Source organism: Podarcis vaucheri, assembly GCF_965113315.1.
Source record: "Podarcis vaucheri genome assembly, chromosome: 14".
Lineage (NCBI taxonomy): Eukaryota > Metazoa > Chordata > Lepidosauria > Squamata > Lacertidae > Podarcis > Podarcis vaucheri.
This window is the reverse complement of record NC_138752.1, coordinates 25,742,216-25,873,230: the sequence shown is the minus strand read 5'-3', so window position 1 is coordinate 25,873,230 and position 131,015 is coordinate 25,742,216. Positions and strand designations below refer to the sequence as shown.

Here is a 131,015-nt window from a genome sequence, read left to right as displayed (position 1 = left end):
ATCACCAGGTTGGGCATCACTTTCCTTTTGGGTGAAGACAGAGGCAAAGTAGGTGTTGATTAGTTCCACCTTTCTCTGTTGCCCAATAGCATTTCTCCATCTTCCCACGCAGAGGACCTACCACTTGCTTGTTCTTCCTCTTACTTCGGACATAGCCGAAGAAACCTTTTTATATTATCTTTAACCTCTCTTGCAAGCCTGAGCTCATTCTGTTGGACCACAACCCAACGGTTGTAAATGGTGCATATTGCAGACCTACGGGAATTTTCTATGAAGCAATAGCCGTTGGTGTCTGAGGCCAATGTCTCCCTTGAGTAATGCTGTCTTTCTACAAAGCATAGCAGCCACAGAGAGGGAAGGTAGTGTGATGAGATGTGTGTGAGCATGCCTTCCCTGTGGAGAACTCTGCCCTGTGCCCACAGGAGGAGAGAGAATAAAAACGTCACAGCTGCTTCTGCTCATCACCTCAGACTGGAATTAATTTGAATGCCCTGCCCTCCCTGGCTGCAGAAAATAAAACTACAACAAGATGGAGTATTTGTTCTGTTACGAAATACCTGGCATCTTCCTTAAAGTGCTTTTCATCAACCTGAATCGCAGCTGTGCAAATATTATTGCTTAGCTGAATAATCACAGTAAGACTCCTTGAAAGCATGGAACCAACATTATTGTGATACTTAGAATCATAGAATTGTAGAGTTGGAAGGGACCTCAAGGGCCATCTAGTCCAACCCTCTGTAATGCAGGCAGGAATCTTATGCCCAGCATGAGCTCAAATCCACGACCTTAAGAGACTCATGCTCTACCAACTGTGCTATTCCAGAGAGAGGTTTATTTTTCAAATCTGGGTGATGTGCTCATTGTGGGGAATTGTAGGAATCTCTGTCTCATGACTCAATGGTATCAGTGAGCAAATCTGTCACTTTCAGTTTTTCTCAGTTTCTCATTTTTCCATTCTTAAGTTCAGTTTTCCACATTTCTGTATCAGTTGGTGATTTTTTAAAAAGTCCTCCTGAAAATTCATCAGCATTTGAGTGTGATTTCCTGTTAATATACACTTTTTCTGCAAAACCACTTTCCCTCATATTATGCACTTTTTTTTAAAAAAAAAAATTATTAACCGACTAATCAAATCAAATCAAATCACATAAATTCCAAATTACAAAGCTGAATTTTAAATTTTTGTTGAGGGGACCCATATTTCAAGTTCCGAAGGGGAATTCCGATCATCATCTTGCTACTGCGTTAATATCCACAAATCAGTCCAAATAATGTTCATAATTCTATCCAGTCTTATCTTGCTGTTTCCAGATCTCATCTTATTCGTATATTTTTTCTTTTTTTCTTTATGATCTCTTCTGATAATCTCCTTAAGCAGATGAACACCAATTATAATCCTGTGTGAATTTTTCCATTCGTCCAGTCCTCATATCAAGATGGTTTCCATATATCATCGCTTTCATAGATAACATCACTCTTTCCATCATTAATCTGTCAAATCTGTCGCTCTTAAGTCCCTCTGAGGAGTCTCACCCACAATATAAAAACAGCTCTGTTCCTCCTCCCAGACTTAAGTCCTCTGACAGAACTTGCCAACATGGCGACGGTATTTTTTACTGCTTCATTCCAAAGCTCTTATAGTTTCCACGATCTTCTTGAAACATGCTTTGGTTAGTAAATTATCTCCACACAGTCATAAATCCACAGCTTAAGTCATTTAAACGACATTTCTAACTTGTGACTTGTGGGGGGGGGGATTCTTGGTTAATCACATAGAAAAAAGAAAGGAAAGTTCCCCCCCCCCATCCACTCCCTTTGCCATACCGAGCCTTGGTGGGACTTCTCATGATTTATTCTTGTTCCTCTGACCTGTCTTGTTTATCAGAGATCTCTTCAGTTAGCAGTCTTTACTCCCCCTTCATCCTTGAAATATGTGCATTCGCTTCCTCCTAATTGTTTCTTTTGAAGTTGCTGCAAACTAGAGGCACGGATCAGAGACAGCGTCCAGGAGCGCCGAAATCCACAGGAGGGCTTTCTGCCTAGTGCCCCCATCCCCACAAATTCGGGGGGTGGTATCGGGCACAGCAGGCAAGGGCAGTCCCCCCCACACACACCCATGGGGGGGTAGGGAGGCTATTTACTCCCATCACAGCCTCCTAATTACCTTGTGTGGGTCGGAGAGATGTTATTGTCAGCCATCTTCCGATGTGCCCCTAGTGGCCCCTCCCATATTATGCACTTTTTGTATGTTATTTTCGCTAATGCTAGTTGCGCTGTGGTCTAAACCACTGAGCCTCTTGGGCTTGCTGATCAGAAGGCTGGTGGTTCGAATCAGCACAATGGGGTGAGCTCCCGTTCTTCTGTCCCAGTTCCTGCCTCCCTAGCAGTTTGAAAGCATGCCAGTGCAAGTAGGTAAATAGGTACTGCTGTGGTGGGAAGGTAAATGGCGTTTCCGTGTGCGCTGGTTTCTGTCACAGTGTTCTGTTGCACCAGAAGCAGTTTAGTCATGCTGGTCACATGACCCGGAAAGCTGTCTGTGGACAAACGCCAGCTCCCTTGGCCTGAAAGCGAGATGAGCGCCGCAACCCAATAGTCACCTTTGACGGGACTTAGCCGTCCAGGGGTCCTTTACCTTTACCTTTTTACCTATGCGTTTATATGCATATTTTACCATAGATATGCATTTTTGCACACGTTTCTTGGCTGGAGAACTGGAGAATTTGGAGAAATGGGGATTTCAGAAGATGATGGTTCCGTATTGCTTTGCATCCTATTTTGAAAGGTGTGGATTAGGTAGGCAGCAGTGGCTCTCTAGGATATTAGTCAGAGGTCTTTCCACACCCTACCTGAAGATGCCAAAGATTGAACATGGGAGCCTTTGCATCAAAAAGCATATGTTCAGCCACTGGGTTACGGCATGTCTGGAAAACAGCATCATGTGATGTGGTGAACTCAATATCATCTCAGCAGTGAGCATGCATTCAGAGAATCTTTTGGCTGTCTGGAATGTACAGGCTGAAATCGCTTGGGTGGTTTGTGATTAGAAAAGATAGTATGAATCAGGGCTAATGTTGTATGCTGAGTAGACCTGCATTCAAGCACTTCTGTTCAGTGGGATGCACCTCTACAGGAAATTCTCTCTAATACAAAAAAAAAAAAGTGAAAAGGAGACTGGACAGGAACTTTGTTGGTATTGGATTTTTGGCATGCAGCCCTGTTTAGGATTATCTCTGAGTCTTTTTTGTTTTAGGTGAACAGTGCAAGATTTTCTAGCAACATGTGATCTTTCACATGCTTCCTCAAGTACAGCTTTTACTGCAGACCAGAGACATCTAGCTAACCAGCTCTTAAGGTTTTGCCAGCTGCTTTCCTTTCAGATGTTAATAGAGGCGTTGTGTGGTGGTGGTGGAGGAGGAACAGCTGAATTTGTGCTATTGTTTCAACTAACTTGACAATGATTGAATAAACTGGACATTTTTATACACAGAAGATTTTGGTGTAATCTGCAATCAGATAAATTAATGTGGGTTTTGTAATTGACTTAAACATAGGGTGAGAGTTTCCCTTATTCATGAGAGTAAACACATAGGGCAGGGGTAGGCAACCTAAGGCCCGGGGGCCAGATGCAGCCCAATCACCACCTCAATCCGGCCCGCGGACGGTCTGGGAATCAGCGTGTTTTTACATGAGTATAATGTGTCCTTTTATTTATAATGCATCTCTGGGGTATTTGTGGGGCATAGGAATTCGTTCATTATAATTTTTTTCCAAAATATAGTCCGGCCCACCACATGGTCTGAGAGACGGTGGACCGGACCACAGCTGAGAAAGGTTGCTGACCCCTGACATAGGGAAAGATCCAATGAAATGCCGTCTGGACACAACAAGGTTTGCCTTCCATTCCCCTTTATCTATTTTGGAGGATCACTGAACCCTCCAGAACAGATCTTTGGAGCATGGAGGGGACTGCGAGGAACACCACAATTGGATTTCACCCATTTTTTTTAGCCTCTTGGAAGTGAAGGGATTATTATAAAAACCTGGAGCTTATTGCACTAAACATTCCTGGATAAAGTGGACACAGAATGTACTTCAGTAAATCTTAACGAGTAAAGTTAAAGCACTTCTAATATCATGGTTAGTTTATAATTGTGACCCATCTTCAGAGCAATGTTCATATTAAAGCCAAAGCAACATTAAAAAAAAATAACTTTGGGCTGCACACTCGGGGCAAGTTCTATTGAACTTAATGGGATTTACTTCTAAGTAGACATGCAATGAATTGTGCCCATCTTTTAATTTGGGATGGCTCTCCAATGGACCCCATCATCTTTCACCATTGGCCAGGCTAACTGGGGTTGATGGGAGGTGGAATTCAACATCTGGAAGGCCACAGAGCAGCCATTCCCGTTTTAATGAATGTAAATCCAGGTTGATGAAAGTGGTGCCCTATAGATATTCTTGGTCTTCCAATCCCATCAGTCATAGTCAGCATGGCCAGTGGCCAGGGATTAAGGAAAATGTAGTTTGATAACATCTGGAGGGCACCACACTGCCAACCCATGGTGTAGGTGTTTTACATGCATCCATTAACCAATTATTTTCTTATCTGAGCAACTCCTTTGTACTCAGAGTGGTTTTGGATCTGAAATGGCTGCTGAGAGAGTCTTGTTTCCTTGCTCAACCTGCAGCGTCTAAAAAAGGAAGCCAGCTGCATGTTTCTTTCCTCTGAAGCTTGAAGAGCAAAACCACTCTCTTTCCATCCCCCAATATTTTTTCAGTCTCATGATTTGGTGATGACGCGTTGGGAGAGCAGAGAAAGTCTGACTTCTGAATATTTTAGATTTGCTTACGTCTTTCTAACTTGGATCTGTTCCAAAGCAGAATGTCCTGATGCTCACATGATTGAGTTCCATGCCTGCTCTTCTGCGTTGGCGTATCACATTTGTATTGAGTACATTAACTTTTCTTTGGCCTGTGACCGTTTTGGGGTGGGGAAGGCATATTTGGATCCACAACAGTATTGTCTGGAAGGGTCTAAACAGTCAGAGAGAAGGGAGGGAGATCATTTTTATAAAGCTCTTTTTGAAACCCAGTCTGGAGTGGGCATGGCAAAGCCATTAATTCTTTGCATGACAGGATCTTGCAAAGGATTGTGCATGTTACATGTGGATGATACCTTGCAGTGGCAGGTTGTGTGGCTTACACAGAATCAGTTGCAAAGCAGCCAAATGGCTTGTTCATGGAGCTGGTTGAAAAGCAAGTGATTATATTTCACAGTTGCACTTCTTCTGCCTCCAGATGTGTTTCAGTAGGCTGTGTAAACATAAGACGTGACAAGCTAAGACTACTTTGCAAGCAGTCCGTTTTTAAATGTAAAGCAGAGAAGAGATTCCTGGAATCAGAGTAGCAGAAAATTTTAGACTGAAGTTAATTGTCTTATTCTGTCTGTCTGTCTGTCTCCCCCCCCCCCCCACTTTTAGATGCTACTCTGCATTAATTTTGCTTTAGACTGTGTTAAGCCAGACCTACTGTATTTGGGGAGCTCATTCTGCTCATTTGGTGCCATGGTTATCTACCCCCCCAAATCCTGTCCCAATGACACCACCACCCAGATTTCAATGATGGCTGTGCTGAAGGAATACTAACTACTATGTGCATCAGAAGAAGCCATTTTTACCTTCTCTGCATTTATTTTACAGATTATAGTAGATGACGATGACAGTAAAGTTTGGTCGCTCTATGATGCAGGACCCCGTAATATTCGGTGCCCCCTTATATTTCTCCCACCTGTCAGTGGAACGGCTGATGTTTTCTTCCAGCAGATTTTAGCCTTGTCTGGATGGGGTTACAGAGTCATTGCTGTAAGTATCTTCAGCGGAACCCTGAAATTCTCAGCATTTGAGCAAATGTTAAATCTGTATTTTTATGTATGTTCTCAAAGCAGTATGAAATGTACTAGATTTCCGCTACGGCCGTCCAAGCCTGTCCTTTGGAATTCTGGTCATGCAGCTTTTTCATGTGCCTACATTACTTGAGTGCATATTTTGTCCCTAAAGCCTGCTCTGAAATTTGATACTAAGGGTTTTCAGATTGCATTTAACCTTGGTGGTTTTATTTAATGAGAGAACATTCCTCCAAGACAGGATATCTCTGGGTCAACACCATCTAATCCCTTTTGGTAATTCAGATTAGAATTCCAGCCTTATAGTACAGAGAGCGTCTTAAGAGCTGAGGCTTAAAACTTAGGATATACATCTCTTGGGAGGTGCGTATCTTTTCCCTGTAGTGATAGAAGATTGATCAGGGGCTCCCTCCTACTTCTCTCCCATGTGCTCATTTTATGCATGTCAGCAAAGCTCTTGGAACTCCCATCCAATGGAGAATAATGAATCTCAGGTGACATTTGGAGAGTCTAGGTTGGTTTAGCTTCTGGATTCCAGGGCTACTTAAGCTCGTTGTACTGTTATAAAAATGATCACAAAGCAGAATAAACTTCCTCAGCCTAGTGTCCTCTAAATAGACAGTGGCTTCCAACAGCCCCAGCTATACTGACTGAGGCTGATGGGAATTGTAGTTCAAAGCATCTGAAAGGCACCAGCTTGAGAACATGAGTGGACTTCTTGAAAATGTAGACTATGGCTGACTTTTTCTGTAACTACATCTAATGAAATTGTTTTGAAACGTAGATGGGGGTGCAAACTTGTGCATTTCCCCCCCTATTAGTGCTGCCTTTCAGAGGCCAGTGAGTAAAACTTTAAGAGGCTAGGGGCTAGTGTAATGGCTCCCAACTTTTTTTTGGCCATGCCCCACCTAAGCATCTCTAAAATCCTGGTGCTCCCCCCCCAATGACACATAATTCTTATTATTCAAAAAGTGAACTCCTATTCATGTGGAAGAAGCCTAAAAGGCCATTAACTGTTGATAACTCATTCTTGAATTGCCCCCCTTAAAAATCAAATTGCCCCGTTGGGAACCATGGGGCTAGTGGGTAAAACTAAAAATGAAAAATTACCATATTTTTCACCCTATAGGACGCACTTTTCCCCCTCCAAAAATGAAGGGGAAATGTGTGTGCGTCCTGTGGGGCGAATGCAGGCTTTCGCTGAAGCCTGGAGAGCGAGAGGGGTTGGTGCGCACCGACCCCTCTCGCTCTCCAGGCTTCAGGAAGCTGTCCGCAAGCCTTGGGAGCTCCGCGGGAGTTCCCACAGGGCTCCCCACGCTGCGGATAGCAGCCTGCATCCCGAAGCCTGGGGCGCACTGCACAATGCACCCCGGGCTTTGTGCAGATATCAGGCAGCCCCACAAGCTCAGGGGACAGCGGGGAGGCGGAGCGCTGCCATCCCACTATTCCCCAACCTGGTTTGGAGGCTGGCGGTGGGGAGAAGCACGCTCGGGGACAGATATCCGCAAGCCTGGGGAGATCAGCGCGACTTCCCTAGGCTTGTGGATAGCAGCCTGTTCTGGGGGCTGGGGTCGGGGGAAGCTTGGGCATCTCCCGCCCCAGCCCCACACCTGGGGGAAAATAAATAAATCCCCCCCTTTATTCCCCCCCCCAAAAAACTAGGTGCGTCCTATGGGCCGGTGCGTCCTATGGGGCGAAAAATACGGTAATCATTGAATATTGAAAAATCCAGACTTGGATGGCAGAGAATAATGTGGAGAGTAATGGGTTTTTAGCCGAGCTTGCTTTATCACAAGGGTACGGAACTTTTGGCCCTCCAGATCTTGTTGGATGGCAACTGCCATAATGCTTTACTGTTGACTTCTCTAGTTGAGACTGATGGGAACCCAACAACATCTGAAGGGCTGCAGGTTGCTTCATAGTATGCTTTGACCTCGTACAGGGTGGGCTTCTCCCCATATATGATGCAGGTGTCTAAGTTGCTAGCTGGTTCTTAAATTCTTACTGGTGAAGAGGGTTAAAATGCATGTTTTTACATCTTTGTCTTTGTTCATGTCACCATTGTTAACCTACCTTTCTAATCTTAGCTGCAGTATCCAGTTTACTGGGAAATTTTTGAGTTCTGCGATGGATTCAGAAAACTATTAGACCATCTACAGCTGGATAAAGTTAGTGCCCTGAGATTGACAAATAGCCTGTGCTTACAATAGAAATGTTAGGTAAAAAGCCTAGAGTTTATTCAGAATAACCTTAATTGCTCCAACAAAGGAGAGCCCTCTCCTGTTATTTTCCAACCCCATTGATTGATTTTTTTTGTTGCTCTTTTTTCAGGACCTTTTCTAAGTAAACAGCATATTCTGGGTAGGACTTGGCTGTTCTTAAATTGTAATAAATCTTCCAAAATATATTTTCTCTAAAATGGTTTATAATATCTGTTGAATGGAAGCTTGCATAAGCTGTGTGTGAAAGAGTATAAATTATTTTTGAATTTATATACCCCCTGCCCACCTTTCGTTGAAAAGGCCCCAGGGTGATTTATAGAAAAATGGAAATATGTTTCTGTCTTGTAGACCTTACTTTATTTCTTCGAGGACCATTGTCTATGAATGTAGTTGATAAACTTTGGGAAATCCCAAATGGGGAGGATAATCTTATTCGGAACAACTTTCTCTACAAAATACCATGAGAGCGATTATAGCACGGCCTGGGAAACTGCAGGCCCAGGAGCTGGTTGCGATGCCCCCAAATCTCTCTAGCCAGCCCTTGGCGCACTCCCCAAGCCACACACTTCACTGGTCTTGATTCACCCCTTGAGTGTTTTACTTGGCAGGAATATTTCACTGAACTGTAATAGTGCCTCTTGCTTGCCTAGATGGAGGATAGAGAGGGGTGTGTGAGTGTAAAGAAACCAGGCTACTATACTGTCCTGGTTGCCCAGAAGGGAATGCAACCCTTGGGATGAAAAAGGTTCCTCACCCCTATGGTTTGGCATAGTGCAAGGGCAGCCAGGCTGGTGGTGCCCTCCAGATGTTGTTGGACTCCAACTCTTACCAACTCCAGCCAGCATGGCCTGTGGTTGAGGATGATAGGAGTTGTAGTCCAACAACATCTGCAGAGCACCACATTGGCTACTCCTGGCGTAGTCCTTAAGAGCCAAGTGTGAATGAGAAACCACCTGGTTTAAAATGCATCTCTGTCATTGACTCTCACCAGGTAGTCTTCGGCAAGCCAGTCTCCCTCCACTTTCCACCTGCAATACAATCATAATACTGTGGTGCCTCGCAAGACGAAAAGAATCCGTTCCGTGATTCTCTTCGTCTAGCGGTTTTTTCGTCTTGCGAAGCAAGCCCATTGACGGATTAGCGGCTTTTAGCGGCTTTTAGCGGCTTATCTGCTGATCGGATCAGCTGATAAGCGGCTTAGCGGCTTAGAAAAAGGGGGGGAAAGGGGAAAAAAAACCAGCAGGAACTCACAAGACATTTTCGTCTTGCGAAGCAAGCCCATAGGAAATTCGTTTTGCGAAGCACCTCCAAAACGGAAAACTCTTTCGTCTAGCGAGTTTTCCGTCTTGCGAGGCATTCGTCTTGCGGGGCACCACTGTACTGGCCTAGCTTTCAAGTGCTTTCGAATGCAAAATGTCATACAAAATGCCTTAATAAAAACAGCTAGCCAAAGGATGTTGCTGTTATTTATTGCGCTATCTTTTACTTTTAAAATTAGGTCCACGTCTTTGGTGCTTCCTTGGGGGGCTTCCTTGCTCAGAAATTTGCTGAATACACTCACAAGTCTCCCAGAGTCCAGTCTCTGATTCTGTGCAACGCTTTCAGCGACACCTCCATTTTCAACCAGACATGGACGGCAAACAGGTGAGAGATGTATGTAGGCAAAACAAATAGCTTTTGGGTTGTTCTTTAGATGGGCATAAGGGCCACTTCCTGCCTACTGTTTGTGAACTTTGGGTTACGTAGAGTTATGGCAAATACAGCTTGGCCTTTGCAAAGCATTTTTTTTAAAAAATGAAGAACTGCTCCACTTCTTAGAATTAGCTTTTGAAGCCCATAAATGTTATGAAATATACACAGTGGTACCTCGCAAGACAAATGCCTCGCAAGACGGAAAACTCGCTAGACGAAAGGGTTTTTGGTTTTTTGAGTTGCTTCGCAAGACGATTTTCCCTATGGGCTTGCTTCGCAAGACGGAAACGTCTTGCAAGTTTGTTTCCTTTTTCTTAAAAGCGTTAATACAGTTGCGACTTGACTTCGAGGAGCAACTCATAGCACGCGGTGTGGTAGCCTTTTTTGAGGTTTTTGAAGACTTTGGTATTTTTGAAGCTTTTCCAAAACTTTTCCGACACCGTGCTTCGCAAGATGAAAAAAATCGCAAGACGATAAAACTCGTGGAACGAATTAATTTCGTCTTGTGAGGCACCACTGTATAGAAAAAATCCCTTCTGTTGTTGTATTAATGCAGGCAGTCACAAGTACATGCTTTAATGCTGAGGGAGTTCCGTATGTCTTGTGTTTTAACGTTTGCACGCTTTATACAAAGTGTTTCTCATGACAATCCAGTGCTCCTGGAGGAAGGAGAAAGTGACAAAATTTCTGACCTTTCTATAATTCTCTTTTTAGCTTTTGGCTAATGCCTGCCTTCATGCTGAAGAAAATTGTCCTTGGGAATTTTGCATCTGGTCCTGTAGATACCGAAATGGCTGATGGCATTGATTTCATGGTTGATAGGGTGAGGATTCCCAGTTGTATGACTTTGCTTTAAGATTTGCATGCTGAAATCCCATCTAATATTGGTTATTTCCTTCATCCTTTCTTCCTTCAGTGCCATGTCTTTTGCACATTAAACTTTAGGCATGGTTTGTCCTTTTTAAACTTATTCTTGCTTATGACTGTTCTGGGAGCCTCTTTGGCTGTGAAGAGTGGGGCAAATGTGCTTCAAACTCCCAGATGTTGTGATAAGCTTGGTTATTTCTTTATTGCCCTGCCTTGAAACAAATTCACAACCTTCTTTTGAATTAATTTATTTTTCTTGAAAGCTGGAAAGCCTGGGTCAGAGTGAGCTCGCTTCAAGACTTACCCTCAACTGCCAAAATTCCTACGTGGAACCTCATAAAATCAGAGACATTCCTGTGACTATCATGGATGTAAGTTATCTCTTATTTAGGATGTGGGATTGGGAGAGGAACACTTATTGAACATCATTCTAGGAAGATGCAAGGTCCAGTTTTGGAAATGGAGCAGGAGCATGCCTATTTTTAAAACATAGCTGTGTCCCTATAGGACTACTTTCTCCAGTTATAAGAGGTGGGATAATAGTACTACTTATAAACGACAGATGCTGTCAGGGCAGAATCATTTCATAATCTGTAGCAATTTATAGTGGGCTGTTTGCAGAGCTTTTCAGAGTAAACAAACATCTTGGAAGCGGATGTTCCTTCAGCACAGCGATGGCTCAGCACAACTCCTTCTCTGGCATCAAACGTTGTAACACATAAAAGCGAATACAGAAGGAGAGTTTAACTAAGGTGTAGGAAGCGTGGGGCTTGAGGTCAGTTGGCATTACCTATTCCCCCCCCCTAAAAGCTGTGTGCTGTTGACCTTTTTCAGTTGCAACTTTTTCATCTGGGACTCATGACCCTGAAATTAAGAGTCTCATGCTCTACTGGCTGAGCTATCAAGGACCCTTTGACAGTCAGCAGCAGATTGAGTTGCACAGCTGAACTTCCAAAGCACAAGTGGCGAACCTGTGCCCTCACAAATGTTGCTGAACTCCAATGGCTAGTGGCAAGGGATGATGGGAGCTGTAGTTCACTGACAATGTAGAGGGCCACCCCTGTTCTAAAGAGAAAAAAATTCTCTCTGTTAGAATGCATGGGATCTACAGGCAGTTCTTAGCATGGAATGCTTGTTTTTTTAGGTGTTTGACCAGAGTGCTCTTTCCACCGAAGCGAAAGAAGAGATGTATAAGCTGTATCCCAATGCTAGAAGAGCTCACCTCAAGACAGGGGGCAATTTCCCATATCTTTGCAGGAGTGCCGAAGTAAACCTCTACGTCCAAGTAAGTCTGTAGCTTTAAATTTCTCAGCTGTTGTTTGGAAACCACAGAGCTCTGCCCGCATTGCCAAAGGGGTTTATGCAAGCATTGTGGTGTTAACATTGCTGACGGATTATCAGAGGATGAGTAAAGCTGGGGGGGGGGCGTTATTACAAATCCCCATCCGATGGAGGCAGACATGTTGCATGAAGGAGAGAAAAGGAAGGAAGGTCAAGAGGCTTCTATTATTGGGCTGCAGGAACGCTACTATGGGTTTTAAGAAAATATCCCCCCCCTCCGGCCACCGCCAAACACAGGGTAATAGAAGATTTGTGGCACTGCCAAATGTTCCTCTCTTGGAGTCATTTGGAGTTTGGGTGTTATATGGACATGCCTGGCATTGTTCAAATATGCTGCTCCATAGAGCTGACTCCATTTGGCTTGTGCTGCCTCTGGGAGTGTTTCCTGCCTCTTCCTAGAAGACCGCAAACCCTTCAGATGGTGTGAAACTTGTGGAGCTTGCACCAGCAGTGGTTGGTTTTCTCTCTTTTTTTTAAGTGGAACAAGCACTGTTACAGGCGCCATATAATATTCGTTCTGCATTTAAGAACTAGATCTTTTAGTGCGACAGTGCCTTATACTTTGGAACTCCCTCCCTATTGACACCAGGCAAGCACCTTCACTGGGCTCTTTTCAGTGCCTACTGAAAACATTCCTGTTAAGACAAACCACCTCAGATATGTAGAATGCCGATCAGTTTATCACTGATTCAACTTTTTATAAACTGCTGTGAGGTGGTTGTTTTTTTACAGTCAAGTGGTATATGCATTCTATGAAACAAATAATCACAGAGTGCTGCGACTTACAGGAAAGGGTGAATATGTGCCACTTTGCCTATTTTTCCTATTCTGTAGATCCACCTACTTCAATTCCATGGTACTAGATATGCCGCAATTGACCCTTCCATGGTCAGTGCAGAAGAACTTGAAGTCCAGAAAGCCAATCTCCAGGCCAGCAGTGAGCAAGAGCAGCAGCAGCAGCAGTCATAGTCCTTGGGACTTGCAGAATCTCATCATCCAGAGGGTCTTATCCTTTTCTTCTTCTTTTGGAAGTCTTCTCATCCAATTGCATCTTTTTCAGTTTGCCTTGATTCCTTAGTACTTAACCGGTTAGAACTGTGTCCTTTAAAATAGGTTGGACTGATTTCATTAAATGAAATGCAACTACGGACACTCGGTCACATCACAGCTTAAATGAGCTGAATTCAGATTATTAAAAAAGAGTTAAGGGTATCACTTTGGATGACTTGTTTTAGAAACAACAGTCTGAGATGAACTTTTGCTACCAAAGCCTTCACGATTGTGTTCTTAAAGAGGATAATCTTATATATCCATGCAGAGAGGGGGATGTATGTATCATGAGTGAATTATGTATGTCTGCAAGTTCACTTACAATTCATAGGATATTTAGTTTAAAAATTGAAGTGCCAATATTGTTATTATTATTTTTCTTTTTATATGGTTGCCAGTTAATGCTTTAATTTGAGGTTATAACGCATTTGTTTTTTATTGTCTTGCTTTCTAATTTTTTTTGAATAAAAATTCAGTTTGGGAAAAAAGGCTCCTCTGCCATCAACAGGAGTCTGCATGGTAACTGTGCTGCCTACACAGCTATAAACATATATTTGGTACTGTGTTTGAATTTTAAATATAAGACTATCAGGCTTCATTTAACTGAGTGTTCCGTGGGTGTTTTCAACTACAACTCCCATCAGTCTTAGCCATTATGTGCTGGGGCTGATGGGAGTCACATGGAGGGCACCAGCTTCACAAAGTCTGATCTGTACCATAAATACACTTCAAATAGCCCAAACGTCTCAATTTAGTGGTTACCCCAGGATCTGAGGAGATACGATGATTCTGTTTAATTAAAAAAAGAGAGGGGGGAATGGTTAAGGGAAAAAATAAGTTTATTTGAAAACCAGATGTTATGCTTGCACTTTTTAAAAAATACAAAACTTCATGACAAGTTTAAGAAAAGTATACTGTTGGTAAATACAAAGAGGTGACCATCCTATCTGTGCTGACTGGAATGAACCCTGGGCCGTGTTTGGCCCTGCCTGTATAGAATCACTTTATAGAATCTGAAGCTGATAGTTCCTCCTTTCAGTGAACTTGTAGCTGTTGATATGCTGAGGAGGAGCATTTGGCTATCCAGCTTTCTTTCCATATGCATAGCTCAAAGGCAAAAGTTAGGGAACCTGTGGCCTTCCTGATTTTGTTGGACTTCAACTCCCATCAGCCAGCATGGCCCGATGGGTCAAGGACGATGGGAGTTGGAGTCCATCAACTTGGGGGGGGGGGCTACAAAGTTCCACCTCTGCTCTAAGGTGTACAAAAATAAGAGTTTAAGCATGGATTACCAAAGTATTGGCTTTGGTTCTTAGTATGCAGTTCTAAATCAAGTCGACCCTAGTATATTTCACATGGACTGAGTCAAGCTACTCCTTCGGGGGGGGGGGGAGACATGGTGCAAAAAGCATGAGGTAGCTGCCCACTGTTTATTAGGCACTGAAGTCTCATGCTCCATCCAAGTTCATATGAAATCTGCTTCATGAAGAACATAAAATAAATGGCTGATTGGTCTTCTGCTGTAACACTCAAAGGGCATTCTTGTGCTTGAGAAGCATGCAGCTGGGGCATCTGTTTGCAGACACACAAATACTCCATAAGAGTTAAAGGAAAAGATGTGTTTTCTTCAGTAGAAGGACCCTTGCTAGAGCATCTGCCTTGCCTGCAGAAGGTCTCAGGTTCAATCTCCAGGGTGGAGGAGAGGAGAGGAGAGACCCCTGTTGAAACCCTGGATAGCTCATAACTTTGCCACACACACACAAAAGCTTTACAGCTTTTGTGTCTAGATTTTCACTTTTTTAAATAGAGCAACCCTAGTGTCACACTTGGGCCTCCAGCCGGTTTTCACTTCTGGCCCTGCCTGCCGCTGGCAAAAGGGTCCCTGGAGGGAATATAGTCCTCAGACTGGAAAAAGATCTGCTAACCTAGGCCACAATCCAACCCAAATTAAGCATGCATCTAATTGTATCTCTTGGAGTCCGTGGAACTAACAAACACTTAACTCTGGCCCGATGGTGTCCTTGGCTTTTTTGCACAGAGAGAGGTCCGAGGGTGTCTTGTTTTTTTAAAAAAATATGCCTGCATGGGAGAAATGTAAGCAGCTTACACTGAGAAATAAACGTGGCTCGCTAGCACCAGACTGGCACAAGAGCAGAATTCTAGGCGTTTCTCTCTGTACAGTCTCCAATGGTGGAACATGATGCCATCATTCTTTAGTGAAACTTAAATCAGTTTTTCCCCTGCATTTGTAGCTACCCCTACCACAATGGAGGTGCGTTTAGAAAAACCAGGAGAATTGCAGAGTTTTCTTATTTCACAATGAGATTTTCCAGCCGAGAAACATTGTTATGCATGTCCCATTACACTCTTAACAGCATTTGCTGATCAGTAATTTATATTGATTTAACAAGGTTTACTCAAGCAGGGCTGGCCCAGCCATGAAGACAGTTGCCTCTGATGGCCTAACTGAGATCGAAGAGCATGCTGTTCACCATTGCTGCCTCCTACGTGGTTGCCACAAACCCACCTCCTCTGTCACAGGCAGGCTACAGCTGTGGAGAGGGATTGGGTGCAGTGGCGAGTTTTCCTGAAGCAGCAAAACATCCTGGGCCATCCCGGAACTTGAGATTGTAACCTTAGTTTTAGATCTGGAAAATATGGTGTATATTTCACTTCCTGGTCTCCCATGTTTTGAGAATCGTGCCTTCTCTTTACTATAAAGAATGCATTGCTGTGAGCAGAGTCTGTTGATGTACCAACTTGCATTGTTACCTGATCTTGAGCGGAGAGTGGATACGGTTGCCATTTGCTATGGCAAGAAGCCCTTGGAGAAAGAGTTTATGGATACTTTCCGACCAACAGTTCAGAAATTGTCCATTTTGCTTGCTGTGGCTCCAGCGTGAAACTTCTGAAGCAGCGAAAACAGGAGGTTTACTGAGCTCTTACTGGTATCACATCGCGGTGCACTTCCTTGGTGAGGTGGAGTCTGCATTCGCCTGTTTCCTGATGCTTTCTGTTTGAAAACAAAATGCAGTTCTTACGTCCTTCAGATTTCTTGATAGCCATCTATGCTAAACTAGGCTTGAAGAAGAAGTCTTAATTCTTTCTGAGAGATTTTGAGTGATAGCCTTTATTTATTTCTTGCATACATAACAATACTCTTCTTTCAAGGTGTCATACATGGTTCTCCACCCCCCCAACCCCCATTTTATTCTCACAACAACCCTATGAGGTCAGTTATGCCGAGAGGCAGTGACTGGCCCAAGGTTGCCCAGTAGGGATTTGAACCCAGATCACACACGTCCTAGTGCAACACACTAAACAGTACAACACATTTCCTTAACGATAAGGAACGAGGCTTAAGCATGCCTACTTTTTACAGGATAAAATTCAGCTGACACTGATAAAGATGAGCTGGATAGCCCAGCTAATCTCATGCAAAGCCAGGTGACCCTTACCTGCCAAGTCTCTTCTTCCGATGCCCACCAGGCCTTCATACAGTCCTTTGACTGGGTTTTCCCCTGCCATAATCACGCTATGGAGCCAAATGAGCAACATCCTATGACCGTGTTCTCTGTAGCTTTTGCTGCCTAGAAAGAAGAACGGGGGATAGCAGGCGCACACACAAATACAAAGACCCTTAAATGATTCATAGTGTCTTGTGGCATAAGTGTGAAGAGTGGTTAGCTGTGGACTTGACTTGGAATAGTCACAACCAGATTCTTTGTTATAGGAAAAATGCCTACAATTTGGGACAGGGCTCACCACCTTGGGAGAATACTATCTACCACAGCTGTCACCATCTCCGGGTCCTCCAGCTGTTTTTGATTTCGGTGCTATCAGGCTGCAGCTGATGAGAGATGATCACCCAAAACAGCTGGAAGACCCCAGGGCCACATTTACACCACACATTTAAAGCAGTATGGTAGCACTGTTTAGTCATGGCTTCCCCCAAAGGATCCTGGGAAGTGTAGTGTGTCAAAGGGTGCTGAGAGTTGTGAGGAGACCCCTATTCCCACCACAGAGCCACAATTCGCAGAGTGGTTTAACAATCACCTCAGGGAACTCTGGGAACTGTAGTTTGGTGATGGGACTAAGGGTCTCCTAACAACGCTCAGCACTCTTAACAAATAGCAGCTCCCAGGATTATTTTGGGGTAGCCATGACTGTTTAAGTTACCATAGTGTTTTAAGTATATATTGTGTAAATGTGGCCAAGGTTGGCAAAGGCAGATCCTGGAGAGCAGTTGTTTGAGAAGGCAGGGGGGTTCCTTTCACAAACCTCCAAGCACTTCCTCCTTACTTTACAAATTTGCTTCTAATATCAGGCTATTGATTCTGTCTTTAAAAGTGTTCCCCAAACATTTTGATTGGTGAGGGGCAAAATTTTACTGTTTACACGCTCAGGCACTGGGATTAAGCTGACCTCAAAGCACCACTCTCTGTGCTTTCTGCCTGAGTTGTAGCCCTCCACTGGCAGCGGGCAAGTCCACAGCAGTGACTCATGCAGAGAGGCAGCAGGGAGCCTCTCAGAAAACCCTCCTACATGCCTTCTGTGTGAGTGATCGGGGACGGGCTGTAAACTGCTTTGCACACAGAAGGTTCCTGATTCAATCTCCAGGTAGGTAGGAGCTGGGAAACACTCTTCCTAAAAGTGTACGGGCAGGTGCTTCGTCTGAGCAACCGACCTACCTGCCCACTGGTGCTCAATGGCTCTGATATGAGCCTCGGTGAATTTCCAGTAATGTGCCAGCTTCTTCCACTCGTTGGGTTTGAGGTATTTGGTCGCAAGCCTCCACATGACGGAGCGGATGTGCTGTGTCTCCATCCGGTGGTCCTGCTTGAAGGTTAAGTGCTTGGCTACCCAGGAGTCGGAGTCGCTGTTCAGATTATCCTACAAAAAAAGTAGCAAGAGCTGATTTGCTGCTAACTTGAATTTCCCCCCAAAATTTAATTCCCCCTACTACTGACAAATGTTTTCTCCAAGCTGTCTATAATGGCTCTAAGGGGGGTGCAGAGTGAAGGAGGTGCCTGCCTGCTGAGTTTGCTTGCTGATCAGAAGGTCAGTGGTTCGAATCCCCACGTCAGGGTGAGTTCCCGTTGCTCTGCCCCAGCTCCTGCCAACCTAGCAGTTCAAAAGCACACCAGTGCAAGTAGATAAATAGGCACCGCTGTGGTGGGAAGGTATACGGTGTTTCTGTGTGTTCTGGTTTCTGTCACAGTGTTCCATTGTGCCAGAAGCGGTTTAGTCCTACTGGCCACATGACCTGGAAAGCTGTCTTGAATAAATGCTGGCTCCCTCAGCCTGAAAGCGAGATGACCACCGCAACCTCATAGTCAGCTTTGACTGGACTTAACCGTCCAGGGGTCCTTTACCTTTACCTTTTACCTGGTGCTTCTAACCATTGATGGGCAACTTCAAGGCCCCCTTTCCTTTTCTCCTGCCTTAGAGTTCTTTATCTTCACATTTGGACCAGACAGCCATTCAAATGGAAGACACCTTTAAACATAAGGCTGCCTCTGACAGATCTTCAAAAAGAGGACCACCCTCTGTAAAGCAAGGACACATGGCCACCTCATCACATGCTTTACCCTTGCCAAGAGCACACTCTTCTTTGTCATCTCTACTCGAGCCAAACTGACCTCTCCTTTCGTTCATAGCACCTGCACTGCTTATCAACATTCTGTTGCTGACACCTTTCCCTTCAGCAGCTGTATCTGTGAACATTCCATTCCCACAAGCCCATATATAGAGATAGAGATAGAGATAGAGATACACACACACGCACACTCGTACCTTGGATCCCGAACGCCTTGGTACTTGGACATTTTGGCTCCCGAGCATTGCAAATCCTGAAGTGAGTGTTCCAGTTTGCAAACATTCTTTGGAACCCAAATGTCCGACAGGGCTTCTGTGACTTCCAATTGGTTGCAGGAGCTTCCTGCAGCCAATCAGGAGCCGCGCTTTTGTTTCTGAAGGTTCTGGAAGTCGCACGGACTTCTGGAACTAATTTTGTTTGACTTCTGAGGTACCACTGCATACATGAATGTTTGGATATTCCATAATGCCCACCTACCTTTTCCCATTTGTAAAACCTATCTGCTTTGATGATCATGTCAGCCAGGTTGATGTGGTTGCCACGGGCAGCAATATCTAGGGATGTTTTACCTTGCTGAAATCAAAGGTAAGAGCAGGAGAAAGAAACATTATTTTATTATTATTTAGCAAAACTTATACACCGCTTGATGGTAATAAAACGTGCTTTACAATGAATATTAAGATTATCAATAAAAAGCTTAAAAACAAGTAATTAAAAACATGTAAAATACCATTAAAATAAGACAAGTTGAAAACACATCAGCCACTATGTGTCTGGATAGGCTTTCCAAATCTCACAGCAATAATCTCACAACAGCATTAATGCATTTATCACTTTCTTAAATGAACAAACAGTATTTAGCTCATAAAAATATATACCACTTGATTGTAAGGAAGAAAGCTCCAAGTGGTTTGACTTCTGCCATATGGCCCATTTTCCACTGATGATAGATTGATAGATGCATAATATGACCTTGTGATATTTCTCCAGAAATTTAACATACGTATATATATATTATTTTAAAGCTTTTGGAGAGCAACCTGTAAGGAATTGCTTCAGGGAGGGAAATGTGTTTTTGTCGAAATTTTGAACAGGGGACCAGGTAAATTTCATAAGCTCCCTGCAGCAAGTTAAAAAAGGAATCCAACTGGAAGGAAATGAGAGAGAAAGGTTCTGTCGTTTGGGGCTCATTCACCCATGCACAATCGTATGACAACTGCCTAATGTGCTCGGTCCATTGCCGGGTCATGCCATTCCAACTTTGCAACATTGCAAAAAATGTTGCTCTGCTTTCCTCCTCTGCAAGGCTCCTCTGCAAGACTCTGGCAAAAACCATGGTGGGCAATTCAGGATAGACAACAAATGAAAACATACCAACCAACCAAATAACACAGCACTTGGCTAAACTACAGAATTCCCCACCACAAAGACATAGTAGTGTCTGCCAACGTGGATGGCTTTAAAAAGAGGTGAGGTGGATACCTCAAGCATAAGGCTATCAGCCTACAAATCAGGATGGCATACCACTGAATTCCAGTTCCTGGGAATCACATGGTTTCTTTTCTTTATTAAAACTTCTTTTGAGTGTCATCTGCCTTCAATTTTTTCTGAAGTTCAAAATAATATTAATGTTTCCGTTCAAATATCTGTATGCCGATTGCCTGCATTCTATTCCAACCATGACTGACAAGGTGCTACTTGTCTGCAACGGAATTATTACCTTGTCTGTTAGTTTTAAGTTCACCCCAGCGATAAGAATCATCTCAGCAATGTCCTGTCTCCCATGCTCTGCAGCAATATGCAGTGGGCTCTGCTGCCTCTGGGTAAAAACAGAAAATAAGGAGCTAGTATTAATGAGGGCCTATTACTCTGTGGTGGAGCACTGATGGTCTCTTAACATTTTGGACATGTAGATCGTATATCAATAGCATGAAACCATACAGTTTATTTCTTTAAAAATAAAATAAAACTCTTACATTATCAGTGATATCCAGGTCACATTCAGCATCAATTAGGAGTTTAACGATGGCTGGGTGATTCTGTAGCACCGCAATGTGCATAGCTGATGCATTTTGCTGTAAAATGAAGCATACTGATAGTTTTGTGTACAGTTGAAGTGGGGGGAAGCCTGCCTTCTAAGGCACATCCTCTGAGCCAGAAGGTCTGTCTCTTAACATGACAGGATTATTGAATGGAACAGGTACAGAACTCTGCAGGTGTGCAAAGGCACCCATTCTGCTCTGACACTGGAAACAGGTTTTAGGGCTAAAAGCCTGAAGGCAGAGAGGCCATCAATATATGGCCATATATTCTTAAACACAGGGTTTCCCAAACTTGACTCTCCAGCTGTTTTTGGACTACAACTCCCATCATCCCTAGATAGCAGGACCAGTGGCCAGGGGTGATGGGAACTGTAGTCCAAAAACAGCTGGAGAGTCACGTTTGGGAAAAGCTGCTTTAACATCTTGTTTTTGATGCAACTGACTGACATAACTATTCCCTCAGAAACTGTAGCAGTGGAAAGCAGCGTGATATGATGCTGCCTTGTATGGAGACCCAGTATTTGTCCCTTCCAAGTTCTCAAGAGGATGCCTTTCTTAGCCTTCCTACCTCTTAGGAACATAACAAAGCTGCCTTATACCGAGTCAGACAATTGTTCCATCTAGCTCGGCATTGTCAACGTTGACGGGCAGCAGCTCTCCAGAATTTCAGAGCTGCTTGCAGATGCTGGGGATTGAACCAGGGACCTGCATGCATGGCAGCTGCTCGACCACTGAGCTATGGTTCACTGAAAGTGTCAGGAACTGGCCCTCGGATCTTTTGGTTTTTTAAAATCATTTTTATTGATTTTCCAATAAAAAACATCCAATTAATATATCCAATCATAATGCCCCAATTAAAATAAAAAACCCCAAATTATTGTCCAAATTATAATTATTAATTTTTGGAGCTCCCCACAGTCTGGATTTCTGAAGCATATCTCCACATCTCAGTCCTGCCTCTCCTCGTTGTTTCCATGTTTTCCACATCTCGATTTTGATGCTTTATAATTCTCTGTCCCTGGGTCCACGATTCTCAATCACGTCAAACGTCATATACTTTCATCTGTCGAGTACAGCTTTATTAGTATGTATTTTTCCAACTGCCTTTTTGACCCTCGGACCTTTTGCATGTAAAGCTAAACATGGAGGTATAAGTCGTCCCGATTCAGTAAGAGCCAGGTGATTTAGCACAGCACATTAATATCCCCCCGTTTCTTCTGCCATTAAACTCAATGTGGTGAATATTGAATCCAGGCAAGCTTAGCTTCTGCTAAACAGGTGCACTTTACATCCTCCACTGTTGGAGGAAGGATGCCTTGTTCCCAGTAGCTGGAAGTCGTAAATGGGAAGAGCACTTGTTCTGCTTGTGAGCCTCCCAGAAGTATCTTCTTGACCAAAGGGAGAACAAGAAGCTGGACTAGAAGGGCACCAGGATCCAGCTGCCAGGTTCTTATTATGTTCTTATGTATTAAGAGCCCTCTGGTGGTGCAAAGGCCAAGAAGTTCTTGTGGGGTGGAATATCACATACGTGATTTGAACCAGATCAACCTTCCCCAATCTGGTGCACTCCAAATGCTTTGGACTACAACTCCCAGCGGCCACCAGCTGGCATGTTGACTGGGGCTGATCCAAAACATCTGGAGGGGGCAGCAAGCTGGGGGAAGGGTGTCCTAAACCAGCTTTCACTGCCGCTAACTGAAGGTTGCTGGGAGTTGTAGTCTAACAACATTTGGAGGGAGCCAGTTGACGAAAGCTATCCTAGACAACAATGGCTTGGCTGCTGAGCTGCTTAGCCTTCTTAACTTACAAAGGATGGACTCAACAGACCCAATGCACTCTCATTCCTCCTTTCTTTCCTCAGAGGCACAAAGATGCTGTAGGTGGTACCCGACCAAATGAGCTACTTACGTAATTCAGTGTATCTGTGTGAATTCCTGCATCAATAAGGATCCTGGCCATGATCTCATAGCCATTTTGTGCAGCATAATGAAGGCAGGTCATCTTTTTCTGAAAGAGAGAAAACACCATTCAGACAATACAAGAGATTGTCCATGTGGCCCATGTGCCTTAACTCAATACCAATTATTTTATTGCTTATCACCTGCCCCCAAAAATCCTCAGCATCCTTCCTTCAGGGGAGCTGAGATGGGTATCACCTTCCAGTGAGAGCCACTGACCTGAGTTTGGATGTTGATATCACAGCCGGCTTCCAGGAGCAGCTTCATGCAGCCATGATGACCATTTTCAGCAGCCAAGTGCAGGGCGCTGAACCCTTCCTGGGAAGGGAGAAGAAGAGGAGAACCCTGATTGCACTTCTAATTATTTATTATTTCATAAAATGTACATACCATTTGATAGCGCAAAACAAAACAAAATGGTGGTTTACAAAAATAATTAAACAATGCAATGATCAGTTAAAAACAACTATTTTAAACTTTCAGGAATAATTAAAACCAACAATAAGCTAAAAACCAGATTGAAACACACCAGCATTCTGCATGTCTAAAAACAAAAATGTTTTTAGCAGATGCCAAAAAGAGAACTCCTGTACCCTCCCTCTCCTTTTGCCATCCACCAAGAGGTGGCAATATATTTCCTCCAGAAACTGGTGCCAATCAATGACTGAACTCAACCTCCTCCTTCTCTGCTGTCCTCTCCACCTCCACAAATACCTTCATGCATCTCATACCCTCCAACATCCCGCAGAGGAAAGCCCTGTCTTTCAGGGCCGCGCGCCCAAATGAGTCATGTGACTTGCGAGAGAGCACGGCCTCCCCCAAACGTGAGTTTTTCAGGGCCGAGAGCGAGCAAGTGAGCAACTTCCCAACTCCCCTCCCCACTGACCACCCCAGCACACATGGCAGGAGCAGAGGCAGAAGGAGAAGAGCCTTGGCACCTACCCATACCATATTTTTCCTCCTCTGTTGGGGTCCACATGCTGCAGCTGACGGTTCTGCTCCTGTAGTTGGCTGCTCCTTGTTAGAGTGGCGAACCTGAGCTGTGGTGCTCAAGGGCAAGAGGAGCACCTGGGGCAACTGCTCTGTGCATCTTTCAGGGCTGCACTTTCGCGGGAGCCAGGTGAATCTCGTAAGAGCACGCCCTCCCCCCCAATGCACATATTTCGGGGCCACACACTTTCAGAAGCCAAAACCAGGCATCTCATGATCCAATCAGAAGCTGGAGTGGCTTCTGCAATTCCGGGATGCCTTGCTTAAATCAGGACAGTTGACGGGTATGGCTTCTTCATAGTATATTCTTCTTACTGAGTGAACTATGTTCCTCAAAGGGTGGTTAGAGTGTCAGATTAGGACCCACAAGGCCATGGGTGGTACCCCATGTTAGTTGGATCCACTGAAATCACAGGAATTTAAGTGTGTTGTATTTCAGTTGGTCTACTCTGAGCACACCTGGTTCAATAGCCCACTCAGGGACAACGACCAATGGGTGGCCTTAGGCCGGCCACTATCTCCCAGCCTAATCTACCTCACAGGCTTGTTGTGAGGGTGAAATGGGGAGAACAACTATGCACATCACCTTGAGCGCCTTGAAGGAAAAGGAGGAGATAAACGTAATAAACTAGCAAAAGTCTTCTACTCACCGTATTCTTCTCATCAAGATTCATTCCTACATCTATAAGCTTCTGCAGCACCTCTGCATGACCATTCTTGGCAGCTAGATGAAGCGCTGTGTTCTTCTCCTGCAAATCAAGGTGACATCCAATAGAAATAAGTGTGGGTGATAGCCTCTCAAAGTACCAATAATTTAAGGGCCAGTCTAGAGAGGGAAATGGAGACGGAAATAAGCAAAGCCCCAAAGGGTGAAGAAGACCCACAGACAACAGCAACTGGACTGAACGGGATGCTGATTCCTGTTCCTTTTCATACCTTGTCTTTGATTCTGCAGGCACAACCTAAGCGAATCAGGAAGTCCACCACCTCCAGTTGCCCATTCTCAGCAGCCAGATGAAATGCCGTCCTGTCCATCTTTAAGGAGAGAAAGGATGAGAGTCATTGTGGTATAGTGGTTATGATGTCAGACTAGGACCTGGGAGACTAGGATTCAAATCCACACTTGGCTATGAAGCTCACAGAGTGACTTTGAGCCAGTCACCTCCGGATAACTATTTGCATATTTGAAAAACAAGAACTATTTACAAAAAAAGCCAGTGCCTTAGACTGTTCTGAAAAATTCCCACCTTGTCTTTCTTATCCAGCTGCACATCCTCGAGGTCTTCCATGATGAACTCAATGACCCTGATATGACCTCTTTGGGCTGCACAATGCAACAAGTTGCGACCATTCTGGGTGGGGGAAAAAAAGGAATGGGATTCAGTTCGTGAGATGTGGGCCTAACACACCAACTGTTTTGAACTATAGCTCCCGTCAGTCCATTAAACCTAATTGCAAATTCAAATGTATCCCTATCGTGTTTTATGACTTCCTTGATATTGTATGTGGGCTGGAACTGGTCTGTGACCGAAATAATAAAATTCAATTTCCTTCTATTCTGGCCCCAGCCACCACTGGGTGGGTCCACCACCCAAAGCTTGCCCACAAAGAAAAGCAGCCCTCAGGCTTCCAAAGAGCTCCTCACTCCTGATCTAGTATCCTTGAGCAATATATTTTTAATAGAGGAAGTATGACGAACTTATTGAAGACGGGAATTCCAGGAATGGAGGCGGATGAGGACAAAGCAGTCAACTCTTCCTCCTTGGAGTTGCATGAACTTTCCCCTGAACTTTACAGCCACCACAGCCTCGTTGAGTGCCAAAAATATCCTCCATGCTTATCTTTTACAGCCATCATTTAATGCTTTACTCCTCCTAAGTTATTTATTATAAAAATATACAGGCTTGCCCTTCTGGCTATGTATGGTTTACACAGTTCCAAACTTGTCCCGCTGAGCAAACACCACCTGCCCACACAGGACGACTGGGTGCTCCCGACTAAGAGCCCCCAGCTGCTCTGAGGCTACTTTCGCAGCCACTTCCGCGTGCCTTGGGAGACATGCATCTTTGAGTGGTTTCAGCCCAGGCCAAAGGAATTGCATGCATCCAATAAAGGTCATCAGGTTTAAGACTGGTCATTGCAAACATCTGCATTAGGTTGGCAGGCAGTGGGGGCAGGAAGGAGAGAGGAACTTGTGGAGCAAATGATGCACCAGGCAATTTTCATTCCACAGTTTCCAGTGCATTTTACCATTACTTTCCTCAGCACAGACAGTCCAAGGCTTTCTTGGGAAGCGTGTTTGCTATGCAAGAGCCCCAATCCACTGTAAATGTACATCCCAAGGGAAGATCTACACCACACATTTAAAGCACACTCAACACACATTTAGAGCATGTGAATTCCCCCAAGGAATCATGGGAATTGTTGCTTAAGGTTGCTGGGAACCATAGCTCTGTCAGGGTGAAACTACCGTTCCCATGATTCTTTGAGAGACGTCATGTGCTTTAACTGTACCATTTGGATCTTCCTTTAAATTTGCCAGTCACAGTGCAACCTGAATTTGCTGGTGTTCAAACGAATTCCACCTGCAAATTAGTGAGGGCAGTATTCAACTGAGTTTTACTTGGAGCAGTGGGTCTACCCTCAGAATTGATGCTTTTGAATTATGATGCTGGAGGAGACTCTTGAGAGTCCCATGGACTGCAAGAAGATCAAACTTATCCATTCTGAAGGAAATCAGCCCTGAGTTCTCACTGGAAGGACAGATCCTGAAGCTGAGACTTATGAGGCCACCTCATGAGAAGAGAAGACTCCCTGGAAAAGACCCTGATCTTGGGAAAGATGGAGGGCACAAAGAGAAGGGGACAACAGAGGAATAGATGGTTGGATAGTGTTCTCGAAGCTACCAACATGAGTTTGATCAAACTGTGGGAGGCAGTGGAAGACAGGAGTGCCTGGCGTGCTCTGGTCCATGGGGTCACGAAGAGTCGGACACGACTAAACGACTAAACAACAACAACCCTCAGTAAGACTGAGTTGACTACCACTCTGACTGCCTGGAAACACCCTAAATTGCTTATTCAGATTTCAAACTTTTTAAAATTTATAGACTCTCCAATCAACCCACACACGCAGTCAAAAGGCAGTCAAAAGGAATCTCTCTCTGTGTCATACAAAGCTGTTAATACCAGGGAGCCAAGGAATGATGCCATACCTTGTTTTGGCAGTTGATTTTGGCACCAGCAGTGACAAGGATCTGAAGGACACGGAGGTGGCCAAACCAGGCGGACAAGAGGAGGGCGTTCATCCCAAACTGGGTAGCCAGAGAGAGACAGAAGAAATGTCATCTTGGGTCTGGAATAAAATGGCAGTTAGTCCTTGCTCAATTTGCCTAGGAGAAAGTTGTGTGTTCTAGGAATGTAGGAAGCTGCCTTACACTGAGACAGACCTTTCAGTCCATCTAACTCAGTATTGTCTACACTGACTGGCAGTAGCTAGCAGGGTTTCAGACCAGGATTATTTCCTGGTCCTACCTGGAGATGGGACACGGGTGGCACTGTGGGTTAAACCACAGAGCCTAGGGCTTGCCGATCAGAAGGTCGGCAGTTCAAATCCCCACGACGGGGTGAGCTCCTGTTGCTTGGTCCCTGCTCCTGCCAACCTAGCAGTTCGAAAGCACATCCAAGTGCAAGTAGATAAATAGGTACCACTCCTGCGGGAAGGTAAACGGCATTTCTGTGCGCTGCTCTGGTTCGCCAGAAGTGGCTTAGTCATGCTGGCCACATGACCCAGAAGCTGTACTCCGGCTCCCTCGGCCAATAAAGCGAGATGAGTGTAGCAACCCCAGAGTCGTCCGCGACTGGACCTATGGTCAGGGGTCCCTTTACCTTTACCTGGAGATGCTGGGGATTGACCCTGGGACCTGGTTGTATTTTTCTAAAAATACATCCTGGTTTAGCATATGCCTATAATAAACTGCTGCCAAAGTGATGTCACATCGCATTTTAGCATTTGTGACTCGCTGCCTTGTACTTTGTATGCAGCACTTCTAAAAATACTGGTTAGGTCCATGGCAGTGAACGTCTACCATCATCGTATGCAGGAGAGCCAGTTGCCCTACTGGTGCTACTGGGAGTTGTTGCCCCAAACATTTGGAGGGCACCAGTTTCAGGAAGGCTATCCCTGAGCCCCTATCATTCACTGCTGCCTTTTGAAAAGAACCTTTATTATTATTTTTTATGACACGTTCATTTTTCACTTCCCTGTATTTTACCACCTGTATTGGTGGCTAAACATTTTAAACAAATAAACCAAGCAAGTTTCTTGGAGGAAGTTCTCATTCATAGCAACCAAGGAGCTGGGTTTTATGAGGCCAGCCGAATTTCGCACAGATGCAAGAGTTGAGATCCTCCTCAAGCTTACGTTGTCCTCGTCATTCACAGAGGCATCGTGGTCTAGGAGAAGACGGACGGCCTGTTCGTGACCAGCTCCTGCAGCCCAGTGGAGAGCGGTCCTGTCTATCTGGAAAGGAAGGACAAGGTTAAGTAGGGGGAAGAAAATGATGCAGAACAGGTGGGTGGGTGCTGGGCAAACTGCTGTCAGTGCCCCCCAGCCACGCCTTCCCTCTGCAACTAAATATTCATTTATTTTATATTCTATCCAATCTTTCTTCCAAGGAACTAAAGGTGGTGTGGATGTGCTCCATCATCTAACTTCTCTGCAAAGAAATCAGGATGAACACTCAATAAACCTAGAAACACCCAGTGCCAGAATTACGTATAAGCTAAACAAGCTATAGCTTAGGGCCCCACACTTTGGGGGGGCCCTAAAAATTTAAAGGGAAAAAACAACAACTGGATGTACATTTTGAAAATATAAGTTAAAAAACAAATAAAGTAAAACCTACATACAGCAACAGTGTTTTGTGTTGTGTATGGACCTATTAGGTCCATAAATTACCATATAGCATATATTCAACACAAAAAACAGCGACAATTTGTTGTTGACAAAGGACAGCTGGATATATAAAGGGCCCCATTACCTTCAGTAGCTTAGGGCCTCATCAAACCTAAATCCAGCCTCAGAAGCACTCATAGTTTCTGGGTGTCCTTTTTTCCTCCTCCCTCCTAAAGCCTTTTTCTTTTGTGCCACCTCTTTCGTACTGCAAGTCTCGCAAGCTGCTCTGGGAGCTTTTGTGGCTGAAGAGTGGGATAGAAATGCTCAGTATGATAATCAAAAAATATATTTGGGGCTGATTTGGCTTTGGGGCTAGCTTAGAGCATATAGAGGGTGGGACGCAGGTGCCGCTGTGGGTTAAACCACAGAGCCTAGGATCAGAAGGTCAGTGGTTCAAATCCCCACGATGGGGTGAGCTCCCGTTGCTCGCTCCCTGCTCCTGCCAACCTAGCAGTTCGAAAGCACATCAAAGTGCAAGTAGATAGATAGGTACCGCTCCAGCGGGAAGGTAAACGGCGTTTCCATGCACTGCTCTGGTTCGCCAGCAGCGGCTTAGTCATGCTGGCCACAAGACCTGGAAGCTGTACGCCGGCTCCCTCGACCAATAAAGCCGAGATGAGCGCCGCAACCCCAGAGTCGGCCTCGACTGGACCTAATGGTCAGGGGTCCCTTTACCTTTACTGCATATAGAACACTGGAGGGAGAGTTTGGCGACAGAAAAGATGTCCCTTTCCCTCCCAACTCCATTTCAGCTTCACTGTTCAAGGAGAATGGAGAAAATCTCACGACAGAGTTCTTGGATCTACAGTGGTACCTCGGGTTAAGAACTTAATTCATTCTGGAGGTCCATTCTTAACCTGAAATTGTTCTTAACCTGTTCTTAGCTAATAGGGCCTCCCACTGCCGCTGCACCACAGGAACACAATTTCTGTTCTCAGCCTGAAGCAAAGTTCTTAACCCGAGGTACTATTTCTGGGTTAGCGGTGTCTGTAACCTGAAGCGTCTGTAACCTGAGGTACCACTGTACTTGGTTTGGTTTTGTTCTCCTGCAACGCAAAACGTCCCTGTGTTCCAACCGTGAAGGGTCTAGAAAGGACGTGGCAAACCTGTGTGCCATCAAGATGTTCCCGGATAGCGTCAGTGAGCATGGCCAAGGGCAAGGGATGATGGGAGATGTAGTTCAGCAACATCCAGAGGGACACAGGTTCATCACCTCAATTCAGATTTCTGGGGAAGAGCCCGCAACATTATCTGGACCCCATCCCCTGTAAGCACCTACATTATTCTTGGCCTTGACATCCACCCCTCTCTTGATCAGCTCGTTCATCCGCGCTGTGTTGTTCCGCTTTGCCGCATCGTGAAACTCTTTCTCCGAAAGAAGCACTTGGGAAGAAAAGCAGGGCACGGTGGTGTTAATGATGGTTACAGGGCAGGTTGTAAGATGGAAAAACACAGAAATTAAATCCTAGAGGGAGTTGGGTACATATTGTTGACTGCAAGGAGGTGCCTGCTGAACAGATGGAACAGATGGTCCGGCACAGTTAGCTTGGACCTCAGTCAGTCTCAGACGGTGGATCATTCTGTTATGGGCCCATGCTAGGAAGCCATCGGAAGCCTGCCTCCAGCAAAGCCTCCTTGGATAGAGCAAAGTCAGATCAGGGACTCGCACAAAGACCCAACGGGCATCCTCCAGGGCAGCAGACACATAGGCGCCGACTCCATGGGGCCTGAGGGGGCTCGAGCCCCCTCAAAAATTTGTTTGGGGGGGCTCCGCCCCCCCAATAATATCGGGCGCCCCTCCAGCAGAGCGCCATCGCCGCCCCTCCCCCAGCCCAAAATGCACAGGGTCGGGCTGCATGCCTCCTGCCCTCCCTCCCGAGCAAAAGCTCCACCCAATTTCCTTCGGAGCTGATTAATAGGCGCAGCACGCTCTCTCCTATTCGCTCACGAGGAGGCGGCGCCACTTTATCTGCATATTCATGAGCTTATTTATTATTCATGAGCTTTCCTGGGCCCCCCCAATATTTTTTATAAGTCCGCGTCCCTGAGCAGACAGCAACACAGGGCACAATGTTTTTCACCCTAACATGATGGTTGAGCACAATAAAAGCCAAATTGGAATGGAGACAGTGCCAGAATGTAGGAAACATAGGAGGGTTGCCTCAGGCATAACCAGATCATTGGTCCACCTAGCTCAGAATTATCAACATTGACTGGTTCAGAGGCAGCGAGTCCCTCTCAGCTCTATCTACAGATGCTGAGGCACCCCTCAAAAAACATATATTTATTTTTAAGACTATAAGCCATTTAATATTGGAATATCCAAACTTTGAACAGGAATATATAAAAATACAACTAAGTATGATCCGAGGGCTTTAGAAGGAAATGCCCATCAGCAAGGTGAAACAGAGATATTTATTTACACAGGATGACTAGTACTTATAAGTTATAATAAACTAGAGGTAGTATAAACTACAGCTTTCATAATACACACACACACACACACACATTGACAGGGCAGGGGTGGATTTACACAGCACACAGGTTTCTAGAACTTTATGCCCTTGCCTTCTGGTGCTTTCAACAGCTGTGAGACAAGTATAAAGTCAACTGAAGGGAACTGAAGGGAACTGTAAAAAGCATATGGGGGGAGGGGGAGGGTGGCAGAGGGAGAACTATTGTTAAATTCACAGTCATGCTTCAGGAAGAAGCAGATTTAAAGCAGTTATTAACTAAAGGAATTTGGAAAGTAAGACATACCTATAAAACTATATAAAGATTCTCTTTTGGGATAAACAAATAGGTTGGTGCTTTATTAAGAATTATAATGAGCGAGACACCTTTTGGATAATCCACTCTTCATATTATATACAGTGATACCCTGGTCCTCAAATGCCTTGGTACTCAAACAACTTGGAACCCAAACACTGCAAACCCGGAAGTAAGCTTTTTTCAGATGCCTTAATGTGCTCCGTTTTTAGTGCTACGCTTCCTATTTGATGGCCACACTTCCGTTTTGAGTGTTACGCTGAGGTCTGTCTGTTTTTGCTATTTATTTTGTGTTTTGTGGCTCTTTTTTTGTTTGTTTTTGTGACTGTGTGGAACCCAGTTCAGCTACTAATTGATAGATTGTGTGAATGCAGTACATTGTTTATTGCTTTCATTTTATGGATCAATGGTCTCGTTAGATAGTAAAATTCATGTTTAAGTGCTGTTTTAGGGATTGTTTTTAAAAGTCTGGAACGGACTAATCCATTTTGCATCACTTTCCATGGGAAAGCGCACCTTGGTTTTGGAACGGACTTCCGGAACGGATTAAGTTTGAGAAGTTAATGGGGACAAATTCCTGGGGAATAAGGCAGTCCATAGCTACTCACCACAATGGCTATTCAGTGGTACCTCGGGTTAAGAACTTAATTCGTTCTGGAGGTCTGTTCTTAACCTGAAACTGTTCTTAACCTGAAGCACCACTTCAGCTAATTGGGCCTCCCGCTGCCGCCGGAGCACAATTTCTGTTCTCATCCTGAAGCAAAGTTCTTAACCCGAGGAACTATATCTGGATTAGCAGAGTCTATAACCTGAAGCGTCTGTAAGTTGAAGCGTCTGTAACCCGAGGTACCACTGTGTTCTTACTTGCACAGTATGCATCTGTATTCCTGTTGCTGGGAATCACAAGCAGAGGGGCAGTGCTGTTGCACTCAGGTCTTGCATGTGGGCTACCTATTGGGGCATCTGTGAGGCCACTGTGAGAACAGAATAGGGGACTGGCCATCTGTCACAGATGCTTTAGCTGAGATTCCTGTATTGAAAGGAGTTGCGCCAGATACTGTTCTATGACTCAATGGGCCATTGACCTGAGCCAGCAGGGCTCTCCTGTTCTTAAAGACTGTACCTGCTGCAGACGTCATGTATCAAGGGTGGGTCTTGTACATAAAATTAGATGGCTTTAGAAGGAGGCTAGACAAATTCATATAAGAATAAAGCTAAGCATACATACACATACTGGTGCAGCGATGAAACTGCTAGCACATTTGCAAAGCTAAGCAGGGTCCCAGTATGGTTTCAGATTGGATGGGAGACCGTGTGTTGAGATTGCTGCATCACAAGGGTGGGGGAAGGGTTAGACTTGTTGATCCCTCAGGGTCCTTTCCAACTCTACAGGTCTTTCAATGGATATAGGCTATTTCCAGTGTCGGAGACAATTCACCTCTTAATACTAACTTCTGAGAATCACAAGTGGGGACGCTGCTGCCACTCAGGTCCGGCTTTTGGGCTTCACATGGAGGCACCTGGTCAGTCACGGTGAGAACAGGAGGCTAGACCAAATGGGCCATTGTCTTGATCCAAACTATTGTTCTTACATATATATATTTATTCCAATTTTTGGAACCAGTAAAGTACAGTATATTCCAAATTTTAAAAGATGCCTGACACCCATGTTATACTTTGTATAAGTTGTATGGAATAAATATAAATATTATATATATATGTATGTATGTATGTATGTATGTGCATGTGTGTGTATATATAATAATATTATAAATACATAAATATAAAGAAATAGGTAGGTTTCCCAACATCTCTTGGCACTCTTAAGGAGCAACACTCTTAAGGGACGCAGGTGGCGCTGTGGGTTAAACCACAGAACCGAGGACTTGCCAATCAGAAGGTCGGCGGTTCAAATCTCCGTGATGGAGTGAGCTCCCATTGCTCGGTCCCTGCTCCTACCAACCTAGCAGTTTCGAAAGCACGTCAAAGTGCAAGTAGATAAATGGGTACCGCTCCGGCGGGAAGGTAAATGGCGTTTCCGTGCACTGCTCTGGTTTGCCAGAAGCGGCTTAGTCATGCTAGCCACATGACCCAGAAGCTGTACGGATGAGCGCCGCAACCCCAGAGTCGGCCATGACTGGACCTAATGGTCAGGGGTCCCTTTACCTTTATAGCTGTTTAAAGTGGTATCACAGTGCTTTTAAATGGAAGTGGCCGCAGACACCCAATTAACTAGCTAACCAACGCCAGGGTATCTGTGCAATAATCACCAACAACTGTTTTGTGAACAGGTCGCCAGAGTGGCCAATGCAGTAACATTCAGATGTTGTTGGGCATCAGCTCACATCACTCCTTGAGAGCAAGGACAAAGCTCAGGGATGATGGGAAATGTAGTCCAACACCAGCTTGTTATTGAAATACCTATTTTCTCTCTGTGTGTGCACGTCCATGGGTGTGTAATCAGGATTGGGACCTCAGCATGCAGATAGATAGGGCTTTTTTAACCCTCTGTGGTCCTGATGAAAATTAACCCCCTGCACACTTGCTATTTACACTGGAAGGGAAGCTCCCGTTCACCTCGCTGGGCAGCTGGGCAAGTAGCTCTTGGGGCGGAAGAGGGTGGGAGAAATCGGGGTGTAAGGTTTGAACTCTCCCCACTCCACATGGACCGTGCTCCAGATCCTGGAGCTCCTCCTCCAAAACTCAAAAGGTGCAGCTACACGTGTACGCCAGGGGGACCAGCAGGCGCGCGCCCACTTCGTGCATCGGCTGTTCCTAATGCAGGCGAATAAATCTGATCCTCACTCAAACAACAACCCCACAAAAGCCCCAACTCTTAGATGAGGAGTCTTACAGAGAAAGCACAAATAGCTGGAATGCAAGAGCCCCGGCTCAACGGGCTCGAGGACCGGGCTCCGGGCGAATTCCTGCCCATTTGGGTTAGATCATCCACGAGGAGCGCGCCGAGGAGGCTTTCAGCAGAGGCCGGGAAGAACTCTTCTCCTTCCCCTTCCCCCTCCCTCCCTCCACACCTCGAAGCCCTAGTTATCCAGTGTCACCCCCCCCCGCATCCCACCCCTAATCCCTTTCATTTCGCCGCTTTCCCTTCCGATTGCAACCCCGATTGCACGCTCCTCGGGGCGGGAACTTAAACCTTCGACCGCAGTGGTACTGCCAGCACCGGCCACATTATACAGAGCGACGCCCCACGCGCGAGGAAGTCGGTGGGAAGTCCAAGAGGAGCCCTCGGTTCTTCCTCCACTTTTGCCTCGGACCCCCCCACCCCACCCCATCCCTACCCCGCTTCGTCTCTCCTCCCTCCACAGCCCGCACCCCTTTCACTTACGGGTGTCATCCTCGGAAGCCAAGTCGTCCTCCATGGCCCCTGCAAGCTCCTCACGGCCAGAGCATCCCCGCTGTAGCCCGGCCTCCGCTTTCGGAGGCAGGAGAAGCCTGCCTGCCTCTCCTTTGGCTAAACGCAGCAGCAGCAGCAACAGCAGCAGGCGCCAGGATTTGAACGCGCATCCCTTAAGCCCTGGGCATGGGGCGCGCTCTCCGCCCCGCGGCCCAGCTGTGCAGGCTGCGGCGGATAAGATGGTGTCAAATTACTCCATCCGTGGCGGCATCTCCTTCTTCTGCTGCTCCTGCTGCTTTTTCCCTTCTTCTCCTCCTAGCGGGGCTTGTGGGAAATGTGCTTAAAATAGCCTATGAGCCACTGCACAGAAAGGGAGCTCAGCTCCCCTTGGACTTGTCATGGGCGAAGCTGCATTCACACGTGCGCCCTGTCTCCCACTCCACGTCGGTGTCTGGATAGGTGCAGGCTGGGCCCAGCCTCTGGAGAGAGAAGAAGAAGAAGAGAAGAGTTTGGATTTGATATCCCGCCTTTCACTCCCCTTCAGGAGTCTCAAAGCGGCTAACAGGAATTGGCACGTGTGTGTCTAAATATTGAGCAAAGGGGATGCATGAAGAGGTGTGTCTGCCTTCAACTGTCTGGAGAGGTTTCGATTCATCTGTTAATATTGACCTTTCTGTACTTGCCCCGCTCTTGACACGGAAGGTGACACAGGGAGGTTTACACAGAAGGAAAAAGCAATCACTATTATAATGCACACATACACACAATGCAAAAGACTTCTTAAAAAAGCAGCACAAAATAATCTGGAGGATTTACCCCCTTGCAGAACTAAAATTCTCAGCACCCTTAATAAACTACAGTTCCCAGGATTCTTTGAGGCCATGTGCTTTAAATAGGTATTTGTGCACCCCCATTTTTCGCTTTTCATGTCTTGGATTTATTTATTAAATTTATATCTCACATGTCTTTGCATACATACACACTAACCTTTTCACACTTTTCTAATCATAGCTAACATTGCAATCACACAGATGATTTATGGAATATACTTTACATTCTCCATGTTGCAAAACAGATGCAAAAATCAATTCATCTGCACATCAGACAGACGCCATTTCTGTTGTCTTCTCAGCACCTATCGAATAACTCCCTTTCAATCAAGATTTCTAAGTAGAGATCTTTACATCAGTCTGTATCTGTACTGGATTTGAAAACGGCTTTTTAATATATGGACTTGTTTTTCACTGTATTTATTGTTGATGTTTTTACTGCAAAAACACTTCTAGATATTTTTATGGGAAGTGATTCATAAGTGGACAAACAAACAAATAAAATATCCCTTTCATAATTTATAGTAATCAAGATGTCTTCAGCTCTATGTGTCTTAAATTCTATTTGTTTATGTGATTTAATTTAGGGGATCTATATCTTACTCCACAGCGGGCTGCCTCCCGGAGTGCCTAACATGACATTTTAATTAGAGATAATTAAATGCAAAAAAGAGATTCATATCAAAACAGCATAAATCCGTAGCTGCAGAAGAAACTTCTAGCCAAATAAATGATACAAACCCAGCAATATTATTCTAGATGTACTTATTAAGAGCTTTCTAGGTAACATAACCATTAAATGAGAATCAAGGAACAGGTACTAGCTTCTAGACTTCTTGTCGTCCAGCTTTATCTAGCTGGACAACAATTTCCATCTGTCCTGATTTTTCTAGACTACTGACTATGCATGCACAAGCATTATTTCATCTTTAAAATTTCTTATTACATGTATAGGAGCTTGAGGTGGCAACTCTCTGTGGTCCTGATGATACGTGTTTCAGTCCATGTACCACTTTGGAAAATATGAATTGGGTAGGTTTGCCACATCCCTAATACTCTAAACCACTGAGCCTCTTGAGCTTGCTGATCAGAAGGTCGGTGGTTTGAATCCCTGAAACAGAGTGAGCTCCCATTGCTCTGTCCCAGCTCCTGCCAACCTAGCAGTTCGAAAGCACACCAGTGCAAGTAGATAAATAGGTACCTGCTGTGGCAGGAAGGTAATCGGCATTTCCGTGTGTTCTGGTTTCCATCACAGTGTTCTGTTGCACCAGAAGCGGTTTAGTCCTGCTGGCCACATGACCCGGAAAGCTGCCTGTGGACAAACGCCGGCTCCCTCAGCCTGAAAGCGAGAGGAGTGCCTCAACCCCATAGTTGCCTTTGACTGGACTTAACCATCCAGGGGTCCTTTACCTTTCACCTTTTTTATTGCCACATGTACTGGCTCCACTTGAGACCTTCACATATTCCATGCAAAGGTCTAAAGTTCTTCTGATCCCATCTGGCTGAAGCCTCATCACAACTGGGAACAATGGTAAGACACTCAACATGCAAAGATCTGAAGTGGGAGTGTGTAGGGACAGTGGGACAGACCTGGTGAACATGCATCCTTCCTAGTTTAAGCTCCATATGTTCACACATGCTTGACCAAGGCTATTCTCTGTGGATCCTTATGTAACAAACCAGGGGCTGCACCTCTGCTTGTTTCATTCACCAGTCCCCTACCCCACACCCCATCAACCACTCTCGCCAAAGCCACCCACCCCTCCCCTTATTCATTTTATTCATTTCATTCAAAATGTATACACTACTTGATTGTAAAAAACAACAACAACCAACATCAAAAGCTGCTTACAAAGAGAGTTCATCAAACTGCAGCAGCTCACCTGAGCTTCCCACTTTGGACAGCCCCTTGCTTGCCTCTGTCTTTGGTTTCCCCCTCCTCATGCTCCAAAGCTGCTGCAATGTGAGAGCCCAGTCTGTCACCATACTGTAGTTTGCAGTGCCCCCTGTCAGTGGCCAAGCCAACTGCTGCGTGACGACAGCCTTTCAAGTTTATTGTATGCAAAATATGGCACCATGAGCTCACAAGAGAGGGAGGCGTCAGCAAGCTTGTGGGAACGTAAAGGTCTGCAAAAATAAATAAATAGAAGAAATCCTTTGCAGGTGGACCTAAGCAGGGGGACCACTGTTAAAATAGTCTAACAATGACTGAGCATGTTCAGAAGGAATGGGATGTCGCTGACTAATAGAGTCAGGGAGGAGGCAACAGAGTGTCCTGGAAAGTAAAAACCAGCTGGAACCTTGAAATCGAGTCCTCCACACACTGCAATATTTTGTGGCATGTAATGTCTCTGCTTATCTTCTCCTTTGTTCATGCCTGCAGTTGTATCCATCTGTTTCCCACCAGGTGGCAGGAAAGCCTGCAATATAGATGCTTTGAGATAGGAAGACTGACGGGCTTTATTACCTCTTGCAAGCAGATTTCAGGACCCTGGGATGCCACTGCATGGTTCCCAAACTTCAGCAGTGCCTAAGATGGCCTGGTTATATATTTGTATGAGGATGAGATGTAGTGATTGCATGAACTGTACCGTTTCAAAGTACCCATGGTGGATCCCCCCCTTTCAACAAAACAATTTATTATACAATTAGTACACTTATATACTAGTGACGCGGGTGGCGCTGTGGTCTAAACTATAGAGCCTAGGGCTTGCCGATCAGAAGGTCAGCGGTTCGAATCCCCGCGACGGGGTGAGCTCCTGTTGCTCGGTCCCTGCTCCTGCCAACCTAGCAGTTTGAAAGTACATCAAAGTGCAAGTAGATAAATAGGTACTGCTCCGGTGGGAAGGTAAACGGCATTTCCGTGCGCTGCTCTGGTTCACCAGAAGCGGCTTAGTCATGCTGGCCACATGACCCGGAAGATGTCTGTGGACAAATGCTGGCTCCCTTGGCCTATAGAGCGAGATGAGCACCGCAATCCCAGAGTCGGTCACGACTGGACCTAATGGTCAGGGGTCCCTTTACCTTTACACTTATATACCATCTTTTTGCCAAACCATTCAAGGTAGCTCCTTCATCTTGACAGGCCTTTTCGACAGGTGGGCAGGACCTCCTACATGCCAATGAGCTGATGTCACAAGTAATGTCAGGGGACCCAAACTAAAAAACGCACAAGCAACCCCTTTTGTGAGCACAGCTTGAACTGCAGAGGAAGATCCTTTGCATTGCCAGTTTCAATTTAACCTATGATGCAAAGGGATATTTGCGATTACAGCAAGTCCTGCTTTGGACAGGCATTCATTTTTGTGAAGATGAATGTTGGAAGGACTTCTTTACAAAGTGCATAGTTAAATAATGGAATTCACTCCTGCAAGTTGTAGGCCACATTCACAGCATACATTTAAAAGCACAGTGATACCATGTTAAACAGCCATGGCTTTCCCCCAAAGATTCCTGGGAAGCGTAGTTTGGTAAAGGAGTTGAGCCTTGTTAGGAGACTCCTGTTCCTCCCTAACAGAGCGACAATTCCCAGAGTTCCCTGTGACGAAGCAATGGCGGTCAAACCATTCTGGGAACTGTAGCTCAGTGAGGGGAACAGATAGACAACTCTCAGCACCATTAGCAAACTACAGCTCCCAGAATTCTTTGGGAGAAGCCATGGCTGTCTAAAGTGGTATCACAGTGCTTTAAATGCGGTCCCAGCGCCACAAGCCCTTGGACTATATGCAAGGAAGAAGGCAGGCAAGTGGGGGCTGGCTCAGAGCAGACTGAGGCCCATTTGCCCTCATGACCTTCCTCACCTGTATCTGCAAGAACCATAAAGCTGCACTATGATCCTGTGTCAGGCATGGGCATAGAGCAGAGCCTTCTTAAATCTACCAGCTATGCACCAGGTATTTCAAATACCATCATTGGCAAAAGCCTAAACCCAAACCTGTTTCTTCCTGCCTTTCTTTGTTTTGTTATTTCTCCCTCTTGTAGGGGGGGGGGAGGGGGGTGCTGCTGCTGCTCAGGATGCAGCGTCACTGAGTTCTCCTCCCCACCCCTGGACGCCCTTCTCTCTTGTGCCTTTCCTGCTGCTGCAAGTACATTTCCTTGGAGGAAGTCTATGGCAGACATCTGCACTGCAGCTATTCTGCTGATGATGACAGACTTTCTGGACTGGTCTCTGGACAAGCCAAGGAAATGGGAGGAAGGCAATCAGACTAATTGCTCCCCAAACTACAACTTATTAAATTAATTCTAAGCCAGTGTTGGCAGACTGTGCATTAGGCGAGGTGAAGCCATTTGCTTTGGGCAGCAGATCTGACCCTCTCCCCATCCCCAGAGCACTGCTGCCAGTCCCACCTGCAGCCAACACATCCCTGTTGCCCTTGCTTTTGCATCGCAGCAGCGGCACGGATGCAGCCGCAGGTGAGGTTGCAGTTGTGGTGATGGGGCTGGCGGCAGCACGGGCACCATGATGATGTGGGAGGAAAGGGGTGGGGACCCTGAGCTGGGAGCGGGGCATCATTGTGGGGGTGAAGGGTGGCATTGGCCATTTTGCCTACAGTGGCAAAATGTATTGGGCTGCCCCTGAGTATTGGGGGAAAGAAGGAAGAAGTCAGTGTAATTGGTTGATTCAAATCAGCACACCTTTAAGATCCAAATTAACACATGCTGATCATTGGCAATGTGACCATCTGGACTACAGAGCTGTGATGCCAAGTCTTTTCACAGCTTTCCCCCTCTTTTCCTTTCCTTTACTCCACCGCATCCTCCCCCAGCAGAAGTCATGAGTTTTAAATTTATGTTATGATTATTGCCTTACCTAATTCATGCAACGATATCACACTCCATGGCCACATTCGTGCCTTACACTTCATGTAAGTACTATGATACCAAATGGCTTCTCCCAAAGAATTCTGGGAGCTGTAGTATCTTCAGGGTGCTGAAGCTCCAATTCCTAGAGTTCCCTGTGAAGAGAGATTGGTTGTTAAAGCACTCTGGAAATTGTAGCTCTGTGTAGGGAATAAGGGGTCTCCTAACAACTCCCAGCACCCTTTACTAATTCCAGAATTCTTTGGGGTGAATGTGGCACATGACTCTTCACACTGCAAGCCTAAAGTCCCAATTTAAATTTCATCAGTAGGAACCTAGGAAGCTGCTTTATACAGAGTCAGACCACTGGCTCACCTAGCTCAGTTACTGCCATCTACACTGACTAGTAGTCCCTGCTCTACATGCAAAAGGTCCCAGGTTCAAATCCCCGACATCACCATGTAGGTCTGGGAGAACTGAAACCCTGGAGAGCTGCTGCCAGTAGTGCAGACGGTATTAACTGAGCTAGGTGAACCAATGGTTTGACACAGCTTCCTTTTTACTTGTGGAAATGTCTGGCTGATGCCAAAAGCTGCCTGATGTCAACAGCCTCTCATGTGAAGGTACCGGCTCCTTACAGCTTCCAGGCTGCGAGGCAGGAATTGCACCATATTTAATGCATCACACGGCAGCAGCACGCTGCGATGTAAATGAGGACTTCAGCAGGGTCATGAAATATGCATTGTTTGTGTGTTTTCTGATTCGTGCTTTCACTCTAATTGACTCCCTTTCCAGCTGACGTACGGCAAACGCTGGTATGTCTCACTCTGCTGCAGCTGAATGCTGAACGCTGGTCTTTTTTGCCTTTCTTTTCTCTAGTCACACTTTCAAAGTCATGCTAAAATATCCGACAGGAATTCCCCCCACCTCTGATTATTTGTCCTCATCTGAACAAGATTGAACACAACAATCATAATACTAGAAAGTACTACTGCTAGAACTCAGGGGCATCCAGTGTTGGAAGGTTCATGGCAGATGAAAAGGAAGGACTTCTTTACATATGCAAAGTTCAACTACGGATTTGATGTTCACAAGAGGTAGGTCACATAGAGAGCTTATGGTGCCACTTTAAACAATCATGGGTTCCCCCAAAGAATTCTGGGAGCTGTAGTTTGTTAAGGGCATTGAGAGTTGCTGGGAGGCCCCTATTCCTCCCCCATAGACCTACCATTTCCAGAGCTCCCTGGAAAGAGGGATGTTAACCTACTCTGAAAATTGTAGCTCTGTAAAGACAAGAAGCCTCCTATTAATTATCTTTTTTTTTTCAAAAATTTTTATTGGGTTTTCACATTTTATATAGACAAAAACAAAACACAAAACACCAAAACAAACATAAAAGACAACAAACATATATAATTTCCGAAAATCTTAATTTTCTAACCCTAGTCCTTGACTTCCCCCCACCCCCTCCCTTGCATCCCTATTCCCAAATTTATGTCAGCAAATTGGCATTTCCTTTTTTATCTTAATATTAATCCTTTTATAAAGAAAAGCAAAAATAATTTTTTCCTAAGTTGGACCCCAATTCTCTTCCATCGATTTCTCATTTTATCTTGAATAATTTTCTTATTAACTAAACCCCCTGGTCTTGAGTGTTGTTTAAATTTAGATCCTTCCCTCCCTCCCATCCCCGATTTGCGTCCCTTCCCGAAACATGTCCAAAATATCAGTTCTTAGCCTGGGTTCCGCACGTCCGAGGCTCTCAAATCTCTTTCAGTCCCCCTCCACCGGTTTTGTTGGTAGTCCTTTATGTCGGTCATCAAGTCTCGAAAGAGTTCCTTCACAATCAGTCCAGTCAGTCCATAGTCTCTTCCCATATTCAGAAACAACTGCTGAAGAGTTTCCACAAGGCCTGACTCTTGAAGATAATCAAAATCAAAGTCTATGTGGAGGCCCCAATTGTACTTCTTTATTTCAAATTTCTGAGTTCCATAAACTCCCAGGGCCTCCACTTTCGTCTTCTGTATCTTTCGTAGGCTTAAAGTAGATTTAATCCAATAGTCTCCTTGCTTGTGTTCTCCAGGTGTCAGCTTCTGGTTAATATTTTCCCACTTCACTTGTTCTCTTTCTTGTTTTGTCTTCTCCTCTTCTTTATTTATTATTTCAAATCCAGCTGTGGATTCTTTCTCACTCAAGTCCTCATTACATTCAGCAGGACTACTTGTTTCAGAATTCAAGGTCATCAGTTGTTTGCTCATATCTGTAGTCTGTTCCTGTAAGATTCTCACCAGGCAAAACATCCTTTCGATTTCTCTCAGTATCTTTCCATCCACAGCCATTGTAATTCCACAGAGTTCCCCCTAGAGGGGATCTGGTTACTTAATGTTCTTTTCTCCAACAATCCTCTATCCTGTTATTGTTTCTTTGTTTCCAACAATTTTAATTCAATTGTAACTCCTTTTAACCAGAGAGGTCTTAAATAGCAATTTTTCCACTGTTAACAGTCCATTTGACAGCTTTGACAGCTGTCAAATTCTGCTCCTCTTATACAGGCTCCAAAGCAGGTCGCTCCCGGGCCCGGGAGGGAGGGTTGTTTACAACAAAACAGAAACACTTCCAACACTCCACTCTCCTGCTCAAATTTACCTTTCCAAATCTTGGAAGTTACTGTCTTTTTGAAACTCACCCTTTACAGGGTAGGCACTCCAGCTTAGCTCTTGTATCGTTGCTCTGGATTGTCTGCAAGGGGGGGGGTGGGGACTTCCTTTTAACACCCCCCCCCGATCGTCTCAAATTTGAAAGGTAGAATTTTTAAAGTTCGGTTCCAAATTACTCACGGGTTCTTCTTTTCAGTCCAAATTTCAAGGAAGGAAGTCAGCGCTCTCCAGTCATGGCTCGCGGCTTCGCTCAGCGGCGGTAGCGATCGACTCTCAGTGCCGCGCCGTCCCCCGTATCCCCTCCGCAGCCTTTAAAAAGGCTCTTCGCGAATCAGGGGGGGCGCTTAAGGCACCCACCGAGTCTTCAGTCCGCAGGCTTCCGCGCCTGCGGTTTTTAAGGGTCCCCGTGTCGCCGGCACGGCAAAGACCCATCCACCGCTGAGCCGATTCCCTCCGGAGCTCGGAGGAAATCCGCCATTTCCAGATCGCGCCAACCCGGAAGTCAGAAGCCTCCTATTAATTATCGGCACCCTTAACAAATGGCAGTTCTTGAAATTCCTTAGGGGAAGCCATGGCTGTTTAAGGGGAGGCCATTGTGCTTTAGATGTATGGTGGGAATGTGGCCATGGTGATGGTCATCAGTTTGGATGGCTTTAACAGAGAAATAAATAGATTCGTGGAGGATATGGCTATGAATACCTACTAGCCATGGTCTCTCTGTTCTACCTCCTCTGTCAGAGGCAGTATGCCTTTGAAATACCAGTTGCTGGGGATCTCAAGTGAGGAGAGGTTCCACTTGCTGGTTTCCTACAGGTCTCTGGCTGGCCACTGTGAGAACAGGATGCTGGACTAGAGGGGCCGTTGGCCTGATCCAGCAAGGCTCTTCCAATGCATACCAGGATGCAGATTCCACCCCTCTTCTGTCCCCCAAGCACTGTCCAATTTTGTGCTGAGCAGCAACTGCTCAAAGGATAGTTTCTTGTAAGAGAATCTGCTCCTATCCAGCCCCGAGAGAGTTAGAAAAGAAATCCATGCCAGCGGCGAAGCGTGGAAGGGGGCACAGGGTCAGTGCAAAATTGCTAGGGGAGCAAAATTTTAACACCCGGTGCTGCCCCAATACAGCAGCACACTTCCGTCGCTAGGCTCTGTTGAATACAGCTTCTCCATGCGAACCAGAAAGTGACCTCTCCAGACAATGGAATGACTCTTCTTTTCTTAACTCGGCCACTGCGATCTCCTGGCTGATGTGGACACTGTTAGGCAGTTGAATGTGCATGCATACTCTGTCCATTTCCCTTCTGCCCACTCCCTCCATGTGGCCCTTGGCACTGGCAACCCATGCTACGCCACTGATCCATGCTATGGGAAATCCTCAAGCAGGAACTGAGCACAGGACCACTCTCCCCTCCTGTGGGTTCCAGCAACCCGTATTCACTAGCATTACTGCTTCCAACTGTGGAGGCAGAGCATCCACTGCCCCCCAGATACTGTTGGACTCCAACTCCCATCCCTGACTTTTGGCTGGGCTGCCTGAGGTTGATGGGAATTGGACTCCAACAGCATTTGGAACAGCCCAGTGGTGCTGTTCTAGACTGACCATCCTCTGACTCATCCAACCTCCCAGCACACACACAGCATGGTGGATCAGGACCTTGGATTGTGCCTTAATAAATCTGGACTGATTATTTAATCAGCATACACAATTTTATGCAGATCTATTTCCCTTCTTTTTTTGGTGATGTGTTTTTTTGTTTGTTTCCCTCATTAGGCACCAGGTGTGGCCTCACTGCTGTTGCTCTCCCCTCCCAGCCTTTTGTGCTGAAATGCAGGTGGAGGGGAATGATTTGGATGCACAGCTTTGCAGCATCATCTGGAGAGAATGAGTAAGTAAGGAAGCATTAGAGCTCATTTGGAATTGCAGGCAGAGAAAGGGGAATAGAAAACCAACCCCAATCTATTCTCTTCTTATCCTAAGGCGACTGTCAGCTGAGTGGCATTATAATGGGGCACAGAGACCGCCGTGGGGACAAGCTCAGAGCCATTTAGCTAGTGTCAGGGAAATACTAATTGCGGGCGCCGTCACCTCGCTGCTCTGTGATTCACTCTGCATGCAGCAAATCTCACTCGCCCCAACAGCTATGATCCAAAACATCATAGCTTGAGGAAATTTGGAGACTTGGAGAAAGGTGAACTGAACAGTCCTTGGTGGGCCAGCCAGCACTTAGGATGAGAGGTTCATAGGATGCTGTTCTATAGTGAGTCAGACTCATTTGTCCATCTAGCTTAGTATTTACACTACTCTTGGCTGTGAGCCCTGGAAGACTTACTCCCTGCCTTGCAGGCCTTTTCCCACGCTGACTGACTCCAGCTACAAAAGCTGAGGCTGTTGAACAGACTCTTGGGCTGTTGCTGTTGGTTTTTTGTATCTTTAGTTTTAGATCTTGTGATCTTTATGTGGCAATTGTTCGGTTTGATTGTACATTTTTTATTTGTTTTTTATTGTTTAGGAGTACTTTTGTCATGTTGCAGTTATGGATATTTTTTCTTGTTGTAATCTGCCTTGTGCATGGTTTGAACTGTGGAAAGGTGACATACAAATGTATGTATGTATGTATGTATGTATGTATGTATGGACTCTGACTAGCAGTGGCTCATTGGGATTTCAGGCAGAGTTCTCTTCCAGCCTACCTGGAGATGTCATTGGGGATTGGACCTGGGACCTCCTGCATGCAAAGAAGATGCTCTGGCTCCCACTAAAAATGCTCCCATGATGCTCCCACTAAAAATAAACAAGATTACAGTTTTCATTGTTCTGAATAAAAGACTGGTTTAAATAGTGCTTTTTGTGATGGTACCCCCTGTAAGAAATGGCAACACACACACCCTTTATTTTTGCTCCCTGTGGCATTTTGTACTGGCAACCATGACACTTTTATGAAGTTATAAGTACTGCTACCTTCTACCCCCTAAAAAAAGAGCACAGAATAGACACATATTTGCAAAATAATTTCCCCAAATATAATGCATTTTTGCATGTTCTTTTCACAACCATATGATTTTTAATGCATACTTTACCCCAGTACATGCATTTTTGTGTAGATTACTTGGCTGGGGAATAGCCAATTTTTATTTTTTAAAAAATTGGAAGAAGAAGAAGAGGAGGAGTTTGGATTTGATATCCCGCCTTTCACTCCCCTTCAGGGGTCTCAAAGCGGCTAACAATCTCCTTTCCCTTCCTCCCCCCACAACAAACACTCTGTGAGGTGAGTGGGGCTGAGAGACTTCACAGAAGTGTGACTGGCCCAAGGTCACCCAGCAGCTGCATGTGGAGGAGCGGAGACGCGAACCCGGTTACCCGGATTACGTGACTACCGCTCTTAACCACTACACCACACTGGCTCTCTCTCACTGGAAGTGCGAATTTTGAAAGGCAGATGTGTTTCAGTTTGAATATTGTTTTGGAAAGTGTGAAATCTTGGTGAAAAGCAGGGCTTTTTTCCAGCAAGAACTCTCCAGCACCTCTCAGTTGGGTGCCATTGTAATTCTAAAAGAACGAGGGAGGTGTTCATGGTGAGTTCTGGCACCTCTTTTTCTAGAAAAATGGCACTGGTGAAAAGTAAATACATTTTCTTCCCTTGAGCTTCTAGTTAATGCATGTGTTACTTTAAACCACAAGTGGGCACTGTTGGTCTAGTGAGCTAGCCACCCCCTGCTTGTAGCCTTAACTCAACCCCTAAAAGCTGAGCTATTTTGTGTTATTCTCCCCCAACATGCTGAGACAAGATGTCTGCTATTTCTCTCATCTATATCTACTTATCCTGTAAATTGTTCCTGATATGATAAATCTGCTCCTCCATGAATAAAGCCTTTGAACTCCAGAAACTGCAAGTGATTACAGTAGTACCTCGGTTTTCGCATGTCTCCATTGATGAACATTTCAGTTTTCAAATGCCGTAAACCTGGAAGGAAATGCTTCAGTTTTCGAATGCGCCTTGGAAGTTGAACTGGAAATGCAGCTTCTGTATTGAGTTTTCCGTTTTGAGGCTTCCGAACTGAGTTTTCGGTTTTCAAATGTTTCGGAACTTGAATGGTCTTCCGGAACGGATTACGTTCAAAAACTGAGGTACCACTGTATTCCAATCCAATTCACCTAAGTTGCAAGGTCTGCTAACACAAATTTGGTAGGTTCACCTTTAAATTTGAACTGATTTAAGTTTCTTCCCCATCTCTGATGGTAATCTTGCGCTTTGGGGGAGTCCCAAGATTTCCACCTAGACATGAATGAAGGAGGTAGTATATAGCCAGCATTTTACTTCTTCATTCCCTGCTTCCTTGATCTCTCTTAAGCCTCCTGTATTGCTGCTTAACCTTGGCTTCCTTTATATATTATCTGTATCTGTGCTAACACAGCAATATGTCCTGGAGCAGATTTCAGCAAGGAAGGAGCGAGGCTCTGGATACCAGCCAGCAAATGACGGATTTATTGCTGATGGGAATGGCCATCGCTGGATATGGGCTAGATTTTATGAAATGATAAATGCATCTGTGAAATGCATTATCTGATGGTTATGTGAAATCATGGAATGTGTGAAATGCAAGGCAACAGTATTCCCTAAATTTGGGAAGTGGGTGTTCTCTTGCACCCTTCAGATGATTTTCATAAGTACCCTATGGCCTTTTTAAAGGCTATCAGTTCCCCACTGCTGGTGTAGACAATACTGACCTTTATGGACCAATGGTCTGGCTCTGTATAAGGCAGCTTCCTGTGTTCCTATGAAACTAATGCACATTGTGATGGGCAGTGGCAAGCGCACAGGTCACCTTTGTCACAGTCAGGACGCCTATGTCCTGGCCAGGCCTGCACCCAACCTTGTTTTTGTACAATCTTGTTTGTCCTCAGTAACCAAAATTATATTATCAACATATACAAGCAGAAAAGTTGTTTTCCTTCATTTGCAAGGAATTGTACAAAAAAAGTGGCACTAATAAAGAAAAGTTCCAGGGTGGCAACAGAAAGCAAACTAAAAATGCTTTTGCAGTTCATCAAAACTATCCAGCAATATCAAGTTAAAGGAAAACTGGTGCTATTAACAGTAATCCTTCTAGCTAACTTCCATGCATATGGTAAAGGTAAAGGGACCCCTGACCATTAGGTCCAGGCGTGGCCAACTCTGGGGCTGCAGCACTCATCTCACTTTATTGGCCGAGGGAGCCGGCGTACAGCTTCTGGGTCATGTGGCCAGCATGACTAAGCCGCTTCTGGTGAACCAGAGCAGCGCACGGAAACACCGTTTACCTTCCCGCCGGAGTGGTACCTATTTATCTACTTGCACTTTGACATGCTTTCGAACTGCTAGGTTGGCAGGAGCAGGGACCGAGCAACGGGAGCTCACCTCATCGTGGGGATTCGAACCGACAACCTTCTGATCGGCAAGTCCTAGGCTCTGTGATTTAACCCACAGCGCCACCTGCGTCCCTTTTATGCATATGGTATGTGATGCTCATTATTTTCCCCAATAGTTAAATGATAACTGGTATCTGGCGGGCAGACCAAAGCACTCGTCAGGAAAGCTATGAGATTCAGGTGAGAGTCAGATGCCTTGTCAATCCCAGCAGGTATATAAGAGGACGACCCGGCCTGCCCAGTCCACAAAAGGTTTACAAAGTTCAGTTATTGCAAAAGTTTTTCAGTGTTAATTTTATGCATTTTTAAAAATCACCACGGTATTTAACGATAATATCTTATGTTTTTTAAATGAGAAATTGTGAATTGCAGAATTTTAAATACCCGTCATCATCCTTGGCTTCACTCAATTTTGTTTATAACACTCTCCCATCTTCTTCTAGTTGTGAGGGTGGGGAGTAGCCTAGGGCCTCTCTTCATCTAAATCCGGCCCTGCTTCCTGCCTCTGTTAGGTGGGTAGCTTTATAAAGTGTGGGGAGCTTCCCCCTCCTTTAAAGGCAGCCTTTCCCAACAGGAGGCCCTCCAGATGTTCTGGACTACAATACCCATCAGCCCCAGACAGTTGCAGGCCAAAGCATTTGGAAGGCACTATGCTGGGGAAGGATGTGTTAAGTCATCAAATTGGTCTGGGTGGGCTCCAGCCTCTCCCTCCCCCTACCCCCCCCAGTATCTCTGTGCCTTACCATGTGTAAGAAAACAACATTAACATTAATTAACAAACTTCTTAATCACATTGAAACCAGCAACACAGGGGTAGAGAATGAAGACCTTAAAGGAGCAGCTGTCCAATTAGCAACGAGGCGTCTTTGATGTGCTCTGTCTGAGTTATTATACCACCGCGGCTGCTGTCATGAGCAATCCTCTAAAAGCTTTAAAACTGAAGCCAAGGGCTGGTTATTTGATTATCCTGATGAAATTCTGCACACTTCCCTCCCTCCTGTCTCAAGCCAATTCCTCTGTGTCAGCTCTGCAGCCTCCCCCCTTTCTTTCCTTCTTGCTGTGGGGCCAAAACAGCAGGTCAGATCCTCCGCCTTCCTCTTCCCCTGCTGGGACGCCCCCCCCCAAGACTTGTCATTAACATGCAGCGCCAGGCAGGACTGCATCATGGTATGGAGTGGAGATTCCGACCCCGTGGTGCCTCCTGTTCCTTGACATTCAGAAGGTGAGCAGCAGGGATTGCTTCAGCAGCAACATTTAACTTCTCTTGCCAGGTAAGAAGTTTTTAAACCTGTCCCCCTCAATTCTTTGCTATGGTCCAGATGGACCAGTCGTATTTCTCAAGGTCTAACAGCAAAATGTTCAGTCTCCAAAATGCCCATTTATTTTGGGGGAGACCACCTTAAGCCTCCCTAAAACACGAATCCTCAACCTTTGCACCCGCAACACAAACTCCATCCCTTTTCCTGCCTTGGCAGGAGACATTTCAGGGTGCTCTGTCTGCTGGTCCCCAGCTATGCTCATGATTTACCGCAACGCATTGTAGAAATGGAACTCTAAAATCAAACCGAGGGGGTGATCATCTGTGGCTTTTGCAGTCCAGCTGGATCAATGCTTTTCACAACCTCAAGGGACTTTAAACAACCATTTCATTCAGATCAGGGTTGCCAAAAAACCCAATGTTTTAAACTGAAGTGGATTTGTCTTCTGCAGGTCAATGCGCACAATGGGTTTGTGCAATTTGAAGTAGATGTTTGAAGTATTAGGGTGACTCTGGAAAGAGTTGATAGGGGAAACTGTGTTCTGGCAGACTGTGCAATTGGTGTGAAAATGTGTCAGGATGGGATATTGTTTAGGGGTTGTTGCTGGAGTCAAGATTTATTTTGGAGGTGCATTATTTCTGTCCCATTATGCCATTGTATTAATATTATCAATTATCAATGGATTCGCTAATTGAACGGTCTGTCTATTTGTAGAAGATGTCTTCATTAGCCTATTATATAAATGTTGTCATATCTTGCAACTGTTTGTGGATCATGCAAGCTTTTTGATGTTGCAAGCTGCCTGGAGCATGACTTACTATGGAAGGGCAGAATGCAAGTAAATGTTGTTGTTGATGATGATGGATGTGAGGCTACTGCATATGTGTTCAGGTGCATTCTGCTTGGTTGTGTGCCAGTGGAGGTTGGTCCATCAGGGTGAATGTGTCACTGCTCACCAACCTCAGCCTGACCTCAGCCTGCTCCAGCCTGTGTTCTTTATTCCATCCAGTCACTCATCAGCAAGGAAGAAATTCACTGCTCCATCCAGGTCAAATTCCCACAAGGGATGGGGGAGAGATCTGATTCAGTTCCTGTTTAAAGGCAAACCTACCTAAGCTACACTTTCCAAAACAATACGCGAAGTGAAACACAGCCATCCTTTGAAATTGGCACTTGGCTGAACTTTGCGATGCAATTTTTCAGTCAAGTAATGTGCACAAAAATGTATATACTGAAGTGGAGTGTGCATAGAAATGCATATATTTCTGAAAACAATATAAGACAAAATGCGTTAGATAAGGGGGAATTGCTTTACAAAAATGTGTATACAGGATAATTTTTTTAAATAATATTTTATTAGGTTTTATCGATAGAAAAGTTTAGAAAAATACAAACATTAAGCACAAAAAAGAAAAAAAGAAAAAACACATATAAAAGAAAAACAAAATTTCCCTATTTCTTAATCTCTCATCTTTAGTTAACTTATTTTCCTGACTTCCTCACGTCTCCCATTTTTGTATCCCTTTTTAAATTTGGTTCAGCAAATTCATATCCTATTAGTTTATCTATTATTAATCCCCTCTTACATTTACCTTGTTGCTAGAACCCCTTCAATTCATTTCAATGTCATCAGCATTCAAAAATTTTACAGTATTTCTGCAAATAAATTTTAAATTTCCTCCAATCTTCTTCCACCGACTCTTCTCCCTGGTCTCGGATTCTGCCAGTCATTTCCGCCATCTCCATATAGTCTATTAGTTGCATCTGCCATTCTTCCAAGGTGGGTAGATCTTGTGTCTTCCAATGCTTTGCAATACAGGGATAATTTTTGACTAAATGCTGGTGAATTTTCATTCGGAGTTGACAAACCGATGTGGAAATGTAGAGATCTGAGGGTAAGACTGAGAAAACATGAGACTGAGAAAAACCCAAATTGACAGGTTCCCCCCCCCCAGGTTTCCCGAGAGGCCTCTGCCTGACCCCTGTGAGAAGAAGATGCTAGATGGACCTGATGCTGCAGGCTCTTCTTCTGTTCTTATGCTTTTCTCAGGCAGTAGCAATTTGGAGAGGTAGGGAGGAGTGCGCTCCGAGATCTGGATTAAGCATAAAAAATAAGTGATGTGTTAATCTGGTCATTATTCAAACCACCTTCCTTCTCTGTCTCGCTCATCCTTTCTTTCTTTGGGATAATATCCTAATAATGCCAGCAAATCCAACCAAGAGACGGTCCAGGAGACCGTCTTTTGAATCTTGTCAGCTCCCTAAATTAATTTTTCCAGATCACCAACTGAATGCTCCGATAGCATTTTCCCTCTGGAAGAAAAAAGATGATAGAATGACCCCATTGCTAACGAGAAGTTTAACGTTACAATGGCTTAACATCTTGCAAAGAACAAGGTGCACCAGAGAGAGATAGAGGCGTGGCTGGATTTTGATGCTGTGGCCATTATGGATGTTGAGAAAGGAATTAGGAGGCCTGGCCTAGGACATTCTTCTCAAGGGCCATGCTGTTTCGCAGGAAGTGGTTTTCCCCCAGTGCTCATGGACTCCCATGCAGCTGGCCTGGCTTGGGAATGAAGTTGGTGACATCTTGGGATGGGGAAAAAATTCGATTAAGTTTGCATTGAAAAACAAACTTGACTCACTCGCACTGCCTGAATCAAGATGCAAACCGAAATTTGCACGACTTCAAATTTTGCAGTGTGGTTCTCCAGCGAAGTACTCTGTATGAAAATGCATCTGTAAGAGGGTAAAATATCCATAAAAATGCACATATATGTGAAAATAACATACAAAAGGTATTATCTTAAGTAAAACTGCTCCTTTGTTTATTGTGCATCTATTTCATTTCATTTACAAATTGCTTCCTATGAAATGTCTTCTTGCAACAATTCAACAGGAAACCCCATCTACAATAAAAAACATACCGAAACCAATTTCATATATGAAAACCATTTCAAACAGATACCAGCTAGGATTTTTTTTTTTAAATCCCCAACTCTGTTTAAGAGACTTGTTGGGAAAGGTAGGGTGCAATTTAATGCTGAATTTTTGTTATTGTTCTGTTTTGTGCTTTTGTTTAACTGTTAGTTTATATTGATAGTTGTTTTTTTAAATCCAGTTGAATGCCTGCCCTGATAATTTTACTGAAGAGGGCACCATAAAACATATTTGAATAAACAAAAGGAAAAAAAGATGAAAAAGGCTGATTATGTCTTTCTTTCCTTTCAAAGGACCATATGTTTCTCCCCCAAAAAACTCACTTGCTTTTTAAATCAGTGTGGGGGAGCCTGTGGCAGAAGGGCCATAGCTCAGTGGGGGAACACCAGCTTTCATGCAGAAGGCGCCGGGTTTGATTCCCAGCTTCTCCATGCAGGAAATACACTTGTCTGAAACCCTGGAAAGTGTCTGCTAGTCAATGTAGACAAAACTGAGCTAGACGGACCAATGAACTAGGGTGAGTCAATATAGACTGGTCCTACTCTGTGGGAGGCAGGTTTCAGGTTCATCGACAGCACTTAGGTCCAGTCCCTGGCATCTACAGGTAGAGGTGGGAGAGAACCCTCTCTGAAAAATTGTACAGCCACCGCCGACGGTCAGTGTGCAGACAATAAGGATTATAATGACCAATTGTCAGGGCCTTCTGGTGGTTCCCTAGCTGCGAGAAGCCAAGTTACAGGGAACCAGGCAGAGGGCCTTCTCAGTAGTGGCACCCGCCCTGTGGAACGCCCTCCCACCAGATGTCAAAGAGAAAAATAACTACCAAACTTTTAGAAGGCATCTGAAGGCAGCCCTGTTTAGGGAAGCTTTTAATGTTTAATAGGTTATTGTATTTTAGTGTTTCGTTGGAAGCTGCCCAGAGTGGCTGGGGAAACCCAGCCAGATGGGCGGGGTATAAATAATATATTATTATTATTATTATTATTATTATTATTATTATTATTATTATGGTCTGACTCAGTGTAAGTCAGCGTCCTATGTTTCTACCTAGCTTCTACACACATAAACGAAGGCAGCATGCAGCCAGGGCATGAGGAGAGCCTTTCGTGATTCGGAAATGAGACGGGAGCTCAGAAAGTGATCCTGGATGAGAATGGAGGGTGCTGCAAGCAGGGCTGGTGTAGCCGTTAGGCGGGGTGCCCCAAGATGGCACTCTCGTGGACACACCTGCCCCACTGCTTTTGTTCCTGCTGCTGAAGCAGGCACCAGCACTGGTTTCAGGTGAGAGCTCGCCAAAATTGCACAAGATCTTGCAAAGCACACGAGATCTCACTTGACATAGGCACTGATTCTGGTGCTGCTTCTCTGCTGCTGGCGGTGGCAGAGTAGCACTTCCCATTTCACCTTAAGTGGCAAAACTGTATGCACCACCTCTGGCTGCAGGCACCTCCCTATTTCCCTCTGTGAAAAGCTGGAGGGTGTGCTTGATTTTCAAATGTTCGGGCAACCAAAGGCCAGAGGAAATTGCTTCAGGGGACCAGATCCAGCACAATACCTGGGTTATAGAAATAGTATGGGCTCTGCTGCTGCTTGCTCTGCTCACCAACCTGTCCTGCCCTTTGCTCCATCGACAGCTGTATGAACGGCACTGTGTGACGACAGCCTTAGATTTTTATGTATATAGGAAGAAATCATATGCCAGGCCAGGAATTAGAAAGAGAATGCCTTTCTTTCTTTCTTTCTTTCTTTCTTTCTTTCTTTCTTTCTTTCTTTCTTTCTTTCTTTCTTTCTTTCTTCCTCCCCCCCTTTCTCTTTGCATGAGACCTCTCCGTGCCTAGCTGAGCTGAAATGAAAAGGCCGAACCCATCTATATTTAGGTGAGGGCAGTGCTCAGGGTGGGTAATCCTCTTTCCCTGAATTATCTAGCTTGGGGGATTAGGCCCTTTAAACTCTTCGCCAAACCTCCCCCGCTCCATAAGGACACTGTGGAAGAGATGGGCATTTGAAAACTCACATTTTGCAGAGGGGATGCCATGGCTACAAAAACATAGGGTGCCCACAAAGTGGGGCTCTGCACTTGACTTGGTGGAAGGTACTAAGGCTGAAACAAAGCATATTGATCCTCTGCCCAGATCAGATGGTCAAAGAGGGCAGTGGTTTGCATAAAATTTACATATGGTAATTAATATATCCAGATGCACATTTGGAAATAATGGCTGGAATTTACACAGAAATATAACACATCTCACCAGTGTGGGGGAAAAGACTGTGTCCAGGAGAATTTTGTGCCTGCCAGTTGTTGTCCAGGTATTGCACCTCTTGATAGTCAACTTCCTGTTCTTCCTTCTTATGGTTCTTTAGCTTTGAACCAGACAGCCTTTCAAATCTAACAGAGGATATCTTCCAGCAGGGGACTGTCCTCTGATGACCCTTCAGAATTAATGAGGACTGTCCTCTGTAAAGCTGGACACACAGTCCCAGAGTTCATCAACATCTTATCTGGATTGCTCAATGGGATGGATCCCCAGCCTTCCCGGAAAGATCCCTTGCCCATCACTCCCGCCCTTCCCTGCAATGTGCACCTCTGAGGAAGTGTTGGGTGGTTTCTGGGCAGTAGGTTCTCTGGTTTTCACCAGCTGGCATCAGTGAAGTTCAGGAGGCGTAGCCGGTATCCCTGCATGAACTGACTGAGGCCTAGAAGATGCTCCAGAACCCGTTGTAATGTGCAAGGGTTCCTCAGCACATCATTTGATGTGAACATGGTTCCTGAAAGTAATACAAAATGAAACAGGGACATAGACTTTGCAGAGCTCATGATGAAGTGGAGGTAAAAGGAAAGTCATTTGTCCCTCACTTACTCTGAACAGAGAAGATTCCTCCCCAGCCAGTTCAAAACCAGGGTGGGTTTTGAATTGGTTCCAACTGGAGGGTGCTCCTGATTAGCCCTCCCTCTGACACTCTCCAACCAAATTCAGGCTCTGAACCTCAGCCCCAGGGTCAGGAAAGAAATCCTTCCTTGTTGCCCATGGTCAGATTAGGAAAGTCCAGAAGCAAGCCAGACTACAAACAGATCAGGGCTACCTTTCACCCCAGACTCAACCTGGGGGGTCTCTCTCTAACACAGTGCTTCTCAAACTTTTTTTCCCTGGGCCACACTTTCAGAATAAAAATCTGTTCACACCGTATCTAATTTTAAGTTGAAAAGAAATACAATGGAAAACAAAAAGAAACACTGTCTAGTGGTGCTTGATTTATAACATAGAACACGATTACTTTATTATATGATCGTGGGACTACCACAAAGTATAAAACAATGCAGCTACATAGGAACATGAATCATTCCCAAAATATAATATTGTTTGTCCTTGAATCTTCCTGCCATACTTGCCATCATCTCCTGCCACATCCTTTGAGAACCACTGCTCTAACAGGATGGGATTCCTCTCCTTCTCTTTTCTTCCCTGGGAGGAGAAAGTTTTGGGACCAGGGCTGGCCCTGCCATTAGGCAAAATGAGACAGCTACTTCAGGTGGGAGGTTTGAGGAGCAGGCAGCAGTGGTGAGGTGTTGGAGAAGAGAGCAGAGCTTCTTACACAGCAAATCCTGTACCCACTAGTCTATTGCCCTCAGGTGTGTTGGAAGATATTGTCCCATCACCATTGTTCAGAGGTGTTGTGGTCTAGGGTTGGGTGTGTGTGTCAAAAACCCATTACTGTTTCTCCCTATCTACAACATCCTAGAGCTACCCAAACAACATGAAAGGGGAACATTTTTAGCCACTGAAAAGAAGTCTTATCAGCCTTTGTGCAGATTGGAGCCAGAGTGAAAGGAGGCAAGTCAGCCATAGACGATTGGCTCCTAGGGTCACTCTGGAGAAGGTGCATGAGAACACTGACAAAACCCAAGGGGCTCTCTTTTAAGAGAATGGTGTGCAAGGTATTGTACAAAGGAGCAGAAATTGCTGATGTTCATCCCATGATCAGAACAGGAATCAATCCAGCCAATACGATCAGTATCTGCTTTTGTTGCTGCTTTTAGTGTGTAATAACAATGTAGTGTACACAATTACTTAAGTAAATTATGCAAGCTATGCAATTTCAACACGGTGGGCAGCTAGGCAAATAATTTAGTTGTGGACAGAAGATGAACTGCAGTGGAATGGAAATGGGGGTGCATGACACAAATACAGAGCGAAATGGAAATTGGTGCCCTTCTTATATGCCCAGGACAGAGGAAGTTTACCCCTGTTCAAATATACTATAAACTGCAGGAATCCAAATTCCAAAAGCAAATATTGGCATCCATATAATGAGCGGGAAAAGAAACTCAGAAAGACAAGGAAGTCCACTAACAGTACATTTTTGATTGCCACACAAATTAGACAATATCAGGGGAAGTGAGGTGGGTTTTCAGCCCCTCAGAATGTCTTGTTCTTAGTGGAATGGACTCCCTCGGAAGGTGGTGGACTCTCCTTCATTGGAAGTTATTAAGCAGAGGTTGGATGGCCACCTGTAATGGATGCTTTAGATGAAATTCCTGCATTACAGGGGGTTGGACTAGATGACCCGCAGGGTCCCTTCCAGCCCTAGGACTCTCCTTTGCTTGTGTTGAGTCCCATATATGGGTGGTGCTTGGCGCAGATGAACAGCAGCTAGAAAACTATAGGTGGACCTCTCTCTTGACTTTCCACACCTGTCCTACATCTAAATATTGTACCACACTGTCCTCGCGGTTCTCAAGTGGATGGAGGCTCTCGTTTAATGGAAGAGATCCCTCTGGCATAGTGTTTCACCCTTAGCAAAGAGTCCACCCCTCCAACACACATGTCCTGCTCCTTCGGATACCGGAATAAAATAGGAGAAACAAAGCAATACTGAAGCCTTGTGTTCCAAACTGCCTCCCTCCTTCTAATAACGACTATTGTCTCTCTCTGTCTCCCCCTCATTCCCTCTGCGCCAAGCATAATCAATTTTCTGTATAAGTTAAAGTCAACACATCTGTTACGTTAGTCTTCCCTGACGCCCTACTCCCTCCTTCCCTCCTTCCCTCCCTCCCCACCCCTCCCATCTGTTCTGCCTGCAGCTTCCCCGTATAGCTTTGTTGTTGGGGTGTGTGTGTATGTGTGTGTGTGTGTATGTCTGTGGACGAGAGAGAGAGAGACTCCCTCTCTCTCTCTTCCTAGCTGATGGACTCTCTCGTTGCTGATCTCTCCTTACCTGGATGCCTGTCCTCAGTGGGTTGATCCGCTCGGCTTGCCAGAACATTTGGTCTGCTTAATCCCCCTCTGACGCCCACATTTGAGGGGCCAAGAGCCAAAAGGAGAAGAAGGGAAGGGGGAAAAAATGACCGGGGAGCAAATAAACAAATGAGTAGCAGCTCTGGAACGAAACATTGACTAATTCTGGTAAGAAATGCTCCTTCTTTTCTTTTCCTTTTAATTCCTGGGTGCATTTGGCCCTACTTTTCCTTGGAAGTCCAGCTACAGTGCAGCAGTAAAGGATTCACCCAAAGAGCAAAGGCAGGGAACAGGAAGGGATGGCGGAAAGAGGAGGAGGGGAGAAGGGAGATTGCAAAGTCCCCTGAGCTCGTCAAGGGTTCGTTCGGGTGGTGAAGGTTCATCGGTGCCCCCAGCTCATCTTTGGCATGAGGATGTGTGGGTTATGTCTTAAAAGAGCTCTTGTGTGTACCTGGACTACCAGAAGGGTTGCGGATGGGTGTGTTGCTTGGTTATTCCCCCTCCCCCAATGCACAGGACGTCTGGGTATCATTTGGAGACCAGCACTAGGCTTCAAAAGATGTTACATTGCAATCTGGTGCATTTTGCTAGCCGCGAACTGGTGGTTTCTAGCAAATGTCCCGTTCCAGATTGGCCTTGGGGACAGGTCAGAAGTGAATATCAGTTCAGAAGCAGAGGTGGGGAAATCCATAAAAAATTGAATGCAATAAACTTTTTATTATGCTAGCGAATTTATATTTTGCGTATAGCTGATCTCTCTGGATCAAATTTAAGAGACAGTGAAAAAAGTACCAGGGGAGTGAGGGGTGAAAATGACCATGTGGGAACATAAATTGAATGGAACTTTTAACAAAACGACCCTAAATTATACACACCAGAAGTGCTTGAATGGACATTTTGAATAATGATAATTTCCCAACCTACACCCCGGAGATGAGAGCAGGGATATTGAAAGGAACAAATATTTTGCCATCCCCATAAAAATAAAATGCAGTTGCATCAGAAATGAACTTGATTTATTTTTATTTATTTATTTTAAATCTGCAAAGCCTGCTCATGTTGAGTTGGCAATGTTTGTTCCTAATGAGAGCAATGCTAGGTTTTTGCCAAACATAAAGCTGTAGCTCCTTGGCTTGGCTCCAAGAACCTCAGCCGGCAGTTCCTGACACTCTCCTGTTACCTGATGACATGGATTTACTGGTGTGGGGTACAATCCATCTGCAATGATGACCTTTGGCCATAACACATGGACCTTGCCCACCTTGCATTTGGGGCTTCGCTTCTTCTTATGGATAGTATGCAAAACTAGCACAAGTGGGACGGGTAAGGAATAGGAATTCCCCACCTCAGTAACCGTTCTGAGATAGAGATGTGGGAGAAATGTGAACTAGTTCTCATTTAAGGCAAACATACATAAATCTCACTTTCAAAATCCAGATACGAACCGACACACAGCCATCTTCCGAAATTTGCACCTCTCCGAATTTTTCTCTGCCATTCTCTAGCCAAGAAATGTGTACAAAAATGCATATGCCAGGGTAGAGTGTGCATATAAATGCATATATTAGTGAAAACAACATATAAAAAGGCATTTTATTAGAAGGAAATGACTCTGGAGAAATGTGTGTGCCAGGTAAAATCGCAATAAAATGTGCCTATTAGGAGAAATTCGCACTAAAAGGATGGTGAATTTTCATAAGGATTTAAAAATACACATAAATATCCACTATTGCTGTGGAGAATTGAGCTTAAGATTGGAAAAAATGAGAAACTGAGAGAAACTGAAATGGACAGAGTCACCCATTGCTATTCTGAGATCAAAGTCCACTGTATGCTTATTGTTGTAAAGCACACCTCCCTTGATGGTTTGATATACAGGAGGAGGAAAATGTGCGAATGTAGCTTTCAGTTTGCAACGCTCATTCCGTGTGCCCCCTTTCTCGCATCCCGACAGGCTTGTACTACGGCTACATTAAACCTTAATGTGAGGCTTCACTTCTACCAAGCAGCTGGGGTTTGCTAATCCTTTGAGTGGTTGCTGCGAATGGGGTTCTCTGGCTAATAGTCTTTGCATTTGTGCTGGCAAGAATTTAAAGGGGCCAGACGGTGCCCTTTGAGTCCAATATAAGATGCAGGAAGGAGGGCAAGGGAAGGACTTGAGATGAGGTAAGCCGTTGCATTATTTTGGTTCAGAGGCAATGACATATGTGCATCTTAAAATGCTTTGCTCAATGGATCATTAAGAATCCTAAGGACTCGTGTTCATTCCCAAGAAACAAAGGCATCTAGGAGAAAGCATGATGCCTGCATCTAAACTGGTCAAGTTGAATGAGGGTGGCGTTTTTTCTACTTCTTGGATTGGTTGGTCCAAAGTTGATCATGAGCAAAATCTGGATAATTTTATTTCCCCCAGTAATTCTTGTTTCATTTCTGCCTGTTTTACTGTACATCAGCCCTGTGGATAGGTCCATAAAATTACTAGCCCCCAAAACCTTACTAGTGCTCCTGATCACACATAAGACTATGTGGCCTTTGAAGGGGAAATTGGGAAAACACAATTTATAAAAAAAGGGCTCTAGAACAGATTTTTGCTTGTCACATATGACCAGGTTAGTGCCTAATTTTCAGGCTTGTTAAGATCTGCTGATATGGTGGATTTGGTTAATTAGTTGATTCATTTGCCCAAACTACAAATATTAGCTACCTGTTTCATAAACATACCAACATTCTGAAAGTGCTGCTGATTCAGTGTTTTGATTTTATTATCTTATCACCCGTGAAGCCATGAATAACATCAGATACAAGTAACTCCAGCTTCACTTCATGAAGCCATGAATAACATCAGATTCAAGTAACTCCAGATACAGTACGTGCGATTCTAAATTATTCATTCTGGCTTATTACTAATTGCTGATTCACTTGCAGGTATAACATATCAGGGTTGCTAAAAGTTGGGAAAGTGAGATTTTCTTGTAAGAAAGTAAACAAGGCACTGCAATCTAAATTAGAAGTATATAAAATCACAGGAGAGTTACTTGTACAAAAGGCATACTATTTAATACTGTTGGACATATTCCACTCAAATGTATGTGATAGAGGGGGTTTGGGTGTGCACCTAACAATAGTTAGAAGCAGTTAAGGCTGCAAGCCTATATCCACTTACCTGAGAGTAAGCCCCATGGAACCCAGCAGAACTTAGCTTTGAGTAAACATGTACTGGATATCACTGGCAGAATCTTCTTCTGTGTTGATGTTAAGTCTGGGGTATTTGATGCTGTCAGTCTGAATACAGTCTGAGAAATACTCTAAATTCTGTAGGTGAAATTTGCTGATTAGGATGAGTGAATCTGTCTGCTTCATTTTCTAATTTTTCCAACCACCATGCCACATTTCTGCATGAGTTTGATTTTTTTTTAAAAAAAGGCTTTTCAGTATTAATCAGGAGTTTAGTAAGCTTTTTTCTTGTTATGTGTATACAAAGAGAAATGTATGCAAAATTTTTGCATGCTATTTCCCATACTACAATGCAATTAAGTGCCTTACTTTCATTCACATATGCAATTTATTTTGCACAACTTCTCCTAAATCACACCTTTTTGTACACATTGATTTGGTTGGAGAACTGTATTGAAAAATTCAGAGAAGTGTTAAGTTTTAAAAGATGACCATGTTCAGTTTTCATAGTGTTTTGAGAAGTGCAAATTAAGCAGGTTCATATTTAATTACAAACCAACCCAATTTCCTCTCTCATCCCTTGCTGAATAATCTGGAAAAGGATGTGTTGATGAAATTCTAATCAATGCTCACAGTGTGATGTAGAAGCCTTTGTGTTACACAAAACTCCTCCATGCTAGAGGTGTGTGTGTGTGTGTGTGTGTGTGTGTCAGATGTAAATTATAAACATTTGTCTTCAGATAGTTTCTGTCTTAAGATGAGATGTAGGAAGTATTTACAAATGTACAACAGAATGGTTAGTACAATGCGAGGTCTCATTGAGTTCAGTGGGACTTACTCCCGATACAGTTGGATCTAAGTGCTACTTAAAACATTGCTTTTTTTGGTCTCTATGGTACATTTTAAACTGGCCCTGTTTAAAAATGGGTGATACAATATTGCTGCATCATGGGATACGGTTCCATGATGCAGTGCATCTCAACACGCAAGGGTTTTAAGAGGGAAGGTGAAAGATTAAGCCAGTTCTTGTGTGCCTCTCAGCTAGGGATGTGTGAATCTGTCCGTTTTGGTTTCTCTTAAATTTTTCATTCTCCCAATGAATTTTCTCCGCATTCCTGCATCCCTTTGCAATTTTTTAAAATAAAAAGTCCTCATGAAAATTCGCCAGCACTTTCGTGTGCGCTTCTCCTAAGATACATTTATTTTGTAAACAATTTTGTCTGCCATACACATTTTTGGAAGCAGTTTCCCTTGATATAATGCATTTGTGTGTGCTATTTTCACAAATGCAGGCATTTTTATGCACGCTCTATCTAATATATACACAATTCAGTGCAAATTATTTTGGTTGGAGGACTGCATTTCAAAATCCAGAACTATGTCCACATTTCAGGAGTTAGCTCCTTTTCCATTTGTGAATTGATTCAGGGAGTGCAAATTTAGCAGATTCACGATAAAATGCAACTCAAACTGAAATTCTTCACCACTTAGTGCACACACTATGCATTCATTTCACACACTGCCCCCCAAAATATCTGGGGTGAGGGCAAAGGGGCTCCCAGGTTAAACTCTGCCCCCTGAAGGTGGAGTTGGGCTGTGGCGAGGTGAATTTCAGAAACACAGCAGCTCTGATGGCCATACCAAAATGTTTTTAAAGCTTATAAGCTCTACCCTTCCCTGAAAGTAAAAAGACCCCATGTTAAGTGCTTTAAGCATGGCAGGGCCTAGCTGAGAAAAAAACCCTTCTCTGCATTTGTAGCTGCCTCATTAAAGATTGAGCTGGCTGGTGGAAACATTGACTGGCTTCTCTGCTGTGACGTTGTCAAGAGGAAAAACCTGCCAGCTTGCAGCTTCTTCGCTTTATCCCGGTCTGTTTTATATCCCTGCCCCATGCCGTATTCCTCCTCCCTGTGAAATGAAGGCGCCTCCCCCCCCCCGTTCCACTGTGCCTATCAACACATGCTTCTCTCCCACCCTTTCTGCTGGGACTGGATGCCTCAGCTGGTCCTGCTTAATAGCCGAAAACTGCCTCCCAGTGTGTGTGTGTGTGTGTGTGTGTGGTGAAAGCAGAGCATCATCTGACCCTCAGAACTTCTTCGCGATGCCCCTGTTGACAGTGATCTTGCCGGAGAGTTGCCTTTGGGAGAGGGGCAGTTTGTCAATTTTGGTTTCCCCTAGTTTCTCATTTTTCCAGTCTTCAGTTCGTCAAATTCTGCATCAGTTGGTGCTTTTTAAAAAAATGATGAGGATGATGGTAATAATAATATCCTCCTGAAACTTTGCCAGTGATTTAATGCACGTTTTTCCATATTATATGGAATTTCCCCCCAAATACACATGTTTGCAAGCAATTTTCCCTAATATAACACATGCTGTATGCTATTTTCATTAACAGATGCATTTTAAAGCACACTTCCCCCTTGTAGATGCACATATTATTTGGTTGGAGAATTGCGCTGCAAATTCAGAGAAGTGTGGATTTCAAAGGAGAGTTATGTTTTGGTATTGGTTTGAGATGTGCAGATTTTGCTAGGTTTTTATTAAAAGGTGAACCAAGCGAATTTCTCCCCTATCCCTAAAAGCTCCCCTATCCCCCACCGGCAGCTCATGTAAAGCCTTTTGCAACTTTGTTGCTAGCAGGAAAAATCCACCCCATGAGACTCTTAATCTCAGGGTCTGGGGTTCGTGCCCCACCTTGGGTAAAAAGATTCCTGCATTGCAGGGGATTGGACTAGATGTCCCTTGGGGTCTCTTCCAACTCTACAATTCTATGATTCTATGAATGTTTTGAACCGAACAGTGGCAGCTAGTGCCTGCTGGACTTGCTAGGGGAGGAAGCAGGGAGCCCACCAGTAGGTGGAGCCAGAGCCAATGAGAGTCAAGCCAACTACCATATTTTTTGCACCATAACACTCACTTTTTTCCTCCTAGAAAGTAAGGGGAAATGTCTGTGCGTGTTATGGAGGAAATGCCTATGGGTGGCATGCCTACGGATTTTCCTCCTCTAAAAACTACGTGCGTGTTATGGTCGGGTGCGTGTTATAGAGAGAAAAATACGGTAATTCTAGTTTTGTCTAGGTCCTCCTCCTTCTCCCTGCTGTGTTCTACAGAGGTGACACTGAGGCTAAGGAGGAGGAAGAAGTCAGCAGGCAGTGCCACCTCCTGGACTGGTTGTAAGGAAGAATTCAATCAGGCTGACTGAGGGCAGACTGAGTTTAGTGGGGCAGTGCCCCACTTTTGTCTTAGTGCAGCCTTTCTCAACCTGTGGGTCTCCAGATGTTGTTGGACTACAACTCCCACCACCCCTAGCTAGCAAGTCCAGAGCTCAGGGATGATGGGAGTTGTAGTCCAACAACATCTGGGGACCCACAGGTTGAGAACCTCTGGTCTTAATGGATCACCTGCAGTGGAACCAAATGTATAAATGCAGAATTATCAAGCTTTGGTTCATTGATAGCAACCGTACACCAGTAGAAAAAACGCTGGCTTTGCCCTCATACATCTATTTGGGTTTCAGCTCACTCTCCTTCCTGCCCACGAGTCACCTCTGCATCCAATTCTCTTTTTATGAGAAGAACAGGCTGTGCTATTTGGATGAAATGTGTGAGCCCAGGATCCAGCCTCAGTCCTCCCTGGGGGAGAAATGACAAGCCAGTTTTTAATGTGGCATGAGCTGGTCTTGGCTTTGCAGAGAAACAATTACTTTAAAAGAGGCAAACAAATCACACTAATGAGATTTTTAAAAAAGAAATATTAAAGCACTCTTTCAAATCCTTGTTTTTCATTCTTATTGTACTTCTGGATTTCAGCCACTAAGACAATTTTTTCCCCACCCCCAGCAACAGTAAGTGCTAGAATCCATATCAAGATGAACCAATATGCTAAGTACACTGCAGAGGAGGGTTGTAAAAAGCTCCACCCTCTAATCTCTGCAGATCAAACTGTTGTTACAGCTGTAAAAGTTGAGTGGCTGGTCCCATTTGACAGCCCCAGACCCCAATGTCTTTAGTGCCCCCATCTGTTAGCATTTCCCTAGGAATATGTGCAAGGATGCCAATGTAGTGCAGTGGTTAGAGTGTCGGACTAGGACCTGGGAGACCAGGGTTTGAATCTCCACTCAGCCAGAAAACTCACTGGGTGATCTGGGCCATGAAATGGTGGAGATCGTGTATAGCATTTTGAGTTCTTTGGAGGAAAAGTGGAAGCAAAATGTCATAATTAAGAGTAGGGGGGCAGAGCTGTGTGTGTTGCCCCTTTCCCAAACATCCTTATAGGTTCCAGTCCCACACGCTCCACACCCAACCTTTCGATATAAAGCAGGAATGCCTGAATAGGGCTCCTAAATGCATTCAGCCAAACAAAGTTAGATTCAAACTGAGCATGCAGAGTTTCTGACCCTGGTAAGGTTAAGGAGTGTTCACATGCTAGCTTCAATGAGTGTAGAATGTGTATGTACACCTGTGTACACAAATAGCCACGGTGTACATACATACAGTTATTCATATGTAATGCTCAATGAGTGTACAGTCTGTGTACCAAGGTGTACCATAGTTGAGCTGTATAAACACACACTCTTTTACACAAACACTTGCACGTGTGTAGAGATATCTTGGATCCACCATAGGACACTGGAAAATATTTGCATGCCTGAGCAGCACTTGCCCTAAGCAAACCTAGCAGCCTGCTTTTGCCATGTATTAATGAATTATATATACAGAGTGCTTTGGTTTGAAACCAAACCCCTCCTACTAGCAGCTTGCATTTTAAAATACAAAGTCTTTTATATATATAGGAAGCTGCCTTATACCAAGGGAGACCATTGGTTCATTTAGCTCTGCATCATCTGCACTGACTGACAGAGGCTCTCCAAAGTGTCGGACAAGGAGCTCTCCCAACTATACCTGGAGATGCCAAGGATTGAACCTGGGACCTTCGGCATGCAAGGCAGGTGCCCTACCGCTGGCCTACAGCCCTTCCTATCACTTGAGCGATGTCTTAGTGAGGTTCTTTCGGATTGTGGCTGTGGTGCTGAAGCCCACTTGGCCTTTTTGTTAAGCTAGGCCTGTCTACCTGTGTGTGTGCTAGGGGTAGTTTAGGGCTGGGGTGGTGAAACACTGGGAATGAGAAGGGTGTGTGTGTGTGTGTGTGTGTGTGTGAGAGAGAGAGAGAGAGAGAGAGAGAGAGAGAGAGAGAGAGAGAGGTAAAGGTAAAGGGACCCCTAACCATTAGGTCCAGTCATGACCGACTCTGGGGGTTGTGGCGCTCATCTCACTTTATTGGCCGAGGGAGCTGGCAATACTATGCATGACTAAGCTGCTTCTGGCGAACCACTGAAACGCCGTTTACCTTCCCGCCGGAGTGGTACCTATTTATCTACTTGCACTTTGACGTGCTTTTGAACTGCTAGGTTGGCAGGAGCTGGGACCGAGCAACGGGAGCTCACCCCGTCACAGGGATTCGAACCGCCGACCTTCTGATCAGCAAGTCCTAGGCTCTGTGGTTTAACCCACAGCATCACCCGCGTCCCTGAGAGAGAGATACTCACTCTGTAAAACAGGAGCTCCTGCTTTGCTGTTTGGAAGCAGGGATTGTCTGCAGAATCTTGTTAGGTCTGTCAGCAACAGATGGCCTCAGTTCCCAACTGGTGGAAGGGATATTTCTGCCAAAGAAAAGTTGCCGAAGTGGTTGCACAGAACAGTAGTGAAAAGAGACAAAGGCTTCATGGCATCTCAAGTCTCATGCCTAGAAAAGTTTCTTGACATTCTAGCCACATTAATTTAAAGCCCTATGATACCACTTCAAATAGCCATGGTTACCCGCAAAGAATTCTGGGGGCTCTGGTTAGCTAAGGGTGCTGTGAATTGTTAAGAGGACCCCCTAGAGCTACAATTCTCAAAGTAGTCTAACAGTCAATCCCCCTTCACAAGAAACTTAATCTGGGGGTTTGTGGGGAAGGATCTTCCACTAAGGAAGTGTGCTGGTCCCGAGGGTTAACTGTGAGGCGAGGTCCGAGTCCAGTCCAAGGTTGAGGGTGCAGTAGGGAGACAGTCCGTCAAAGCTGAAGCTGGGTCCAAGGCAGGGAGTCGGGTGAAGTCAGGAGCTCCGACAGAGAGGCAAGGCAGGGTGCAGGCATTAACTGGCTACCAACAACGTTGCTCCCGCAACTTGGGACTGGGGCTGGCTGGCTTTTATCTGCCCCGAGGCATAAGGTGGCCCTGGTCTACAGGTGACTCGCCTCTCCTGGCCTGGAGGTGAGCACTCCTCCTGCGGGAACTTAGTTCCCTCCGCCTCTCTGCCCTGAGCCTCTGCAGCTCAGGCTCTCCTGGCTGGAGGGTTATTGCACCCACAGGCAACCTCAGCTTCCCCTGACAGGGCTCTGAGTGGAGCACCTGCAGGCAATGGGTCCTCCATCACCTCAGGAGCCAGAGCAGACTCAGCTGGTGCCTGCACCTGAGGATCCAGCACAGGCGAGGACCCTTCAGGCTCAAGCCCCAGCCCCGGCTCAGCTGGTTCTGTGCAGGCAGGCTGGGATTCCTCAGGTTCAGCCTCCGAGTCCAAATCCCAGGCCATCACAGGAAGCCTTTCTGAACCTGGTGTGTTCCTGAGGTTCTGGACTACAACTCCCATCATCTCCAGCCAGCCCAAGAAGCTAGGAAGGCACTCGCTCTCCAGGGTTTCTCATGGAAGTCCTACCTGGAAATGCTGGGGACTGAACTTCATGCAGATGACATCCACTCTGTACAATATTATGGCCACATATGGTATACCTCCTGCTGAGTGACTCCTGCAGCCCCGGTTGTAGTCCAAAATATCTGAAGGGCAAGCTGTCATTTCCAAAATGCCCTTCAAAAGCAGCCTGGCAGAGAGCACATTGAAGCCGTCTAAGCTGCTATGAGCTGAGCATTATCCCTCCTACCTCCAGACACTCCCCACGCAGCTGCGTTTCCCACCTTGAAACTGAAACGCACCAACTGTTTCATCTAGCTATTGCCAGGAGTAGTTATTTGCATAGATTCCACCCCCCCCCAGTTATTACTAATTATGTTTATTGTAAATGTTTTCTGCATTCCCGTTGTTTCTGTAAGTTGCTTTGAGTCATTTATGTGAGTAAAGTGACTAGTTAACAGCAACAGCAGCAGCAGCAGCAACAACAACAAGAAATTGGAGTGCCTGTATGTCAAAAATCATTTTTTTGGCAGTTTTTATGTTATTAAAAGCAGCTGAAAACAATTTACAGTCACAGGAATAAGATGGGTCCTAAAAGTATACATCTTAAGTGTCAAAAACCAGGGGTAAAGAGCTGCCAACTTCTTGTGTGAAAGAGTGTTCACTATGTGATTTGTACAGCTATTGTGTACAGAGACTATACACCCATTAAACATTATGCATGAATAATTGCACAAGTATAAACTATTTGTGTACACAGGTGCAGAGACTGTGCAGTCATTGAATGTAATGTGGGAACATGTTCCATGAACAGATTTCTAACACCATGGTTGTGGCTTAATGTTTCTTTTTTAAATTAGAAAGAGCTTACGAAAGTGGATGGATTAGGAAAGACCCCTCCTTTTGTCCTTTCTTTTTATAAAGCAGAGTGTAGCATAATTTGTACATGGAGAAATTCAGTGGAGCTCAGAACACTCTTTCCCCTATCTTGATAGACCTGCCCATTTAGACCGCATGTTCAGGAGCAAGAATGGTGCGTATGAAGCAGGGAATGGAGTGGAGTCAATGTGGTGCCCTCCATATGTTGTTGGATTCCATCTCCCCATCAGCCCCAGCCAGCATGGCAAATAATCAGGGATGATGGGGATTGTAGTCCAACAGAATCTGTGCACCTTGTTGGCTCTAGGTGTTGTTGAACTCTAACTTTCATCAGCCCTAGCCAGCACGGTCAACAGTTAGTGCTGATGGAAGTTGGAGTTCAGCAGTCATGATCCACAGGGATGTCCAGAATGGAGAAAGGCTGGTGGTTCATAAAGCTCCTTGTCAGAAGTTCCCGGTTCCCCAGTCAGGCAGAAGGGTGAGGCAGGACAAGTCAAAAGGTGGTACCTTGGAGAGCAACTTAGATGTGAATTCAGGACCATGGACAGTGCTTTTTGCAGCTGAATTCAAACAGTCATGCTATCTCAGCAAGATTCTGGAGTAACAGGATGAGTTTTATAGCACTGTGAGGTAGTCATTAACTGGAGGCCCTCAACCTCAAGTTAAAGGGCAGGTGCTTTCTTCTGCCACTGATGGTTCAGTGGGATTCCCAGCTGTGCAATTCTCTCCCCAGGGCTTTCTTGATCTCCTGAGGAGTCTGTGGACCAGCATCTCCCTGGAGTTTAGGTGGGGAGATGCAGGCTCCAATGTCTATGGCTCCCCATGAGACAGACCAGGGAGTATATCTATCTCTTCACTGAGGCTGTTGTTATTGCAGGACTCTGCCTTTGAGGATTCAGGGGAATCAGGGCTTAGTAGGTGGGCTTTAGTACCCACCAACCCATACCAGACAACACATTCAAGGGTCATGCTATTCTTGAATATACTTTCAAGTAAATTTAGGGTGGGGGGATGGTTCTTTAAAGTGGGAGTAGGGAATCTTCTTCAGCCCAAGGGACACCGTTCCTCAAGGGACACCTTCCAGGGATGACATGGCCTGAAACAAAAGCAGGTGGACTCTGTGCCAAAAGTGAGTGGGGCAGCAGATAAGACTGTTGTCAGAGGTTTCTACACACATACTTTCCTCCATCTTCTATCAAGGCAAGTGAGAGGCATTCTCACAGTTCAATGTTGTATTCAAGCCAGGGAAGAACCAATTGAGGAGGGTGTGTGGCAGGGCCCATGAAAGAGGGCAGGACTGTGGGGCAGGCATGGCCTATGGAGAGTCCTGAATGCCAGATATAGTCCCTGATGGGGGGCTGCATCTAGGCCCCAGTACCCAGCTCCTTTCAAGCAGCATCCATTTCTCCCATACCCTCCAACATTTCTCCAAAAATGAAAATAGGGACGTCCTATTCAATAATAATAATAATAATAATAATAATAATAATAATAATAATTTTCTTATTTACACCTTGCCCATCTGACTGGGTTGCCCTAGCCAGTCAGATATAAAAAGATAACAAAACATATATAAAAAGATAACAATATATATAAAAAGATAGCAAAACATCAAACATTAATAAACCTCTATACAGGGCTGCCTTCACATGTCTTCTAAATGTTGTATAGTTACTTATCTCCTTGGCTTGGGGGGGGTCTCATAACTCCATACCCTCCAACATTTCTCTGATGAAAATAAGGACGTCCTAAGAAAAAGCGGGACATTCCAGGATCAAATCAGAAACCCGGATGGCTTCTGTAAATCAGGGAAAATAGGGACACTGGGAGGGTCTGTTTTCCTTACTCTGCCCAGCTGGAGCCTGCCAGGAGGGAGTTGGAGAAAGGGATGCGTGGGGAAGGCAGTTACGGCTGGATCCTGTTTTGCAGATGTGAGACTGTTCGAGAGGCAGGACTGTGGTCCAGCTTGCAGCCGGCCAACCCCAGACAGGCCTGATTCATCCTCCTGCAGTTCTCCCCCACCCCCCTGCCCCACCCCCACCTGCCAAGTCCAGGATGAAAAATCCTTTCAATATTTAAACAGTACCATGGAACAAAAAGCACCAGCTGGCTTTGACTGTGTAGGCAGAGAAAAATGAGGGTGGGGGAGAGGAAGAGGGGGAAGGCTTTTCTTATGCATTTCACTAATGAGGCTCTTCCCTGAGGTAGCCAGGCTGGCGTGCTTTCATCCATGCAATCCTCTTGGAGGACATGAGGGCGATCCCGGCTTGTCAGCCACTCCCTTCACTCAGGAGGGTCTCAGAAACCTCATTAGAGATGCTGGCCTGTTTTCAGAGCAGCCTTCCAGGTGTAAATCTAACTTTCAGCACTTCAGACTTCTGGGATATTGCTATGCTAAGCTGCAAGCCTGATAAATCAAGATGGATGCAAGGGATCTCTTCCCTCTCAGCCAACCTGGACTTTAGTGGTTCCATTCTTTTCTTTAAAAAAAACCAGAAACACCCTAAACATGACCCAAAAGGACATGGGAAGATCCTTGGTTGCAGCGCACTGCAGAGCTGCCTGCCCGAAAAACAACCTTGGAAGCCTGCATGTAGTCCATCAGGGAGAAAGCTACACAAAGCTTTCCCCACCCCCCACCCCATGATACGTTTGCTTCCTGTATGCAGACTTATAAGTATCTTCAGAGAACATTTTCACATCTTGGAACATAAAACAATATTTTGCATTAAATCATTTTTTGAGGTTTTACTTGTGTGTGTATGTGTGGCCACACTTTCTGCTTTTCATTATTATTATTTTTTGCACCCCTAGCTAACTTTGAGGCTGATTCTTGGGTGGCCTCCCTTTCATCTCTGAACGCAGTGGAACACAATGTTCTGCTTTAGCATTGTGTGTGGATGGGGGCAGGCTAAGAGCCTGTTAGAAAGGTGCTTGATTGAAAAAGGAGAGGAAGCCAGCTTGAAAGAGGACTTTGAGGCACACTGGGATTTGGGAGCTGATGCGCTAAACTGACTCAGGGGTTTCTACAGAAATGATAACAGAAAGAAATTGAGCAAACAGCCACTTCCCACCCTCTCTTCCTCCATCCTTCCTTCCTTGGCTACTAGCCGCAATGGCTGTGTTCTCTCACTGGACGCCACACTCAGAGCACATTGCAGTCATTCAGTCTCAAGGTAACCAATGCATGAACTACTTGTGCTGTTTGGTAGTGAGGAAGTGAGTGATGGCATACAGTGAACATTACATTCTTTTCCCCTGTTCCAGCCACCCAGGATGCTTCATTCCATTCCCCTTCCCATTTTCCATCCCTCAAAAGGCATTCAGCACTCTGTGGCCATGGAGCATACGCAGAATGTATTGTGCTTTTTTTAGCGGGGGGAGTTGTGCCATTACAGTCTCTCCCCAAAAAACCTCTCTTTTTTGGGTATTTCTGCAAGCCCCTGTGGCTCTCTGAGCCTGCTAATACCCAGCGATTCTGTTTGGTTTATAACCCTGTCAGTACTCACTACTCGAGTTTGTTGTTAGGAGTGATACTGGGGGGGGGGAATTAATTAGCAGCTTTTGTAATTAATTCCTGTGCTTGCTTTTGTGTTAATTAACTGCAGTCTGTCCAAAAGAAAAAGATGATACTAATGTGGCAGGGGGCAGCTCTGAGGTGAAGTGCATGTGTCTAAATTGCACTGGCTTTCTTATTATTTTTAATCAAAATAATTTTGGCGTAAATTTCAGGCAATGCCTGGAAGGTGTTCCTCTTCCTTCTGCAATGGTGTTTTTTGTTTAAAGATTGAGCTTTCAATATCTTGACAGCCTTGCAGAAGGAAGGCCCACCAGTTGGGGGGAAGGGGAAGGCATGGCTGTGTAGAGACATTGTTAGATTCTGCTGGTTGATGACCCCTAAGCTAGAAGAAAGCAAATATCTATCAGAGTGGGAGAGTGCTCTTGTGCTGGCCTGTTTCCCATTGGGGCATCTGGTTAGCCATTGTGAGAACAAGATGCTAGACTAGTTGACCCTGCTTTGGCCTCATCCAGAAGGCAGGCTCTTTGTCTATTCTTACGAGGGTGGCGTGCAGTTATTTATCCAGCACGCTGCAGCCTCCCTGCCTGCCCACAGTTCCTGATTTGAAAATGGACCCATATGGGGAGTTACCTCACAATGGCCTCTAGAGTTTTTAACCACAATTTAAAATACAACAGAACAATGCAAGATTTGTCCCCTCCGGATGTTGCCAGACTACAACTCCCATCAGCCCCAGCCAGCATAGCCAATGACCAGGGAGTTGTAGTTTGGTAGCATCTGGAGGGACAAAGGTTAAACAGGCTTTCAAGGTAAAGTCTCGTCAAATGAAATCATGGGCGGGATTCGAGATGGAGGCAGTGGAAGGAAAATGATAAAATAATTGTAACAGATTAACTTTTTTGTAATAGATAAAATATTTAATGCAGTAGGGAAGAGTGAAACAATGAAACAATGTAATTATCTGGTTTGAAGGTTATTGTGAAAATGTTTGAAAAATATTATATGTAAAGGTAAAGGGACACCTGACCGTTAAGTCCAGTCGCGGACGACTCTGGGATTGTGGTGCTCATCTTGCTTTGCTGGCCGAGGGAGCCAGCGTACAGCTTCTGGGTCATGTGGCCAGCATGACTAAGCTGCTTCTGGCCAACCAGAGCAGCACACGGAAACACTGTTTACCTTCCTGCTGGAGTGGTACCTACGGTATTTATCTTCTTGAACTTTGACGTGCTTTGAAACTGCTAGGTTGGCAGGAGCAGGGACTGAGCAACGGGAGCTCACCCCGTTGCGGGGATTCGAACAGCCAATCTTCTGATCGGCAAGCCCTAGGCTCTGTGGTTTAGACCACAGCACCACCCACGTCCTGTATGTATATAGTGTGTATATACAGTGGTACCTCAGGTTACATACGCTTCAGGTTACATATGCTTCAGGTTACAGACTCCGCTAACCCAGAAATATTACCTCAGGTTAAGAACTTTGCTTCAGGATGAGAACAGAAATTGTGTGGCGGCGGCGCGGCAGCAGCAGGAGGCCCCATTAGCTAAAGTGGTACCTCAGGTTAAGAACAGTTTCAGGTTAAGAACAGACCTCCAGAACAAATTAAGTTCTTAACCCGAGGTACCACTTTAGTTTCAGGGCCGAATTCAAATTGCTGGTTTTGACCTATGAAGCCTTAAATGCCTTAGGCTTGCAATACCTCAAAGGACCACCTCTTCCCATATGAAGCAACCTGGACCTTAAAAAAGAATAATACAGCAACTCCTGTTTAGTAGAAAGAAAGTCCATCCTCAATATAGGAGAAATACACATGAGCTAAAATGGCTCTTTTAAATAAAATAAGTGTTGATTTTTAGTCTCTTTGCTTCCACCCATTTACCACCATAGATAGATGTAGGCAGAAGTTTCAGATCCCTTCCAGCCTTTTTATTCTGCCTGTGTCTCTCTATCTCTGTCTGCTTCACTCTCCTCCCTTCCACATGGGTTGTGGCTGCTGAAGGAGCCAGGTTGCTGCTCCATACAACATTAGACTGTGCCTGGACATACCTAACACATCCTGTGCACACACCTATGGGAAATTGCCAAAATTGGTCAAAAAGCCGCTCAGAGTGGCTGGGGAAACCCAGCCAGATGGGCAGGGTATAAATAATAAATTATTATTATTATTATTATTATTATTATTATTATTATTATTATTATTATTATTATTATTATTATTTCATATATTATGCAAAAGAAGATGTGCATATTAGGGAAAATTCACATGAAGATGCTGATGAATGTTCCTGCGGCCTTTCAAATAACACCCCCCACCCCACCCCTGCAGATTGATATTGAAATGTGGAGAACTGAACATAAAACAGGAAAAATAAGAGACCAAAAGAAACTGAAAATGACAGACTCATTCATCCCTATTGTGATTTGGGCTGGATTGGAAGCCTTGGGAAGGTTCAGACCTCTTTCCCAGTGCTCCCAAACCACTGACCACATGCTGGGGTTTTTTTATATATAAAAACACCCTACCCTACCCTACCCTGGACTCTGTATTGATGAAAGGCAGCTTATACTGCATTTTAAATAAATTCATAAAGTTGTGTGATGTAATTGTTTCTGGACTGTACCAGTTCAGATTGTTGGGTGTGGGATGGATAAAGCTGTACTGGAGATTTCTCCAGAGTGAAAAAGACAAAGTGACTTCCTGCGCATATAAATCTAGCACGTCAGGAAGAAGGTTTTCAAGCTAGCCTTCTCTCTCTGGCATGTTATTTTTGTATGTTTGCACAGGGAAAGAAATGCTTCACCTTCTGAAAGGCCGTATTTCCAGGGGAAAGCATTTCTTTGTCTTCCCATTGCCCACTGTGGATTAACTCACTCCTCTCCATATGGCATTGAATTATGGCCTTTAAATACTGGATCAAGAGAAAGGAAGCGCAATCTCAACACAACCTATTCTCCAAGGAGTCATAGAGGAGGTCACTCGGGGATTCGGTTTCTGCCTCTTAATACCATTTGTGCTTAGAGTCTAAAATAGGAACCATCTGATCTCACACTTCAAGGAGAGAACTGGCCTCCTTTGCTTTCAGCTGTGTTTCATGTAGAATATTACAGGGCAGGTACATTTCTAGGTACCTTCAGCTTCTTTGAAAGAGGTGACCCTTCTGAATAAACCAAAAGCTACTCTGTGTGTTGGGCAGAAGGGATGGGAAGGTGCCTCTCTCCCAATATTGTTCTTGTAAAAATAATTCTAATTCCATGACATCACAATATGATTCAATACATAGTTATACGAAAGCACTTTAACATGAGGCCCTTCTTCGTGTGCCTCCTCCTTGAGAGGTCTGGAGAGTAGCAACACAAGAATGGGTCTTCTCTACTGTGGCTCCCCGTCTGTGGAATGCTCTCCCCAGGGAAGTTCGCCTGGTGCCCTCATTATACACCTTTAGGTGCCAGGCAAAAACATTCATTTTTAACCAGGCCTTTGGTTGATCTGATTTCCATCCTATGCCTTTTTAAAATGTGGTTTTTTGGGAGGGGGTCTATTGGTTTGTTTTTGTTTTTATTATGTATTTTGTGGTTTTATATCTTGATTTTATTCTGTGAACCACCCTGAGACCCCCGGGTATAGGGCGGTATATAAATATTAAATAAATAGCAATAATAATAATAATGACCATAACACTATAGTGCACAACAATTCACTATATGTTAAAAGAGAGAATTCACAGACACACTAAATACATCCTCTTGGAAACAACCATCAGCAGGGGCAGCTCATTCTGTTTTGCCGCCTGAGGCAAAATGGGAATTGCCCCCCATCCACCAGCACGACTGCCACTGCTGCAGCACTCCAGCTCTCACTGAACTGGGCAGGAGCTGGGGTGTTCCTCAAAGCATTGCCACTCAGCTTCTCCCCTGGGAGGGAGTGGGGAGCCAAGCGGCAAGACAGCGTACAGGAACACCCCAGCTCCTGCCAAACTTGGCAGGAGATGGCGTGCTCCTCAAAGTATTGCCACTCGGGTTCTGTGTTGGGGGGTGGGGTGGGGAAGATGAACAGCAATGCCACACACTGGAACACCTCCCTCATGGTGGTGGAAGTGATGGGAATGCTGCCTCTTGCTCTACTGCCATCTGAGACCGGTGTTTGACACCACCTGATGGGCAGGTTGTCTCTGACCATCAGGAACTCCTTAGCCAGGGAGGTGTTGTTGGTTGTTTCAGGGGTGGGGGTGGCTAGCTACTGATGTCAACAGCTTTAGGTATACAGTGGTACCTCGGGTTAAGAACGTAATTCGTTCTGGAGGTCCGTTCTTAACCTGAAGCACCACTTTAGCTAATGGGGCCTCCCGCTGCCACCGCGCCGCTGCTGTGCGATTTCTGTTCTCATCCTGAAGCAAAGTTCTTAACCTGAAGCACTATTTCTGGGTTAGTGGAGTCTGTAACCTGAAGCATCTGTAACCTGAAGCGTCTGTATCCTAAAGTGTCTGTAACCTGAGGTACCACTGTACTTTGGGATGTGTATTGGCCAGTTGTTGGTAAACCTTATGCACGCTTAATTTTCCCTGATGCATTTGAAACAAATTGTTAATTGCTGAACTGTTAGTAGAGCCACAGTATTTTAATAGTTACCAGGCTAGTCTTTTTAGTCTTTTTAAACTGCTTTGAGTGCAAAGGTAGCTGTGGAAAAGACAGCATATGACTAGACACACTCTGACTATGGAGAGAAATAGAAATTCAGGGAGGCAAGATGGGAAAGGGGGGAGGAAGAGAGGGGGTGAGGAGGGAAGTGCTTTGTCATGGAGAAAGGTAACCCTCAGCCTCTTCTCTTTGCCAAATGCCTAAGACACAGGGCTGTCTTACCCATAGGCACTAGGGGTGCGGGGCACCCTGGCGCCGGGCTCTCAGGGGCACCAGGCTGAGAGTCTGGGGCCCGAGAGTTGAGTCCGGGGAAGAGCCCACCCATCGGTCGGAGTGCCACAGTGGGCTCTTCTGCTTCAGACGGCTCTGTGTTGCGAGTTCGGGGGCAACCGAGTCAGTGAGATGCTGAGGCAGCCAGCTGGCTCCGCCTTCCTGCCTGCCTGGGACTGGGCAACTGGGAGGGGGGTGCCCGGCCGATCTTTGCAATCCAGCGCCACATATGCTTAAGACATGATATCATGTCAGCATCGAGATGAGTGTGAGACGGACGACTGTCCATCTGTAACTGGACAGGCAGGGGCTGGGTGAGCTGGTGGGCTAGAAGGATAAGCTGTGCCATGCTTAGAAAGAATGGGGTCCAAGCGGTTTAGCATTTAGCATTTTCCCCTTGCCCTGCTCCTTTCTGAGGGAAAACCTGCTCTTTAGCTCTAAATCAGAGCAAATGTCAATCCAGAGAAAACGAAGGAGTGGTTTTCTATGGGGGAAAGCAGTGGGACAAGAGGAAGTGTGGATAAGCCCAGGGAAAAAAGACAGCAGGAGTCAGGCAAATGCATGGGTTTACTCCAGCGGAAGAATAAACCACCTGATTGGCGAGCCGAGCCAACTTTTTCTCTCTCCATGACATCATACTGCAGGGAACCCCCTCACTGCGGATTCTCAGGCACGGACTCTCGTCTGACAATCCATAAGAGTAGAGATGGAATGAAGCAGGCAGAAAGGCATGGAATTAAGGGGCTCAGATCCTCATGTTGCTGAGAGACTGTCAGAGTGGGAAGACAGATTTTTCACTCTCCCGCAAAATGGTTGTGTTGTATTCTCTGGGCACTTGTTTAAGCTTGTCGATGATGGACAGTATCTCTCAACCTGGTGCCTTCCAGATCTTTTGGACTAGAACTCCCATCAGCCCCAGCCAGCATGGCTGTGCTAAATTCTGTGACTAAATTTTACCTAATATGTTTTAGCTATAATGTGTAGATTCGTGGCTCATCAGCGTCTATGGCTGGAATCTTGCTTTTGACAAAATTGCTGATACTCTTTCCCTGTTTTTAGATTGTCAGAGTAGTGGGAATATGTGAACGGACTATAATTCAGTTCCAAGGCTACATTCCTCAGAACCAGCCTTGCAAACAGGCCCAGAAGTCTGTCGGTCACAAAAATTTCGAATAGCCCTCTCCACCTGCTAGCAAATGCTGAAATGCAAATGATTCAGGAGGAGGCGAGATGGTTTTTGGTAGTTCTCCTTCCTCACTCCAGCCCCTACTAGCACCACCTGAAATGAGCTCCAGAAAGTTGAGGCCTCTGGAGAACGAGGTGGGGGGTGGTGTGGGCAGCTGCAGGTGGAACTAACAAAAAAACACCAGCCTTCACTAAAAGCCCTGCTGTGAGTGCAAGAATACCAGCTGGATCCTACCCATTGGACATAATGAAAAATTAAACAGCACAATGGAAAAAGAAAAATTCAATAAAACCAAAGAGCAAGACTGCTGTAGGGGGTGGGGGGAAGAAACCATACAATGCATGAAGGCCCAAGATAGATCTATCCATTATTTTGTGACTTAACGCTGCAATCGTATATGCACTTTATCTAGTAGTAAGCTGCGGGCAGATTTACTGTGTTTTGCAGTACAGTAAGCCTGCAACTTCCACACATATAACTTGTGCAAATTCAGCATCATACATATGACAATTATGACAGAAAAAATTAAAAGGGGATGGGGTTCTGGGGAAAATGACTTTGGCAATCCCACCTGCAATTTAATCCAATGTGTTTTGACTATACACAATTTGGCTTTAGGCACAATCCCTGGAATGAAACCCCTGCATAAGCCATGAGCTTAATATGTTCTACACATAATTCTATGAATTGGACTCAACCCTCAGAAATTTTGGGAAATGGATGAAATGGGGACCATTGGTGTGTGTGTGTGTGTGTGTGTGTGTGTGTGTGTGTGTGTACATGGGAAAGGGAGAGATATGTTTGTGTGAACTATTTGCTGAATGGGGTTGTGACTTTGCCCCTGACATTTTTTCTCCTGCAAGCCAGAGCTTTCAAATAACAACTGCACAATTTTCCCAGCATTCTGGCTTTGAAATAAGGCTACAGATTTTTCTTCCAGTAAGACCAATGGGATCTGTTTGCATCGCCTGTTGCAGGAACATTCTGCTAACTTATTGTTGGCCATAATGCTGTTAGTCAATCTTTTCAAGTATTCACACTTCTAAAATGTCAGACTTAAAAATACCACAATTCCTTAAAAATAAGACAAAAACTTCTGCTACTCTTTTCTAATCACAAACAAACAACCTCCTCCACCACCACCCAACCAGCTCTTACTTTTCTGCAAAAAGCTGTTCTTAAAAATAAAATAAAAATTAAAGTGATGTGGAATATGAACTTCTTGAAATAATCATTGGGGGAGGGATAGGAAAGTAATTACATTCTAAGAATCTGCTTTATACTGAAAGAACCCCCTTACTCACATGGCTCAGGATTCCTGAAGTATTAGACATACATGTAATTGAAGGACACCTGTCACTATATTAAATTGTATTATGGCATCATTCATTGGATTACACTGTTTTGGAGAGGAAATGTAAGGTATCTATGGAGGTGCCTTTAGTATAGATTGGTTTAAGAGACTCAAATCTAACAGTAGGTTCCTATTTGGGAATATGAATTCAAAATAATAATAAAAATAGGTAAAGGACCCCTGGATGGTTAAGTCCAGTCAAAGGCAACTATGGGGTTGTGACACTCATCTCGTTTTCAGGCCGAGGGAGCTGGTGTGTGTCCACAGACAGCTTTCTCGGTCATGTGGCCGGCATGACTAAATTGCTTCTGGCACAACGGAATGGCGTGATGGAAGTCAGAACGCATGGAAACACTGTTTACTTTCCCGTCACAGAAGTACCTATTTATCTACTTGCACTGGCGTGCTTTCGAACTGCTAGGTTACAGGAGCTGGGACAGAGCAATGGGAGCTCATCCCGTCATGGGGATTCGAACCGCTGACCTTCTGATCGGCAAGCCCAAGAGGCTCAGTGGTTTAGGCCACAGCGCCACCCACCGCCCTATAAGAAGGGCCGTGCTGGCTCAGCTCAAAGGCCCAGTGTCATACAGTGGACATATAGATGCCTTTGGGAAGCTCATCAGCAGCACTTGAGTACAGCAGTAGTCTCTCTCACTGTGAGTCCCAGAAACTGACATTCAGAGGCATCCTGCTTTTGACAGTGGAGGTGGAGCATAGCCTCATCCTCCGTGAGTTTGCCTAACTCTCTTCTAAAGCCATCTCAGCATTCAGCTTCATTTGAAAGCCCTGGGTTCTATGGGAGATGCAATGCTCAGTTAAGATTCAAACTGAACATTATGGAGCAGTATCTCTGGAGTATTAGGGTTTTATTTTTACTTGAAATCTATGGGAAGGGGCTTGCTTCTATTCCCACCTCCCACCTCTTCAACTCTTTATTCAAATGTATTCATCTGAATACATTTTATTCAAAATGTATATATCCAGGTTTGTGACCTCTCTTTCCCGCTGATTCATTGTTGTTCTACAATACTTTGATGCCTGAAACACATTAAGAGCTATTAAAGGGGAACTGGCTATTATAGCACATTCATTGAACAAATATAGGTGAGCCTCATCCTGCACAACAGCACTGATCATGTGATCAGCAGTATAACAACATAATTAACAGCAGCAGGTATGCAGCTTAATGGAGAACATGGATGATCATCATTAGTTTTTGCTTACTTGTGACTCATGAGTCATGCTAGTATATGTTGATTTCCTAAAATGCCATTGTTGTTGTTTAGTCGTTTAGTCGTGTCCGACTCTTCGTGACCCCATGGACCAGAGCACGCCAGGCACTTCTGTCCTCCACTGCCTCCCGCAGTTTGATCAGACTCATGCTGGTAGCTTCAAGAACACCATCCAACCATCTCATTCTCTGTCGTCCCCTTCTCCTTGTGCCCTCCATCTTTTCCAACATCAGGGTCTTTTCCATGGAGTCTTCTCTTCTCATGAGGTGGCCAAAGTATTGCAGCCTCAGCTTCACGATCTGTCCTTCCAGTGAGCGCTCAGGGCTGATTTCCTTCAGAATGGAGAGGTTTGATCTTCTTGCAGTCCATGGGACTCTCAAGAGTCTCCTCCAGCACCATAATTCAAAAGCATCAATTCTTCGGCGATCAGCCTTCTTTATGGTCCAGCTCTCACTTCCATACATCACTACTGGGAAAACCATGGCTTTTACTATACGGACCTTTGTTGGCAAGGTGATGTCTCTGCTTTTTAAGATGTTGTCTAGGTTTGCCATCGCCTTTCTCCCAAGGAGCAGGCGTCTTTTAATTTCGTGACTGCTGTCACCATCTGCACTGATCATGGAGCCCAAGAAGGTAAAATCTCTCACTGCCTCCATTTCTTCCCCTTCTATTTGCCAGGAGGTGATGGGCCCAGTGGCCATGATCTTCGTTTTTTTGATGTTGAGCTTCAGACCATATTTTGCGCTCTCCTCTTTCACCCTCATTAAAAGGTCCTTTAATTCCTCTTCACTTTCTGCCATCAAGGTTGTGTCATCTGCATATCTGAGGTTGTTGATATTTCTTCCGGCAATCTTAATTCCGGCTTGGGATTCATCCAGCCCAGCCTTTCGCATGATGAATTCTGCATATAAGTTAAATAAACAGGGAGACAATATACAGCCTTGCCGTACTCCTTTCCCAATTTGGAACCAATCAGTTGTTCCATATCCAGTTCTAACTGTAGCTTCTTGTCCCACATAGAGATTTCTCAGGAGACAGATGAGGTGATCAGGCACTCCCATTTCTTTAAGAACTTGCCATAGTTTGCTGTGGTCAACACAGTCAAAGGCTTTTGCATAGTCAATGAAGCAGAAGTAGATGTCTTTCTGGAACTCTCTAGCTTTCTCCATTATCCAGCGCATGTTTGCAATTTGGTCTCTGGTTCCTCTGCCTCTTCTAAATCCAGCTTGCACTTCTGGGAGTTCTCGGTCCATATACTGCTTGAGCCTTCCTTGTATAATTTAAAGCATAACCTTGCTAGCGTGTGAAATGAGTGCAATTGTGCGGTAGTTGGAGCATTCTTTGGCACTGCCTTTCTTTGGGATTGGGATGTAGACTGATCTTCTCCAATCCTCTGGCCACTGCTGAGTTTTCCAAACTTGCTGGCATATTGAGTGTAGCACCTTAACAGCATCATCTTTTAAAATTTTAAACAGTTCAGCTGGAATACCATCACTTCCACTGGCCTTGTTATTTGCAGTGCTTTCTAAGGCCCATTTGACTTCACTCTCCAGGATGTCTGGCTCAAGGTCAGCAACCGCACTACCTGGGGTGTATGAGACATCCATATCTTTCTGGTATAATTCCTCTGTGTATTCTTGCCACCTCTTCTTGATGTCTTCTGCTTCAGTTAGGTCTTTACCACTTTTGTCCTTTATTATGGTAATCTTTGTATGAAATGTTCCTTTCATATTTCCGATTTTCTTGAACAGATCTCTGGTTCTTCCCATTCTGTTGCTTTCCTCTATTTCTTTGCATTGCTCGTTTAAGAAGGCCTTCTTGTCTCTCCTTGCTATTCTTTGGAAATCTGCATTCAATTTCTTGTATCTTTCATTATCTCCCTCGCATTTTGCTTGCCTTCTCTCCCCCGCTATTTGTAAGGCCTCGTTGGACAGCCACTTTGCTTTCTTGCATTTCTTTTTCATTGGGATGGTTTTAGTTGCTGCCTCCTGTATAATGTTGCGAGCCTCCACCCATAGTTCTTCAGGCACTCTGTCCAGCAAATCTAAATCCTTAAACCTGTTCCTCACTTCCACTGTGTATTCATAAGGGATTTGGTTTAGATTGTATCTTACCTGTCCAGTGGTTTTTCCTACTTTCTTCAGTTTAAGCTTGAATTTTGCTATAAGGAGCTGATGATCTGAGCCACAGTCAGCTCCAGGTCTTGTTTTTGCTGACTGTATAGAGCTTCTCCATCTTCGGCTGAAGAGAATATAATCAATCTGATTTCGATGTTGCCCATCTGGGGATGTCCATGTGTAGAGTCGTCTCTTGTGTTGTTGGAAAAGCGTGTTTGTGATGACCAGCTTGTTCTCTTGGCAGAACTCTATTAGCCTTTGCCCTGCTTCGTTTTGCCATACCCTTCACTAAATGAACTTGGTATTCTTTTTATTTGTTGTCAACCTTTCAGGGCCTGTAGGTGCATATTTGAATCAGAGAAACTGTCAAGGGCATCGCACTCACAAAACCAATCATAGCCCACAAACATAGCTATTCTGGGCCTCATCAATAGGAGTATAGCATCTAGATCAAGGGAAGTAATAGTGCCACTGTATTCTGCTCTGGTCAGACCTCACCTGGAGTACTGTGTCCAGTTCTGGGCACCACAGTTCAAGAAGGACACTGACAAACTGGAACGTGTCCAGAGGAGGGCAACCAAAATGGTCAAAGGCTTGGAAACGATGCATTATGAGGAACGGCTAAGGGAGCTGGGCATGTTTAGCCTGGAGAAGAGGAGGTTAAGGGGTGATATGATAGCCATGTTCAAATATATAAAAGGATGTCACATAGAGGAGGGAGAAAGGTTGTTTTCTGCTGCTCCAGAGAAGCGGACATGGAGCAATGGATCCAAACTACAAGAAAGAAGATTCCACCTAAACATTAGGAAGAACTTCCTGACAGTAAGAGCTGTTCGACAGTGGAATTTGCTGCCAAGGAGTGTGGTGGAGTCTCCTACTTTGGAGGTCTTTAAGCAGAGGCTTGACAACCATATGTCAGGAGTGCTCTGATGGTGTTTCCTGCTTGGCAGGGGGTTGGACTCGATAGCCCTTGTGGTCTCTTCCAACTCTATGATTCTATGATTCTATAATAGATTGATTCTTTCAGGTCTTTTTTTTGGGGGGGGGGGTTGCTGTGGAAGAGAGATCCCTGTGGTCTCAAGGGAAGGCATCTGTAGGCACCTCATTGAAAGCCTCCGGCCTTGGAGAACTTTTAATTTTTGAGGGTAGAGGCAAATATTTTAGACCATTTTTGTCCCCTGTGGATACTCCCATTGCATTCGTGAAAGTGAGGGATGACCTTCAGTCAGTAGAAAGCTGTTTCTAGATAGGCTGTTTATATGTACAAAAATGTTGCTGTTAACTTGCACTATCTAGTACTAATATTCTGTCAAACACAAAGACTGATAAGTAAAACGACAGAAAATTTCACGGGGAGCAACCAGTAGCTGGCAATGACCTATAATGTCAGCACTAAAGTATCATGATACATGTTCAATAAATAGGCAATGTTGCATAACCTCCACACATGTTTTGTGTGAATGTATCAGAATGAATGCTCAGGAAATAACTCCTGGAATCTACAAGAATATTTGTGGGTGCAGTCCCATAAACTTGGGGGAAGGGTTGCCCTTTGAATGTGTTTTAAAACCCAAACTTGCATTACATGTTTTCAGTACCATTTAGTATGGATGTGCAATAATTATGAGGGCTCCCCCTCGCCCAGAAAGTGCTTTCTTTCTCTGTAACCCCACCCCTTGCACGATGGTAGCTATGGAGGAAATTTTCCAAGAGGAAAATTTCAGCACCTAGGATCGTATCTGATAGGCAAGTAGCTTGCTTGTAGCTTTTTTGTCAAGACAAATTACTCCTCCTCAGCTGTGATCACTTGTCCTTCAAGAAAACAGATTACTGTAGTGCAACAATAGCATAAAATACCTCATTATACTTGTCATACTCCCCCGTCTCCCCCACACACATACAAGAAAAATGATCAACAAACATGGGTTCTTCTAGCTACAGACTGGCATTTCAGGCAAAATAATCTCTGCAGTGATATTTTTGGTAGCAAAATGGCTCCTTTAAATAATTCATGGACTCGGTTTGCTAATATATTCCAGCAGGATTTGAGCTCTGCCTCTCTCCACTCCCTTGCTTGCCTACCTTGCCAAAGATGCATCTTCTTTGACCTTCTGCCAACCTGTAATTTGAACCAAGGGAGTATGTGACTCTAGCTGTGGGAGAGATAATACAGCGTCTTAAAAAGCAACTTGGTGATACTATAGTGATAAATAGAGCAATGGCCTACCTTGTTTTCCCATTTCTCTAGGCATGCAAGTACCAATCCACTGTCCATGGTGCTGAAATTTGCCTCTTGGAATCAGCCTGTGTCATCACAATGACCTTCAAATGCCTTTTGGCTCCTCCAAACTGTATCACGCAGCTACTAACATAGGATCTTATAGCACAGATAGCTCACTTAATAAACCCTATGGAGAGTTCTTATAACTGGCAATATCACATCCATCAGACACATTACTTGCCTTCTTCTACTGTTATTTAAGTACTGCTGGAGTAATCTGAGGTTTATTTTCATTTTCGCTCTTCAGCCTGACAGCAGCCACAGAAAACTCTCTTAGCTGATATTCAAAGCATCAACTTGCAAGTGCAAAATCTGTCCCCTATGACTGGGTTTTAGCAACCTATTCAGGAAGTTGCTGCCCCTAAATATTGCCCCATATAACATAGCTGTCTCCAATACAGGCTGTGAAGGGTTCTCTGCTATTGGGTCAATAATCCAAGAGTCACTGTCTGATTGCACCCAGCAGTCAAGGTCTGTGCAGCTATTTCTGGGAATGATGATCAATAGATGCAATTTAGTCACCATTGAAATAAATAAATAAATAATAGATAAGATAAGATAAATCCAAGATAGAAAAGAGAACAAGAAACAAGCAAAATAACTATAAAGGGAGTTTTATTTTGAGGGAGGGGAGGAAGGTCAGAAGAGAGAGAAACATTAGTCACCCAACTTGCTGACACTATTTTTGCTACAACTTTCAATAGGGAGTGATTTGTAGGTCTTCATGGGATGCAGGAGTAATGTGAGCATCTAAAGTAATTCCTGTTGGTAATGCATTATGCAGGGTGGTATAGGGGCCATACAAAGTTTAAATGGATTGGTGACATTAGATCAATCTTCCTTTTTAAAAAAAGATACACGTGAATATTGGAGGAAAGGCATCTCTTTGCAGCTTGCCTTTCTCTCTTAATGCTGGGGGGAAAGCGGAAAGACAGAACTGGAATAATAATAAAGTGCTGGTCATGAGCTTGCGTACTGAGTGACTTCTGGATATGAAACTTTCATGGACTAGAGCAGTCTTCCCCATCCTGATGCTAGCCAAGAGGTTTTTTGGACTCCAACTTCCATCAGCCACAAGCAGCATGGCCAATGGTGAGGGATGATGGGAGTTGTAGTCCAAAAGCATTTAAAGGTCACTGGGATGGGGAAGGCTGAGTAGAGACACATGAAGGGTCATCTCCAATTGGTGCATATCTCTCTCTCTCTCTCTCTCTCTCTCTCTCTCTCTCTCTCTCACACACACACACACACACACACACACAGACCCCTTTTTGGTGCCAAATTATGGCATTTCTGTTTTCTCAGGTATTTTAATTTGCCTCAGCCTCATATTCTTGCTCATGTTATGCTTCTATTGTATATTTTAGTAATTCATGACTTATAAAATTCATGATTTATAATTCACCTTCCCTAGGGTTGCCATATTTTAAAAATTAAAATCCCCAAATATAGTGATTTTAAGCTTTTTGAGCTGTTTCCACTGCTTTTTCCATACATCTGGGTTTTCCCTGACATTTTGCCAATTCGGCAAAATTTCCCCCTGATGCTACTTTTATACTCCAAAATCAGGACATGTCATTCATTCATTCATTCATTCATTCATTCATTCATTGAATTTATATACCGCCCTATACCCGGAGGTCTCAGGAATTTTCCTGACCTATGGCAAGCCTACCTCCCTGGAATTGGTTGGGTAAAACGCAGCATATAAATATTTTAAAATGGACAAACAAAATGCATGAGGGGTCAAAGAAAAGGGAAGAAAATCTTAACAGGGGAATCAGATGCAAAAAATTATGCTCCCGAATTAAAGCATGCAAACTAAGGCCACATCTGCAATATACATTTATAGCAGTACGGTGCCACATTAACAGTCATGGCTTCTCCGAAAGAATCCTGGGAAGTGTAGTTTGGTAAAGGTGCTGAGAGTTGTTAGGAGATCCTCATTCCCCCCACAGAGCTACAATCCGCAGAGTGGTTTAACAATCAATCACTCTTCCTGGGGAATTCAGGGCATTACAACAGAGGGGATGGCATTCCATAGTAGCACAAGAAGAGTAGCAGAAAATGCCCCTTTTTAGGTCACAGCAGGCTCAACATTTCACTCAGCTGTCCACTATCACCCCAAGATTTCTTTCCTGGCCAGTCTTTACCATTTCAGACTCTTCTGTGTGAAGTTAGGATTGTTCTGTCCCAAGTTGCTACCAAAATAGAACTCTACTTTTAGATGATTCCTGTTGCATGACCAAGGTTTCCTAAGCTTAATTTAAAGATCTCAGAAATCTGCTAGTAGCAGGCACCTTTCTCTCTACTCTGAATGTTAACAAGGGCTACAGTGCCTCATTTTTAGGAAGAGAAGCATGTATTTAACAGAAAAACAACCTAGCATTTTTGGGAGCAGTGATATGAATCCAAAGTGGCAGGAAGCAGGTATCAGCTGCTCATGCTCTTAAAAATACAACCTTTTCCATGGTTCTTTATTTTTCTTTTTTTTAATTGATGTTTTGAAGAAACCTATTGCTTCACCTTTAAAAACCCAAACAATCTATTAAAAAAAAATATCAGAAAAGCCACTGAAATGACAAAGGTTGAATTTAAAGGCTAGAAGGAATGTCGCTTTGCTGACTGCTTTTAAGCCAAGCTGTCTTTTTCTTATTTTTTAAAAAATGTTATTGCTTGAAGCTATTTTATTTTCTGCCATCAAATCCACCCACAGCCCATGTCAAGTTCCAGGAGTTGATGTTAGGGGCAGAAAACAAGTCACGAGGGGTTTGAACAGGGCAGGAAACTCTGTAAAGCCCAAGTCAAAATATGCCGCTGTTTGTTCTTCTTTCATTTCATCCAAATGAAATAAACTACCCCAGGGCATTGCAGAAGTATCCCAAAAATTATTGGTTTTTCAAGGAATTGAAGGAAGCAATCACAGCTCATCAACTAACGTTGTTTTTTGTACGTTAAGAGCCGAAAGCTCAAGAGAAGGGAAGAGCTAGATTCCTCACCCGCCCCAGTTATAAATCGTTCGCACATTTTCTCCTCTCTCGTAGTCTTTCTTCCAGCTATCCTACGCAAAGCAGGACTTGCAGGGTGGTAATCAGTTTTGGTACAATTTGCTTTCCACTATTCACGGGCCTGATTGAAATTCATTATTTCCAGGGCCGGTGGGGCACTGGTAATGAAATGGGAGTTGTACTTATCTGCTGTGTGTGTACAGAAGATCAAAAAACAAAACACCATAAACAGCAACAACAAATGATCCTGTCTTAGAAAGCAATTTAATTACACCGAACATGCTTCTGCTCCAAGCCACTGGCATGGTTGAGTCAAGGCCTGGAACTGCTGAGTGCCAACACTGTCATCTTTTCCCTCTGTTTGCACATATTCTATGCAAAGTTTCTCTCTCTGTGTAGAGCTGGATGGGTCCCAATGATCATCTAGTCCAAACCCCTGCAATGCAGGAACCACAGCTAAGCTACATCTCCATAATGATGTGATGGTATGCTATCTAGTGTGTTGTTTGTACTGGAGCTGAAGAACAGAGAGACATGCCTCTCTGTCAGGTCCCCTGGACTTGCCTTAGGCTATGTCTGAGAGGCTGTGTGTTGTAGTAGACCAGGGTTCAAATCCCCCCTTGGTTGTGCAGCTCACGAAGTGACTTTGGACCAGTCACTGCCTCTCAGTCTAAGCTACTTCACAGGATTGTTGTGAGGATAAAATGGGGAGGGGAGAACCATGTACACAGCATTGAGCTCCTTGGAAGAAAATGTGGAATATAAATGCAATAGATAAATAATAAATAAAATCATATGTTGCTTCCTTAAGCCCTTACTGGGCCTGCTTCCTCCTTGGGGTTTTTTGCCTGGCTGGAATGTGAGGATGCCTCTTATTTGTCTGGATCTTTGGTTCCTTCCTTCCTTCCTTCCTTCCTTCCTGCCTGCCTGCCTGCCTGCCTGCCTGCCTGCCTGCCTCCTTCTGCCACTCCAGGGATGCCAGATCTATGGGGCCAATAGGTCTCCTCAATGTTGAGGGAGTGGAGGAGGCTAAGCACAGAGCTGAGCATTGGGAGGGCTCCTCCTCCTCCCAATGATGTGATGTGTGCATGTCATGTGCCACACACATGACACCACACATGAGCAACACATGCTGGGCCCCCTCAATATTGAGCTCAAGTTGGAGCCTCTGCCCCACTCTCTAGATATAAATCTGGTTTTTGCATGGATGGAATATAACCTACTATACCAAGGGAGTTCCATCCATTGCCACATCAATTTTACTTCTCACCCACCTTTTGCATCTCCTCCCTGCCCACCACTGGCATGCAGCCCAGGGGACATTACCCACAAGGAAATGCAGCCCTCAAACTGAGGAAAGCCTCCTATGCAACGACCTTCATGTCTGGTCTGCCCTGGAACTGTGGGTGGCTGCGTCAGAATCTAGATATAGGAGGTGTGTCCCTCAGCTCCAGAGCCATAGGAGCTCAGGAAGCTGCTTCCTGCTGAGTCAGAACTTTAGTCCATCTGGCTCAGTTATGTTCACACTGACTGCTGGTGGCTCTCCAGGATTTCAGGCAGGGAGTCTTTCCCAGCCCTACCTGGAGGTGCCATGCGGGACTGAACCTGGGACCTTCTGCATGCCAAGCAATTGCTCTTCCAGTGACCTACAATTCTTGGTCTGAAGGTCTATAAAGAGTTATTGCTTTTGTTTCTTTCTGTGTTATGCATTGTTGTGTTTCCATATTGTAAACTGACCTGTGATCCTCAGCTGAAGGGTGGCATAGAAATTTAATAAGTAAAACTAAAGCTGCCTTATACTGAGTTGGAACCTTGGTCCATCCAGCTTCTGTCAGGCAGCAGACCTCCCAGGTTTTGGGCAATGAGTCTTTCCTTTGGGGGCACTGTTAAGGTAAAATATTTCTCTGTGCAAATGGGGTGTGGGGTGTGTGTGTGTGTGTGTGTGTGTGTGTGTGTGTGTGTGAGAGAGAGAGAGAGAGAGAGAGAGAGAGAGACCAATTAGTGTCAATTGTTTTTGCTTCTGTCTTATATTTCATTTTCATTTTTGGAATCCTGCCCTTCCCAACCCATATACATTCACTGACGTGATGTGCACATCCATGCTGTGAATGGGGCATCACAGTAACATGGTTAGCCTAGGGCGAGTTCAGACGATACCTGAAAAGTCATATCTGGCTGTACTGCTGTTCTCCTCTTCTCCCACACATCAACGTGGAGATGTCCAAATTATGAACTGCAAGGGCTCCGGCTTGCCCCTGCAATTTAGGGAGCTAGGGTTGTGTGATGTGCGCATGCCATGTGCCCACACTGCGGACCGTGCTGATGTCACTCATACATGCCATTGGGCGTGCCCCATGACATGTGTCAGTGATGCAAGAATGTCCCATGGCATGTGCAAGTGAGGCGAGGACATCATGAGTGTGTGCATACGGTCACCATAGAATTTTGAGGGGCCCCAGCCCCCTCCTTGAACATTTTTTGGGGCTTTTGGCCTCCTACTCCCCTAGATGACACCCCTGATGGACAACACTCATAGAGTCCCATATGTGTTTAGGATGCAGTTGCCTGAATTGCAACAACTGTATGTGCTTGGATGCAGTCTGCTGGTGAGTTCTGTGGCAAGCTAGCTTTTGTTATTGTCAGGGATTGGACTCAAGAGAGCGAGACGGAGGAGGAGTGGTGGAGATCAACCCCCCTTCTACTGACGCTGCAGGAGGAGGAGAATGCAGCATTGATTTACAGCAGAGGTTTGAGGGGGATGAAGAAGGACACAGGTCAGAGAGAGACGAACAAAGTAGTTGGGAAGTGTTAGAAGAAGGGGGCAGGAATTGCAGCAGAGCAGCCAGCTGACACATTGTCACTGGAGAGTATTTCGGATCCTCCTTCACCCAGAACTCGATGTTCATTAAGGGTGCAGGAACAATGGAATCAGAGTTTTGGCTACAAGCAGCCACCGTAAAGGGAGATGCTGTTGCTAGGAAGGTGGGAGGAGGAGCCCAGTGTGGAGCAACACCATGTTAAGGCTTGTTGCGTTCTTTTGTCTCACTATTAGGATTGAACAAAACTCATTAAAAAAGGACTTCACCTTGTTTCTCTGCTCTTGCTGCAACTAGGGGAGGAGGAGCTTTCATGCAGCCTTGACAGTTATTTTGTTCTGTACTCGAAACCCCAAAGTTGTCTTTATACTGTTAGCCATTCTTAAGCGTCTATTATTATTATTATTATTATTATTATTATTATTAACTCCACAATAAAGCATTGCATTCATTCCTTGTGTGCCTTATTGGAGTAAGCTCAGCTCTGAATCTGGCACCTGCCCACCTGGTTCAGAAGACAGTGACTGGACTGCTTGGCTCTTGTCTTTGTGAATCCCAAGGTCATCCAGAAACAACCTGAGCTTCCTCTGGCTCAGGACTGGAGGACTAGAGGGTGGCGGCCTTACTACCGAGCAGACTTGGCTTTCCCTGATCTGCTTCACATGCTAGCAGCTTGGGATAAGCAAATGAAATTCTGTACATGCTGGCAGCAGGGAGATGAAAAAGTAGACCCAAACTTCTTTATGTGCAATTGTGTTCTTGACTCAGAGATTTAATCTGGGAACTGACTGCACAGATTCTGCTTGTATGTGTAGGATTTTAGACACCTAGAGCATCATTTGTGCATGCCAGCAGAGCAGCGATGGGGATGGGGTGCTGACTTCATGTTGTAGGGACCCCATGGATTAGGCATGGATCACCTAAAACACCCTTTTGTTCCTTCTTCTATATTCCATCCCCCAACCTTGCTCACAACTTGTTTTTAAAGACTGCAGAACGTCCGGCTGGTGGTAGGACTTGGACTTCTCCCAGTGTTCTGGGGACAACTGTGCTGTACTGAGATGCTGTGCTTGTGGTAGTGAGGGAAACATGCAAGCAATTGACAAGCTGTCTCAATCATTTATTTTTGTCTTCTTGAAGATGCTGCAGAGTCTGTGGAAAACATTTCATCTACCCTGATTCTCTTATATGTGAGCTGCTCCACAAAGTCTTGCTGAAACTCTCCTTCCTTCCTTGACTGTTTCTTCAAAGCTACTGCCTTTGAATTTCCTTGTTGGCAGAACTGGACTTATTTTGCACATGATTTCTGTTCCTTTTGCTCATAGAAGGAAGCTAAGGAGTTATGAAGGGCAATGGAACTTGACCACCCCACCCTGCCACCAAGAAACCTCTGAAAATCACCTTTGGTCCTTCCTCTCCCTTCAGATATTTCATCATTCATTGCAGAAACACTTGAATGTCTATTTTCCTGGTCTTATGAGGAGTAGAAAGTTGGGGGTTTCTTTTAAAACAGAAGCAGTGGTACCAAATATATTGAAATAGTACAGAATCATAGAAGTCCTTCTTTGTGTGCCCCCTCCATCAGAGGTCTGGAGGGTGGCAACACAGGCCTTTTCTGCCGTACCTCCCCATTTAGGGAATGCTCTCCACAAGGAAGCTCACCTGGTGCCTTTATTACACATCTTTAGGCAACTGGCAAAAAACCCCCAAACTCCTCCTAGGCCTTTGGCTAATTAAACAATCTATGGTCTTTCAAACTGTGGGCGGGTGGGTATTGTTTCATTTGTTATTATGTTATGCATTTTGTGTTTTTATACTGTAAACTGTAAGCTTGACATATTTTGTGTGTGTGTGTTTTTATGCTGTAAATAAATAAATAAGTCACACAGCTAGTTTACCGAGATAACTAGGAACGAATATATCGGTCACTTTTGTAGTTGTATTCTGTTGTGTTTCATCATCAATCTGGAAATGTTTTTTTTAAAAAAACCACAAAAAACCAAAAGCACCTGCATGAAAAATTGTGTTGTGCTCATATGCATTTCCCACCACAACATATGTACACTTTCCTAAAATGCACATATTTTTTTGGTATGCATCTTAGCCCCAAAATATGCATTTTATACACATTTGATATGCTATTTGAGGTGAGAGCTGAAAAGTGCAAAGCAGGTGGTTCTCTTAAAAAAATATATGAACCAGATGAATTCTTTTATTGTCTCTACCAATAAGATAAATGCACCTTTATGCCTGTGTGCCATAATATTGTGTTCCTTTATGTGCCTCTGCAATTAAAAACAAGCTTGCCATCAGATGCAGCCTGCCTTTTGCCGAGACCTTTCCTTGCATTTTCAAGTCATTGTTGTTTTCTTTTTCTTCCCCAAGGCTTGACCTTCCATGGCAGAATGAATCAGCAAAGTCAACAACCTCCCAAACCCCACTGGTACCTGGTCATACCAAATTGCTGATCCCTTCCATATCTCTTGATAGCTGAGAGAAGTAAAACAGATGATAAGGCAGTGCTGAGATTTTAAAAAGTACTATACAATGTTTCTCTGGGAGGATACCGTTCCTAATTAACAACAACGCCAGCAGAGAGCTTTCTTAGAATCGTGGCATTTTTATTGCACATCTCCAAAGGAGAAGCTATGCTTATGTAGCTAACAGCACAAATTGGACAACTAAAAAAAGAAATAGCATATAGTACGTTAGAGTATAAAAACCACACACTGTGCTAAATATATCTAGACATATAGACTCAAAATGGATGATGGCCAAAGAAACAAAGTGAACCAAGTTTCCGATGATTACCGGTACCAAGATGGCGGTTATGGAGGTTATGCTCCCAATGATGGATATTATCAAAGTGGGGAGGAGCCAGCTCAAGAGGAAGATGCTCAAAGCGATGCTACCGAAGGGCACGATGAAGATGATGAAGTCTATGAAGGAGAGTACCAGGGCATCCCTCACCCAGATGACCTCAAGAAGCAGAAGAAGAAGAAAGCCCCAGAGGTGGCTGATGAGTTCAGAGACCACGCTGACCTCATGGCGGAGAAGATGGAGGATGAGGAGCAGCTGGCCCACCAGTACGAAAACATCATTGAAGAATGCGGTCATGGACGTTTCCAATGGATGCTGTTTACTGTTCTCGGCTTGGCACTGATGGCAGATGGGGTGGAGGTCTTTGTGGTTGGCTTCGTTCTACCCAGCGCTGAGAAGGATATGTGCTTGTCACGCTCCAACAAAGGAATGCTAGGTAAGTCCTTCTTCTCTTCAGCCATATGCCATGAGACTAGCTGTAGGATAATTTGAAACTGCTTGGAATAGCATCCTCTATTTGATTTTTAATGTCCTCCAGCTCCCAATAGGGTGCAGACCCACTAGGAGTCAAAGCTGAATGAACATTCTCTTGGTGGTTTCCTCAAAAATTTCTCCTTCCAGATAAAATTTTGGAGGGTGGGGGGAGAGGGCAGATCTTTCTCTCTTGTAACAGGCCAACTTTGACAGGGGGTGGGATGCCCTCATGCCAATCATATGGTACCATAATGACACCTGCCAAAGTTCAGAAGACATTGCTATAACACAACCTCTTTGGAAGATGCATGGGGGCGCATCTCAAAGAACCTCACTGTTACCAGTAATCAGCTGGTGGTCAATTAAAGGGAGCCCTTTGAAGTCTTTGCAGAGAAAGGAATTTACATTCAAAGTGCTGGAGGAAGTGCGTTGAACATAAACCTCCTCCTTAGGAAGGGGGGAAATGCTTTTTATCAAAATGGAGTGTTTCTTCTCACCAATGGAGCCCAACAAGCCCTTTGTGCAGCACTTGTATACATATATCGGGTTTAGGTGTGGCTTGGCTGAAATGGCCTCGCAGGCCAATTGAGGATGCTGGTCAGACCAACTTAAGCCTGTGGGTCAAAGGTTACCCACCCCTGCTTTAATTAACCTTCCTTCCTTCCTTCCTTCCTTCCTTCCTTCCTTCCTTCCCTCCCTCCCTCCCTCCCTCCCTCCCTCCCATGAAACATCCTGAAGTGATTATCTATGGAAAAAACGTAAGTTGTTGTAAGGCTGATTGTTGATAAGGTATTCAAAAAGTTTCAGGCAGGTTGGGCTGGTTCATTAAACCAAATTCTACATAAGATTATGAACAGAACTCTGTTTGGGAAATCTGGTGTGACACATATGACAGGAATCGACAGGTATTCAGCTTGACCCCAGCTGCTAACCAAGTAAAACAGAAGAGCGGCCAGGCTAACTGGCCCTTGGGAAATATTCCCAGGACACCATCCCTCTCTTCAGGCCAGGCTCTGCACACTGCTTGAGTGTTTTTGCCAGGGTGGAATGTATCCTTGAACTCTGAGAATGCTTGCTAGTTGCCTGGATGAAGGATAGAGAGAGGTATGTGAGCGTGTGTGGAAACTTTATTAGTTCAAGCCTTGTACATAGCAAGAAGACATTCAGCCAAACACACATAGGAAAATCTCCCTCAGAACTACATAGCCAATGGAGTGTGTGCTACCTCAGTGTGAAGATCTTACCATTCTTTCTGATTGCTAAGCAACACTTTCACCCATCCTCCTCTTGGCTAGCTGACTTTAACAGTAACAGAATTAACCCTTAAGTCACATGCCTAATGATCCCTGCTGCTGCGCTTCCAACAATCCGCACAATGTATATGCTAGATTGTCCATCATGCCAACAAGACATACACAAACACACCAGGGAGTTGACTAAACAAGAAAGCAGATGGCCTGATATTATAAATAGATTTCCCCCACTCCTTCTCACTCTCTCCTGGGGGTGGGGGTGGGGGAAGAGAAACTGCATATCTCACAGTGAACATTTTGCATTTTTTCATGGCGCACAGGTCCAAACTGCAGATATTTTTCTCCATGGCAAAATATTAAATATTTAGTAATGTGTGAAAATATGTTTGCCCCATCTTCCCTCTTCCAATTTCCAAACATGGCAAGTTCAATGAGTTCAAATAATGTTTGTAGTTTGAAGATGCTGTTCCACAAATTAAACAGCATTTTAAAAAATATTTTTTTAAAAAAGAAAAGAAGAGCCTTGCTTGATCAGATGAAACGGGGGACCATCTGGCCCAGTTCTCTGTCTCCAAGCGGATTCGGCCATGATGGCTATGATCCATACCCTCAAAGTGCCCCTATTTTCTAGGGTCAGTCCTGGAATTACAAAACCCACCAGGGCTTCTGATCTGATCCCAGAATGTCCCTATTTCCCCCACCAGTGCCATCGCCACCAGGGAGGTGGATGAGCCAGTGCTTCTCCTAAGTGGCAGGGGTGGCAGTGGTGACTGTGAATGAGCTCCCCTGTTGCCTCTCCACGGCTGCCGCTGCTGCCAGCTTCCTCCCTTGGGCAGCTCACAGTGGCTGCTGGAGAACAGGCAAGGTAAAGGAGAGGCTGCCACCACCAAGGCCTAACCCTGCAAAATGCATATATATATATATATATATATATATATATATATATATATATATGCTTTCGTAGATTTTCACGGGTACAGGAATGCAGGTTTTGGTGTCTTCGGGTGTCTTCCCGTGTAAGAGTCGGGGTGTCTGTGCGACGTTTCGACGAGGTCTCACTCGTCATCTTCAGGCTGGTGCTTTCGGCTTCTTGCTCTGTTCCAGTAACAAGAAGCCGAAAGCACCAGCCTGAAGATGACGAGTGAGACCTCGTCGAAACGTCGCACAGACACCCCGACTCTTACACGGGAAGACACCCGAAGACACCAAAACCTGCATATATATATATATATATATATATATAATCTTCTGCATTTTGATTTCCCACCCCCAAAGTCAAAGTCAAAGTATTGCCCTACCATGGATTTTGGATTCCCTCGCCAGTTGTAGCAAGAGATAGTCAAATCTGTCCATTATAGTTTCTCTCCGTTACTCCATCTCCATACCTTAAGATCAGTTTGCACCCTTTCTCCATTATTGTGTTTGAATGACTGTTGCATCTCAGTGCTGGACATGCATGGCTTCTTATTCCTTGCCTCTTTTTCACACCCGGGAGTTCATTTGGTCTAATACTCTCCCCTGGCCCCCTTTCAAGCCATATTTTTGATTAGGAGGCAGGACTGGTTCCGTTCCAGCTGGAGAGGAGTCAGCCTTCTGGCTTTGTCCTCATGTTAATGCATGAGAAGGGCTTCTCTTTGCCCAGACCTTTAAGGAGGGGGACATGAGAAGAAAGACAAAGTGAGTAACTTAAGATGGGCTGTGAGTGTGGGGAGAGAAGAGGGAAAGAGGGAAAGAGCTGACTCCAATGGATCTTTGTTAGAATAAGGAACAATGGAATGTTAGAAAAGGCTTTCTGTAAAAAAAGAAGCAAGCATAATTAAAGGGATCCGTTTATTTTTAGACAACATCTTAATCAATCCTTTACTGATGGAGATGTAATTGCTACCATTAAAAGCAACAATAGATATACATAGATAGATGATAGATGATAGATAGATGATAGATAGATAGAGGTGTGTTTTTTGTTTGTTGTGTGTGTGTGTGTGTGTGTGTGTGTGTGTGTGTGTGTATGTGTATCCAACTAAGTCATAGAATAGACCCATTGAAATAAGTGGACTTGGGTCCATAAATTTCAGTAGGTCTACTATGAGTATAATTTTGTTGGATATCCCTCTATATCTTTCTATCTTACCACATCTGCACTATACAGCTGAAGCAGCATCATGCCACTTTAAACAGCCATGGCTTCCCCCAAAACAGTTCCTGTAGCAATTTGTAAATGAACATTGGTCCGCATTTTGGTGCATTTCCCCCCTGGTAAATAGATTTCTGTATTCAGTTTTGAGTCATTCACACATATATTTTTTGGCAAGCAGTTTCCCCAGATATAACACTTTCAAAAGTTACTTTCACTATTTTCCCCCCAATGAATGCCTTCCTCCAATATATGCATTTTTGTAAAAGTTGCAAGGTTGGAGAAGTGTAGTGTAAAATTCAGAGAAGTGTGAATTTTGAAAGGTGGGCCATATGGTGACTGTGTTTCATTTCTTGTATTGTTTTGGAAAGTGTGAATTAGGTCAGTTTGCCTTTAAATTCAAAGTGAATTGAATCCCCCCCCCAAACTGCACCTTGAACCACAAACATATGATTTCAGGTTGCACTACTTCATTTTCTTCTTTTACCTAGGTTGCAGCAGGTCTTTAAGTTTGTGTCCAGCTCTGTTTATTCAAACAAAGAAATCCTAGCGAATCCAAGGCCTTTCCATTTTTATGCTCTCCCTTTCAGAGTCTCATAAATCAGTCGGATATTTCCGCACCTGGCAGGGGCAATTCAGCCCAGCTTGCTTGTCCCTGCTGGGATTATTTGTGTTCCAATCTGCCAGATGTCACTGTCTCCTTCGGCCCAATGCTAAGAGAACAGTCTGCCCAGCATTGTTTTATGTGTAGCCCTGGCAGGATTGCACTGATCAGGCTGTGAATATGAAAAAGAATCTCCATCCAAGGCTGAACTGAGGCAGTGGAAAAAATGAAGAGAGAGAGAGAGAGAGAGAGAGAGAGAGAGAGAGAGAGAGAGGTGGTGTGGTGGTGGAGAAGAGCTTTGTAGAGAAGACTAGAAACCATTGTTAGGTCAGCTGATTAGGGCACAGACTTCAGATTTGTCAGACCTACTTTATAGTTTTTACCAGAACTCCAAAGTCGGGTACAAAAAACAGAGAGTTAGAATGAAAGAGCGCTGTGTTCCTGAACACATTCTGGGGTTTTTTTTGGTGTTTTTTTTTACATCAGAACTGAACTGAACTTATGGCCTTTTCCTGCACAAGTCCACTCCTGGAGTTTTCTTTGTTTCAGTATTCTGTGGAAAGTTGTTTCGTTGCTGTCAGGGAACTGACATCAGAGGCACGGGAGAAGGAGAGGGTCTCTGATTCTGCAGGAGAAGGTCCTAGCGCTAGGGGGAGACTCAGCTGGGAAAGAGGGGAAGAGAATGAGTGTAACACCAGAGATCCAGGAGAGAAATGGGACAGGGAGGTGCAGGGGCTCCAGGACTCTTCGTTGGAAGTTAGTGAGGAGAGCCCAAGCACCCTGCTGCCCACGCCCACCCTGCGCAGGAGACTCCCGCGCAGTGAGAGGAGGAGACGCTTAGGCGTCAAACAACTCTTATGTTGGCAGCGCTTTAAGAAACGCCCACAGACAGACTCTACGAGTGACTAAGGGCAGCCACGCTGAGATGGGCTGTGCAGTCCAGAGGGTTTAACCAGGCAATCCGATGCTCAAACGGGGCAGGATTACGCACGAGTAACTCCCAACCACTACAGTTGCTATTGTTAAATAATAAGGAATAAGAAACCGTCTCTGGTCTACTGCAAACCAGCAGAGTGTTCTACCAGAAGTTGGTGCCACTTTCTGTGTTCTGCCTGAGAAACAGAGTGTTGTGGCACCTTAAAGACGAACAGATTTCATTATGGCATAAGCTTTTGTGGACTAGGTCAGATGCATCTGAATCAGAGGCACAAAGCATTATCCTGAGCTAGCAGGTTCATGCATTGTGTGTGTGGAGTGAAAGTAGTGAAATCAGAGGGAAACACACAGGGTAAAGACAGTAATACTTACATTAAAGTTCAGATGTATGCAAAGTCGCAGTCTAATCAGCCCAATGCTATTCTTACATTTTTTTAAAAGGGTTTATTTTTTGCTTACCAATTTGAAATGAACAAGAGGGGAGTGCTCTTCGGCCCAGTAGAGCCTTCAATGTGGGGTTCCTTAAGGTTCGATTTTATCCCCCATGCTGTTTAACATCTACATGAAACCACCAAGGGGGTTATCTAGAGTTTTGGAGTATGCTGTCAGCAAAATGCTGCTGCTGCTGATTATTATTATTATTAGAATTTGTATACCGCTCTATACGTGGGGGTTTCAGGGCAGTTCACAGAATAAAATCAAGATATAAAAACCACAAAATACATAATAAAAATAAACATCCCAATAGCCCCTCCCCCCAAAAAACACCCACATTTTAAAAGGGCATAGGATGACACATAGCTTTACTTTTCCAGGTGGGGCAATGGATGTCTTCCCTTGGTAATGGTCTGGATGAGAGTTAACAAACTGAAGCTCAATCGGGATAAGACTTGAGGCACTTTTAGAGGGTTGTTCCCTAAACCGGATAGATGGGAGGTTGCCTGCTCTTCATGGGGTTACACCTCCTCTGAAGGAGCAGCTGTGTAGCTTCAGGGTACTTCTGGACCCTTTGCTGTCGCTTAAGGTTCGGGTAGCCACAGTGGTGTGGAGTGCCTTCCATCAACTTTGGCTGGTGGCCCTCTATCTGCACAGGGTAGCCTAATGTTATGTGGTATACACGAGGCTGCCTCTGAAGATGGTTCAGAAACTTCAGCCTGGTGAAGAACTGGGCAGCCACTGGGGCAAGACGGTTTGAGCATATTACACCGATCCTGGCCCAACTGCGCTGGCTACAAATTAGTTCCAGGACCCAATTCAAATTGCTGGTTTTGACCTATGAAGCCTTAAATGGCTTAGGCTTGCAATACCTCAAAGGACCACCTCTTCCCATATGAAGCAACCTGGACCTTACAATCACCATCTGAAGCCCTTCTTTGGGTGTCTCCTCCATGAGAGGTCCAGAGCAGTGGCTCCCCATTTGTGAAATGCTCTCCCCAGGGAGGCTTGTCTGTCACCTTCATTATTTTTAGGTGCCAGACGGAAACATTTCTCTCCAACCAGGCCTTGTGCTGATTAAAATTCTATGCCCTTTTAAATGTGTTTGTGGGGTGGTATGGGTTTGTTGTGTTTTTGTTTTTTATTATGTATTTTGTGTTTTTATTTTCTATTTTTATACTGTGAACCTCTCTGAGATCTTTGAATGAAGGGAGGTATACAGATTTTTAAAAACCAAAATGATTCCCCAAAGAATTCTTTTGGGAATTATAGGGACAGAACTACCTAAACTGTATAGAAACTTATTTATGTATGCTACTACAGCGGCAAGAAGGTTACTTGCCCCAAAATGGAAAAAAAGTAGAAGTCCCAGCAATGGAAGAATGGATACAAAAACTTATGGAAGATGCAGAAATGGCAAAACTTACCGGAAAAATAAGAAATCAAGATAACAAACTTTTTATAAAAGAACGGAAATGCTTTATTGAATATTTACAGATAAATTGTAAACAGATAAGAACATTGGCAGGATTATTGTAATAACCTGCCGTTTCATAAGAGTATATATTTAAAGTAGATGAATAAGTGAACAAACTAAGTTAATCTGGATATGCAGAAGATATTAAAAATAAATTTAAGGAACTGCAGAAAGAGGGGGAAGGAAGTCAAGTTTTGAAATATTAAAATGACTGTAAAATTGTTGAAATGTATAAATCTGAAAATTATAATTTTTTTTAAAAAACCCCAAAATGTAATAAAAACAACAAAATGCATGAGCAGAGCAGTGCTGAGATTGTGAGGAGGTCCCGTGGTGCAGACATGGCCTCTTCCAGGGCAGGCAGAAAGTGAGGGAGTGCCCAGACCTGTGGAAGTATGAGGATTGAATTGGTTGCAGGCAGTGTGCAGTCAGGAGTCCCATTCAAGCAGAGAACTTTCAGAACCTTGGACAGCTCCAAGGGGTCCTTCTAAGGCAGATACAAGAGATGTTATCTCTGCAGGGCTGTTCAGCCAACTGAAGCCTTCTGTAGACCCACCAGGGAAGTACGCAGTACCTTATCTAAGTAGACTTCCCCTGAAGTTTGTTGGAAGAGCAAAAAGCCAGGAAGGGTGGCTCCTGAGACCAGTGTACTCACTGGTTTTGTTTTTAAGTCTGGAGTTTTACCTCTTAAAAAATAAAATTATTCCAAATTGATTTCTTAAAAAATAATAATTAAAGACTACTCAAAACAGCAATGAACAGTCAATGGCACTGTGGCAGACATCTATCATCTCTATCTATCATCATCTATCATCTATCATCTATCATCTATCATCATTTATCTATCATCTATCTATCTATCTATCTCTATCTATCTCTATCATCTATCTATCATCTATCTATCTATCTATCTATCTATCTATCTATCTATCTATCTATCTCTATCTATCTATCTATCTATCTATCTATCTAATCTATATAAAAAAATTCCTTCCAGTAGCACCTTAAAGACCAACTAAGTTAGTTCTTGGTATGAGCTTTCATGTGCATGCACACTTCTTCAGATACACTGAAACCTGAAAAGAAACCTGAAAATGAAACACTGAAAAGGTTTCAGTGTATCTGAAGAAGTGTGCATGCACACGAAAGCTCATACCAAGAACTAACTTAGTTGGTCTTTAAGGTGCTACTGGAAGGAATTTTTTTATTTTGACTATGGCAGACCAACACGGCTACCTATCTGTATCTAATCTATCTATATCTATCATCTATCATCTATCATCTATCATCTATCATCTGTCTATCTGTCTATCTGTCTATCTGTCTATCTGTCTATCTATATATCTAATCTATCTCTATCTATCTATCATCTATCTATCTATCTATCTATCTATCTATCTATCTATCTATCATCATCTATCATCTATCATCTATCATCTATCTATCATCTATCATCTCCTATCATCTCCCTCCCTCATAACACTAGATCTCATGGACATCCAAGGAAACTGAATGTTCGGAGATTCAGGACAGATAAAAGGACGTATTTATTCACACAACACATAGTTAAATACTGGAATTCACTCCCACAGAAGGCAGCAATGGCCACTGGCTTGGATGGCTTTAAAAGAGGATTGGACAAATTGATAGAGGTTAAGGCCACTGTGCTCTGCCTCCATTGTTAGACACAATAATAATTCTGAATACTAGTTGCTGGAAGCCGCAGGAGGTGTACTTGTGCTTGGGTCCTGCTTGTGGGCTTCCCATTAGGGCATCTAGTTGGCCACTGTGAGAACAGGATACTGGATTAGAGGGGCCATTGGCTTGATCCAACAGGTTCTTCTTATGGTCTTATGAGATGAGTTGCAGGATAAAGAAAGGACATTCACAAACACCATTTGGCCACTTCAAATGTAAGATAAATACCATGAAACATCAAACCCCACCATTGAGAATTTCACCATTTTTTCCTCTTCGCCTTTGATAATGTTTGATTGCCATTTCCTGTTCCATTAATTGATGGAGAATGGTTGGGGAGGGAGGGATGGAGGAGGGATTTTCAGCATAGCAGTGCTGGAAAAAAACAGAGCAGGCAAGAGCTGATTCAGGATAGCCCATCCCTATTAATTTATATTGGATTTAAAGTGACTTAAGTGGCTGGTTTAAGCATAGATGCTGTTCTCAGCCAGTTTGGAAGAAGTTCCCCTGCATTTTGCAAGAGGCAGCTGCCCCCCCCCATCCAGGCTTCTTGCACAGAATAAAATGATGAAGAACGAACCTATGCTTAGTTAGAATAATTAGTCATTTCAATGTGCCACACAGCATGAGTGGGGGAGAAAACTTGGATTGTAGAAATAACATTCCTCCAGAAATCTGCCCTGTTCTGTTCCCACCCACCTTGAAATTTCAAATGACGCAAGTGCTTTAGGCTATGCCTGGCTAGGGAGATTTTTCATAACTGCTTGATGTCGATACAAAGTATATATATGGCAGGATTTTGAATAAATAACAAAATGGGTCCTGAACTTGGGTTGCTGGCCTCAAGGGCATATAACTAACCCAAATCTATTTGTAGAGCTGATAGTCAGTGTGCTGGGGCCTATGTATGTTTGCATGCATGTATTCCAATCATTTTTATCTTGCTCTTCTTGTGTTTGTGACATACCGATGTCCCGGTGTCACACGCATGAGGTCAGGACATCCAGAGGAGCTTGGGGCAGAGCCAAATGCAGAAGCCACATGGCTCAATAGCCTGCAGCTCCTCTTCCACCTTCTCTTGGTGCTCCCACCAGCAAGAGGGTGTTCCGACCCTCCTTCCCCTCCATGGCAGAAGGAGGAGGAGAAGGAGCCAGCTGCTGGAGGCATGCTGCACTCAGATCCACTCTTTGGCCCCATGCTTTTGAGGCATAGGGGCCCCCAGCCCCTACCCCCCCAAATATAGATACCTCTAAAGCAGAGTTTCCCAAACTTGGGTCTTCAGCTGTTTCATGCCTAGCTAGCAGGACCAGGTCAGGGATGATAAGAACAGTTGGAGACCCATGTTTGGGAAACCCTGCTCTAGGAAGTCCTGGTGTTCATGCAAAAATGTGTGTAATGTGAGGGAGGCCAGCTTGTTTTGAAATGTATCCATCATGCTCATGATGTAAATGAGAGAGGGGATGAGAGGAGACTGAGGGATGTTAGTGAGAGGAAGGAAGGTATTCTTCTCCATCCACGTGCATGTCTACCAGGAAAAGTAATAAGAGCACAGTGAGATCAGAGTGCCATATAGGATCACTCAGTGGACCATGTGAAGCTGAAGACTTTCCAGTTGCTGACCTCTGAGATCATTAGAAAAGCATTGGCAGATCAGACCAAAGGCCCATTTAACTATCCAGGTGCATTTGGGAAACCAATAAACAGGACAAGAGGACAACTACCCCTTCCCTTTCTGCATGCGAAGCATGTGCTGAATCATAGATGTTCCTTTTAGGAACATACTTCCACTGAATTGGACCACTGGTCCAACTAGGAATAGCCAACATAGTGCTAGCCGGATGTTGTGGCACACCAGTTCCAAGCATCCCTTAGCATTAGCCATGCTGGCTAGAGCTGATGGCAGTTGAAAGCCCAACATCTGGAGAGCACCAGATGTTGGTAACCCTCCCAGGGACAGGGGCTTTCCAGGGTTTCAGACAGCGGCCTCTGCCAGCCCTATTTGGAGGTGTCAGGACTTGAACTGGGACTTCAAGAACATAAGAAGAGCCATGCTGGATCAAACCAAAGACCCATCTATTCCTGCACCTTATAATCACCAAGTGGCTGTGGGAAGCCCACAAGCAGGGGAAGGGGCTGGAGATTGCACAAAAGACCCAGGCTCCCTAGACTATTCCCTGACAACAACCCTGGACAGTATCCACACAGACTGCCAGGGAAGCACATTAGTGTTCGAATGAGAACGTGTTCTTTTGTTAAAAGCAAAATGGATGGGTTGGCTCACTGGATCAGATACGTTTGTGTGTTCTTCCGTTTTTAAGGAGCTTAGGATGAACAGCTGGGAAGTTGGATTTTCTCTGCAGAAAGCAATTTATCCAGCCTGGCCGTTCAGTTTTTAATCTGGGAGCAAGAGCGTGAACTCAGGCAGAATGCATGAACTTCCTTGATGGCATCAGGTGATGCTTCTGTACAGCTCTTCCCCAGTCTGGTGCCCTCCAGATACTTTGGGCAACAGCTCCCAGCAGCTGCCTTAACTGGAAAAGGTGCTTCACATAATTATATTTTGTGCACGGCAGTTCACTGTTGACAGCGCTTGACAGAGTAGCACAAGCAAATAGGTGTTTGCCTCTGCCCCAAGGAACTTAAATTTTATTTTTCAACAGTTGGGGAGGGAGGAGAAGGAGGGGAAAGGATGAGTAACAAGGGCTGAATTCTGCAAACTTTGGTTTAGTTTCATGTTGTGTGTTTAGGCGGAAAGCCTAAGGGGTTAAGCCAGAGGCATCACACAAAGCAAACTGCAACAAACCAAGGGAGACAAACCTCTGGACTTCCAGAGGTTGTTGGATCCTAACTCCAATCAGTCCCAGTCAGGACGGTTAATTGTCTGGGACTATGGCCTCTGGAAATCAACATTTGGAGGACACCAGTGTCCCCACCCACCCAGTAAACATTATAACAGCCCTGACCAGTGGGCCACTATCCCTGTATGGGAGAGGGGTTGGGGCAGAGGTTGAGCAATGGAGCTTTAGCAAATAAACATGAGAAGAGCCTGGCTGCTGGATCAGAGCAAAGGCCCATCTAATCTAGCACCCTGTTTTCACAGTGGCCAACCAGATGCCTGAATGGGAAGCCTGCAAGTAGGACCCACACCTGAGTTATCCCCATGCAATTCCAAGCAGCTGATAATGAGAGGCACGCCGCTTCTGAAAACGAGGAGAGAACACAGCTCTGGTGGCTAGTAGCCTTTGATAGCTTCATCCCCCATGAATCTCATACCAAGTTAGACCACTGATCCATCAATGTGGCTTGTGGACTTCCCACATGCATCCGGTTGGCCACTGTGAGAACAGGATGCTGACCCATTGTACTGACCCAGCAGGCTTATGTTCTTAAGCTCTGCATTGTCTACTAGAACAGAACTGAGGTCACAGAAAAAGGCCTCTCCTGGCTATCTTTTATCATTTTAGCTGCCTAGTTTATGGGGGAATCATAGAACTGAAGTGTGGGAAGGGATCCTGAAGGTCATGTAGGCCAAGTCCTTGAAATGCAGGAATCTTTGCCCAATGTGGGTCTCGAAGCCATGACCTTGAGGTTAATAATAATAATAAATTTTATTTATACCCCGCCCTTCCCAGCCAAGACCGGGCTCAGGGTGGCTAACAACCAATAATAAAAACAAGTTGATTAAAATACAATTTAAAAAAACAAGATTAAAATACAACATTAAAACATTAAGATGCAGCCTCTTCACAGGAGGAGAAGGGAAAAAGAAAGAGGGGGAGGGAATCAAACTGATTCTAAGCCAAAGGCCAGGTGGAACAACTCTGTCTTACAGGCCCTGCAGAAAGAAATCAGATCCCGCAGGGCCCTGGTCTCCACCAGGCTGGAGCCATTGTTGAAAAGGCCCTGGCTCTGGTTAAGGCTAATCTGACTTCCTTAGGGCCCGGGACCTCTAGGATGTTGCTATTTATGGACCTTAAGGTCCTCTGTGGGGCATACCAGGAGAGGTGGTCCCGTAGGCCGTGAAGGGCTTTAAAGGACAAAACCAGCACCTTAAATCTGACCCTGTACTCCACTGGGAACCAGTGCAGCTGGAAAAGCACTGGGTGAATATGTTCCCATGGCAGAGACCCTGTGAGGAGCCTTACTGCAGCATTCTGCACCCGCTGGAGTTTCTGGGACAGCTACAAGAGCAGACCCGCGTAGAGCGAATTACAGTAGTCAAGCCTGGAGGTGACCGTCGCATGGCTCACTGTGGCCAGGTCGGGGCAGGAAAGGTAAGGGACCAACTGCTTGATGCGGCAAAGGTTAAGAGTCTCATGCACTGAGCTATCCCAACAGTCCCAGGAAGATAGCCCCTTTGATGTTACTGTTGCTAAACAACTGGTGTTGGAAACCAGTTTGTTGCAAATCTTGCAGACTTCTGCTAGGACATCCCAACCTGACTTCTGCCCACCCCTGCCTCAAAAAGACATTCAAAAAGCACCAAACAGCAATGACAGCTGGCCACTTCAATAGGGAGAGGGACAAGTGGCAGATGGCATTTCTCCAAGGGCTGAATTTAGCTTGAGGGTTGCCAATTGCCAATCCCCAGGGTCCAATAATCCATACAGTGATCAGGACCCTTTTATGCATACAACTTACAAACCAGCTGTGAATTGAGTTTCAAGATCTCATTGCAGAATACACTCTGTAATGGATGTGTTTGCTTGTGTGTCGTCTATAGTTGCATGCATGATCAATCCATTGAATAACAATCCCCTTGGAAAAAAAGTGGAATGATGAATAAATGAAAGGGAACTGCAGCTGGCTTGCTGCCAACATCCTGAAAAGCTTAAATACTGTGTGAGTCACTATGAAGGGATTTGCTTACATTCTTATTAGGAGAAATTACAGCATTTATGGATTCCTCCAAGGTCTGATTACCATGAGCTTTAAAGGCTTTTGTTATGAAATCATCCACTGTTTCTCTTATATATTATTGTTGTTGTGCTGCATTGCTTTTTAATTTAGCAAAGCGTTTCGGGTTTGAATTTTTGACTAGTCAGGAGAACTGAATTCATTCCAAAGCCAGCATTTGATGCAGAGTAAGGGTGGGCAACACATCCAGCCAAACCTGACCCTCCAGGCCTCCCCATTTGGCCCGTGATGCATCAGGAAACATCAGATGTGGAGCGGATAGCAATGTGGCTGCAGAAAACATGATTGAACTCCTCACCTCCACCCCACGCATTGCCTGATGCACAGGCTGTTCATTCCTGTTCCATTCCGGTGCACCAGCAAGCTCCTGTTGGAAACTGGCTGGCATGTATGAATGCTGAAGAAAACAAGGTTATCCCATCCCACCCACTGGAAATCAGCAGGTATGCAGGGAATTCAGTCTAAGGTTACCAGATTTTTTCCAATGAATCTCGGGACACATAAATAAACAAATAAATAATTAATAAAAAACCGTTCGGGGTGTTGATGCTGCAGCAATGTCGGAGGCAGAGGGGCGGCCTTTCTTCATGAGCCTGGGCAGCCCCTGAGTTGTTGATTCTTCAGTGGTGGTGGGGAGGCGGTGCGTGGCGGGTCAAACACAGAAGACGGAGAAGGAGGGCCGAGAGCGGCAGTGGCGGTGGTGAGGCTCGGGCAGCTCGATGCCTCCCTTCTCATCGGAGCAGCCCCAATCCCATTCCTACTTGCTTGCAAGCAGGAGGGGGCGGGGATCCCTCAACTGGTAAGGGAGGCTTCTCATTGCCTAACTGAGGCAATGCCCCCTCCTGCTTGCACGCAAGCTCCGATAGGCAGCGTGAAGCCTCCCTTCACAGCTTCACAACATTAAAAACTTCCCCAAACAGGGCTGCCTTTAAGTGAAATTATGTGTATATTTGAAACAACACTGAATAATATACCCCACCCATCTGGCTGGATTTCCCCAGCCACAGCCACTCTGGGCGGCTTCCCACAAAATATTAAAATACAATCATCCTTCAGATATGAAAAGCTTCCCTAAACAGGGCTGCCTTCAGATGTCTCCTAAAAGACATCTTTTGTTTTTTCCTTCGACATCTGGTGGGAGGGCGTTCCACAGGGTGGGTGCCCCTACTGAGAAGGCCCTCTGCCTGGTTCCCTGTAACTTTGCTTCTCACAGTGAGGGAACCGCCAGAAGGCCCTTGGCGCTGGACCTCAGTGTCCGGGCTGAACAGTGGGGGTGGAGATGCACCTTCAGGTATACTGGACCAAGGCTATTAAGGGCTTTAAAGATCAGCACCAACACTATGAATTGTGCTTGGAAACATACTGGGAGCCAATGTAGGTCTTTCAGCACTGGTGTTATGTGGTCTCAGTGGCCGCTTCCAGTCACCAGTCTAGCTGCCGCTAGGGTCACCTTTAAAGGTAGCTCCACATAAAGCGCATTGCAGTAGTCCAAGCAGGAGATAACTAGAGCATGCACCACTCTGGCGAGAGTCTGTGGGCAGGTAGGGTCTCAGCCTGCGTACCAGATGGAGCTGATAAACAGCTGCCCTGGACACAGAATTGACCTGCGCCTTCATGGACAGCTGCAAGTCCAAAATGACTCCCAGGCTACACACCCAGTCCTTCAGGGGCACAGTTACCCCGTTCAGAACCAGGGAGTCCTCCACCTGCCCGCCTCTGTCCCCCCAAAACAGACCTCTGTCTTGTCATGATTCAACCTCAATCTGTTAGCCGCCATCCATTCTCTAACTGCCTCCAGATACTCACACAGAACCTTCACCACCTTCACTGGTTCTGATTTGAAAGAGAGGTAGAGCTGGGTATCATCCGCATACTGATGAACCCCCAGCCCAAACCCCCAGATGATCTCTCCCAGTGGCTTCATGTAAATGTTGAAAAGCATGGGGGAGAGGACAGAACCCTGAGGCACCCCACTCTGCAAACATCCTGTTTCGCAGCCACCTGTTTCTACCCTTTTTGTGACATCTTCGGGTCACTTCCATTTTTTGTGCAATGTGCATGTGTGCAGACACATCTTGAACGAGTGTAAATGGAGGGGGTTGCCTGAACCTTACCACCCAGGGTCAACGTTGAAAGGTGAGTGGGTGGGATCAAGCTACCTATCAATCACCTGACATCATTATAATGTCAGATGATTGGCAGATGAGTGTTCTTGCCTACCTGTCAATGCTGGACCACCAAGCTGGAGGAGATCAGGATTTGGCCCACTGGGAATTGCTCACCCATTTCACATTCATGGGTATCTTTATAGACATGAGGACTAGCTGCTTGCTGTAAAAGAAAGAAGGAAGGAAGATGTGATTGCTGGGAAATTGAATTTTGCACCCATTCCTACAGTCTGCCCCCCCTCCTTTAGCACTTTTTCCAAAATCTAGGATCTAATAGGGAAGTGTTGAAGGAAAGAACTTGGTAATCTTTCCGAGCAACTGATTCAACGTTAACATTTTCTCCCCTCTCCAGGATCCATCAGAAACACCTAAAATTATTGCTTGCCATCCAATCACAGAATCAAAGAGACATACTAACATCCCTTTATAAACTCCCACCTCCTGGTTTTCAACACAACTGAACTCTCTTCCCCTGCTGATCTTCCTGCAGCACCAGTTGCACTGGGATGAGTTAGCAGGGCTAAGATGCCAAACACCTGCCCCCGTCACTGGTGGCACGTACAGAGGACACGTGCGCCTTTAAGCTGCTTAGGCCGCCTGAGGCTCACGGCATTTCTGATCTCTCTGAGTGTAGCAACAACTAGTCAGGCAAGGCGTCGCTGATGACTCAGCTCGCAGCGCCCTCTTGTGGGCACGTAATCTCACTCAGAGCTGAGATGAACTCAGGCTGAAAGTCTATGCAGTTAACACTTGGGCCGAAGGAGAAATGTGATTTTGTTTGCATTCACACTTCTCAAACCGGTACACAGACTGAAACACAGCTGTCCTTTGAAATTAGCACCTCTCTGTGTTTGGGAACGCTGTTCTCCAGCCAGTGTGTACAAAAATGCACGTAGCGTGGGATATCTGTGAAAAACAACAGACCCAAATGCATCATGTTAGGGGAAATTGCTTGTAAAAATGGGCATATCAGGGCACATTAGCTAAAATGCATACGAAGAGGCATATGAGGAGAAATTGAAGCGTGATGAATTTTTGTAAGAATTCAGAAGGGGGAAAGCAAATGGCTGCAGAAATGGAGATAATTGAAATTGACAGATCCATCCATCCCTATGTGAGCCTTGGCACCATTACAATCACTAGGACATACACAGGCCCACGCCTAGTCATACACACATATCATTGGGCTTTCTGCAGGAATTCTCAGGTTACCCAGAATGCTTTATCAGTCTGGAAGTCCAGCCCCTTATAAACATGTGAAGCCTCCTTATATTGTTCGAGTCCATTTGCCCAATAAATGTGGCACTTCTATTTTTTGCAGTTCACAACAGCTCATGGCAGTCTTGGGTGCAGAGTCTTGCAATCTAACATTCTTTTTACCCAGGATTCCCATATTCTGGGAGCTTTTGCATGCAAAGCAGGGATAGGAAGATGTTTTCAGCATGAGGGCCACTTCCCCTGGTAGGCAACTTCCCAGGTAGGCAACATGTCAGTGATAGGTGGGGGCAGAGGCAAAAATGGGATGGAGCAGTGATGAATACCCTCCAACCATCAAATTTCCCCCTCAAGGGACAGATTCATGCTTGCCCACAACATACACAAACACCCTGCCCTAGCTGGAACCACCACCACCCAGTCCATTTTCTCCCTTCCCTGCTCTGACTATTTTGGCATCTTTCAGTTTCTCTTTTTTCCAGTCTTAAATTCAGTTTGCACCCTTTCTGCATTGCTTTACTTATTATTTTTTTAAAGCGTGCATTTTCATGCAAATTTTTCATTTGCACAATATATTTGCATTTTTGCAAGCAATTTCCCCTAATATTTATGCAACACCCTTATCACTAATACACTGCTGTGCATCTCCCCCTAACATGAACTATTTTGCATGCAATTTGGGGAGTTGCAAACTCCAGAATTTCAAGAGATAGCTATATTGCTTTGGTTAGATACAAATTAAGTCATTTCCCTCTTTTGTGTGTATAATTTTTATTAAATTTTCTGTTTTACAATTTAAAATATTCATTTAAACAACCTTAAAGTATCAGTGACTTCCTTTCTTCTCTTTCCATGGTTCATTTTTCATATCATAAATCTCTGCATCTTTTACATAAACTAAACCATTCAGTATTCCATTATTACATCCATCAAAACTTGTTTACACTGTTGAATTTATCTTAATGCTGCCAACGTTTTCAAGTGTACACAATCCCCCCATATATTCAATAAGCATTTTCCAATCTTCTTTAAAAGTATGTTCTTCTTGTTCTCTTATTCTATATGCAAATTAAGTCATTTTCCAATAACATGCCAACAAATAAATGTCTCCCTTATCAATATTTCTGGACCAACATGGCTACATATATCTGATTTTTTGTCTTCTTTTGCTTTGCTTTGTCTGGAATGAAGTAGATTCACTTCTTCTCTTTTTTTTTAAACCTCCCCTTTGTCTTTGTTTCTCCCGCAGGACTGATTGTCTACCTGGGCATGATGCTGGGGGCTATTATGTGGGGTGGCCTAGCAGACAAACTGGGCCGGAAGAAATGCCTCATTCTGTCTCTCTCCATCAATGCATCTTTTGCGTTCCTGTCCTCGTTTGTACAGGGATATGGATTCTTCCTCTTCTGTCGCCTTATCTCTGGTTTCGGGTAAGCTATGCAACACCCAGCTTGGTAAAGGGCCAGCTTGCATTAACAAATAGGTCTCTATATCAGATTGGCCTGAATCTCAAAACTGAACCAGGCCCATTTTGTGGCATTTGGATATTGGCTGGGTTGGGAGGCAATAGCCTTTGATTGCCCTGGGTTGGGCTTCCTGGAGCAATCTGGGGCTGTGAATGGGTGGGCCATTGGGCAGGAAAGAGGCAGACAATTTCCCACAGGGAATACACTGGGCAAGCAGACTCAAGCAGGAGAGAAGCAGATCCCTGCAGCCAGCAGAATTGAATCCTCCTTCACCTGCTGGTCCAGACAAGCCATTTATTGATCACTCATTCTGATTTGCTTGTGAGAAGGCTAGGCCTCATTAAGCCATTGTTGTCTCACACTTTCCAAGACGTTTCCATATCACTTCCTGGTTTTTTAATTCATGGAAGTGGCACAAACCATCTTTAATTGAATTTGCAACTTGAATTTGCTGGTATGGGATTGAATTCCCCGCCCCAGCAAAACAGCATCTGGGGTCTAGGCTTCAATGCTAGTCCTGCATTTATGTTTGTATGAATTTATAGTTTATATTTATTACTACATTACACATACACACACACACATACACGCACAATGTATGTATATATTACTACCTTTATATTCCACCTTTCTTGCAAGTGGTCCCGTCCTTCCCCATTTTTGTAGACCAAGAACATTCTACCCACCAGGATAGGCTTGCCTAACCAAAAATGTTTTTAGCAGGCAACATAAAGAGTACAGGGAAGGGACTTGTCTGACATCAATAGAATCACAGAATTGTAGAGTCGGAAGGGACCCCGAGGGTCATCTAGTTCAACCCCCTGTAATGCAGGAATCTTTTGCCAAGCGTGGGACTCAAACCCACAACCCTGAGATTCAGAGTCTCATGCTATACAGTACCAACTGTGGTATATATATGAATCATTCTGGGTGGGGGGTTCTGAAGGGTAGGTGCTTGCAAATGTAGATTGAGTATTACATGGCACTTATAACAAGGCCAGTCCCAGCGGTCAAGTGGGCATATATAAGGTAATACAACCACACAGGTAAACCAGAGTTGCCATATTTCAAAAAGTGAAAATCTGGATTCCAGGGTTTCAGCCTGGCTGTGTCCAGAAAATTCCGGGCATATGGAAGCCCCAGGTAAACTGATCTGAAGCTATTCAGAACTGGATATATTAAGAGCAATACTTTGGCCTGGTTTTCATTCTTCCTGTCTGTTCTCCCACCTCACCTGCTTCCTCAGAATTGGAGGGACTCTCCCCATTGTCTTTGCCTATTTCTCCGAATTCCTGTCTCGTGAGAAGAGAGGGGAGCATCTGAGCTGGCTCTGCATGTTCTGGATGATTGGAGCCCTCTACGCCTCCATCATGGCCTGGAGCATCATCCCGCACTACGGTAATCACCTCTGGATTCAGACGGCACCCCTGGCCTTTATCCATGTGTGGCATTCAGGCTGAGGATTTGCTGGTTGTCTAAACAGCAATGCTCCCTTACGCCTAGTAGGACTGGGAGGTGGGGCCAGACTTAGCAAGGCCAGGTTTAGGAATGCTTATACCAAGTCAGATCACTGGCTGATGGGAGTTAAGCCAGTGACACCTCAAGAACCCCACGTGGCCTGATCTAGCTCAATACTGCATGCTCTGGCTGGCAGCAGCTGTCCAGGGTCTCAGTCAGGGGTCATCCCTAGCCCTACTCCATGAGATGCTCTTCACTGAAGATACCAAGGATAAGGAATGGCCAGAACTATCTATTTCCAGTCCACCTTACTTATGCATTATTTTTTTTAAACCCCACAATTCCATTATTTTCTGTGTTAATCTGCATTCTTAAAACCAGATTTCCCTCAATGTACATATTTAACGATGTGCTTTCATATATTTTTACATGGGCATGTTCTCCAAAACAGTTGCATCGAAGCACCTGTTTTGGCACACAAAGACTATTAAGAATGGGGTCACTATGTTTCGGGAAGTGCAGAATTTGGAAGGTAACTATTTCCCTGAGAAGGGCAGATTAGGCCATTTGGTATCTTATCAAGGAGGAATCCCTTGCATTTGCAAAGGCTGGATTTCTAGATAGCTAACCTCACACATTAGTCCATGAGGTGAAGTCATTTGGTACAGGAATTCAAAAGGTCAAATCCCTCAAATTCAGATCCCTGGATACCTAAGTTCCGATTTGAACATTAGTCCAGGAGTTGCAGATCAGGACATTTTTTATAACAACAACAACAACAACAACAACAACAATTTATACCCCACCCATCTGGCTGGGCTTCCCCAGCCACTCTGGGTGGCTTCCAACAAAATATTAAAATACAGTAATGCATCAAATATTAAAAGCTTCCCTAAACAGGGCTGCCTTCAGATGTCTTCTAAAAGTCTGGTAGTTGTTCTCTTTGACATCTGGTGGGAGGGTGTTCCACAGGGCAGGTGCCACTACCGAGAAGGCCCTCTGCCTGGTTCCCTGTAACTTGACTTCTTGCAGGAATTTGCATCCCTCCAGCATCCCACCTTCACTACCTGGAACATAAGATGTGCTCTGCCATCTGGGAATGTTGGAGAATTCTGATGAAAACAGGAAAAAAGAGGACATTGTTGGTGTTTGCATATTTGTCCCCATGTCCAGGATTCCAGAATGCAAATTGACCCATTGGTATTTGCTGTCAGTTGGTTGCTTTCCATCAGCAAATGATATGCCACTGACTATAATGCCCCCGCCCCAAATTTTTATTGTGTTTCCCTAGCATTGAAATGAATGTGGTGGAATTGCAGCATGGCCAGGTAATTTACATAATTAATTACACAAATCACTTAAGTCACATAAATCTGCCACAGTGGGCAGCAAGACATATAATGCAGTTGATGGGGGAAGACAAACCGCAGTAGAACGGAAACATGACTGCATGGGACAAATTCAGGGTGGAAAGGGAAAGAATGCCATCTTCCATCCCTCGCTGTAGCCGCTTTCCTTTGCTTATAGGATGGGGCTTCAGTATGGGGACCAACTACCACTTCCACAGCTGGAGAGTTTTCGTGGTTGTCTGCTCTCTGCCCTGCATCGCATCTCTGGTTGCCCTGAAGTTCATGCCAGAAAGCCCACGGTTTTTGCTGGAGGTAAGAACACATGTCTGAGAAAACAGACCTTTGCATTGTGCAGATTCTTCTAGAGGATATGCCATAAGCAAAAGAAGCCAAAGGGACTGTGATTTGTTTGACATAAGCTGCAACACCTAATGCATTTGCTCGGGTCTGGGAGCAGTGGCTCATTCTCAGAGCCCTTTGGAATATTGGTCAGTACAGGATTTTGATTGCAAAATAAAAATAAAAATCCTTCCAGTAGCACCTTAGAGACCAACTAAGTTTGTTATTGGTAGGAGCTTTCGGGTGCATGCACACGAAAGCTCATACCAATAACAAACTTAGTAGGTTTCTAAGGTGCTACTGGAAGGGATTTTTTCAACTATGGCAGACCAACACAGTTACCTACCTGCAACTATATCATTGCAAGGCAACCAGCAGTAGGCCCCACTGAACTCAACAGGACTTGTTTTTGAGTACATATCCTTTAGATCACACTATTAATTGTGTAATTGCATTTTTTTTAATTAAAAGAAAAAGGCCTAGAAACTTGCATAGAGTTTCTCAGGATGCTTCATTCTGTGGCTAAGATGAGAATGGGGACCCCTTCTCACTTTATCTGGCATAAATCAGGGAAAACTTTCCGCATCATCACTTTATCTCCCTGCCAAGTTTTGCCTGCTATGCATTTTGTGTTGATGCTAAAGGTCCAGGTGTGAAACCATCCAGAAGACAACAACTCTGCTGTCCATTATGTTATAAAACAACATGCCCAATGTTGAACAGCAGAGTTGGGGAGCTCCTCTTCAAGGGCAACTTTCCATTCTGGTTAACCTTCTGAGGGCCACATAACACTGGTGGGCAGGGCCAGAGGTACAAGTGAATGCTATTTTTACCTTTCTACAGTCAGATGGTTTCTGTACACACTCACAAACCCCTCTCCACTCAGGCAAGCAAGAGGCATTATTGGAATTCAAGGACCGGTTCCAACTAGGCAAAAATGCTCAGGGTGTGGGAAGAGGGTGTGTGGCTTAGGGAGAGTTTCAGGGGCCACATAGAGAGGTCTGCGGGGCCACATTCAGCCCCCGAGCCAGAGGGTCCCCCCTCACATTGTACAGGTATTCTCCGGCAGAATCCAGAACTTCTGCCCTTGGCTAGGACATCATCCCACCGTGGTTAAACCCATGTGACTTCCGATGGAGCCATAGCATAACTGGAGAGAAAGAGCCTGGATCGTAAAAACATTTTCTGAAGGAAGTGCTCTTTCTGACATCCTTTGCTTTGGCCTTTCCAGATAGGCAAGCATGACGAAGCCTGGATGATCCTCAAGCAAGTCCACGACACCAACATGAGGGCCAAAGGCGAGCCAGAGAGGGTGTTCACGGTAAGCATGCTTTCTTCCTAGGAATGCACTTCACCTCAATAGGAGACTTTGGTCAAAGATTCAAAACCTAATTGGTTTTTTTATATACATTGCATAAAGCCCACAACCTACCTCTTTCTTCTCCCGAAGATTCAGTATGCAGATTCTAATTCAGGGTTATTTTCCAATTGGCAAACATGGTTGCCATCCAGGCAAGAAGAGCCTTTTCTCCCCAACCCAACTCCCATCAGCTCCAGCTAGGGATGGGCAAATCTGCCAATTTTGGCTTCTCATTTCTCCAGTCCTATGTGCCACATTTCCACATCATCCTTGCATATATATTTTTTTAAAAGACCACGTGAAAATTCACCAGCATTTTAGTGCAAATTTCTCCTAATGCATTCAATTCCCCCCATGCATTTCTGCCCAATACACACATTTCTATAAAACAATTCCCCCCAATATAATGCATTTGTGTATGTTGCTTTCACCAATATGTGCGTTTTTGTGCTTGTTACTTGGCTAGCAGACTGCATTGCAAAATTCAGAGATGTGCAAATTTCAAAAGATGGCTGTTTCAGTTGGTGTGTTTCTTTCAGAAATTGAGAATCAGGGAGATCTGCCTTCAAATGTAAACTGAATCAGATTTCTCCCTCATCCCTAAACCTAGTCACTGCTGGGTTCAAAACACCTAGAGATGTTTCATCCCAAGTCAAAACATTGGTTCATCTAGCTCAGTATAATCTGCACTGACTGACAGTGGCTCTCCAGCGTTTCAGAGAGAAGACCTTCCTTGCCTACTTAGAGATGCCAGAAACTGAACCTTGAACCTTCTGCATGCAAAGCAGTCATTCCACCCCTGAGCTATGCCCCTTCCCCAAGTACAATTATTTGGGAATAAGCCTCCTTGTACACTGTGGGACTTGCTTCCAAGTAAACGTACTCAGGATTGGAATGCAGAGGTGTTTATTCAGGTGGCGGTTGACTCAACCCTCTGTTGTGCTGTTTCTGAGCAATTGCTTACAAGAACAAAGCTTAGTGTGGTTGCTGTGAAGTCAAGGCCTGAATATTTTGGCTTGTTTTTTCTTGTTTATTCAGGTAGCCAACATAAAAACTCCAAAGCAGATAGACGAATTCATTGAAATACAGTGTTCCACAGGGACGTGGTACCAGCGTTCTTTTGTTAGAGTGACAACCACCCTCAAACAGGTATGGGAGGGGGATGGTGGTGGCACCTGAATGCACACAACAACCAGTAATGATTGATTGCCTAGATCTGTCATTGTGCTACCTGCCCACACAATGAACAGGTCACGGGATTGCAACCTTTCCTGATTACATCTGGGTGCAGTACTTTGACCACCCAGCCTATTAATCAACAAATATTTGGTTTCATGTAAGGCTCTCAACTCAACAGAGATTTTTAAGTGGATCAACCACCTGCATTTTTACCAAGCGATTCATTGCATATAGATTATGTTATATTATCAGCATCGGTAAAGGTGTCTTCCTGACATACTGAAATAAGTGTAAGTGTAAAGGTAAAGGGACCCCTGACCATTAGGTCCAGTCGTGGCCGACTCTGGGGCTGCAGTGCTCATCTGGCGTTATTGGCCAAGGGAGCCGGCGTACAGCTTCCTGGTCATGTGGCCAGCATGACTAAGCCACTTCTGGCGAACCAGAGCAGCGCACAGAAACACCGTTTACCTTCCCGCCGGAGCAGTACATATTTATCTACTTGCACTTTGACGTGCTTTCAAACTGCTAGGTTGGCAGTGTAAGTGTACATTGGAATTAATAAATAACACTGTCACTTCTTGTTAAGTGGGGGGACGGGACTATATTTGTTGGAAAAATCTTTAATACCATATTTAAGGCAAAGTACCTTTCATATTTTATTTTTTGGTTCCCTATTCCAGTGATACACCAGAACTTAATTGCCTCTGACAGTGACCTCAGTTTTAAATTATTTAAATTGCCCCATAGATTAATCAACCAAGATTCAGTTAATTTATGTCATAGTGGGTTTTAAAGCAAATGTAGGATTTGAGATAAAAAAGCCTGCTTCACTGAATCTAGCCAGCTGGCTACAATGTAAAAACACTGAATGAAAATACTCATAATAAATTATTCGCCATTTCCACAAACAAACAGGTATTTGTTTTTCATTTTTGGAGGGGATATAAGCTACATTAGAAGTTAGTTTTCTTAGGACTTTTTCTGTAACTGATTCTTTGGACAATCCTTTTCTTTTAGGTTATGGACAATGTAATATACTGTCTGACAGCCCAGTACAGAATGAACACGCTTTTCCTGGCAATTGTGTGGTTCTCAATGGCCTTAAGGTATGTGCCTTGGAATTCTCAAACCTGTTATTAACCAGAGATTTTGAAGATCATCCAGTCCAACCCTGCAAGAAATCTCTTAGTACAGCATCCCTCATAGCTCGCTATCCAGCATGTGCTAAAAACCTTAAATAAGGTTCTACTATTGATACAAAGGAAGCTACCTTATAGTGAATCATACTGTGGGTGCCTCTAGCTCAGTGGTTCTCAAGCTGTGGGTCCCCAGATGTTGTTAGACTACAACTCCCATCATCCCTGAGCTCTGGCCTTGCTAGCTAGGAGTGATGGGAGTTGTGGTTCAACAACATCTGGGGACCCACAGGTTAAGAAAGGCTGCTCTAGCTCAATATTGTCTACACTGACTGGCAGTGGTTCTTCCAATTTTTAGAGATGATTCTTTTCCAACCCTCCCTGGAGATGGATACGATTGAACTTGGGCCATCTGCAAACCAACCAGGTATTCTACCACTAAGCTGCAGCTTATCCCACAAGCAGAGGCTCTCAGGTTCCATCTCCAGCATCTCCTAGTAAGGCTGAAAAAGACTCCTGTCTGAAACCCTAGAAAACCCCTAGCAGCCAGTCTAGGCAATACTGAGCTTGAAGTACCAATGGTTTGACTTGGTATAAGGCAACTGCCAAGTTTCCTGTGGGTAAAGTCTGCCTGAGACATTTCGCCAGTCTTAGCAAAACAAATATTTGCTCCTTTGATAGACTTTGCCTGTTTCCTCAGAGCAACAAACATTCAAATCAGAAATACAGGAAGCTGCCTTGTAACTCTTGCAAGGCTAAATAAGAGCAACAGGAACCTGTCCTGAACATTTCAGAGATAGTTTATTTTCCCATCATTATCTTTTGTGAAGGTTAGGAACTTAGGAAGCTGCCATATACTGAGTATTGATTGGCAGTGCCTCTCCTGGGTTTCAGGAGAGCCCTACCAGAAGATGAACCTGGACTGAACCTGGGACCTTCTGTATTCAAGGCATATTCCACACTACTGAACTGCAGCCTTTCCCCCAAAGACCTTGTTGTTGTTGTTGTTGTTTAGTCGTTTGGTCGTGTCCGACTCTTCGTGACCCCATGGACCAGAGCACGCCAGGCACTCGTGTCTTCCACTGCCTCCCGCAGTCTGGTCAAACTCATGCTGGTAGCTTCAAGAACACTGTCCAACCATCTCATCCTCTGTTGTCCCCTTCTCCTTCTGCCCTCCATCTTTCCCAACATCAGGGTCTTTTCCAGGGAGTCTTCTCTTCTCATGAGGTGGCCAAAGTACTGGAGCCTCAGCTTTAGGATCTGTCCTTTCAGTGAGCACTCAGGGCTGATTTCCTTAAGAATGGATAGGTTTGATCTTCTTGCAGTCCATGGGACTCTCAAGAGTCTCCTCCAGCACCATAATTCAAAAGCATCAATTCTTCGGCAAAGACCTAGGCTTAGACCCAAAGACCTAGGAACATAGAAATCTGCCTTGGTCTGTCTAGTCCAGTACTGTCTACACAGACTGGCAGTGGTTCTCCAGGGGTTCAAGCAGAAACCCAGCTCTAGAATAGGGAAAAAAAATCAGCAGCCATTTAAAAGTTGAAATGGAAGGCACCTGCTGAATCTCCACAAAACTGGGCTAATGACACAAGAGGCTCAGTTTCTTCTTGTTCTCAAATGAGACTTGTCAACTTGGAGGATGACCAATGATGCTTCTGCAGATGACCTCAGCTGGAAGATAAGGGTTCAGGTAGTACCCTGGACCTAAGTTATCAGTATTAATACAAAGATCTTTTTATTTATTTATTTATTTACGGCTATTAGCCCATAAAAGATCTTCAACCTGGATCAGTAGTAGATGGGCAGTCAATGCAGATGTTTTAACAATGATGTCACATATTCTTGGTCAGATGCCACCATCATCAATCTGGCCACCACAATCTGCACCAGCTAGAGCTTCAGAACCAGGCCCAAGCGCAGCCCCACAAACAGCGCATTGAAGCAATCTAGCCTTGAGGTTACCAAAGCATGGGTAACAGTTGTCACTTCTCTGTGTCACAGTTCTCTTCTTCCTCTTGCAGTTACTATGGCCTTATCGTCTGGTTCCCTGACATGATACGGTACTACCAAGAAGAAGCGTATAAGTCCCGTGAGAAAGTCTTTAATGGGGAATCAGTGAAGGATATCACCTTCAACTTCACCTTGGAAAATCAAATCCACCGGAATGGGACATATTTCAATGACAAGTGAGCCATCACCAAAACAGATGCAAATGTTTGCTTATATGTGCAGCGTCCCGTGGGAGCTACTATCCCACCAATCCTGGCTGTGGCAGCACCTTGGAACAACCAGAGATTATGGAAGTCGCTTCATGATGGAGATCAGTGAGAGATTACCAGTGTGGTGCCCTTGAGCTCCCTTGAGCACCCTTGAGGTTTTTCTCTGATGCCCACAGAGCCTCTGAGCCTCTTATTGCCCCTTTAGTCCTGAGGCAGAGTCTGTGGCTACTTTTTCTCCCTGGAAAAATATAGAGAACTGAAGGAGGAAGTGAGAAGGAGGACATACTTTCCCACTTCCTCTTTCAGCTCTATGTGCTTTTCAAGGCCCAGATCCTTTGGGAAAGTGGTTTGTATATTCATACTTTCTCTCTGTCTCTCTCTCTCTCTCTCTCTCTCTCTGTGTGTGTGTGTGTGTGTGTGTGTGAGAGAGAGAGAGAGAGAGAGAGAGAGAGAGATCTCCAGGGGACAGGTGAGAGGAGTGACCAGAAGGGTTGCTGCCAGGTAATGATGGAATGATGGCTGGTGCTGATTGGGACGGGTAGGATGGAAGACAGTGAGCCCAGCAATAGATGGAGCCAGAGCAAATGGTGTGCAGAGCCCACTAAGTCTAGTTTCCCCCTCCACCCTCCTCCCTGCTGAGTTCTACAGGGGTAACACTGAGACTTTGCAGGGGGAAGCTGATAGTCAGTGCCACCCCTGGGCTAGTTGCACATAAGAAGTCTGGCAGGTGGGAGTAGGCAGAGGTTGGGGGGATAATGCTTCATTTGCCCAAGTGGCTTAGCCTCCAGTGGCGCTTGCTGAAAGAGTCATATCCATTGCTGTGCCTCCTTTTGCTTCTTGGCCATCCATGTTTGCCTTTGGCTCTGCCAGTCGATGATCTGTGGCCCCTGGAAGGGTTCCGTAGGAGAGAATATGGCCCTTGAGCTTTTGTCCTTGTATGAGATAAAGAGTGACCCATAAACATAATAACAGCAGCAACTGATGAAAATACTGTTTTTGCTAATTCAACATCTATACTGGGAAATCAACTTGGATATCTGTTATGATCTAAATGAATTAAATTACACATGCTATTAAACTTTTCTGCTTTGGGCTTCAAGGAGCCATAATATTTTTAAAATCACCTTTGGACATACTGACATCCAGTGGTCATGTAAGGAAAGGCACATCTAGGGCCAGTTCCCACATTACTTTTTTCTGAAATATCATATTAAGGCATATATTGCAGCTGAAACCAGGGATGTAGAAATTTGCTTGGTTCTCATTTTTTATGAGAATCAAGCAGATTGGAAATTCCCAAACCCGTATGCAAACCAAAACACAGCACTCTTTTGAAAGTTGCACTACTCTGAACTTTGCAATGTAGTTCGCCAACCAAAGAATGCAGGCAAAATGCATATATTAATGAAAAGTGCATGTAAAAATGTGCACATTTAGTGAAGAGAGCATAGAAAAAGGTATTCTATTATGGAGGAATTGCTTGGACAAAAAAATTCACACATTATTCTTCTTCTTCTTCTTCTTCTTCTTCTTCTTCTTCTTCTTCTTCTAAAATATTGCAACTGTCCACATAAGAAGGCTCTGTCCATGTTCACTCTATCTTGGCTATATTTGGTTGCATCAGCTGTCCATCTTTTTTTAAATAATGTTTTTTATTCTTATTTTTCATAGTACAAGCAAGTAAACTTCCACCACATTGACAAGTTCTTCCCTGTTGGTAAGAATCAGGTGCAAGATAGTCAATCCCCTTGTTGCTTCTTACAACCTTCTGGGAAATGAAATTGTCAGCAAGGCAATTGAGGAGTTTGTTGGGCCTTACAATCTTGGCAGACTTTGAGTTTCAGCTATCCTGGCATCTGTTGGAACTCAAATCAATAATCAATAAGAGAGAAATCATACAGAGGTATAGAGAGATACCAAATGGAGTCTTTCTTTCAACATAGTCATTTTTGTTCACTGAAAGTACCCTCCCCCTAATGAGCCATGGGTAGTTAATGGTTTTGGAGTGAAGTTCAAAGTGTTTGCATATGAAACAAAGCTGAATTAGATTGCATCAAACTCACTGTCTTGGCTTCTGGTATCTTAAATTGTGTGTGTTTATTTTTATTTTTTTTAAAGTTCAGGGATAGGAGCTTGCTTCGAATGAAGATGATGGTGAGTTATTTTCTATGTTGCAGGTTCATCAAAATGAAGTTCCGAGATGTGACTTTTGAGGACTCTGTGTTTGAGGAATGCTACTTTGAAGATGTGACATCGAGCGAGACCTTTTTCAAGAACTGCACCATTATAAAATCTGTCTTCTTTAACACAGGTAACGCGGGAGAGTGTGTGTTTCTGTGTTGGCAAAGTGCATCTGCTGGCTTCTGTCTGTGTTTTCATTTACAGTGGTACCTCGCAAGACGAATGCCTCGCAAGACGGAAAACTCGCAAGACGAAAGGGTTTTTTGTTTTTTGAGCTGCTTCGCAAGACGATTTTCCCTATGGGCTTGCTTTTGCAAGGCGGAAACATCTTGCAAGTTTGTTTCCTTTTTCTTAACACCGTTAATACAGTTGCGACTTGACTTCGAGGAGCAACTCATAGCACGTGGAGCGGTAGCCTTTTTTGAGGTTTTTGAAGACTTTGGTGATTTTTGAAGCTTTTCCAAAACTTTTCCGACACCGTGCTTCACAAGACGAAAAAAATCGCAAGACGACAAAACTCGCGGAACGAATTAATTTCGTCTTGCGAGGCACCACTGTATAGAAAAGTGGAATAAAGTGAAGAGATAAGATTGGGAAGAAATCATAATAATTTTGATCTGGTCTGTTTTTTGTAATACACAATAACTTAAGCGTCATTGTTCCCTGTTTATCAGGAATGGTAACAGATTTTTGGTATCTGGTCCTGCTGCCGCCTTTGGGGAATATTTTCTGAACAAGTTAGTAAGTGTGACTAGGCTTTCCATTCTTCAGATTTCAGATACTTCCTTTGGTCTTGCAAAGTTAGATGGGCGTGAGTTATATCTTAAGGGCCCCCCTCTGTAAATGATAGTGCAAGTCCCTTTACTTACTTCAAAAAAAAATCTCACATGTTGTTTGGGGGCCCTGCTGTGTGTTGTTCTGAATGGTGTACTAGACATCTGCTCCAAAGTCTAATAGGGGACACAGCCATGTCAGTGTGCATCACACCATGTGGCAAAATTGTGTACTTTATTCTGGCATACTTTCCTGCCTTTTTTATGGGTGAATTATGGGAGAACAGAAACCTGCTTATATGGAAATCATAGGGGAATAGCAACGTTGTCCAATGACATTCATTGGGACGCACCATGCCCACTGGTGCAAATGAAATTTGCTGTGACGTGGCAGTCTATCCATCAAAAAGTCACGCTTCCATAATGCATTGTAAAAGGAACCGATATAAAGGCGAGCGGGACGCGGGTGGCGCTGTGGGTAAAACCTCAGCGCCTAGGACTTGCCAATCGCATGGTTGGCGGTTCGAATCCCTGCGGTGGGGTGCACTCCCGTCGTTCGGTCCCAGCGCCTGCCAGCCTAGCAGTTCGAAAGCACCCCCGGGGGCAAGTAGATAAATAGGGACCGCTTACCAGCAGGAAGGTAAACGGCGTTTCCGTGTGTGCTGTGCTGGCTCACCAGATGCAGCTTTGTCACGCTGGCCACGTGACCCAGAAGTGTCTGCGGACAGCACTGGCTCCCGGCCTATAGAGTGAGACGAGCACACAACCCTAGAGTCTGGCAAGACTGGCCCGTACGGGCAGGGGTACCTTTACCTTTTATAAAGGCGAGCAAGATAACTAAGAGACGTGCGGTGAATGTGGTGGAAGTCTTTTATAATATTTTAACTAGGATTTATATATTGTAATGTTTGGAGTATGAATTTGGTAATATTATTGGTTATGAAAAGTATTTCCCCCCCCCCTTTTTGTCTTCTCTCTCTCTCTCTCTCGTTTGCATTTTGGAAAACATGTATATAAATGTGTTTGCAGTGTTATGTATTGTTCTTTGTTTCTCTTTCTTTTTCTTTTCTTGTAAAATTAAAAAAATAATATTTTTTTTAAAAAGTAAAGGGAACCAAGACAGAGCCGCTAGCATTATAACCAGGAAAAGTAACACAGCAATCCCCATGTTTGAATGCATTATGAGTTCCATCCATCCATCTTTCTCTCTCCCCCTGCCCCCCTTAGACCTGTACAAGCATAAATTTGTCGAATGCAAGTTTGTGAATGCCACCTTCTTGGAGCAGAAGAAGGGCTGCCACATGGATTTTGAGAGGGACAACGACTTTCTGGTTTACCTCGTCGGCTTCTTAGGCAGCCTCTCGGTCTTGCCAGGCAACATTATCTCAGCCCTGCTGATGGACAAAATAGGTCGGATCAAGATGATTGGTGAGTGGGGAGGGGTGACATATGTCAATGTGGGAGTGGTCAGAAAGGTCCCTCCTCCCCAATGTGGTTTAGTTGGTCCCATGCCAAAAATCTTCTTTCCAATTTCTCAAAACTCTTCCTCCATTGAGAAGGAGGTTTTCACTTATTGTGCCTTCCCCTCAGGGCACTTCAGAATCTGTGTCAGCACAGGAACTTGAGCTTTCCATCCCATTGCAAGGTTTGCCAAGGGTGGTGGAGGCTGGTGCCCATTGGGACTGGTAGGGCAGAAGGAAGGGAGCCCAACAGTAGGTGGCGCCAGAGCCAACGGTAGGCAGAGCCAACAAGCTCCCCCCTCCTCCCCCCTGCTGAGCGCTGCAAGGGTCAACACTGAGACTAAGGAGGTAGAAGCTGACAGCCAGGGCCACCCCCTATATCAAGTGTTATTCCTTCACTTTTGAGCTTGTCTTATTTCTCTTTTTTATAATTTTTTATAAAATTTTCTGTTTTACAATTTAGAATATTCATTTAAACAACCTTAAAGTATCAAAAACTCCCCTTCTTCTCTTTCCATGGTTCATTTTGCATAACATAAATCCCTTCATATTTTATATAAACTAAACCATTCAGTGGGACGCGGGTGGTGCTGTGGTCTAAACGACGGGGTGAGGTCCCGTTGTTCGGTCCCAGCTCCTGCCCACCTAGCAGTTCGAAAGCACGTCAAAGTGCAAGTACATAAATAGGTACCGCTCCGGCGGGAAGGTAAACAGCGTTTCTGTGTGCTGCTCTGGTTCACCAGAAGCAGCTTATTCATGCTGGCTACATGACCCAGAAGCTGTCTGCGGACAAACACCGGCTCCCTTGGCCTATAGAGTGAGATGCGTGCACAACCCCAGAGTCATCCACATCTGGACCTAATGGTCAGGGTACCTTTACCTTTTCAAACCATTCAGTATTCCATTATTACATCCATCTTAACTTATTTACACTGTTGAATTTATCTTAATGCTGCCAACGTTTTCAAGTGTACACAATCGCCCCTCACCATATTTTCAATAAACATTTCCCAATCTTCTTTAAACATATGTTCTTCTTGTTCTCTTATTTGGTGTGTTAGGTCTGCAAGCTGCGCATATTCCATCAGTTTAAGTTGCCATTGGTTGGGACCTTACTCACTTTCCATTTTGGGGTGAACAAAACATGGGCCGCAGTAGTGGCATACATAATTAACCTTGTCTTATCTCTCCCTACCTCCTCTTTTGTTCTTTCTTTCAGGGGGTTCCATGCTGATCTCTGCCGTGTGCTGCTTCTTCCTATTTTTTGGCAACAGTGAGTCGGCCATGATTGGCTGGCAGTGCCTATTTTGTGGTACCAGCATTGCTGCCTGGAATGCCCTGGATGTGATCACTGTGGAGCTGTACCCCACACATAAAAGGTGACTCTTCCCAGCAACCTCCCTTGGGGTCAGGAAGGAGGGTGGAGACAAACACAGGGAGATTTCCAGGGGCTGAAGCTTTTTAGCATGGTCCTTCACAATTTGAGAACAAACCAGTGTAAATCTGGAGCTGTTGGCAGTGGCATCGTTGGAGGGATGGAAGTAGGTTTGGGGTGAAACACTACTGCTTATTTCACAGCGCAGGAGAGGACGTCATTATCTGGCGCTCTGTTTGCTAATCTCCTGCATGCCAAATTGTTTTTAAAAAGCCCTTTTTCAGCAAAAAGAATTCACTGTGCTGGTCTGCAAACCATATCAATATAAAACCAGGCAAAAAAAATCTTAAAACCACTTGAAAGCAAATACAGTGGTACCTCGGGTTAAGAACTTAATTCGTTCTGGAGGTCTGTTCTTCACCTGAAACTGTTCTTAACCTGAAGCACAACTTTAGCTAATGGGGCCTCCTGCTGCCACCGCGCCGCTGGAGCACGATTTCTGTTCTCATCCTGAAGCAAAGTTCTTAACCCGAGTGTCAGGGAACTGCCATCGGAGGGACAGGTGGTGGAAGGGCTCACGGAGGTTGGGAGAGACTCAGCAGCTGAAGCAGGAACCAGCAGGGGGAGAGGTGGGTCTCTGAGGGAAAGCGAGCAGGAGGGATGGCTCAGGGACACTTCCAGCGAGAACAGTGGGGAGGTTTCTGGACCTCCCATAGGGAGACCCACTCCTCGCCGGAAACTGTCATGCCGTGAGTCCAGAAGACGTGTTTCCGTTAAGGAGCTTTTATGTTGGAAGCGATTCCGAAAACAGCCACTGTCGGAATCTGCCAGTGACTAGAGGAGCCATGTCTGAGGGGCTCCGTCACAGACAGAGGTTTGTGGACTTGAACAAACTCTGAGGGACTACAATTTTACGCACAAGCAGCTCATCATCCCATCACACCGAGGTACTATTTCTGGGTTAGCAGAGTCTGTAACCTGAAGCGTCTGTAACCCAAGGTACCACTGTATATATATTTAAACCAAGGGTGCACCAATGTGGTGAACTGAACTTAAGATTGGGAAAATAAGAGCCTGATCAGAAGCCAAAATTGACATATCTGCCCACCCCTACAGCCGACTTGGCTGACTATAAAGGTAAAGGTAAAGGGACCCCTGACCATTAGGTCCAGTCATGACAGACTCTGGGGTTGTGGCGCTCATCTCGCTTTATTGGCCGAGAGAGCCGGCGTACAGCTTTCGGGTCATGTGGCCAGCATGACTAAGCCGCTTCTGGTGAACCAGAGCAGCGCACGGAAACGCCGTTTACCTTCCCGCCAGAGCGGTACCTATTTATCTACTTGCACTTTGATGTGCTTTTGAACTCCTAGGTTGGCAGGAGCAGGGACCGAGCAACGGGAGCTCACCCTGTCATGGGGATTCGAACTGCCGACCTTCTGATCGGCAAGTCCTAGGCTCCGTGGTTTAACCCACAGTGCCACCCGCATCCCTTTTTTGGCTGACTATAAAAGAGGCCAATTCATGGAGGAGAAGGCTATCAATAGCTACTAGCCACGATGGCTATGTTCTACCTCCACTAATGGAGGCAGGATGCCCCTGAATGCCTGTTGCTGGGAGTCACCAGTGGGGAGAGTTTTGCTCAGGTCCTCCCTGCAGGCTTCCTGTTGGGGCATATGGTTGACCACAGTGAGAATAGGATGCTGGGCTAGATGGACCTTTGGTCCAATCCACCAGGACTCTTCTAACCTTCTTAGGTGGCTGTGTTGCTTTGGAGGTTAATATGAAGAGGTCCTTCCCTTCACAATGGACCACTGGACCACTGCCTCCTGGACCATTCCCATCTTAAACTCCCTTTGCTTTCTCTCCCTTCTCCACAGAGCCACAGCCTTTGGCATCCTCAACGGGCTCTGCAAAATTGGGGCCATCTTCGGGAACGCTATCTTTGCCTCCTTTGTTGGGATAACCAAAGTGGTCCCCATCCTCCTAGCATCCTCCGCTCTGGTGGCAGGAGGCCTCCTTGCCCTGAGGCTGCCAGAGACTCGCGACCAAGTCCTGATGTGAGCCGCCCAAAGGAAACGTCAACAGACAGGGACGAGATGCATTTAGAAGAAAATCGGGGGAAAGCCTGTCAATATTTCTCTGCCGATACCTCGGATCTGAGGAGGGAGGGGGAGGAAGAGGCACCCCGCTGAGATAACGTTAACCCCTTAGTTCTAGGACTGTTGTGAAGTGGTGATGGAGCCCGCCTGTCTAGGGCTGCACCCGCACGCGCACACCCTGAGCTTTGCTCATTGCTTCAAAGCTATCACTTGTTAGGGGGTGAAGCCCCATTTCCCCTCTGAATGTGTGTGAACATCTCAGGCACTAAACCAGTAACAGAAGAAGAAGCTGCCTCGTGATCGTGCATGTTTGTCTAGATGTGTGCATTGTGATGGGTGGCACTGGGAAGTGAGCCATTCCTCACACAAGTGACCCTCTCAGAGCTCAGCTGAATGGCTTGATGTCTACATTTCTATAGCTTTCCGGGCAATTAGCAAAAAGAAAAGGGGGGATGAATATAGTTTTAAAACTGAAGCCCATTCACCAATGGTAGCTGGTCCTCAAGAGAGATCAAAAACCAGATGGTTTATTCAGGGGCAAGGCTACCCTTCAGGGGAGTCAACAGCCATTGACTTACATTTTGCAGAGGGCGGCCTCGTATTCCAAGAACCAAAACTGAGACGCCCAACATAGCTTGTTGTGTTTCCTCAAGGAAAGCTGCTGATCCTTTCATACATTGGACCTCCAAGTTGTCTAAAGCAACCATCACCACCTCTCTCTCATAGGTATGCAAGGGAATCTGTAGGAGATTCTGCACACACTTTCCATTTCATTTCAAAAAAAACAACACAAAAAACCAACCACAGAGATATTCCAACTGTCCACAATAATTTTAACTGGATCTTGTGAGAGAGGAACGCTAACACAAGTTTAAGCCATCAGTCAGTATTTCAAATGCGTTGAGTTTGGGGGCATCACTATATTAAAAGAGCATAAATTGTTGTTGGTTTTGATCTAGTTTCATTCCTGTTTCGTTCCTTGAGCATCTTATGATTCCTGAAACCAAATATGTACATATCCTGCAGTGTAAATAGAGCGCTTTCGGGGGGAGGGGGATATTTGATCACGTATAGAGTACGGTATCTGCAGGAATTTGCCAGTATTATAGCCATATTAACAAATGATAAATGTCTGAGTTACTTATATGTAGACTGCCATCTTACTGGAACACTCTAAAGCACAGTTTGGGGAGTAGCCATTTAAATTGTTTTTTGGAGATTTGCACTCGACAAAAGGTTGTCATATGGCATGGCTGGATCTGCCCTTTCAGCCAAGGTTGAAAGAATAAAAAAAAACCTTCAGGTTTCAGGACTTGTTGGTCTCGAACTGTCTTATACTCAAGAGATCCAAGCTTGGCTGCAGAATGGAATGGACCATGTTTTGTGGCAAAAGCAGAGAGCACCATCACTGGCATCTGGCATCAAGAATGGCTGGATGGTAGACCAAAGGATGCTGAGCACTGCTTTGAGCTGCTGTTGATG

The 131,015-nt window shown here is 44.8% G+C and overlaps 3 protein-coding genes across 9 annotated transcripts in view; 2 read left to right on the top strand and 1 right to left on the bottom strand.

Annotated features, from left to right (window-relative positions):
* SPG21 (SPG21 abhydrolase domain containing, maspardin) overlaps positions 1-14,557 on the top strand; it is a 22,998-nt gene extending 8,441 nt beyond the window's left edge. For all 4 annotated transcript variants that reach the window (XM_082198784.1, XM_082198786.1, XM_082198785.1 and 1 more), the window contains 7 exons: positions 5,703-5,864; positions 7,993-8,073; positions 9,626-9,771; positions 10,534-10,642; positions 10,950-11,057; positions 11,831-11,971; positions 12,862-14,557. In XM_082198784.1, coding sequence (XP_082054910.1) covers positions 5,703-5,864; positions 7,993-8,073; positions 9,626-9,771; positions 10,534-10,642; positions 10,950-11,057; positions 11,831-11,971; positions 12,862-12,996 — 882 coding nt within the window. In that variant the 3' untranslated portion in view covers positions 12,997-14,557. The remainder of the gene's footprint in view (positions 1-5,702; positions 5,865-7,992; positions 8,074-9,625; positions 9,772-10,533; positions 10,643-10,949; positions 11,058-11,830; positions 11,972-12,861) is intronic.
* Positions 14,558-15,138: 581 nt separating this feature from the next.
* On the bottom strand, positions 15,139-35,083 carry ANKDD1A (ankyrin repeat and death domain containing 1A). 3 transcript variants are annotated; one of them, XM_082198604.1, is made up of 15 exons: positions 34,738-35,083; positions 29,902-30,005; positions 28,089-28,187; positions 26,881-26,979; positions 24,914-25,018; positions 24,603-24,701; positions 24,317-24,415; positions 22,896-22,994; positions 22,627-22,725; positions 20,653-20,751; positions 20,397-20,495; positions 19,154-19,249; positions 17,769-17,970; positions 16,536-16,667; positions 15,139-16,090 (listed from the first exon to the last, which is right to left on the bottom strand). In XM_082198604.1, exons 1-15 carry the CDS (start codon positions 34,769-34,771, stop codon positions 16,029-16,031), a joined length of 1,527 nt encoding a protein of 508 aa, XP_082054730.1. In that variant the 5' UTR covers positions 34,772-35,083; the 3' UTR covers positions 15,139-16,028. The 3 variants fall into 3 exon arrangements, with proteins under 3 accessions (XP_082054730.1, XP_082054732.1, XP_082054731.1); XM_082198606.1 differs by lacking the exon at positions 34,738-35,083 and having other exon boundaries at positions 26,881-27,020; positions 28,089-28,183; XM_082198605.1 differs by lacking the exon at positions 34,738-35,083 and having other exon boundaries at positions 28,089-28,183.
* Positions 35,084-57,721: 22,638 nt separating this feature from the next.
* On the top strand, positions 57,722-130,306 carry SV2B (synaptic vesicle glycoprotein 2B). Of its 2 annotated transcripts, none has more exons than XM_082198484.1 (13): positions 57,722-58,038; positions 93,391-94,261; positions 112,386-112,566; positions 113,849-114,000; positions 115,588-115,721; positions 116,980-117,069; positions 118,147-118,257; positions 119,305-119,393; positions 121,448-121,612; positions 123,823-123,956; positions 125,827-126,027; positions 127,279-127,438; positions 129,312-130,306. In XM_082198484.1, exons 2-13 carry the CDS (start codon positions 93,769-93,771, stop codon positions 129,493-129,495), a joined length of 2,094 nt encoding a protein of 697 aa, XP_082054610.1. In that variant the 5' UTR covers positions 57,722-58,038; positions 93,391-93,768; the 3' UTR covers positions 129,496-130,306. The 2 variants fall into 2 exon arrangements, with proteins under 2 accessions (XP_082054610.1, XP_082054611.1); XM_082198485.1 differs by lacking the exon at positions 57,722-58,038 and adding an exon at positions 59,780-60,036.
* The last annotated feature ends 709 nt before the right edge of the window (positions 130,307-131,015 follow it).

Excerpts from the sequence above, each read along its gene's own strand:
- SV2B (XM_082198484.1), top strand. The coding sequence starts at position 93,769 with ATGGATGATGGCCAAAGAAACAAAGTGAACCAAGTTTCCGATGATTAC. Across the intron at positions 119,394-121,447 it reads TGGTTCTCAATGGCCTTAAG|TTACTATGGCCTTATCGTCT; the intron begins GTATGTGCCTTG and ends TTCCTCTTGCAG. Across the intron at positions 123,957-125,826 it reads ATCTGTCTTCTTTAACACAG|ACCTGTACAAGCATAAATTT; the intron begins GTAACGCGGGAG and ends TGCCCCCCTTAG.
- ANKDD1A (XM_082198604.1), bottom strand. The coding sequence starts at position 34,771 with ATGGAGGACGACTTGGCTTCCGAGGATGACACCC. Across the intron at positions 26,980-28,088 it reads CTGTGAATGACGAGGACAAC|TTTGGGATGAACGCCCTCCT; the intron begins GTAAGCTTGAGG and ends CTGGCTACCCAG. Across the intron at positions 16,668-17,768 it reads CATTGAGCACCAGTGGGCAG|GCAGCAAAAGCTACAGAGAA; the intron begins GTAGGTCGGTTG and ends TCTTCTTTCTAG.